Here is a 144,179-nt window from a genome sequence, read left to right on the forward strand (position 1 = left end):
AGGGGGCAAATTCCCTTTGATGATGCTTCTGTTTGCTTACAAAAGAATCGAATTTAAAAGATCAAATAATGAGCAACGATATTGGGATGAAGAAAGAAAAGCACCTCATTTTAACTGAGACATGTGGCCTTGAGAAAACTTTGGGCCATGCTCTGTGTGGTAAATGTTGTAACTAAACACAGAGGAGTACGGAGGTTGATTTCAGGCTTTCCTGACCCTGGTGTCAGATGCTGCTCACCAATTGTAAGTCTGGTATGGCGGTTTATGCAATTTGGTGCCCCTGTGATTTGATGTACTTTGGGAAAACTAGGGAAGACAAGTGAGAACGAGAATAACTGAACACAAGTTGGATCAGGAGCAAAATACATACATCACCATTAGTGGAACAACAACATTCACCAGATGACATGAAAAGGACTGTGTTGTATAAAGGAAACACTAAGTAACCAACAAGTTGAGTACTCCAACTCACCGAAACATACGTTCAGAGAACGTAATGTTATATGTTCAGAATAGGGCACCTGCATACCTGCCTCTTGTGTGATGACATGGATGTAATTCGTGGTAGGAGATGGCACTAGTTGCCCATATCCGCATGAGACATGTAACCATGCATGCCACGGTGACAAACGTGTTTTCTCATCCTAGGTGGGTCACGACATAGGAAGAGACCGCCAGCAGTACGTGACAGTGACTATATCCATATAAGTAGATACACTGTTGAGAAAGACTTGACCAAGATGTGATTGATTGAGCTGTATATAAACTGGGATGCATATATGTGCATTTTCTTCCCTAGGACATGCAATAGAGAACAGTAGCGCAGGGATCGGAAGACATGTGATGCCCTAATGCACAATGGGGACCTATGTCAAAGACGCATTGTGAATCTTAGTGAGTGAGGTACACAGACTTTATTCAGGCTGCAATTGTGGGAGATGTAGAGGGAAATCTAGTTAACCGACATGATGATTTTTGGTTTAAGTCGATTTAGGCAAGGAAAAAAGTCATGTGCATGTAAAGACAAAGAAATAAATGACACCATTGGGACAATAAATTCCACTTGAGTCAATCCATTACAATGACCATTAAGTAAGCTGCCCCCTATTTAGGAAGTCATTGAGTAGTTGTAGCACATGGTCTTTCACCCAATGGAGGGCAGATTGATGGGGGATAGGAACCAGGGATTGAGCATTAACAGTGGACAATAAAGACGGTGAAGGAAAATACATCTAGAGTAATGTTATGAAGAAGTCAAATTAAAACGTTAGGAAACAGGAAAATTGAGGGAACCATGTCTCTGTATTGATATTCAGCAATATTACGGATGATATATATTTTGAGACTCCTTAAGTTTTGTCAAAACAATAATTGCTATAGGAATGAAACCTGTTGGGCTAGGCTTGGAGATCAGATGATCAATGCTATGTATAGCCAATGACTGATCTCAACCTATAGAAACATGTAGTTAAGGTTGTTAAAACACAATCCAAGATAATTGTTGGATTTGATAAAAAGATGGCATACTTTGTTTTAACTAAGGGGATGTGAAAAGAATCAAATTGGGTGAAATATGATTTTTTTTTGTATTCTCTATGGGTAAATGTGTGTAATAAGTCTGCTACAAGTGTAAATGTTTTACATGTCTTCGATATAAAAATATTTGTTAGACTATTACTAGCAATAGAATTATGTATACGGTAAGATTGCCCCCGTCTTGATCACATGAAGATGGGCCTTTTAATTAGCACTAATGAGGCTGCAATATCATCACCTATTTGATTGTCATTGTTTACATCTTTGTCAGTACAGGATGCCATCTTGAATTTATATGTGCCGTCAACTGCTTGGTGAACTGTGTATAAGGGCTCATCAACAGTGCTCGTTCATTTGCTGGGAAACTACTTGCACAACAGATTTAGGTGGTGGCAAATGGTAAATTAATTTTGTTACCTAGGACATTCTTTTGGCAATTTACATAATGATTTTGGTTATATATTTAATTCATATTACTTTTTAGGCATTGATCAACGCTCATGATTTTCTTTCTTATTTTTAACATCAATATTTTTGTTCGGCTAATGCTTTTATTTTTATTGTTGTGAACACTAGAAGATTCTGAAATTCTGTTATATTCTATTGCATTTTTTTAGATTCTTAAGATTTGAATCCGGCATGATTGAATCACAGTTGAATCAGGCATGATTTGCAAGCATTCCTGTACCTGTGTGTAATTTGTTACATAATCAAACAGTATCCTATGGTATTTTTATTTTGTTAATTTTATTGCATCAATTATTTTCCAAAAAAACTTTAAATGCACAAAAAAAAAGAATAAGTCAAAAATAAAGAAAAAAACAAAACAAAAAATAACCCAACTCTAAAGGTGAGAAAAAAATATTTAAAAAAAGGAAAAAAGATCACCATTGTTCAGACAAAGCAGTATTAAAAAACGAAAGCGCTGGACCTCTATGTACAAAATTGAGTTCATAGGCCATAGAGGGTCTTAGTGTCCAAAGTTAAAAAACTTTCTCTCACAAAATTCAACAGTGCCAAAGTCAGAGATACTTTTCCTCCCCATCTTAAGATAGACCACCTCTCTTGGGGCGGTTTAAATTTAAAATTCTCAAAGTGTTTAGCCAACCATTTTTCTCTGAGAAGTGTTAATGAAATACAGCTAATTATCAGATGGTATAACGTTTCGGTGTCCTGACCACAGCAACGGCATAACAAAGTCTGATCATCCCTGTTTTTGGTCCTTCTTCCCGTAACTTCTCTTGTGGGGTAGAGGTTCAGGCAGAATCTCAGAAATTGGTGCCTTTCTTTGGGAGAAGGAAATCTGTCTAAGTAGGGAAGCACTGTGCCTCTACAATAGTAGTCAACCCGAACCAAGGACAGGGACTTGAACCAATTAAGCTTGTCCTGGGTCGAGATCTAGTCCCAGTCGAGGAGTTTTTTTCTTCATCTTGGACGGGTTAGCCTCTAACTGATGCACTGTTTGGGCAATATTGTCCAAGATGCACTTGCAAGTTTTCTGCCATGTATTTAGGAATGGAAACTGTTTAGTGGACAACGCTTCATTGATAGTTAAAAAGCCACTTCTTTCCAGAGGAGCAAGGCATTTGCTGTATAGAGTCAGAGATTTCCAAAACATAGCAGAGTAGAGAGAGGTTAACCCAAGTTCTTTCCTGATGCATTCAATGGGTAAAGATGTCGGAAGCCTCAAAACTCTTTTCCAAAATAACCCTTCAAGTAAACGCCAGACCTCGGGAGCCAAAAGAAAATTCACCTCAGCAGCGTAAGTCAGGATAGGTGATACTTTTAATTTATAGAAATCAAAGAGCAGGCGACATGAAAATGACAGTAGCGTTGATGGCTCAAGAGTGCTTGCAATGCCAAATTCTTGACTTTGCTTCTTAGCCTCTCCACGCCCGGACCATCATTAATACTGTTGTTTAGTGAAATCCCAAGGTAGATCATGGACGAAACCACAGGAACAGCTTCCCCAGACAAGGACCACCTGAATTTATTGACGTTGTTATTGGTTCCTAAAACCAGAATTTTTGACTTTTTGGGATTGATTCTTAGACCATTGGCCTGAGTATAGGTTTCCGGTGCTTTTAGCTATCGCTGGAGACCTATCGCAGTCTGGTCTACCAATAGAAGGTCATCAGCAAACCGCAACCTGCCCACCGATGTCCCCGCAATCTTCTCTTCGGTGGAAAACCTCTTATAGCATTGAAGACTTTGTGCATATCAGAAATAAATAGGCAGAATACTGCTGGAGCCAAGCGGCACCGCTGTTTCAGCCCATTTTGTGAGACACTGTTGTTCGAAAGAGTTCAGTTTCTATCCAATCTGATTTTGAGAGTTGTCCCACTATGCAGTGCCTCCAAGGGCTCTCTTAAGTCATTCGGATGTCATTCGTATGGTATTTTATGATTACATTCAGATATTTTCCATCGTGTGACAAGGCCAGTAACCAGGCTTTGTCAAGAGGGGATGGGAACCCTTCTCAGCCGGGGGTGGGAGGCCTGCCAAAGGGCCATCCAGAGCCAATCCTACCCTTGAGATGGACAGTGGCAGTGGCAGCAAAGAGGGAATCCATTCCTTCCTTCCTCCTTGTGCCAGAATGCTTGAATGCAGACCCTTCTCTCCAGCCATTCCTCTTGACCAAAATGATGGCCATTGTTTCTCTTGTTTCTGATCACCCGAAGCGGTTTCAAGACGAACCGCAGAACCAACCCAAGAGAGCGGACTAACAAAAGGAACAGAGATCACCCGCACAAGAAACGGAAACCCTCCAGCACTCCCAAGTGGACCCCAATACAGGAAGAGCCAATGCGAAGCCGCCTGTGAGCGGGAAAATGGGAGCCACTGGAGAAGACAAAAGCCTGCATGACAGTTTCAGGGAAGGCACAGTCCTTGCTGGAAGCACTGGCGGGAGGCTGTATATACATGACCTCCCCCTAGACCAGCAGAGATTAACAGACCACCAACATTGGTTTCACTGTGGACATTATACTTTGTGGAGACAGTGGGTGGGGCTTGGACTCCTTTTTAAGGCTTTTCCACACAAATACCGTGGGGTGGGGAGAGCAGTCCAGATTGGCTAGGGAAAGAAGACTAATCCCAAATGTGAGAGGGGTATTTTAATGAGGAACAGGAAATAGTGTGTGGGTTTACTGGGTGAGATCCGAGGGGAAGATGGAGGATGACCAAGTGACCTGCAGGGGGAAGGAAGCACAGCGGCTTTGGAAGGAGATTGTTGGAGCAGGTGGTATTATTTTAGGAGTCAAAGTGGTTCTACAGTTTGCGTGTTTGTCTGGCATGTGAGTAGTAGTGAGGGGATTTGAAGTGACTGATAGAAAGATGCTTTGAGTAGTGGGTGCAAGGAGTGCAGTAATGGGAAAAGTATAGTAGTGGCAGGAGGAGTAATGAAGCGTGGGAGGAGTGGTTTCAACAAAAGGCAGAGATGAGGAGTAGGAGGAGTGAAGCAATGGAGGAACAAAGAACTGGTGTATGGAGTAAGTCGGAATTAGTGGAAAGAGGTGAGTGGGTGTGACTGATCTAGCCTGAATACCACAACACAAGTGCAAGGCACTATCCGATCTCCCATTAGAACACTTACCTTTGTGTGAGTAGGAAGTCTCTGAGAGTTTAGATACCATGCATACAGGGGAAACCATCTATAGGAGAAGAGAAGATCTTGGGGGTTGCCAGCCTGTAGAACTAACCAGGGGTTAAGGACAACTGGGTTACGAAGGATGTCTATGGAGAGTAGAGAAAGAGGGACTCTAGGAGTGGAAGATATATTGGCTTGGTAAATTTCTACAACAATAAGGCCTCTTTAGACCGTGTAAACTCTTTGAAGGACATAATGGCCTATGACTTGCAATGGAGTCCTTGCACCTGCCCCATAATTATTGGGGGGACTTTAATACAAGACTATGAACAGGGAATGACCTCTTCTTTGAGAATGAGGAGGAAGACGCCCTTCATCTACTCAGACTCTGGCAGATCCATATACCTCATACACAGCACTTGTTTTATGAGACATCCTGTTAGAAACAGGCTATAGGGCAATCAATGGAAGGACTAAGTGGTGAATCATGGTTTTTCCTTTAATCACATAAATAATATATTGCTGAATCCCTGTGGCGGCTAAGGGAGAGGAGCAGCTTGATAAGCTGGCAACATGCAGCGAGACACGCTGCCAGCATGGATAGAGGAAAATCACTTCTCAGCGCAAGGAAAAGGCTTCAGGCTCCCTCGCCACTGAATAGTCATACACCAAAATAGCACAGTGGTAGAACTGGTACCTGCCGGGTTCAATTCCTCATTAAAGACTGTGAGTAAACTGAATCTAAATGAATGAAATAACATCTACAACACCCCAAAGGCATGGGGAAATAAAATAAAACATTCTTTTATAAAGCAAGAGGAACACCAACAGCCATACCTACCATCCACCCAGAAGGAGCAAACCAGATCAACTGGAGCAGAGATCTTATATAGGAATATTCATTGGAACTCCTTATTTACTTGAAAGTTATTTCAACTGTCCATTAGAGGATGACCTACCCTGGGAGGCTATGATGTAAGCACTACTTCCACCAATGGTGAAGCCGGGCAGTTCAGCCAATCAGTAGTCAGCTAGAGGGAGAAAGGACTGAATAAAAGGAGCGCCAGTTCAGTTGCAAGTTGTCTCAGCTGGGCACTGGGTTCCCTGTCTTGTTGGTTAAGGGAGAGCAGTCTCGAAGAAGCCAGAAGCAGAGGAACGAAGGCTGACTAGTGCCTGGTAGCTACCCTGCTATGCTGAAGAGGGAAACCTGAGAGCGCCCAGCTGAACCAAGAGGGGGAGAAGAGGCCCGCACCCCTCTGATCCAGGAGGCCAGAGGTGCTGTAAGAAAGGCAGCCAGTGGCAGCCTGTGGAAGGGACTAGGCAACCTAAAGTTCCCCAGTGAAGAAGGTACTGTGGGCAGCCGGGTTACTCCTGGAGGGCAAGAAGCGAGATGGGGTGAGGCTAGTTCAAAAGGAGTCACGAAAGAGACTCATCTTCTGAGAGTGACAATACCCCAAGAGAAGAGGCGAGAGTAAAGATTCCACATGAGTGAGGATACCCGACAGAGGAGAACGAGAGTCAAGCGAAGGAGTGAGTGCGAAGATGCCCCAAGAGAGTGGAACAAAGAGACCCCAAAAGAAGGGGAGAGAGCAAAGCCACCCAAGAACAGAAATGAAGGAGAGGAAAACCCAGAGTGGAGGTAAAGTGTGTAAAACCCTGGAAGCGAACAGAAGCACTCCAGAGGTGGGTAAACAAGTGAAAATGTCACCCTGAGGGGTCAGCAGAAAGAGAAATGAAAATACATCAAGTAGGATTTTATTCGGAACTACATTTGGAAAATTTAGCCATTACAGTGGCACCTGAAGAACTTTATATCCAGGAGAGAAAACCTGGAACAGAAGCAGCAGTCAAGAATCATTTTACCTGTTAAACCCTTTAGATTCATGTGTGTTCGTTTTTCTATAAATGTGGTAGACTAGTATACGGTTTGGGTTAGGGGCTTTGTTTTGATTCATCCTGACAAGAATACCCTTTCCTTGAATGTTTTGAGTTTTAGAATAGGGTACCTGGCACTTCAAGTACATTTTCGTTTTTTTAGTTTATTTTCTTTGAAGCTGGCCAAGAGGTCAGACTAATTGTAGGACACGATAATAAAAATTCATAAATATTATGTCCCAGAGTCAAAGTCCTACTTCTGGCCCACCACAACTAATTCTCCAATGTCAAGTCACTACATTCTAGTTCCTATTTTCTTGTGGGGCAGTATTTCTAGTTTTTAGGTTTTTGGGAGGCATGAGAGCAAGCATAATCCCCTGATATTGGAATGGTGATGGAATAAGACAAGACTGATCCAGGCTTGCCTTTTACCTTGCAGTTAAAACAAAAGGGCAGCAGTGTAATGGTGAGCACTGACTTGTACTTGGCGGAGTGGTTTGGTACGGGTTCAAGGAGCTCAAGAGATGCCACCTAATAGGGACAAACCACCCAATAGATGAACAGGTAGATCACGCACCCATAAGGGGATTCCCAAGGGCAACGCTAGTGGGGGATAAAACTGCAGATGACAGGATTCCTCAGATTACAGGAGGAGCAGCAGGTTCCCAGGAGAACCAGAGAAGTCGTGGGCAGAGGAGCAGACTTGGAGCAGTAGGAGTCCAGGAAGGCAAGAATAGATTGACTGAAGGTTCCCAGGACAGCTGGAGTAGTCGTGGGCAGTGGAATAGACTTGGAGCAGTAGGAGTCAAGGTAGGCAAGGAGAAACGGGCAAATGACAAGGAACAAGAAGGAAACGAGAGCAACAGGGAAGCGTCAAGTCTCAACGGAGCATAGCAATGCGAAGAACATGCCTTGCTCACTGCTTAAATCCTCTGTGGTTCCCGCGAACGCCGCTGCTCCCCGAACACATCTGTCTTGGCGGCCGCCATCTCGGTTGGGTCTGTGACCCATAGGAGGTCATGCTTAAGGGTCAAGAGTGGCGCCATCTTCGAGGAGGCAGATGCGGTCTGCAATACAGCGTCTACGCCAGCGGGACCAGGGCTGTGGCCATATTCTGGCATATAGAGTACTACGCTGGATGAGTACTAGAGAAGCTAGAGAAGCCATGGTTTAAACAAGAGATAGATGGCTCGTATCAACAGTTACAAACATTAAATCAATACTGTTGCTCTTTACACATATTCAGTTTATTCCAAAATTGCACATAAAATTCTATTTATCAAAACACATTAAAGGTTAAAACACTGTATAAAAATACGAATCAAAGGTGACAAAAACAGCATTCAAAGATAGGCGATTATCTAAGTAGATCAGGTTAATTATTACATCTGAGGGTTTAATTAGCGTGTCGGTGTAATAGATGTCCTTAAAATGGATTTTTTCAATCTGAATGGTTACTACATTGACCACTTTAATACACTCAACATGTTTCAGTTCTCTTCTGTTGTTATCGGAACTTTCAGGAGTATTGTCACTCGACTTTTATTACAATAAAACAAGATATACAGTTATTGTATTAAGTTGAAATTTGTTCCAACTTCTTGTAGTCAGTGGGAAAACTACTGCTTTTAAAAAATGTAACTGTTGATAAAAACAAAAGAGAGGGTAAACTGTTATTGCTTTAAGTCTCTAAGATTCAGTTTTAAATCTTTGAATCGACCTTGAAGCTTAATTACCTGGTCTAGTCCGTGGAGTGAACTTTGAAGAAAAAGCAAGCCTGAGTATAGCAGGGAATCTCTTCGCTGGTGCGAGTTACACAATAATTAGTTCTCGAACTGTAAATATATTTACATCAATTCAGTTCCCCGAAGTTGTGTGATCCAGAGCTATCATTTGTGGACTCACTTATCTAGAATGGATAACGATAATAAAAATTGTCTGTATGATTGGGAGGATGGATACTCCGGTAGACGTAGTGATGAGTATAACCACTTGGGGCTAGGTGTTCTGCTTAATGGTTTATGTTGGCTTCCTCAGTAGAGGCTCTAAACCGGGGCCAATGGAACAGTGACCAACGCCAGCTAAGGAGCGGGAATCACTCCTAGTGAATATATCCCAATATAAACCTACAGCTCTTGAGGCACAAGTCCTGAATAAAGGTCTAGGATACGTCATTTCTAAAAAAAACACAATCCCTTCCTTTTCTGAAATGATTTTCATAAATTGAAGCGCAAAAACCATTTAAAATACTTTTTTGTGGATCAATCCAATCAAGAACAACCAGTACAACTTGTTAACCATACAGGCTTGAGAAACCCCTCCCTGTTCTATCATCCTAGCTTTACTTTCTCACCAGAATCTAAGCTCTTTGAAAAAAGAGTGCTAGCAGAGATTGAAATATTAGAAAAAGAAGAACATCCCTTTTTTCAATAATCTCAGTCGAAACAAAGTAGAAGCACTAACCTCGCTATCTAAAAACGAGAAGATTATAATAAAAAGAGAAGATAAGGGAGGAGGTATAGTAATACAAGACAAAAACAACTATGTCAATGAATGCCTTCCCCCAACTCAACAACACTATTACAAAAAAGTAACAGAAAACCCAAGTACTAAATTCCTACAGATCATTGAATCGAAAGTCACAAAGGCGAAAGAAAGGGAATGGATAAGTAAACCAGAAAGTGAATTTCTGGTAAACAAGGATGCAACTACCCAGACTTTCTATTGTCTCCCCAAAATCCATAAAACCCTCCAAAATCCCCCAGGGCGACCAATAGTAGCAGGAATTAATTCTATCCTAGAACTGCTATCTAAATTTGTCGATCATTATCTTAAAGCCTACGTCTCACAGATGAGATCTTACTTGAAAGACACAACAGAAGTGATAAAAAGGTTTGAAAATCTACCTTACGATAACACCACCCAATTCCTCATAACGTTTGACATAGTCTCACTTTATATTAATATACCTCAAAGAGCAACTCTAGACACCATTGAAGAAATTCTTTTAACCTGCACAGGTAATGATCCAGTGCCAACGTCCTTTATACTATAGTGCCTAGAAATGGCACTTACTCAAAACTTTTTTGAATTCCAAGGCATCTACTATCAGCAAATTGAGGGCACTCCGATGGGAGCCACTATGGCCCCCGAGCATGGCAAACATCTATGTAGAATATTTCGAAAAACAATTCATCTACACTATGCATCCCTATGTAGCGAATCTTATATCATGGACCCGCTACATAGACAATATTATCGTGATATGGAAAGGCTCTATAAGAGAAGCAGAAGCGTTTCTTCAATGGCTGAATCAACGTAATCGCCATTTACAGTTTACTATGACCATCAACGAAGAGAGTATCCATTTTCTCAACTTAATTATCTTCCACCACAAGGGGCTTCTTTTAGTGAAACCCTATCATAAGATTACTGATAGAAACTCTGTACTACACTATCAGAGTCGTCATGGGAAACATTTAAAAGATAATTTACTGTATGGCCAATTTTTATGGCTGAAAAGGAATAGTAGCCAAAAAGAAGCATACGAAAAGGAAGCAAGAATACTATCGGAGAAACTAAAAGATAGATAATACCCCAAAAAACTGATACAAAAAGCCTCAAAAAGAGCATATAACAACCGTCAAAGCGCTCATTGAAGACAGTCATAAAACCTCGAGACAAACGGATTGTAAGTAATACTTTCACTAACCTTAGCCTAACCATCACCAACATCGTCCGAAAGCAGTGGAAAATCTTTGAGAAGTTGACTATCAAACTACCATGCCCCCTAGTTGCCTATAGAAAATCCACCACCATTGGCAATCATGTTAGGAGTAGTAAACTAAAAACTAGTCATAAACAAACTGAAAACCTAACTCAGAGTTGGGGTCTGAGCCTGTTAATAGGGCATTACCCATGTGTACACTGCACAGTTTGTAAATACACTACTAAATCCAAAGAAATTGAGATCGGCCTAAACACCAAATGGCAACAAACTAAATTCTCTAACTGCAATACCGAGTTTGTGATCTATATGATTACATGCCCATGTGGCAAAAGATAGATAGGAAAGACTAACAGGAAAATTAAAACCCGGATTATAGAAAACCAGAGCTGTCTTAACAACAAAGTACTAACAGCACCCATGGTAAAAAACTATATAGAAAACAACCACACTAGCGAAGACTTAAGATGGACAGTACTATTTACGATGACAGGTCAAGATATCAATAAAAAGAAAAAAGTCCTACTAGATAAAGAACATAGACTTATTTTCTTAAGAAGCGATAAGGAAGGTCTGAAGCTAGCAGGACATCAATAATATGCTAAAACACAGGGATGCTTTTCTATGACTATAATACATCGGGGATAATTTAACCATAGTTCCCTGTTAATATGCACCCATTTTGAGAAGCCACAAAGCACTATAGGACTATCAGGGCGTTGCTAATACCCAAACTAATCCTTTAACAATTCAAAGTAACCTAGTAGGTCAGATCCTGATGGCTGCCTACCTTGCAGTAATAATAAAGTAAGGATTTATCATCCCAATGTCTAAGATGACAGCGGTGATTCTAGCCTCAAGCCCCGACCAAGTACCGCTGATACCTGTATTTTACAGTAGTACAGCTAAATAAGGGGTAGAGATATCTAAAATAGTTGGAGGCGATCTCTCAGAAAAACGGGAGGTGGAGATCAACATAAAATAAAGAAAGGACTAAAAGATGTGACTTTTCAACACCAAAGATGGCGCCCGTACTTCCGGCGTCCCATCACTACACAGCAGTAGTACCTCTCGCTCACTCACCGAGTCTGAACACACAGAGAGATTAGAGAGATCTCCCGATTCCTAAGGTAAGTGCGAAACTGATTCCCAAAAGCGGCCCCTTACTCCTCGGAAGCTAACACAGACGACTGCTAAAGGCGCTCTGATTTAATGATAGATATTAGGAATGTTTCCAAAATGAGCCAACAAGTCATTGCAATATCTATACTTATACTCACAGATAAACTATGTTACATTCCAAAAGGAAGAACAGTCTTAAGACCTGACAACCTCTACCAAAGCCTGCATTACCTGGACGCATTCACATTCCAAGCGCCCAGATTACGAGCAATCGAGGAATACTAAGGTAAGCGCATTAATATAGCTAAGAGATCCCTCCACTCCGGAGAGACATAAATATTAACATATCAGTGACCGATTGGAGTACAAAACTCTCCCTTTTCGCGTCTCATCCCCTCTTTTCTTTAGAGCCTCTACAGAGGAAGCTTACCTAAACCATTAAGCAGAATACCTAGCCCCAAGTGGTTATACTCATCACTACGTCTACCGGAGTATCCATCCTCCCAATCATACAGATCATTTTAATTATCGTTTATCCATTCTAGATAAGCGAGTCCACAAATGATAGCTCTGGATCACAAAACCTCGGGAACTGAATTGATGTAAATATATTTACAGGTCAAGAACTACTAATTATTGTGTAACTCGCACCAGAGAAGAGATTCCCTGCTATAGTCGGGATCACTTTTTCTTCAAAGTTCACTCCACGGACTAGACCAGGTAATTAAGCTTCAAGGTAGAGTCAAAGATTAAAAACTGAATCTTAGAGACTTAACAAAGCAATAACAGCTTACCCTCTCTTTTGTTTTTATCAACAGTTACATCTTTTTAAAAGCAGTAGTTTTCCCACTGTCTACAAGAAGTTGGAACAAATTTCAACTCGATACAATAACTGTATATCTTTTTTTATTGTAATAAAAGTCGAGTGACAATACTCCTGAAAAAAGTTCTGAAAACAACAGAAGAGAACTGAAACATGTCGAGGTGGAGTATAATAAAGTGGTCAATGTAGTAACCATTTAGATTTTAAAAATCCAATTTATGGACATCTATTACAGCGAGATGCTAATTAAATCCTCAGATGTAATAATCTGATCTACTTAGATAATCACCTATCCCTGAAGGCTGGTTTTGTCACCTTTTGATTCGTATTTTTCTACAGTGTTTCAACCTTTTAATGTGTTTTGATAAATAGAATTTTATATGTAATTTTGGAATAAACTGAATATGTGTAAAGAACAACAGTATTGATTTAATATTTGTAACTGTTGATATGAGCTATCTATCTCTTGTTTAAACCATTTCTAATTTTCATTAGAAGGTAGAGTTTCCACATCGGTGGACCTTATGAGATTCCCCTTAAAAGTTTAGTGTACTAGAGAAGCCAGCCTTTTTAATAAGCTGCTGTGATGAATCCATTTGAGTCATCACGGATTGCCCAGCGGTAACCTCCTCCCATGTGGCCAGGGGGTGCTAGCCGCTACCTGATCCTGGGGTGGGTTTTATGAAGGAGGATCACATGGGAGGATACAACTACCAGGGAGATGGTTTGACTCCATTGACCAAGACACTGTATCACCCATTTCCCATGAGGAAGGCCCTCTGATACCCAATATCTTAAGTGAATATATCCTACTGGTGACAGCCATGATGGAAAAAGACTAGAGCGGGTGACACGTTCCGGGGAATAACATGGCATAATGCTAATGACGGCCTGTCCCTCTCCTCCACAAGCGCTGAAACAGAGATGCTGTGACATTATGCCCCCTTGGTTTTCCAGGATGAAGCCAGTGAAATTGCCGGATGAGTCGGGGTGTATTGACATATGTGCTTGGCTCCCAGGAGTTTTTGCACTGTGGGTACCCCTTCCAACTCACCAGATATCGCAGAGCTCCTTTGCGATAATGTGAATTGCAGATGTGGGAAACTTCGTATTCATCGATATCTGTTGGAGCCGTATTTTTCTTCTATCTAGAGTAGGGATCAGGAACCCAAGTACGTAAAAGAGAGTCATGAAACACTTGATGTAACCTGCTCAAGGACTTCGGTAATTGTAGTCGAAAGGCCAGCAGATTGATTTTGGTCACAATCTTGTATGGACCGATGTATTGTGGAGATAGCTTTGAAGGGTGAACCCATCTTGGTAAAAACGTTTTGGATAGCCACACCTTGGATCCAACCTCCCAATCTGGAGTACCGCTTCAATGCTTGTCTGCCTGCAGTTTGTTCCTCCTCTTGCTGTCTTCAAGACTTTGCTGGGCCAATCTGTGTGCTCTGGAGATGCCAGACAACATGTTATCCACCAACGGTATCTTTGTGGAAGGATACACACTGATGGGCAAAGAGAGGGTGAAAGCCATAGGTACAAGAAAAAGGGCTCAATTTGGTGGAAGAAAGAACAGCATTATTATAGGAGAATTTGGCTGTAGGAAGTACATCCACCCAGTCATCCTGTTGAGCATTGATGAAGCAACGAAGGTACTGCTCCATGGTTGGATTCAGTACCTTGGCTTGCCTGTTTGTTTGCAGGTGGTATCCTGAGGATAAGGCCCTTTCTATACCCAAGAGTTTGCAGAGGTTACCCCAGAAAACTGATGTATACTGCAGGCCACGATCTGAAAAGCTTCTTTCGGGTAGTCCGTGTAGTCTGAATATATCATGAAGAAAAATTCTGGCCATTTCAGCCACAGTGGGTATACCAAGGTACGGGCACAAAATGAGCCAGCTTAGAAAAAGAGTCTATGGTGACCATGATTATGGTATTTCGTTGAGAGGGGGACAAATACACTACAAAATCAGTGGATAGATGCCTCCAAGGCTGGGAAGGTACTGGTGCTAGCTCCAAAAACCCAATAGGCCTTCTTGTGCTATATTTACATTGGGCACATAATGGACAGGAAATAATAAAGGCTTTGACGTCACCTAGGTTAGGACATTAGGCCACCAAAAGTGCAAGATGCATGGTAGCCGTAAACTCTTTGTGTCCAGCTGACGTATTGTCATGACACCACTTAAGGACTTGCCTCTGCTAAAATGGTTCTGGGACCACCAGATGCCCCTGGTTGAACAGCATTCTTTCCTTCCTTTTGAAAGGTTGCCTCCGATGTCCGTACTGAATGAAAGACAAACAACAGCAGGCTTCCTTAACTTCTTGTACGAAAGATGAAATCCGAAAAACAAATCTGTTCTGGTGAAACATGGATTCCCTGGGGCTGGGAAGAGTCGAGTCTACATCTTGGTAGCGAGACAATGCGTCTGCGATGGAGATTTGGGTTCCAGGGATGTAGGTTATGGAGAAATCGAACTGTGTGAAATAATGAGCCCTTCTTGCCTGTCTGGGGTTCACACATTCCATCTGTTGTAAGATTCTGAGGTTCCGGTGATCAGTCCAGACTTCAAATGGGTTCCTGGTGCCTTTCAACAGATGGCGCTATCGTTTGCATGCTAGTTTGATTGCTAACAACTCTCTTTCGATAACCGAGTAATTGCACTCACTAGGAGACAGGGTCTTGGATAGGAAAGGTATGGGGTATTCTTGCCCCTCCACTTTTTATTTGAGTACAGCACCCACTGCCTGAGCTGATGCATCAGCTTACATGATGAAATGCAGATTCCGATTGGGTTGTAGCAAAATCGGAGCAGTACAGAATAACGTCTTGAGATGTTGAAAGGCTTCTTCTGCTGATGAACCCCAGCGAAAAGGATTTCTTTTTTTAAGATGGGAAGTAGCAGCTCTGAAAATCGTTGAATGAGCTTGTGAAAACAATTTGCAAGACCAAGCGACTGTTGTAGCTCCTTGACAGACATATGAGTCTGCCATTTAAAAACAGCTGAAACCTTCCTTTGCTCCATTTAGATAACCTGATCAGTAAGTATGAAGCCCAGATATGTTACCGACGACACACATTTTTCCGGTTAACCAAGAGATGATGATTATGAAGTCTGTGTAGGACCTCACAGAGATGTTTATGATGCTGCTGACGAGAAGAGGAAAAGACCAAAATATCATCAAGGTAGATGATCACGGAGTGAAACATGTCCGAGACTAGTGACTCTATCCATGAAATGTTGAAACACAGTGGGGGCATTTACCAGTCCAAAGGGCAATTATCTGATACTCAAAAGTGCCCAAAAGGCATCCGGAAAGCCGCCTTCCATTTGTCTCTGGACTTAATGCGTAGAAGATGGTAGGGCCCTCGTAAATCCAATTTGGAAAATATTACTGATCATTGTACAGCTTCCAGTATATCCTTTATTAAGGGCATTGGGTATCTATCCCTAACAGTAACCCTGTAGAATCCCTGATAGTCTATACAAGGTATCAGTTGATGTGTGTCTTTCTTAGGAATGAAGAAAAGAGATGCCCTGGCTGGTGAGCGAAAAGGGCCGAATAAGGCTGTTTCGCAAATTTAAGTCTAGATATTCCCAAATGGCTGTCTTTACCGTGACAGACAATGGGTACATACGGCCAAAGGGTACCAGTGCCTCCGGAACCAGGTCTATAGAACAATCTTCCGGCGATGCAGTGCAAGTTCTTTAGGCACTTATCTTGGACCATGGCGCCAAATGCACGGAGATCATGAGGTATGCAGTTCACTCCGATGCTAGAGGTGGGTTGAGCAGAATTTGCCAACACAGTGGTTTCCTCCAGGCATCAGTTAGAACAATAGTCAGACTTTAACAATAGAATGTTCTTGGTCCAGTTGATACAGGGATTATGTTCTCTCAACCAAGGTATGCCCAGAATCGCTGCAAAGTGAGCAGCACAGATGACATAAAAATGCAAGGTTTCATGATGGTTGAAAATCTTCATTACCAACAATTCCGTTGTATGTGTGATGGGACCTAAACTTAAGGGTGTTCCATCGACTCCTTCCACAGTCTGGTTTTCCTTTTGCTCCTGTAGCGGAATCCCTTCTTTCTTTGCCCATACTGTATCAACAAAATATCCTGCTGCACCACTGTCTATGAAGGCTAGGGTGTCTTTACCCCTTTGATCTATGGTCAACTGGATGTGTACAACCATAAGCTTGGTATCAGTCTGCGCGATACAGGTAGTAAGAGTAGTTGAGGTACTGGCATTCTGACCCCGATAACTGATCCCTCCTAGTACCGGGGCTTGTCCTTTCCCGAACGCTGGGGTGGTACCTCTGAGTAGCTGCAGAGTAAGTTATCTCCAGATCCACAATACATACACAATCCCTCTTCTCTTCCTTTCTGCAGGTGAAAGAGGCCCTCTAGCAGCCCCAACTTGCATGGGTTCTTCCTTAGATGTATCAGGTGAGGCTGGAATAGGAAGGGAAGCCCCCAAGGACGTCAACTGGGGTCCCCTGGTTCTTCTTCTCTCAGATCTCCTTTCCGTTAAGCGATACTCTTTTTGAAGAAATAGGGATATCATTGCTGCCAAGGTGAAGAGGAAGGCTACCGCTCCTCCCTTAAACTGAATGCAGTGGAGACAGGCCCCCTCCCCCTTAAACCCAGCGTAGAAAACTTGGTGGGGTGAGTAACGCCTTCAAATGTGCAGAAAACAAGAATTATAATGCTTTGTAAACCAAGTTATGGTTATAAAGTCAGAATGGTTTAAATAATGAAAGGCCTGTTAAGTAGTACATAATAAATATATGTAATAAAAAAAACTAGGCTTGAAATGGATCAGGGGTCAAGATGTGAACAGAAATAGGGCAATCCGCCATTTTTTGATAGGCCAGAATCTTTAAAGTCAACACTTTTAAGGCCAGCACCTTTAAGATGTATACTGAGAGATATATATAAGTGAATTCTGTAAAACAGTATTACAATGAAAAAATAATTACCTCTTGATAGTTCAAGGAGAGTTCAGTAGTCAGAGACGGGACTTTCCGGGCTCTTATCTCTAATCTTAACAGTGTACTGTGTGGGAGCGGTGTAGCAGTCAAGGGAGGAATGTGGATGACACATTTGGCTGGTTTAATTAGCCAGGAGAGCACAGCTGATGCCCATATTTGGGCCTCTGGGACAGGAAACCATGTAGCTGGTGTCAAAATGACCTTGGAGTGGATGTCAGCAGCATCTCCAGTTGAAGGTCAGGTACAGCACACCCAATCTTAATTAGTTGCAGGTGTGGGTTTGACGTCAATGAAGAGCCTTTTTTATTTATAAGGCGTTATGTAGAGGGCAAAATGTGGGAGCTAGGCTCACCTCCCTAGAAACTGTATATATAGGGGACTGAATTCAGTGTTAGAGGAGCAGAGTTCCAGCGATGTCCATGATGTATGAAGAGTACCAGCCTGTTGGAGAAATAAAGCCTGACGTCACCTTGAACCAAGCCTGGGTGTCCTGTTTCTCAAGTGTCTCTTCCCGACTTAGAAATGCCAAGGCCTACCAGACGGGGGTCTTTCTGAGACCTCCAACTCCAACAGGACGGTTGGTACAAGCTAATTCGTCCTTGAGTTCTGTAAGGAAGGCATGGTATTAACAGTAAGACACAAGTGACCAGAGTTCAAGGGTGTTTATTGAACTTCAACAAGGGTGTGATAAACACCTATCTAATCCTAAATCTACAGATGGGAGCAAGCTACGACCATCAAATAATAATAATGCATTCCTAGTGGAGACTTGTCAAAATAAAAGGCCCTATACTAACTATTGCCAATCCTTACCTCCTAAATGCAAAAAGTGTGCAGTAGTGTTTATGAAAAAGAAAAAAGTGTTCACAAAATTATATATTTTGATGTTGGCCTCCTTTCCCCACGTTTTCAGCACGGGACAAGGCGGTTCACTCGAGCATAGCACACTCTCTGGCTTCTTTGGCACAAGTATAGAGTTCAATTACCAGCACCAGGGCCTTCTGTGCCAAAGTCTCTTTACTCATCAAAGTCTCTTGATTCATAGGGCCTGATGTACCAAAACAAACAAACAAGTTCCTTTCCTTTTTACAAGTATTCAATTCAGGCGATTCACTCTTCACCCTGGATCACCCTCAGCTGGGCTCAGATCCCTTTTATACATTGATCGTTATTTTGGATCCCCCTCTTCCGGTCTCATATCCACTTTTCAATGTTTGGAGAATATACTTTCTCGGGTGACTCACGGTTCACCCTGGACACCCCTCAGCTGGGTTGAGATCCTTCCTCTTACACTATTAGTCTTCCTCCCAATTTCAGTTCGAATTAACTATTGAAGACTTTCAAATGTGCACGGGTTTAGCTTGACCCATTGCAGGACCACTTCGATTTGACAATTCCTTTTTACATTTGCCACCTCTCAGTTGGATACCTATCAGAGACCTTCGAATGAGCACCCACGTGGCACTGCACCACTCTCTGTACTGTATCTATCTTGGCTTCAAAGGTTCATTCACTCCTTTGCTGTTAAGTTATATTTGCGTTGCTCATCACATACGCTTCACATTTCTTCATACATTGTTGCCGCTTGCAACCTTGATTCGAACACAGACTGGTCTGGTACCAGTCTCCCTGACTCACCGGCTGTGCTGGCTTTGCTGGTGCTGCTTTGTTGTAGGATCCAAGGACAGTACCACAGTGGCAAACGATCCTCCCCGCCTTGGCTATCGACGCAGGAGAGCCCTGGGTACCTCTGACAAAAAATGCAGGTTTCTTCAGCTTTAATTCCAGGTCTTCTGTTTCTTATTTGTGAAGGCTCGTGAAAGTAACCTTTTTTTCTCCAAAATGGTCAAGGACACGTCGCTCCTTGCAACCCTCTCTTGTCTTGCTGTCTTTCTCCTCGAATTAAACTGCCATCATGCAACTGCTGCTTCCTCGTGTGTTTTGCCTTGCTCAGAGTGTGCTTTCGTGCTTCGACTTTTATCCGTGTGGGGAAGTGTGATTGAAGTCAGGTGTGTGTAATGGTCAGTAATTGCCTGACTCTGCCTGACCATTGTGTTGGGACATGTCGGGTATACGGCTCGGATGTTAGTCCATTTTCTCTCACAGTGAGCTGTCCGTGGGAAATTGTTCATGTCGGGAAGGAGGCTGGGGGGATTGAGTTGCCAAGTATCCTACCTAGTAGGATGGGGGAAAAGGTGTAACAGGGAAGAGGATACTGCGTCTCACCATCCGGTGTCCCACTCCCCGAATCCCCAGGTGGCCCTCCAGCACTGGTCCACCCCCAGGAACTGGATCTAAAAGCAATGGCTGTGTCCTGGCCACCTGGATGACAGATACCCGGGGACTAGCGGGTGAGACACCTTCAGGTTTCTCACATTTCCTTATTGAAGCCGCGCCTGTAGATGGTGTATTGAGCTTCTTCTGGCCAACCAGCTTCAGAAGCAATACGATGGAACAAGGTTACATAAGACATTACATCCGCTGACCCTTGTGGTATATCCAAGAGGGATTCAGAAGTGGAAAACACCACTTCTGGCCTTTCAAATTTACATCTCAGTAAGGCTAGAAAGGCCCCATAGTCTTATAGCACCGTATTGGCAGACTTAACCAACAGAGGGGCCCAAGCAAGGGCGTTACTGACCATGTTTGATATCATAAATCTTGTAAGTGACTTCAATTCAGCACTCCAGCTAAGTCAATGCCTAGTCTGGGATGCCCAATGGAAGCCCTTATTTATATATTTTTATGACAAGTTCATAAATCTGGATGAGGAACCCTGTCATGACCCGGCAAAATTGCCCCTTCTGGACCTCATGGTCATTGTCATGAAGGGCTTGTACTCCTTGTTCCTCCCAACATGGCCGTACCAAGCTCTGTGCTACGCACTAGCTTTCACGTCGTAGCGCGTACTATAAATTGGTTACGCCCCTGCGGGTCCGCGCGTCTCAACGCTATCTTCGATAGTGACCCGACGTGTGTTTGCGCTCTACATTTGCTTCCTTGATCCTCATACTTCCTTCCTTGCCTTTTTTCCTGTTCCTGGATTCCCCTCTACATTGCTTGTTTATCGCTAATCCTGGACACCCTGGAACCACGAACTTCCCGGAACTCTGAACGCGCTCTGCAACCTGACGAGGCTCGGGCGAGCCTATTCAAGACCCGAACCACCCACAGGAAGAGTCCTGCGGCCGAACAAGGGAGATCCCGATCACAGGTGAGACGGGGGGAGATTTATGACAGTTTGAGACGCCGAATGATCAATATGGATTCTAACATGGAGAATGCTATTCAGGACCTGATGCGCGGAATGCAAGAACTTTCCACAGAGATGCAGAATATAAAAGCCGAGAATGCGGCGCTAAGACAGCTCGTCTTGTCACGCGCTCCGCGAACAAGGACAGCGTATTATTGGGAGGAGTGGTTGATAAATACGACGGTTCAACAAAGACCTTACGTGGATTCCTGGATTCTTGTTTGGTACATTTTACCTTCAAGCCCTACTATTTCCCAACTCCTAGGGCTAGGGTGGGCTTCATAATATCGCATCTTTCCGGTAATACCCTTACATGGGCCACTCCATTACTCAATTCAGGGGATGCTCTCCTGGATGATTATGAAGGGTTCATTGCGGAACTCAAGACCATGTTCGAACGACCAGAGCTGGTTCACAGTGCTCAAGAAAAGCTACTTGACTTCCAACAAGGATCCCAAGACATGTTGACCTATGTTACCAGATTCAAACAGCTAGCCAAAGAGGCGGACTGGCCCCTGGAAGCCAGTTTTACTTTGTTTCGCAGAGGTCTAAATGAAGAGATTAAGGACGAGCTAGCCAGGGTGGCACGTCCTAGTTCATTCCAGGCCCTCCTGGACTTGTCTATGCAAATAGACTTTAGAATCCAAGAAAGAAAGGCCGAAAAGAAAATGAATAAAGTACCAATTCAAAGATACTCCCTAGAGAATACTACAAGGACAGAATCTGCCAAGAGTCCGAGCACCGATTCTGAACCCATGCAACTTGGAGCCTTTTGTGGACCAATTTCCCTGCATGAAAGGTCAAGAAGAATACACACAGGCTTATGCATGTATTGTGCCTCGGATAAACATCTAGTTAAACAATGTCCTCTGGCTCCTCCCCGACGCTCGGGAAACGCCAGCTCCCGATCCTAAATGGAGCAAGGTTTCGGGAGAGCGATGTTTGCTCCACATCAATTCCATCCTTGAACTCTCCTGGACAAAACAAATTGGTGATATTACAGGCCTTTTTATCGCCATCCAAGGACAAGGTCTACCCCATACTGGCCTTGGTGGATTGCGCAGCAATGGGAGTCTTCATTGATCAAGATTGGGTCAGAAGTCATAACATCCCGTATGAAGCAAGAAGTTTTTCACAGCCAGTGGAAGCGATTGACGGAAGACCTCTTTCCTCAGGACCCATAAGTCTGCAAACAAGGAGATCCATCTTTCCATAAATCATCATCAAGAAAGAATTGTGTTTGACATTATAAAATCAGCCCATTACCCCTTGGTTTTGGGCATGCCCTGGTTACAAAGGCACAATCCATATATCAACTGGACGGCCGGATCCTTATTCCTGGGCTCAGAGTTCTGTATGAACCATTGTTTAAACCTGGATACCTCAGTCACAGCCCCTAAAAGTCCACCAAGGTGTCCAGAGACACCACTCATGGTTTCCAATATTGTACAAGTTCCAGAGATCTATCAAGGGTATGCTGATGTATTCTCTACTGCCATCGTTCAAGCCTTAGCTCCACATAGACCCGAAGACTGTGCCATAGATACTGAACCCTCAGCAGTGATTCCCTTTGGCAGGATGTTTATCCTTTCAGAACCAGAAAAGAGAGCCCTCCGGGAATACCTAGACACTAATCTTGAGAATGGCACCATAAAAGCTTCAAAATCACCAGCTGGTGCTTCATTGTTCTTCGTTCCTAAAAAGGATACCAAAGAGCTCAGACCTTGCCTGGACTATCGGGGCCTAAATCAACACACTCTGAAAGACAGATACCCACTACCCCTGATCTCGGATATCCTTGAAGCTGTGAGAGGTGCAGTGATATTCACGAAACTGGATCTCCGAGGTGCTTACCATTTGATCCGTATCCGGGAAGGAGACGAATGGAAAACAGCCTTTAGAACACCCTTTGGTTTGGTCACTTTGAATACCTAGTCATGCCCTTTGGTCTGACTAATGCTCCCGCAGTCTTCCAGCGTTTTATGGAGAGGGTGTTCTCTGACATGTTACTTCTCAATGTTATCGTCTACCTGGATGACATATTGATCTTCTCAAAGGATTCCTTGAAACATGAAGAACATGTAAAGGCAGTACTTCAACGTCTCCGTGAAAATCAACTCTTAGCCAAACCAGAAAAATGTTTGTTTCATGCTACATCAGTTCACTATCTGGAGTTTGTCCTTAGTTCAGAAGGAATTAGTATGGATCCTTCAAAGGTGAAGGCCATACTGGCTTGGCCCGCCCCAACATCTGTAAAGCAAATACAGTCCTTCCTGGGGCTTGCCAACTTCTACCGGAAATTCATTCCCACCTTTTCCGAGATTGTTCAACCCATTGTTAATCTCCTGAAGAAAGACGTTCCATTCAACTGGTCTATACCCTTAAGACAAGGCATTCCAACGCTTGAAAAAGGAATTCACTCAGGCCCCCATACTGGGCCAACCTGACATAAATCGTCCTTTTCTAGTGGAAACAGATGCCTCCAATTACGCCATAGGAGCAGTTTTAAAACAAGAATCCGATGATAAGTTGGAACATCCCATTGCTTACCTTTCACAGACCCTGACTACCAGTGAGACTCACTACTCAGTTCTGGAGAAGGAGTTATTGGCCATTCGTTATGCCTTCACTGAATGGAGACATCTACTCCTGGGTGCTAAATATCCAGTTCAAGTCCGTACTGATCATCGAAATCTTCAGGTCCTACAATCCATGGAGTGCAGGAACAGTAGACAAGCTCGATGGGGCTACTTCTTTGCTCAATATCAATTTCAAATCTCACATGTTCCTGGACCGCAAAACATGATTGCAGAAGCCCTTTCTCGGCGTCCCGACTACGTTCCCTTGGAGGATAAGATCTATCCTAAAATGTTTCCACCTACAATCTTTGGAGCTCAAGCGATCAATCTCCTGGAAGAAATCAGAGTACAGACTCAATCATCTGAACTCTGGAAGGACATATCCGAGAACAATCCCTGGCGTTTGACAATCAAGGAAGGATATTTATTCAAGAACAATTCAGTGGTCATTCCGACAAAAGAACTTCAACAGAAGGTAATGAATCTATGCCATGATACTCTTCACTCCGGCCATCGAGGGGTAACCAACACCTTCCGTCTTATACAAAGACAGTTCTGGTGGCCAGGGATGACGTCCAGTGTAGTTCAATACATCAAGACCTGTGCAATTTGTAGTCAGAACAAATACGATAATCAGAGGCCGGCGGGTCTGCTTCTACAACCTACGTTGCCAACCAGACCCTGGGAAGTTATTGCCACTGACTTCATTGTTGAATTACCACCTTCCCGAGGATATACAACCATCATGGTAACCATTGACTTGTTCACTCATCTAGCTCATTTTACACCATTGTATAAACTACCATCTTCCTCAGAACGTGCTGGAATTTTCCTGGAACAAATTTTTCGTCTTCATGGCCTCCCTTCCAAGATTATTTCAGATCGGGGCCCTCAATATATTTCACAATTCTGGAAACATCTCTGTCGTGTTCTAGGAATCCAACGTGCCCTTTCTTCAGGCTATCATCCACAAACCAATGGGGCAACGGAACGAGTAAATCAAACCCTGGAACAATATCTTCGTTGTTTTGCCACCAAGGTTCAAGACGATTGGTCTCTCCTTATACCTTTAGCCGAATTCTCCTACAATAACTCAGATCATTCAGCTCTCCAGATCAGCCCTTTCTATTGCAGTCACGGTTATCATCCGTCTGTTTTACCATCAGTTCTTCCAGAATCTACTCCGGTACCTACCCTTGACTCTTGGATTCAGACACTGATCGACTTACAAAGAGAGGCCAAGGATCAGTTAGAACAGGCCCAGACTCGAACCAAAAGATATGCGGACTCTAAGAGAAGACCATCACCATCCTATTCAGTTGGCGATCAAGTCTGGCTAGCCTCGAAACTGTTACCTCGACATCTACGACCAAACAAATTGGCTCCTCGCTATTATGGTTCGTTTTCTATAAAGGAGATCATTAATCCTGTCTCCTTCCGACTTAAGCTCCCGGATTCCTGGAAGAAGATACATCCAGTCTTCCATACTTCCCTGTTGAAACCCTATGTTAGTTCTACTCGAAAACCCTTCAAACCCACACCTGTTGTTGTGGACGACCAGTTGGAATATGAGGTGTCTGGGATATGTGATTCCAGGTATAGAAGGGGTCGATTACAATATCTGGTCGAGTGGAAAGGCTACCCCCCTAGCGAGAGAACATGGGAACCAGTTTCTAATTTAAAGACCCCTCGTTTGCTCAGAAGATTCCATCTTATTCACCCAGGCAAGCCTGGAGGAACCAGTCTTCGGAGGGGGCATGCTGTCATGACCCGGCGAAATTGCCCCTTCTGGACCTCATGGTCATTGTCACGAAGGGCTTGTACTCCTTGTTCCTCCCAACATGGCCGTACCAAGCTCTGTGCTACGCATTAGCTTTCACGTCGTAGCACATACTATAAATTGGTCACGCCCCTGCAGGTCCGCGCGTCTCAACGCTATCTTCAATAGTGACCCGACGTGTGTTTGCTCTCTACATTTGCTTCCTTGATCCTCATACTTCCTTCCTTGCCTTTTTTCCTGTTCCTGGACTTCCCCCCTACATTGCTTGTTTATCGCTAATCCTGGACACCCCGGAACCACGAACTTCCTGGAACTCTGAACGCGCTCTGCAACCTGACGAGGCTCGGGCGAGCCTATTCAAGACCCAAACCACCCACAGGAAGAATCCTGCGGCCGAACAAGGGAGATCCCGATCACAGGTGAGACGGGGGAGATTTATGACAAACCCTTATATAACCCCCCTCTCTTTGAATCCCCCTGACCTCAATGAGCCAAGAAGTAGGTTTGTTTTGCAAATTAAAAGATTTATTTGAAAAATTAAACAATATATATATCACTTTTATGAATAAATTAATATTTGATAGCACTCTTTTGAATATGACAGTGATTAACAGTGGATAATATTACAGTAGCACAATTCTTTAATTACTTAGGAGTTGGTATAGAAAGGATAAGGTAGCAGAGAATACTTTGTATGGTTTCAAGGAAAAGCAATGATGGAAAGAATGCAGCACAGAATAAACTGGATATGGTTTCAACAAGAGATAATCTGATCACTTTTTCCTCACTCCCCCCCATGCAATTTGAAGAGATGGAAAGGAGGGCACACAGGTTTTCAGGAATACAATCAGAAGCAGTTCAGTTCCCGTTTCCCCCAGCAAGCTTAGAAAAACGGGGATGATTTTAAAACACAGGCCAAATACTTTTACATGTGATTTGCAATGAAGTGAAAAATACGCTAAAAAATATTTTAATTCCCTATAGGAGATTTAGGGTACGTGACAGCTACTTTGAATTAGTTCAGGTCAACACTAGCAATGATTCAGGAATAATTATCAGAGTGAAACGAAATTCAGCAGTTGCAAGCAAGAAGCAGCTATTTTTTTACAAGTGGTGAAATGGAGTCAAATTGCAATTCGCTGCACTTTTTCCGAGTGCGTCGATCGGGATTACGGAGAAACTATAAGGAGTTGAAATGTCTGGGTTTGTTGGAAAGCTTAGATTCTTAGCTTTAGGATGACAGTTAAATGTTGCTTCTAGGACATGCAGTTCAAAAGATGCGGATGTTTTTGTGGAGGTAGATTTTCAGAAATGAAGTAAAGATTCAGAATGACAAATGACATTTTCACAGCTTTGAAATCACAGAATGGACACACAATTTCTATGCAGTTCTAAATAGGTTGAAATGGATGGGATGAGATTATTTTAGACTAAGAGATGACTATGCACAGTTCTGGCTGGATACTCACTCCTAATTTTGGACCGGAATGGGCCTTGGACTGCACTCCCGCCACGGGACGGTCTCTGCCACTGGTTCTGCTCACAGCGTGGCCTCTGGTCTGGGTCTGGCACTGCACGGCAGTCTGGTCTGCTATTGGCACTGCACATCGGTCCGGTCTGGGTCTTACGGGTTCTGGATACAGCTCTGCTTTCTGGGTCTGGTTCTGGCACAGAGTTCTAGCCAGAAGCAGAAACAGCACAGCCCGGCTGTTTTATTCTGCTGTGCCCCTTGGAAGTCTGGGGTAAAATCAGTTTGCAAGATTGGAAGGCCAGCTGAGAAGGGTTCAGCTTGCAGTAGGCCCTCTGCTTCAAAGTTCTGGAAATCTGGAGTCTGGTTTTCTTGTGCAGAGCCTCCCGCCAATGTTCAGGTGATGAGTGAATCTGGAAGTTCCCCCACTAAGGCTTGCCATCCTTACCTATAGCAGAAATTACATCACCAAAATGGGTGTGTGCGTGGGCATAACTAAGCCTGCCCCTCACGACTTATCATTGGCCAAATTCTCCTCTCTCCCTTGATTGGGGGAAGGAAATGGAGTGTCATTGTGATGAGGTATGTTTATGCGTCAAAGAATCCTCCCCTGTCACTTTGCACACAAATCTATTTTTGATTCAAATGCATATTTATCTAGGTACAATTTTTCTAATATTATATGTCCAGTTAACATATTTTCTGTAGCTTCAAACCATCCGACCCCTGTCTTTGTAAGATGTTGTGTCCACTTCTGACAGAATTCTGCCCTTTTCATCCAGAACACAATATGTAAATTTTTCCAGAATTTACACAAATGTGCGCAAGGAATATGGGCATCAGATGATGAAGTGTCAGATTTCTAACATACAGACATTTGGAGTAATACCCTATTTTCCGCTACTACCCCCAGCACATACCACAGAGTCCTAACACCTCTTAAAATGTGCACAGAAAAATCACAGGAAAAATGATATTATTTATATAATTTTGACAATTTTGTACTATGAATTATCCATCTTTTTAAAATTATGCTCTGGCCCAGATGGGTGTGGTTAAGTCCCAAAGCACATGGGGGAATTTCTTGTTTTTCCCCGCCTCCAAGCTCAGCTGGCTCACAGGGGCAGTGCCCCTCCCAGTTCATTCCAAGAGGAAGCCATTTACAACCTCCTGATTTAGCAATTGCTTTGAGCCAAGGGAAGTTCATTGCCTGTTTCCTTGCAGTCCCAGGTACCCCTCCCCTGATTCAATCAGAGAGGTGTAATCTCCTTTTGGTGGGGGCAGCAGAAGGCAGGCCAGGCCTGTGAATGCAGTTGCTGGGCAAGTTTCAACTCCTATCGGGGGTAGTTGCCGGGCAGAATTCAATCCCTTTAAGCCAGGTTTCAGCCAAATGTCACTTTTGTTCCAATTTTCCTTCATTCAAATCAAACTTCCAATTTTTACACATGCAGCTAGAACGCTGATTCTAAGTTCAAAACTATGACATTTAAACAGTTGCAACCTATGTGACATTCAAAAATAGGTCACTCATTTATTTTAAACATTTCGATTTTAGTGGCTTTAAATCCAATTTCACTTAAACTGCTGACATCCACAGCTCAGCCAGTTTTGTTATGAACATTATTTTAGGCTCTTCATCTTTCCAGATTTTGTATGCACAGAAGACTTCATTCTACCAGACGTCTGCTGGTGTTCAGTAAGATTTTTGAATATCTTGCAATGTTTGAAATAGGCATTTTGAGCTTGCATTCAGAGAAACAAAGGTGATTTCAAAGTGCTTTTTGAGCTAACAGGCACTGCTGTTTTTCCTTTAGCACCACATTTCACTCATGGCGCTTCTGGCCCATGACGCTTGCACTGGTGGGTGGCAGGTCAGGCGACCATTTTGGTGTGCGCAAAAACTGCGCGGTTTTCCTGGATTCTGGTGCAAATGTGGGCTTTTCGGCCATCTTGGATTTTCTAAGCCCACAGCACCAAATGTTGCAGCATAATCAATCATAATCAGCGGAGTCAAGGCTGCAGAGTCAAGGCAGTCCGTGGCAGTCTCTCTGCAGTTGCTGTTCCTAGTGAAGGTGTGTCCATAAAACACCCATCTATCCGCGGAGCGGGCCGCGGAGTCAAGGCTGCAGAGTCAAGGCAGTCCGTGGCAGTCCGAGCCAGGACCGCCGGGACTGCCCTCACAGCACTGGCAACATGAACCGTGCACCCGAAGAAGAAGTGCACTGGCTAAGGAGCCAAAGAACCCGTAGTGAAGACAGCGGGCTGGAGCACCGAAGCCCCCACAAAAACCCTTCGAGAAGCAAAAAACTACAGGCCGCAAGACCACTCATACCCTCTCAACAAACGCACAAACTTCCGACAAACCCCCAAAGTCAAGGCAGTCCAGAACCATCGGCTCGACCAACAGAGGGTCCCAAGCTGGATGCAACCAACCTCCCTGCGACCCCGCTAGCCGTGCCGCTCCCCAAGGGAGGGCCAGGAAGGTCTGCCCGACAATCAGTGGTGGCGCCGCAGAAGGATGCCAAGCTTGAGAGATTGAGAGAGTTAACCCTCCCCCGACCCCTCTACACTCTCTGGCCGCTCTGGGAGCGTCGGCTCGAGCCCACAGAATGGAGGAACAAGACAGAGCCCAGGACGGCGCCATCTCTACATCTCTAGCCCCCTCCTACCCCCCGGCGGGCCTGGGAGCGTCGGCTCGACCGCCGGGGGACACCGAGTGGGGTGTGGAGTCTGCGGAGGCAGCCTCGTATCAGCAGGCTGACACAACTACAGCGGCTGGTCTGGGAGCGTCAGCTCGACCAGCTGCGGCAGCGACCTGCGAAAACGAACACAACAGGGATCGCCTGCCTCACAAGTCCCCACACTCACCGCTGGGTCTGGGAGCTCTGCCTCGACCGGCCTAGGGCTTTGCTGGGGCGGGCGCTCTGGGCTCTCCTACGAGACGCTCCTCGCGCGCGCCGGCGCCCGAGGCGAACGTGAACGGGGGAGAGGAGTCTCCTCGCGAGGGCGTTCTGCCCCCTCGCGGCCCTCCGGGACCGGGAGTCGCAAGAGAAGAGGAAGTGGGCGGGAGCTCACCAGCGCTGCTCTGCTCGGCTGGAGCGGGCCCCGGAGAACTTCTCCCTGGAGCGGAAGGAGAGGGCGCCGCGCCAGACCCAGCGCCCTCTAGAGACTCATTTGAGAATCCCATATGCTCCACCACCATACACACCTCCAACGAGGACAATGACCCCATAAAAACGAGCAACATTGACACCCCCAGATGTGGGGGAAACAAAATAAAAATTGACATTGAGATTCATCCGGTGCTGGCCAGGGAGGACTTAGCTAGTCCCCCACCCAGTACGGGAAACTTGAAAACTGTTTGGTCAGGCGACTGCTCATACTCAACAATAGAGGACTCAGAAAGTGAGAACTCCACAAACTATGTCACAACGCCCCCTTTATCCACCTCAAAGGCAACACTACTGAGGTTCTCTGAAAAGGAGCCTTCACTCAACACTAACAAAATGTCACCTAAAGATTCAACCCCAACGAAGGTCAAACACTCGCCTGTGAAGGGAAATAGATCAAAGCCAGGCAAAACAAACAAACCTAAACCTCTTACATGCAGACTACAAAAAAACAACTTGCATCCCGCCCCAACAAACCGGAACAAGAGGCCCAAATTCCATCAGTGGGCACCCTGGATAAATTCTTCAGCAAACAAGGGAAAGAAGTCTCTGTAGGGAAATGTGAGATCTCTGACGCAGAACTCCTGGAGGGGACCTTAGAAGAAAATGATCACACCGACTCCCCCGTCATTCCGACGAGACTAAACTTCAACGCAAACTCTCCCAACCCTATCGCTTCCAGCCCTCAATCACCCATCAACAAAAGATGGCACTTTGGGAAACCGCCAGCAAGGAACACAGAATTGAACACACCAGGAAACCCTTCACAGCGCTTTGCTCCATCACACAGCCACAATAAGCCAAACACGCCTAAAGAAAATCTGATACATAGTAGAGCGCCAGAGCCAACTGCCACATCGATTAAACCACAAAACCCTGGTCCAACATCCAAGAAACCGGATTCAACAAACTCAAAATCTGAGAGGCTTACAACACAACCCTTGCCCGCAAAATTAACGCAGGCTACCCCACATCAGGATCATTTGACAATGACTAAAACACCAATAATCAACCGACCGCAAGAAGCTCAAACTCTGAATCAGCTCACGCCAAGCACACCGCCAAAGAACAGGAGAACAAGTGAAATCACGGGAAACTCTGGTAAAGAAACGCCAACCAAAAAACCGGATCTACTAACGATAATGTCAGCTATCACTATAGCCCTAGCTCCGTTCACCAAACTGTATGAATCACTCAATGACTCTGTAAAGGATCAAGTAACGCTGGCAGCCTCTGCACAGGCAAAACTAATCTTCTTAGAAGGATTTATCACCTCAAAAATAGAAAACGGGAAGACCACTAAAGAAGCCAGCACACAAACAAGGGACCAACAACACCTGGTAACAAAATCTGTTCAGTCCCAGGTCGACTTTCCACCAGTGGCAACATTCCATTTCAAAGCAGGAACTGCCGACAAGAACAGCAACCCCTGCTCAGCTGTATCAGGCAAGAACCTCCTAAGGACCACGGCGCCGGACAACCAGAACCTTTCTAAGCCCCACATTGGATCTGACAAAGAAAACCCATATAGGCCAACCTCATGGAAATCAAACCACTCTCAATTTCTCAATACTATCAACGAGCAAGACAAAGGCACCAAACGGGTGCATAATCAATGAGAAAGAACAAGAGCTCAGAGTCTCTGCTGATGGCCCATCCATATCCTCAGCACCAACAACGAAACCAAAGACCGGGACAATTGCCCAACCCAAACTGGCAACGGAACACCCTAAGGTTACGGAAAAATCTTCACTTTCAATCAAACGAAAGTACATCAAAACTGCAACTAAACCACCGACTCCAAAGGCTACTCAAAATAACCACGTGAGATTGAATAGCAATAGATCTCCCTCACCTACAGAAAGCGATTTAATGGGAAACGCCCTGGAACTCTCTTCTCAATGGCTGACCAAAGACCCAAAATCCGATAATAACCATGAATCAAAAAGAAAAACTGTCTCCTTTGATCGGAACCATGACAATGGTACACCTCCAAAATAAATCAGACTTTTGGAGTCAAAAACCACACCGCGACACACGGCTGAAGACGCGAAACAACAGTCCTCGACTTGGCCAAAACAAAGACATCGTTCTAGCCCTAAAAAACAGGATGAATCCAACAATCAGAAAACAACTCATACCCCCAATAGATGGAAATCCAGAGTGCACATGCAACAAAAAAGAGAACCCAGAGACTACCACCTAAAAAGAGAGCGGAACGGTTTGACGCCACCAAAGCACTTGGATAGAGATTGGAAACGCACTCGTCTTACGAGATCCAAGAGAACAACTGATACTCGTTCTTTCTTCTTGCAACCCAGTTACAAGTCAAAGCCCAATCAGGTTCTAAATAGAGCCATAATAATGGACCTACTCCATCAAGTTCCGTCTTTAAGATCAGTAACATCAGATCACCTTGATGTCATTGAATTTTCGGGTCCACACTGCATAGACAGTGTATATATCCATATATCCTCATCAAGCACGAGACGTAAACTCAAGGACGAGTCCAGAGCCCTTAGAGACCTAGGTTACTACCTGGAAGAAATAAGTAGCGACAAGGAGAACTTTTGCCAAGCACCAGCCGGATCTAAAGCGAGAGACCGCACATTAAGCACAGAACATGCTCCTTCTGATAAGATAGACACCTCTTCAAGATATCGAGCTTCATTCTACGCTCCCCTTAAAAAACACGCAGGATTCAGAGCCCAAGAACTGAACGAAAGGAGATTACTCGAGGACAATTTGGACGCCCCTCTGCGTCACCGAGCTCCACACTATAGACCTCGTAAAACTCATTCCAAAACCAGAACACTGGATTCTGAGGAAAGGAGGCCAATCGGTAACTACTATGGAAAGGAACCTACCAAGGACGAGCGAAGAACCTCCAACCACAAGGACCGACGGGACTCCCCACACAAACCAACTAAAACTCAACAATGGCATAAAACCCCCACAAGTAACACCACGATTCGACATAAAGAAAAACTGAGTAACACGGAGCCAGAACGATTCCCGAAGGACCCCGTGCTGAAACAGAAGTCAACAATTGATCAGGACCCCCCCGGAAGGAGGACAAGTGAACTACATAATTACCTGCGACACAACCGTAGAGACAACGAAAAAACCAGATGGGCCTGGTCCCCGGAAAGACCCTCAACAGAAACAAGAAGATAGCCACGAACAACCGTGACTGGAGAAGACAAAGACCCCAGAAGTCCACCACAGACCCCTAGAAGACTAATAATGGGCTCGTGGAATACAAGAGGCTTCACCCATCTGACAACCAAATCAGACGTAAAATTGGGATCATTTGACCTTCTCTGCTTACAGGAGACGTGGCTCCTCAAGAAGCCAACAATTGACGGCTTCGAAATCGATTTCTCACCAGCAATGCAAGGAACAACAGGCAGGCCTAGCTCAGGGCTCCTGACAGCTGTCAGAATCTGTAGTGGCCTGCGAATAAAACAAACACTGTTAAGTAGCGCATTCATTCTGGCTTCCTTGGTTTCCGGACAGAAGACCGCAGCGGGCAAAAACGCGGACAAGCCAATATTATACTTAGTGATAAACATATACTGGAATCCAAAAGCGTTGAAAGAAGCAACTCTTCTGTCAAATATTGGTCAAATGATAGAATCCAGTCTGAACACGATGGACATCGACCACATCATAATATGCGGGGACTTAAACCTGACCCTAGCTAACATTGGCCAGAACACAAAAAAGGGCGACCCAAATCCCAGATCGGTAACTCAAGATCCTTCGACAATCCGAGAATCGGATCAGAGAGGCAAGTGTTGGGAAACATTCATGGACGAACTTGATCTTCATAATCTTCACTACTTGAACTCACCCACATCTAACCCCATCCCCACCTGGGAACAAGGAAACCTCAAAGCTTTTTTGGACCATATATACGTATCCAGAAATCTGCTCTCAAAGATAACTGCATTCGAAGTGACAAGAACCGAAAAAAGTGACCACAACCTTCTGACGGCCACATGGGCAGCCCCAGATCCTAAATCGGAGGAGAAAAGAAAGAAAATGACTCCGTTAATTGCCATCAATGGTGCAGGGACAAGACTAAGACTCACCAGCGAAGCAATAAGAGCAATCACAAAGAATTACGAAAGAACAATTGCCGTACCAGCGGGGTCATTAACATCCGATTATTACCCCCTACTGATCCCTTACCAACAACAAAGGAAACCACAAGCATTTGCAAAGAAACCGAATCACATGCGCAACAAGCAATTGGTGGAAAAAAGAAGAGAAATGAGAAGAACTCTACGTAAAGCAAAATCTCGCCCCTCAAAACTAAAGCTGAGGCAGCATTGCTCGCAAAAAAGTCTTACAGAAACTGGCTGAAATCCCATCGTGCCATACTATAACAAGAGGACGCGGAGAACATGCTAAGGACTCTAAGCGGGAAACAACCTAAAGCTTTCTGGGCCCTGATCGACCCGAAAGGAAATAATTCCAAGGACGCCTTAGCCAACTCAATTGGAGAGGCGCAATGGATCTCTTTCTTCTCGAACATGTTTGCTTCACCTAAGAGCATTACCTACGAAATTCCACGGGCCCAAAAAGACCGATGGGACATAGAATGCGAAGAAACGGAAATCTGTGGGAAAATCCGGAAACTGAACAACTCCCGGGCACCCGGACCGGATGGAATCTCCAATGCCGACCTCAAAAACAACACAGAATCATGGGGAGCCCTTATAGCCCGAATATTCCAACAATGCGCCGACACCCGCTCTATCCCGAAATCTTGGAAAACAGCAAACGTGGTTCCAATTTTCAAGAAAGGCGACAAAGGGAATCCATCAAACTATCGACCAATCGCCTTACTGGACACCATTGGAAAACTGTTTGGCGCCTTCCTTCTGGACAAATTCAAGACATGGGCAGTCACCTCTGAAGCTCACGACGACTTCCAAACAGGCTTTGTAAAAAACATTGGAACAATGGCCAACAAAATGCTATTAAGTATACTCAAAGCTAAAGTTCTGGAGGGACGTCCAAAGATCCATCTGGCTTTCATAGATCTCTCTCACGCTTTTGACACAGTCAACAGAGACCGACTCTGGAGGAAACTGAGGACCTGGAATTGTCCTCCATCAATCCTGAACCCAATCATCGAGCTGTATTCAGGAACCTCCATGAGGGTCAGACTGAACGGAATAGGCCAACTCTCAGAGGAGATTAACACCCACAGAGGCGTAAAGCAAGGATGCCCACTGGCCCCCGCACTGTATAATGCATTCACTGGTGATTACCAAAACTGGGACCCCACAGCCAGAACATTTCCACCGAACATAGACATTCTATTACTCGACCAAACTGCCATAGGTCTACAGCGCAAACTCAACTTACTTTCAGAATACCTCCAAGCCAATGACCTGATTCTGAACTCAACAAAAACAAAAATAATGACAATGGAAAAAACAACAACACGAAAAGAAAAATCGAAATGGTCTCTGGCAGGTGAGAAACTGAGACTGGAAAAAATAAAATCGTTTAGATACCTGGGAGTCACGATCAATTCAAACCATTTTGAAATCCCCATGCAGGAATCCATGATCCCAAAAACAAAAATCATGATGACACAAGCACGACTCATGGACAAAAAATTTGGAAAATTCTCCTTGAAACCAATCCTTAATTTCTACACAGCAAAAGCAGTGCCTGCTATTTCCCATGGGGCAGAGGCGATGCCTATGATACCCGAGAGAATCTGGATAAAACTGGAAGGCCTATTCTGGAGGAAACTTCTGATGCTCCCACAATCAACGCCAATGGCGTCGATTCGCAGAGAAATCAATGTCCTTTCTCTAAAGGGAAGAGTCATTTTAAACACTCTGATGCTACATCGGAAAATCAGATTATCCTCTGAGAAGATCTTTAAGCTATTAAACAAAGAGCTAAACAAAGGCTCAAACACCATCCTTTCCACTTTGGTGCAAAGAAACACGGAAACACTTGCCGAAATAGGAAGCTCATGGGAAGAATTGGAATGTAATCCAAACAAAACTGTCAAAAAATTCAAGGAAATGGACTGGATCAAAACACTAGAAGACGCCGCGAAATACAAATCGGCCTTGGACCTACCGGTCAACTATCAAAAACAAAACGAGCCTATGAGCTACTTGCTAAAAGGTCCCAGCAAGCAAATTAGAAAGACATACCTAAGGGCCAGGCTGAACCTTCTACACACCAAAGAAATTCTATTCATCAGAGGCTCTGCCTCCAACAACCTTTGCAGATTCTGTAATAAAACAGATACAGTGGAAACCCTGAGGCATCTTTTGCTGTCATGCCCTGAACTGGCCTCAAAAAGAATGACCCATATGGGACACTTATTTAAAAACAGATGGTGTATGGAAGAAGATTACTGGTGGAACATTCTGATGTCGGGTGAAAACACCAAAACAGTAACTGCGGTCGGACAGTTCTTTCAGAACATAAACTTGACGAGAGAGGAAACAACCTGACAACCTGAAAAACAAACCGCACCAACGGAAACAAATGATCAAATGAAGAAGCATTTGTTTAGGATAAAATGAAGAATCATTTTGTAAAAACTGTGATAAACAGTTCAATCAAAATAAAATTTTAAAAAAAAAATAATAACTTGAACATGGGTCAATACACCTGAGAAGCCGCCCCGCCCGACTGCGCTTTGATTTCGAGTCGAGGGGGAGTTGGGTGCAAAGGATGTTTTGATCCACGCGAAGAGGGTCATCTGCTTCTTGTACTCGGTGCTGGAACATCTGGTTTTCCCAACCGGTTCTGACTGGGAGTATTGGGCGGTACCCCGGGCCCCTCAGATCTTTGCTCCCGTTCCCTGGGTTGTCCTCCTTGGGCAGTCTCCATGGTTCATCTCTCTCTCTTCTCACCTAGGATGACAAAGCAAAAGTAGCAGAAACATATTTGTAGACATTTCCCCACCACTATTAATGTGCTGGGGTGAACATATACATTTTATCAATAAGGAGACATTTGCATTCTTATCATTGTATTTTAGAGACTATATGTGGGATATTTTAGGGTTGGAAATTTATTAATCTGGAGAGGGATTGCAGAGGACTCCTCCAGTTGCTGTAGAGTGTGCCTGGGATGGCAACCCTTTAGCTGATTTAATATGGACCCACTTGTCTTCCCCTTCCGCCAAACTGCCTTTGGGGATGCAGATCTTGTAGGCGACCGGTGAAATCTTGTCTACAATTTCAAAAGGTCCCTTCCATGTAGGCAGAAATTTCCGCTGTTTGGCCTGGTTCCTTTGGAAATTGTATAGATAGACCCGGTCTCCCACATACTATTCTTTCCTAGTAGTCTTCAAATCATAGTGAGTCTTCATGCTATCGGCTGATCTTTCTAGGTTTCGCTGAGCATAGGCAAAAGCATGTTGGAGGTGTTTCCTTAAATTTTCAACATACTCATGAGTTGTGGAGGCATTGATCAATGTCTGCTCTTGGGTCCTGTAGAGCAAATGCTGGGGAAGCACCATCCTGCGTCCCGTCATCTGCTCAAACGGTGACACTTTAGTTGCAGATGAAGGGGTAGATCTGATGGCCATTAGGACAAGAGGTAATCGAATATCCCAACTTGGCCCAGAATCCGCCACAAACTTTTTTAAGATGCTCACAATGGTTCGGTTGTAACGTTCTACTGCACCAGAAGAAGCCGGCTAGTAAGCAATGTGTAGCTTCCTTTTAACCCCCAGTATCTCCCACATCTTAGTCATTACTTCGCTGGTAAAATGGCTACCTCTGTCTGAATCCTTTGGGGTAGACCAAAACGCGAAAAGATGTGGTTGATCATCAGGGCAGCTGCTGTTTCTGCCTTGCAGTTTGGGGCCGGGAGACATTCCACCCATTTAGTAAATAAGCATGTCACTGTCAACATGTACTTATTTCCCCTCGAGGAGCGAATCACGGGCCCTATGTAGTCGACTTGCAAATCTGACCATGGCAGTGTCATGCCCCTCTTTTGGAGAGGCGCACGGTGTGGGAGGGATGTTGGCTGAAATTGTGCACACACAAGACATCCCTTCAAGTATTGGTCGAGGTCCTACCCCATGTGTGGCCAGTATGCAACCTCTCTTAAGATCTCAAGTGTTGTATGAAACCCCCTATGACCTGCGGTGGCCACATCATGGGCGTGACTTAACATCAGGCTTCGGAATGAGGTAGGGACCACCCACTGATCATGGCCAGCTTGGTATTTCCTTACCAACAAACCGTCTTGGATTCGGAACATTTTTTGGACATTTCATCAACACTCTGAGGTCCTCTTTCCCAATGTAATCGGTATCCGTCAGGGGAAAGTTCTCAGGGTCCTCAATGTGTTGGTAAAACTTACCAATTATTGGATCCCCCTTCTGAGCCGTAATCAAATCAGCATCTGGGGGCTCCTTACTCCATTGTGCAGTTGAAAGATCATTGTCAGCATTTGTCTGGGACCTAGTGATAGCAATGACCTGGATTTCCCCCAACAGGGACTCAATCTCTATTAGATTCCCTTGGATGGGCCCGGTTTTGGCCAGCTGATCAGCTAAGTCATTTCCAGTTTTGTCTGGTCCCTCTACTTTGGAATGACCCTTGATCTTTTTCCAGTAGATGGTCATCCCGTACGAGGTGACCAGATCATCAATGTTTTGGATTAACTTCCCATGTTTCAAGGGTTTGTTATTAGCACATAACATGCCTCTGGTTTTCAATTAACCAGGTGTTCCACGAACCCGTTCCGTACATAATCCGAATCTGTGATTATGACCAGTTCGTGGAGTTGATGTTGGACAGCAGTGAGGATGGCTTGATGCACAGCCATCCACTCTGCCACCTGACTACTTCGGGGACCAATCTTGTACCCAGCGGAGGGTTCTGGGGACTCATCCACCCATGCATTCCCTACGCCGGCCACAAGTTCTTTTTCCCCGTTGTTGTCAACATGGTAAGAGCATACGTCCACATAGACAGTGGGCATTCCCTCACACTTGTCTTCTTCAAAGGCTTTGTTTGGGGAATTAAGATATGCCTCCATGTTGTCCTTGATTTTTAGACTTTCGTCCTCGAGACAGTTTTCTATGGCACAATCATGCAAGTCAGCCAGACCTTGCGCGAGGGGATTCTTCTTGTTTTGGCCATATCTGACCTCCACAGGTGTCATGATGCCTACCTCCAAGGAGCCAGGTCCGACCCAGCAACCCCAGAGGCAGGCATCATTCCCCCCAGGGAAGTGCCAGCGGGCCCAAGCTGAGGCCCTTTGGACACAGTCCTGGCGCCTTAGGCGCCAGGCTCATGTTGGACCCCTGTCCTGGTGCCTTAGGTGCCAGGCTCATAAAGCTAGACATGTGTTCAAGTGTTTTAATGTGCACTTACCTGATGCAGACCATGCTGCTACATCCAGGCCCTCTTGAGGCCTGAATGGAACTACTTTACCTGTGGGACTACTTTCCACCTGGGTGTGGTCGGGGAAGGATACATACCTGATCGGTGGAAGGGTACATGCCTGGAACTTCTTCCAAAGCTATTTAAACCACGCCCGATCAGCAACTCACGCTTCGCGTTGTTCTGCTCCTCGCAGCTGGACGCTCACCGTGTCAGCTCCTGCATCTGGACTTCAGCCACGCCTGTCAGCATCCTGGGTCGCCTGCAAAAGGAGATAAGAGGGAATTGGAGAGAAAGAAGACCTTACCTGTTAAAACTGCATCACGGGGACATCACACCGACGATCCTGAAAGGGAAGACATCATTTTAAAAGCATTTCGTTTCGATCGCTGCAGCGCTGCATTTCACTCACCTTTCCTGGGCGCCTCCATCTTCAGCAGCGATCATCCAGATCCGCACCCACTTCCCAGAGCCTAGAGAGAAAAGACAAGAAGACAAGGTGAGAGAAGGAAGGGAAAAAGGAAAAGCTCAGTTTTCTTCTAAGACTTACCTGTTGGGTCATTCCCATTTCATTTCGGGTCCTGCCGCTTCCAGGCATTCCGGACCCTGGCCCCAATGGGGAAAAAAGACAAAGACATTGAATGAGCGAATGCAAAGACATTACCTGAACGCTCATCCAGAACTTACACTTCGGGTCGGCGCCATATCTCTGGCATTCCGAACCCCGGCCCCTTAGGGGAAAAAGACATAAGCATTAGCGCTTGCTGCAATAAGACAATGAACATCAGTATTAAGCTTGAACTTTTGAACTTGCAACAGAACTCTTACAGCGCCTCACCTGAATAGCCAAGCTCATATGGAACTCCCATCAAACCTCAATCCAGTGAAGTAACTGGGTTTCAACGCGCCCCTGCATCAGAAGCAGGATGGAGAACTCATCCTTCCAAACCCTAAGGTGAGACTTCACGGGGAATCGTGGAAGGGTATCGAGGAGGGTTGGAAGGGAGTGGGAGGCTTGAGCATTATTCCATCAGTAGGTAATACTCCCTTTTCACGCACAGGGGAATATTCCTGCGAGCCAGAAAAGCCAGAGTAGAGGGGCCCTTCCTGTCCATCATCAGAGTCCTGCGCATCACCATTGAAGAAGCATCAGCACTCGAAGCCAGACCTGCGCCTCCGTGGGAATCAGGTGAGCGTGACAGCACGCGAAGCCTACCCACAATCTCCCACCCGGGCGCTATGGAGACTTCCGAGACGGATCAGCTGGCCCAGCTTTTGGGGGAATTACGGGCAGAAGTGCACTCAGCCCGCCAGGAGACTAACGCTCTCAAAAGAGAACTGATCCTATCCAAGGAGAGAACTGATGACCTGGCCAAAAGGTTATTGCAGGCCCAGGCAGGGCACACTCCTTTATCTAATTCCGGAGGTACTTCCACAGCAATGGGTTTGAATAACCCGGTACAAATCAATCTACCTGGACACATGCCTTTGGCCCCGCCTGAACGTTTTGCGGGGGATCCCAAGAAATATGCCGTCTTTATGAACCAATGTCGTTTACACTTTCTATGCAGACTCGGGGCCTTCCCTAACGACCAGACCAAGGTAGCCTTTATACTATCTTACCTCAGTGGCAGTGCTGCCGATTGGTCTATTCCATTGGTAAATCAGGATGATCCAATTCTCCAGGATTTTCAGGGCTTCCAGGCCAGCATGGAAAGATTGTTTGCTCGACACTCTCAAGGACAGGCCCTTGATAACGAACTGCTATCCTTACGACAAAGTAATCAGGATCTCCTGTCCTACGTTGCCACCTTTAATAGACTGGTTGTGGAAACTGGATGGCCAGAAAACAAAAGGATCACATTGTTTCATCGAGGCCTGCGCGGAGAGCTTAAGGATGTTCTAGCTCAGATAGTAGATCCACCCCAGGTCTGCGCAGACTACATAGACTTGGTGGTTCAACTTGATCACAGACTTCAAAATAGAAAAGCAGATTGGTTCAAGTACGAAACCCGAGTACCGATCAAAACCCATGCTAACTCCAAGAGTACCGACGTATCCGAACCTATGCAAATCGGCGGTGTTAAAGGACCATTAACGCAGAAGGAACGAGAGAGAAGGCGGCAAATGCAACTTTGTCTGTATTGCGGGACTTCCGGTCACTTTCTTCGAAATTGTCCGGTTAAACCACCTAAGAAGGTGGTTGGAGCCACTGATAACGATTTATTGACACCTGATTCGGGAAACGACCTAGCCCGACAAGCGTAGGGGTCCGCTTGCCGAGCTTGAAAACAAACTCTTTGACCTCGCATTTTGTCATGCCAATGGTGCTTGTGGACCCAAAACAGCCTCAGCAGTTGCATGCTGTAAAAGCATACATCGACAGTGGAGCTATTGGAAACTACATAGACTGTGAATTGGCTTCCAGGATTAAGCTCGCTGCTCCGCCCGAAAGTAACCCAAGATGTCATTAATACAGTAGATGGAACCGAAATAGCCTCAGGACCTGTAACGCATTCCACTGTTGAAATGACACTGGTGGGTCAGGATGGACATCGGGAAGCAATCGTGTTTGATGTGATCAAGGCCCCACAATTTCAAGTAATTCTTGGAATTCCTTGGTTATAAACACATAGGCCCTCATTACGACCCTGGCGGAAAGGGGTTTACGCCGGCGTAAAGCATGGCGCACCTTTCCGCCTGAGTACGAGTTCCCGTAGCGCCATGGTGATTTTTACGCCTGCTTTTTGCAGGCGGAAAAATCCATGGCACTACGGGACTTGTCGTTAATTACGCCACCGTAATTTACGGTGGCGTAATTAACGCCTTCCCCACTCCCATTATACCCTATGGGGCAAAAATGGGAATGGGGAAGGGTAAATGGGGATTGGGGACTTACCGCCCCGCCAAGGTCGGAATGGGGCGGTAAGTCCGCCAACCACCATGGCGGAGTTGGCAGCTTAGCGCCATGGACCATGGCGCAAATTGCACCATGGTTCTCCGCCAGGGTCGTAATGAGGGCCATAATCCCAGAATCGACTGGCGAGCAAAGAAGATACGTTTTCCTGATTGTGAACCAACTTGTTATCCAAGAAATCCAGTTATGGGTCTAACCTCAGCAACTTCCACCCCTGTACAGCTACCGTCAGAATACCAAGAATTCCAAGACGTTTTTCAGAAGGAACAGGCTAACACGTTACCTCCCCATCGGTCTTATTATTGCCAAATCGATCTGGTACCCAATGCTCAACTACCTTGTAGTAGGATTTATGCTCTTACGGAACCTGAGAACCTGCATTTGCGTCAGTATTTAGATCAGTACCTAGCCAATGGTTTTATTCGCCTGTCCAAGTCTCCTGTCTCCTCAGCTCTGTTCTTCGTGCCGAAAAAAGAGGGCGACCTTAGAACATGTATAGACTATCGCGCCCTAAATCAAATAACGATTAAGAATCGTTATCCTCTGCCCCTGATCCCTGAGCTTATCGACCAGGTGAAAGACGCTTGTGTGTACACCAAGTTAGATCTCCGAGGAGCTTATCACCTGGTGCGTCTAAAAGAAGGCGACGAATGGAAGACTGCATTCCGCACCAAATTTGGGCTCTTCGAATATCAGGTGATGCCCTTCGGTTTGTGCAATGCACCTGCCGCCTTTCAGTACTTTATGAATGATGTTCTTCGGGAACTTATCGATGTCTGTGTCATTGTTTATATTGACGACATCCTGGTGTACTCTTCTTCAGAATCCGATCACAGAAAACATGTTAGGGCAGTTCTTGAGAAATTGCGCCAGCACAGACTATTTGTAAAGCTCGAAAAATGCGTCTTTCATACCACAGAAGTTGAGTTTCTCGGATTCATCCTGACACCTCAAGGAGTCCGAATGGACTCGCGAAAGGTGGACGCCATCCTCAAATGGCCATCTCCTAGCTCGGTGAAGGGAGTTCAGAGCATGCTCGGCTTTGCCAATTTCTATCGAAGATTCATTCCGGAATTTTCCCGAACAGTCCAACCCATCACAGCTCTCCTAAAGAAAAACAAACACTTTGAATGGACTCTTGATGCCGAACAAGCCTTTCAGGACCTGAAAACCAAATTCACCTCTGCACCTGTATTGAAGCACCCGCACCCAGATCTCCCTTACATTGTGGAAACCGACGCATCCAGTTCGGCCATGGGAGCTGTCTTGTCGCAAAGAGACCCAGAAACTAACCAACTAAACCCTGTGGCCTTTTGGTCCAGGAAATTTTCTCCTCCTGAAATCAACTACGCAATTACCGACAAGGAGTTACTGGCTATTAAATCTGCTTTCAAGGCTTGGCGTCACTACCTTCTCGGGGCAAGACACACCATCACTGTAATTACGGACCACAGAAATTTACAATTTTTAAAGACGGCCAAAGCTCAATCTTCACGACAACTCCGATGGGCTCTATTCTTTGAGGAATTTGATTTCGTAATTACCTATCGCCCTGGCTGCAAGAATGGTAAAGCGGACGCCTTATCCCGGATTGGCATGGAAGAACCCAATTCGAGTTTAGAACATGTGCCAATCATACCTGAACAAAGAATCTTAGGCCTAACTTCATTGCAAACTATTGAGGACATCCAAACGCAAGTAAAACAACTTCTAGACTCTTCAGCCTTACTGGAATGGAGTCAAAAGGGTCCTCATTACACCGTTAAGGATGATTTACCCTACTTCCAGGAGCGGTTGTTTCTGCCAAGTAAAGAATTGCAAGAACTTGTTATTGGCCATCATCATGAATCATTAATAGAAGGACACCCTGGTATCGCTAAAACGGAGGAAAAAATCAAACGCCACTTCTGGTGGCCTTCTTGGAGAAAAGACATAAAGTCTTGTATTGTCTTGCGGAATTTGCGCCCAAAACAAGGGTCAAAAGAAAAGGCCAGCCGGCCTACTTCAACCCTTGGATATTGTCATGATCTCTGCTTCCAAAAGATCAGGACTTGCCCGACTCCCTTGGAAGCAGACCCATAACCCCGGTTCCGAGTGCCAGCCAGTCCCAATTGGGACCTTTTGGACCTTGTCCTGGCGCCAGTGGCAGCAGGCTCATAAAAATGCCCAGTCCCAGCGCTGGAAGCGCCGGGCTCATAATGCTTGGGTGGACTTACCTGCAGCAGACCATGCTGCTTACTTACCTGCCAGTTGAGCCCCTGATCCTCTTCTGTTTGGGACTACTTTTCCTGTTGGGTGGGGCAGGAGCCACTCCCTAGGTTCAGAACACTGGAACTCTTCTGGAAAGCAGGAACTCTTTTCTCACCTAGGCGAGGCTGTGGAAGGAGACACCTAAGCACTACAGGAGGCTATTTAAACCACACCCGATGGATGAATCTTGCTTTGCGTTATTCTGCATTCTCTGCAGCAGAACGCTCATCGTGTCTTCTGCTTCTGATATTGGGCCTAAGGGAACAAAGGCTTACCATCCTGGAATCCAGTCTTCAGCAGCACCTGTAAAGACAAAGAAAGAACAGGTTAGCACTACGGTCTTCAGTGGCAGCGCATCTCTTACCTGGTCCATCGGCTGTCACCAACGCCTCGCGCTGCATTCCGGCATCTGAAAGACAAAGGCTTACCTACTCTTCGCATGCTCCGGAGGTCTTCGCACTGCATTCCGGCATCTGAAAGACAAAAGCTTACCAGCTCTTCGCACGCTCCGGAGGCCTTCGGCGCTGCATCCCGCATCTGAAAGACAAAAGAAGGTGCGTTTAAAGACATTGGGCAACTTTATTACTCACGTGCCATTACTCCTTCCCACGCCGAATCCAGTGGGTATTCCAGCACCCTTCAGCTTCTCTAAAGCTCCGAACTTGTACCTGCAAGATAAAAGGGACAGTTAGTGCGCATCGTGAAGCAGGCTACAAGCGCTTACTTACGTGCTTCCAGGCGCTTCTATTCCTCACGCGGGTTCGATCCTCAACTCTTATCAGCCCGCCATCCGCCATCGCCGGAACCCTGCAAAACAAGAGATATCATTACAAAAGACTTTTAAGACATTTGAAGTGCCCAGAATTTACCGTTCGTGCAGTTAACGACGGACAGCAGTCCTCTGAGGTCAAGAGGCCTGCACCCTTATCCAGTGAAGAAACTGGTTACGGCACCCTGCCCCGAGGCAGATGGAGAGCTCGGCGTTCACTTACCTAAGGTGAGGGCGTTAACCTTTGGGGTTCTACAGGAGAAGAGAAAGGGAGGAGGAGAGAGGCACCCAATAACCCCAGTTCATTAATCCCATATTTTCTATCTGCAGACATCTTACTCTTCGAGTCAGACATACAGTGCACAGAGGTCCAGCCCAAAGAGCCAACCGTGTGTTACACATCACCTTTGAAGATACGGCATTCACCCAGTCAAGACCGGCGCCTCTGCGGGAATCAGGTGAGCGTTACAGAACGCAAAGCCGACTGCAAAACTCCCACCCAGGCGCTATGGAAACCTCGGATACCGACCAGCTAGCCGAGTTACTTGGGGAACTAAGAGCAGAAGTGCATGCAGCCCGTCAGGAAACGAATGCTCTAAGAAGGGAACTGATTATTTCCAAGGAGCGAACAGACGATCTCGCTAGACAATTGCTACAGTCACAAGCCGGACAAACTCCGTTACCCGCATCAGGGGCAAATCTTCCTTCAACATCCTCTACGAACCCAGTGCAGATCAACCTACCTGGGAATGTACCTCTGGCTCCGCCCGAACGATTTTCTGGTGACCCAAAGAGGTTTGCAGTATTTATTAATCAGTGCCGGTTGCACTTCTTATGCCGGCCAGCAGCCTTTCCAACTGATCAAGCTAAGGTAGCTTTCGTGCTTTCGTACCTTAGTGGCAATGCGGCAGACTGGTCGATCCCTCTAGTTAATCAAGATGATCCGGTTCTCCATGATTTTCAAGCTTTTCAGCTCAGTATGGAAAATCTGTTTGCAAGACATTCAAAGGGGCAGGCCTTGGACAATGAGCTCCTTTCATTGCGACAGGGTAATCAAGACCTTTTGGCTGATATTGCGTCTTTCAACAGACTGATAGTGGAAACTCGATGGCCTGAGGACAAAAGGATTACGCTGTTTTATAGAGGTCTACGTGGAGAGCTCAAAGATGTGTTAGCCCAAGTAGTGAATCCCCCGCAAGACTGTTCGGACTATATTGACTTAGTCGTTCAAATTGACCACAGACTGCAGAACAGGAAGGCCGATCGTTCCAAGTTTTATGCTCGAGTATTTTCCAAACCACCAACTCCTACCAAAGGAGTAGACTCCGGGGAACCCATGCAAATAGGGGGCCTGAAAGGACCACTAACACAAAAGGAGCGGGAAAGGAGAAAACAGCTGCAATTATGCCTCTATTGCGGAAACTCAGGGCACTTTCTTCGAGACTGTCTGGTGAAACCAGCCAAGAAGGCAGTAGGAGCTGCAGTTACCAGGGTCACAAACTCTGAGCAGGGAAACGACCTCGCCCGACAAGAATAGAGGTCCTCTTGCCGAGCTTTAAAACCAGTTCCGTGACCTCGCATTTCGTGATACCTATGGTCCTCATTAGCCCTGAACATCCGGATCGATTACATGCGATTGAAGCTTACGTCGACAGCGGTGCCATCGGCAATTATGTGGATCATGAAATGGTTTTGAGGATGAATCTGACTCTTTGTCCAAAGGCTGTAAAGGACGTCATTACTACGGTGGATGGTACGGAGATAGCCTCCGGACCAGTAACGCATACCACCCAAGAAGTGACGCTAGTAAGTCAAGATGGACACCATGAGAAGATCGTGTTCGATGTGATCAAGGCCCCTCAGTTCCAGATTATTCTAGGAATTCCTTGGTTAGAGAAGCACAATACTCAGATCGATTGGCGGGCAAGAACGGTTCAGTTTCCAGAATGTGTCTCTACTTGTCACCCTCGACCTGGTGTTGCACTGGCAGCAATTTCCTCGGAGGCTCCCCAGTTACCTCCTGAATACCTAGAATTCCAAGATGTTTTCCGGAAGGATCAGGCTAACTCTCTACCTCCTCATAGGTCTTATGACTGCCAGATAGATCTGATACCTGGATCTACTCCTCCTTGTAGTAGAATTTATGCCCTCACCGAGCCTGAGAATCTTCACCTCCGACAATACCTGGATCAATACCTAGCGAATGGGTTTATTCGTCCTTCCAAGTCCCCTGCTTCCTCAGCTTTGTTCTTCGTTCCAAAAAAAGAAGGGGACCTTAGAACTTGTATAGATTATCGCGCCCTGAACCAGATCACCGTTAAGAATAGATATCCGTTACCTTTGATCCCTGAACTCCTGGACCAAGTCAGAAAAGCATGCATATATACAAAGCTGGATCTTAGAGGAGCCTACCACTTGGTACGAGTAAAAGAGGGCGATGAATGGAAGACGGCCTTCCGCACCAAGTATGGGCTATTTGAATATCAGGTCATGCCCTTCGGACTTTGCAATGCCCCGGCCGCCTTTCAATATTTTATGAACGATGTCCTCAGAGAGCTCATAGATGTGTGTGTTGTTGTTTACATTGACGACATCCTCGTTTATTCTTCATCGGAAACTGAACATCGGAAACATGTGAAAATGGTCCTCGAGAGATTGCGTCAACACAAACTTTTCGCTAAGTTGGAAAAATGTGTTTTCAACGTGACTGAAGTTGAATTCTTGGGATTCATATTATCACCTAGCGGAGTGCGTATGGATTCAAAGAAGGTCGATGCAATTCTCAAATGGCCATCGCCATCCTCCGTAAAAGGTGTTCAAAGCATGTTAGGCTTCGCTAACTTTTACCGCAGGTTTATCCCCGACTTCTCTCGAATAGTCCAGCCCATCACCGCCTTGTTAAAGAAAAACAAACGTTTTGAATGGTCTACCGAGGCCGAACAAGCTTTCCAGAATTTGAAGACTAGATTTATCTCTGCACCGATCTTAAAACATCCTCGCCCAGAACTCCCCTACATCGTTGAAACTGATGCTTCGAGCCTTGCCATGGGGGCAGTTCTATCACAAAAGGACCCAGTAACCAATCAGTTGCATCCCGTGGCATTTTGGTCCCGCAAATTCTCGCCTCCTGAAATCAATTACACTATTACTGTTAAGGAACTTCTAGCTATCAAGTCCGCCTTTACGGCTTGGCGGCATTATCTTCTGGGGGCCCGACACACCGTTACTGTGATTACAGATCACCGAAACCTGCAATATTTGAAAACCGCAAAAGCTCAATCCTCTAGGCAACTCCGTTGGGCACTATTCTTTGCCGAGTTTGACTTCATAATTACCTATCGACCTGGTACAAAAAACGGTAAAGCTGATGCCCTTTCTCGGATGGGAGTGGAAGAACATTTGATCAATCCTAAACCTGTACCTATCATTCCCGAACAAAGAATTCTAGGTGTAATCGCCACACAATCCATAGAGGAAGTTAAGGATAAAGCCAGGCTACTGGTAACTCCAGCAGACATACAGAATTGGCATCTGCAGGGAAAGGACTTTACGGTGAAGGACAACCTATTATATTTCCAAGAACGGTTATACCTGCCCAGCACAGATTTACAGAAAAAGGTAATCTCTTGTTATCACGATTCTTTAATGGAAGGACATCCCGGGATGACCAAGACCTCGGAAAAGATCAAGCGCTACTTCTGGTGGCCGTCTTGGAAAAAAGATATCAGAGACTTTATAATGTCCTGTGGAGTATGCGCCCAAAACAAGAGTCAAAAGGAAAAACCAGCCGGCCTCTTACGCCCTATTGACATCCCACCTCGCCCTTGGCATACGCTTTCTATGGACTTCATCACCGATCTACCTCCATGCTCCGGATACAATACCATCCTAGTAATCGTGGACCTATTCTCCAAGATGGCGCATTTCATTCCACTCAAAGGCTTACCAACAGCAGCAACTCTGGCCCGAGAATTTCTCGAAAACATCGTCCGACTGCACGGTTTTCCTTCAGTTCTCATTTCGGATCGAGGTAGTCAATTTATTTCTCATTTTTGGCGAAGTTGCTGTCGGTCGGCTCAAATTGATGTGAGACTTTCGACCAGCCACCACCCTCAAACCGACGGACAAACCGAGAGGACCAATCAAACTCTGGAACAGTATTTGCGCTGCATGCTACAACAAACTGAAAAAACTTGGAAAGATATCCTTTGGATAGCCGAATATGCCTACAATAACTCTGTCCACTCGGGAACTGGGAAGACCCCGTTTTTTCTTTTATACGGTAGTCACCCTCGAACCTCGGAGTTGGATCCACTCCAAGATCTTGGAACACCAGCAGTAGACCACCTGCATTCTACAATCACCCAAGCCTTTAAGGAAGCCGTTTCTCACCTTCAAAGGGCTAAAGAACAATACAAGAAAGGAGCAGACCAACATCGGAAGGAAGCCCCCCAATATCAAGTAGGAGATCAAGTCTGGTTATCCACCAAATATCTACCTCTAAAAGGACCACGCACATTCAACCCAAGATACCTTGGTCCCTATTCCATCACTACCATAGTAAATCCAGTAGCGGTCAAGTTGGACTTGCCCCCTCACATGAAGATACATCCGGTCTTCCACGTCTCTCTATTAAAACCCGTGCAACCTCAAACCCGACTAACTACATCTCCAAAACCTATTCTAGTTGATGGAGAACTCGAGTTTGAAGTCAAAAGCATCCTGGATTCCAAGATCTCCAAATCTAAACTATTTTACCTGATTGACTGGAAAGGCTACGGTCCCCAAGAAAGATCCTGGGAACCTGCAGAATATGTCCACGCCCCTCGTCTAATCAAAAGATTTCATCGAACATTTCCTAACAAGCCAAAACCCCCGGAGAAGCCCGGTTTGGGAGGGGCCTTGAGGGGGGGTGCTGTCATGATCTCTGCTTCCAAAAGATCAGGACTTGCCCGACTCCCTTGGAAGCAGGCCCATAACCCCGGTTCCGAGTGCCAGCCAGTCCCAATTGGGACCTTTTGGACCCTGTCCTGGCGCCAGTGGCACCAGGCTCATAAAAATGCCCAGTCCCAGCGCTGGAAGCGCCGGGCTCATAATGCTTGGGTGGACTTACCTGCAGCAGACCATGCTGCTTACTTACCTGCCAGTTCAGCCCCTGATCCTCTTCTGTTTGGGACTACTTTTCCTGTTGGGTGGGGCAGGAGCCACTCCCTAGGTTCAGAACACTGGAACTCTTCTGGAAAGCAGGAACTCTTTTCTCACCTAGGCGAGGCTGTGGAAGGAGACACCTAAGCACTACAGGAGGCTATTTAAACCACACCCGATGGATGAATCTTGCTTTGCGTTATTCTGCATTCTCTGCAGCAGAACGCTCATCGTGTCTTCTGCTTTTGATCCTGGGCCTAAGGGAACAAAGGCTTACCATCCTGGAATCCAGTCTTCAGCAGCACCTGTAAAGACAAAGAAAGAACAGGTTAGCACTACGGTCTTCAGTGGCAGCGCATCTCTTACCTGGTCCATCGGCTGTCACCAACGCCTCGCGCTGCATTCCGGCATCTGAAAGACAAAGGCTTACCTACTCTTCGCATGCTCCGGAGGTCTTCGCACTGCATTCCGGCATCTGAAAGACAAAAGCTTACCAGCTCTTTGCACGCTCCGGAGGCCTTCGGCGCTGCATCTCGCATCTGAAAGACAAAAGAAGGTGCGTTTAAAGACATTGGGCAACTTTATTACTCACGTGCCATTACTCCTTGCCATGCCGAATCCAGTGGGTATTTCAGCACCCTTCAGCTTCTCTAAAGCTCCGAACTTGTACCTGCAAGATAAAAGGGACAGTTAGTGCGCATCGTGAAGCAGGCTACAAGCGCTTACTTACGTGCTTCCAGGCGCTTCTATTCCTCACGCGGGTTCGATCCTCAACTCTCATCAGCCCGCCATCCGCCATCGCCGGAACCCTGCAAAACAAGAGATATCATTACAAAAGACTTTTAAGACATTTGAAGTGCCCAGAACTTACCGTTCGTGCAGTTAACGACGGACAGCAGTCCTCTGAGGTCAAGAGGCCTGCACCCTTATCCAGTGAAGAAACTGGTTACGGCACCCTGCCCCGAGGCAGATGGAGAGCTCGGCGTTCACTTACCTAAGGTGAGGGCGTTAACCTTTGGGGTTCTACAGGAGAAGAGAAAGGGAAGAGGGGAGAGGCACCCAATAACCCCAGTTCATTAATCCCATATTTTCTATCTGCAGACATCTTACTCTTCGAGTCAGACATACAGTGCACAGAGGTCCAGCCCAAAGAGCCAACCGTGTGTTACACATCACCTTTGAAGATACGGCATTCACCCAGTCAAGACCGGCGCCTCTGCGGGAATCAGGTGAGCGTTACAGATATTCCACCGGCACCATGGCACACCTTGTCAATGGACTTTATAACTGACCTGCCTCCTTGTGCTGGTTACAACACTATCCTTGTAATTGTGGATCTATTCTCCAAAATGGCCCACTTCATCCCTTTAAAAGGTTTGCCTTCAGCTTCCACCTTGGCCAAGGAATTTCTGGAGAATATAGTTCGCATACATGGTTTTCCTTCCATATTAGTCTTGGATCGTGGAAGTCAATTTATCTCCCATTTTTGGAAGAAATGTTGTCAACTAGCACAAATAGATGTGCGGTTATCCACCAGCCACCACCCCCAGACCGACGGACAAACCGAGAGAACCAATCAGACTCTCGAGCAATATCTTCGGTGCATGTTACACCAATCCGAGTTAAATTGGAAAGACATCCTTTGGATCGCAGAATATGCATACAACAATTCAGTGCATTCTGGAACCGGACAAACTCCTTTTTATACTTTGTATGGTCACCATCCTCGGACCTCTGACCTAGATCCACCTCTGACCTTGGAAATGCCCGCAGTAAATCATCTGCATTCCACAATAACCCGAGCCTTCAAAGAAGCTGCAACTCACTTACAGCAAGCCAAGAAAAAGTATAAAGAAAATGCTGATTTGCACCGAAGTAAATCTCCTCCTTACCAAGTAGGAGACCGGGTATGGCTAGCAACGAAACATTTACCCCTCAAGGGCCCGCGAACCTTCAATCCCAGATTCATAGGACCTTATCCCATCTAGGCTATAATCAATCTTGTGGCCTTTAAACTGGATTTACCGTCTAACATGCGTATTCATCCAGTTTTTCATGCATCACTTTTGAAGCCAGTACAACCAGGAACCCGACTATCCAAGCCTCCAGACCCAGTTCAAATTGAAGGGGAATTAGAATTCGAAGTTAAAGACATTTTAGACTCCAAGGTGTTAAAGTCAAAACTCTTCTATCTTGTTGACTGGAAGGGATATGGACCTCAGGAGAGATCGTGGGAGCCTAGTAACCATGTTCACGCACCTCGATTAATACAAAGGTTCCACCGGAGATTTCCGAACAAGCCAAAACCCCCGGAGGGAACAACCTTGGGAGGGGCCTTGAGGGGGGGTACTGTCATGATGCCTACCTCCAAGGAGCCAGGTCCGACCCAGCAACCCCAGAGGCAGGCACCATTCCCCCCAGGGAAGTGCCAGCGGGCCCAAGCTGGGGCCCTTTGGACACAGTCCTGGCGCCTTAGGCGCCAGGCTCATGTTGGACCCCTGTCCTGGCGCCTTAGGCGCCAGGCTCATAAAGCTAGACATGTGTTCAAGTGTTTTAATGTGCACTTACCTGATGCAGACCATGCTGCTACATCCAGGCCCTCTTGAGGCCTGAATGGAACTACTTTACCTGTGGGACTACTTTCCACCTGGGTGTGGTCGGGGAAGGATACATACCTGATCGATGGAAGGGTACATGCCTGGAACTTCTTCCAAAGCTATTTAAACCACGCCCGATCAGCAACTCACGCTTCGCGTTGTTCTGCTCCTCGCAGCTGGATGCTCACTGTGTCAGCTCCTGCATCTGGACTTCAGCCACGCCTGTCAGCATCCTGGGTCGCCTGCAAAAGGAGATAAGAGGGAATTGGAGCGAAAGAAGACCTTACCTGTTAAAACTGCATCACGGGGACATCCCACCGACGATCCTGAAAGGGAAGACATCATTTTAAAAGCATTTTGTTTCGATCGCTGCAGCGCTGCATTTCACTCACCTTTCCTGGGCGCCTCCATCTTCAGCAGCGATCATCCGGATCCGCACCCACTTCCCAGAGCCTAGAGAGGAAAGACAAGAAGACAAGGTGAGAGAAGGAAGGGGAAAAGGAAAAGCTCAGTTTCCTTCTAAGACTTACCTGTTGGGTCATTCCCATTTCATTTCGGGTCCTGCCGCTTCCAGGCATTCCGGACCCCGGCCCCAATGGGGAAAAAAGACAAAGACATTGAATGAGCGAATGCAAAGACATTACCTGAACGCTCATCCAGAACTTACACTTCGGGTCGGCGCCATATCTCTGGCATTCCGAACCCCGGCCCCTAAGGGGAAAAAGACATAAGCATTAGCGCTTGCTGCAATAAGACAATGAACATTATTATTAAGCTTGAACTTTTGAACTTGCAACAGACCTCTTACAGCGCCTCACCTGAATAGCCAAGCTTATATGGAACTCCCATCAAACCTCAATCCAGTGAAGTAACTGGGTTTCAACGCGCCCCTGCATCAGAAGCAGGATGGAGAACTCATCCTTCCAAACCCTAAGGTGAGACTTCACAGGGAATCGTGGAAGGGTATCGAGGAGGGTTGGAAGGGAGTGGGAGGCTTGAGCATTATTCCGTCAGTAGGTAATACTCCCTTTTCACGCACAGGGGAATATTCCTGCGAGCCAGAAAAGCCAGAGTAGAGGGGCCCTTCCTGTCCATCATCAGAGTCCTGCGCTTCACCATTGAAGAAGCATCAGCACTCGAAGCCAGACCTGCGCCTCCGTGGGATTCAGGTGAGCGTGACAGAACGCGAAGCCTACCCACAATCTCCCACCCGGGCGCTATGGAGACTTCCGAGACCGATCAGCTGGCCCAGCTTTTGGGGGAATTACGGGCAGAAGTGCACTCAGCCCGCCAGGAGACTAACGCTCTCAAAAGAGAACTGATCCTATCCAAGGAGAGAACTGATGACCTGGCCAAAAGGTTATTGCAGGCCCAGGCAGGGCACACTCCTTTATCTAATTCCGGAGGTACTTCCACATCAATGGGTTTGAATAACCCGGTACAAATCAATCTACCTGGACACATGCCTTTGGCCCCGCCTGAACGTTTTGCAGGGGATCCCAAGAAATATGCCGTCTTTATGAACCAATGTCGTTTACACTTTCTATGCAGACCCGGGGCCTTCCCTAACGACCAGACCAAGGTAGCCTTTATACTATCTTACCTCAGTGGCAGTGCTGCCGATTGGTCTATTCCATTGGTAAATCAGGATGATCCAATTCTCCAGGATTTTCAGGGCTTCCAGGCCAGCATGGAAAGATTGTTTGCTCGACACTCTCAAGGACAGGCCCTTGATAACAAACTGCTATCCTTACGACAAGGTAATCAGGATCTCCTGTCCTACGTTGCCACCTTTAATAGACTGGTTGTGGAAACTGGATGGCCAAAAAACAAAAGGATCACATTGTTTCATCGAGGCCTGCGCGGAGAGCTTAAGGATGTTCTAGCTCAGATAGTAGATCCACCCCAGGTCTGCGCAGACTACATAGACTTGGTGGTTCAACTTGATCACAGACTTCAAAATAGAAAAGCAGATTGGTTCAAGTACGAAACCCGAGTACCGATCAAAACCCATGCTAACTCCAAGAGTACCGACGTATCTGAACCTATGCAAATCGGCGGTGTTAAAGGACCATTAACGCAGAAGGAACGAGAGAGAAGGCGGCAAATGCAACTTTGTCTGTATTGCGGGACTTCCGGTCACTTTCTTCGAAATTGTCCGGTTAAACCACCTAAGAAGGTGGTTGGAGCCACTGGTAACGGTTTATTGACACCTGATTCGGGAAACGACCTAGCCCGACAAGCGTAGGGGTCCGCTTGCCGAGCTTGAAAACAAACTCTTTGACCTCGCATTTTGTCATGCCAATGGTGCTCGTGGACCCAAAACAGCCTCAGCAGTTGCATGCTGTAAAAGCATACATCGACAGTGGAGCTATTGGAAACTACATAGACCGTGAATTGGCTTCCAGGATTAAGCTCCCTCTCCGCCCGAAAGTAACCCAAGATGTCATTACTACAGTAGATGGAACCGAAATAGCCTCAGGACCTGTAACGCATTCCACTGTTGAAATGACACTGGTGGGTCAGGATGGACATCGGGAAGAAATCGTGTTTGATGTGATTAAGGCCCCACAATTTCAAGTAATTCTTGGAATTCCTTGGTTAGAAACACATAATCCCAGAATCGACTGGCGAGCAAAGAAGATAAGTTTTCCTGATTGTGAACCAACTTGTTATCCAAGAAATCCAGTTATGGGTCTAGCCTCAGCAACTTCCACTCCTGTACAGCTACTGTCAGAATACCAAGAATTCCAAGACGTTTTTCAGAAGGAACAGGCTAACACGTTACCTCCCCGTCGGTCTTATGATTGCCAAATCGATCTGGTACCCAATGCTTAACTACCTTGTAGCAGGATTTATGCTCTTACGGAACCTGAGAACCTGCATTTGCGTCAGTATTTAGATCAGTACCTAGCCAATGGTTTTATTCGCCCGTCCAAGTCTCCTGTCTCCTCAGCTCTGTTCTTCGTGCCAAAAAAAGAGGGCAACCTTAGAACATGTATAGACTATCGCGCCCTAAATCAAATAACGATTAAGAATCGTTATCCTCTGCCCCTGATCCCTGAGCTTATCGACCAGGTGAAAGACGCTTGTGTGTACACCAAGTTAGATCTCCGAGGAGCTTATCACCTGGTGCGTATAAAAGAAGGCGACGAATGGAAGACTGCATTCCGCACCAAATTTGGGCTCTTCGAATATCAGGTGATGCCCTTCGGTTTGTGCAATGCACCTGCCGCCTTTCAGTACTTTATGAATGATGTTCTTCGGGAACTTATCGATGTCTGTGTCATTGTTTATATTGACGACATCCTGGTGTACTCTTCTTCAGAATCCGATCACAGAAAACATGTTAGGGCAGTTCTTGAGAAATTGCGCCAGCACAGACTATTTGCAAAGCTCGAAAAATGCGTCTTTCATACCACAGAAGTTGAGTTTCTCGGATTCATCCTGACACCTCAAGGAGTCCGAATGGACTCGCGAAAGGTGGAAGCCATCCTCAAATGGCCATCTCCTAGCTCGGTGAAGGGAGTTCAGAGCATGCTCGGCTTCGCCAATTTCTATCGAAGATTCATTCCGGAATTTTCCCGAACAGTCCAACCCATCACAGCTCTCCTAAAGAAAAACAAACGCTTTGAATGGACTCTTGATGCCGAACAAGCCTTTCAGGACCTGAAAACCAAATTCACCTCTGCACCTGTATTGAAGCACCCACACCCAGATCTCCCTTACATTGTGGAAACCGACGCATCCAGTTCGGCCATGGGAGCTGTCTTGTCGCAAAGAGACCCATAAACTAACCAACTACACCCTGTGGCCTTTTGGTCCAGGAAATGTTCTCCTCCTGAAATCAACTACGCAATTACCGACAAGGAGTTACTGGCTATTAAATCTGCTTTCAAGGCTTGGCGTCACTACCTTCTCGGGGCAAGACACACCATCACTGTAATTACGGACCACAGAAATTTACAATATTTAAAGACGGCCAAAGCTCAATCTTCACGACAACTCCGATGGGCTCTATTCTTTGCGGAATTTGATTTCGTAATTACCTATCGCCCTGGCTGCAAGAATGGTAAAGCGGACGCCTTATCCCGGAATGGCATGGAAGAACCCAATTGGAGTTTAGAACCTGTGCCAATCATACCTGAACAAAGCAAAGAATCTTAGGCCTAACTTCATTGCAAACTATTGAGGACATCCAAACGCAAGTAAAACAACTTCTAGACTCTTCAGCCTTACTGGAATGGAGTCAAAAGGGTCCTCATTACACCGTTAAGGATGATTTACCCTACTTCCAGGAGCGGTTGTTTCTGCCAAGTAAAGAATTGCAAGAACTTGTTATTGCCCATCATCATGAATCATTAATGGAAGGACACCCTGGTATCGCTAAAACGGAGGAAAAAATCAAACGCCACTTCTGGTGGCCTTCTTGGAGAAAAGACATGGGCCCTCATTACGACCCTGGCGGAAATCGAAAAACGATGGCGGAAATGCAATACCGCCATCGAATAGCGCTCGGTGCGACTATGACCCGTCACCGCAAAGTACGAAGCCATTAGCGACACCGTAGTGAACGCCAACGCTAACTGCACCAAGCACGCGCGCGCGCGCCATGCCAAACCGCAAACACCACCATGGTGCAACGGTACGCCAATTCCGACCCTAGCGGACATGTACCTAACGCCATCAGGCATGGCGTAATGTACCATTCCGCCATGGCGAGAAGTACGGCATCGCGAATCAACCGTAAACGGCCCCACTGAGTGCCTGTACACCGCTCCCTGCCCACAAAGTACAACTCCCCGTAGGTGCAATGAAGCCACAATGCAACCATTGAAATGTACAAGTCACCCATGCATGCCAACGAACAAAAGAAACACAAGAGGGGCCAATGGGAGCTGCAGGGCACAGATGGCACGAATACAGAAGCCATCCCAATGGACATGACCACAGTCCCCCACCAAGAAACGCACGCAAACACAGGCACCTGTGACCAGCAATATTCCGAAAATCACATCATTCCACCAGTCCACCTGGCTGACCGGCATCTGTTACACAAAACCCAATCCCCCGCCCCTGAGCATGACAACATTCAAACTGTCATATTGGCAGCCCCCATCCCTGACCTCACTGGGCTTCGTAGGCAAACGCGCACAGCACAGTACCACGCAACTAAACCCCGAAGCTGGAACCCAATGCAGATCTCCTCACAATACATCGCCCCCCAAATAGGCATATGCCACATCACTTGCAAAGAAAAACGCTACACGGGCCAAATCAGAATAGAAATTTTATGCACATCAAAATCACCAAGCCCATACAGCCATCAGGCCATGAACTCCAAAACACTAATCACCATTGTGGGCTGCTTCCGCAAGAAATGACCAGCCACTACCTGTGTGTCGCCCTGTTTCCCCATGGTACACAGAGCCACATTCACGTACGAAAAGGCAACATGGAAGCGCACAGAACCGCAGGGCCGTCCCAATGGGGAGGCACTAGTCCAGCTGAAAGGCCGAAATGTTGCTCCGAGCCACCAGTACTGCGTAAGGGCATGTGGGCCATTGGCGATCGTCCCATAAGATCGTAATGCTGCTCCACTGATTAACACGAAGCAGCAGGTGTCGGGAGTAAAATCCATCTGCAGGAGTGGCATACAGATGGCAGTGGCAAAAGGGGAGGAGATACCTGTCAACCAAAAGAAAAGAAAAAGAACAGAATGGCCATCAGAACTACATTCCAACAACTCACTTCAATGATCACACGAAATCCACACCCATATGCATGCTAGCCCACTCAAAAGGATCATCACCACCCCAAAACCACTTGCGACTCATAACCATCTATATCGAGGTGCAAACACCATCACAAACGAGTGTACCTGTGCATGCGTCTGTCAAAACAGATTCCATCAGATGGGAATGTTAACGTGCATGGACACAAGTGTCTGAGGGCGCCTCGAGACAGGGAGGGCTCAACAAGGCCAGATGGACGATGGTCCCACTATGGCAGCCCTGCATCACATAGCGTAGGGGAGGCGGATAGATCCCAAGAAGCCCTGTACATGGCAAACTCTGTATCAAATCACCTGCCCATGCATCCATCCATCATTCCCTCATCCCGGGATCAAAATGCCTGAATAATTACTCACATAACATTAGAAACATCCATTGAGTCTGTGCGTTATGCAGCCTGCTAAATCCACAGTGCCCCAGCCCGTAATTCCAGTGTTGTGAAGTAACATGTATTTGGGAACGGACGGCCTCATCGCCCACGTAGCTATTGCGCATCCCAAACTATTCATATCAATCATTGCTCCCTCGCCATGGGCCCTGTCTCAAGGACATAGAACAATAGAACGTTACATTTGCAGTCAGACCTGTGGGCATCTCCTCGCCGCTAGCTGGAAACCGAAAGCGCCGCCCTTCGAATTCCTCATTTGCAACATCACGTCGAAAAGGCATCTGTGGCCGTTTGAAATCACTAATTATTCCATCGAGTGCGGCTGTGTGTGAAAATGGCAACTGCCTTCACCCACGAATGGGACGCCCCGCCCGTCGTTGCAACTCGGTACAGTGATGCATGAGGGCCCACCGTTACTCGAGTACTACGTTCCACTGACCCCTCACAAGTCTGTTCGCGACTGCACAGATAGTATGTGAAACAATGGGACCACAGCAGAATGAACATATCAACCAATCTTACACGGCCATCGGGTACAAATACATGATTGCAATAGCAAGATACAATTCCCCGAATTGCAGCGTTGTGCGCGGGACGTGCTCGGCCAAAGGGGAGAGCAGTTGGCACAGGTGGAATCAATCACCACAGGTGGAGGCCATACAGCCTGGAAACACATAAATTGCACAGCCAGTCTCCTCCCACAACCACACCGAAATGCTACCGGCAGGACTCGCGATGTTGGCCCTGGGGGACCTGATAGCACTGCAAGTGCTCCGACTCCAAGAAGAAGACGAACACCAACTGCAACCAGCCGCACGGAGGAGACGCAGGAGGAGGAGGAGGCCAAGGCAGGGCCAGCAAGGCCCACCAGCACAGCCACTACCACCACGCAGGCAGCCCGCAATCCCACGCCTCCGAGCACATCCGTTCAACCTCACTGATGAGCAGATCCACACCCTCTACCGTCTGGACCGGGACACCATAGCCGCCATTGTGGACATGACACAAGCTGACCTTGTCAGCATGATAGATAGCCCAACCGCCATCCCACCCCTACTGAAGGTGGTGTCTGTACTACACTTCCTGGCCACAGGCACCTACCAGCACACAGTCGGACAGTTGCATGGCATTTCTCGGCCACTGTTCTCACGGACACTATTGCAAGTGCTCGATGCCCTCCTGCAGCACGCAGACGACTACATCTCCCTACCACGCTCGGAGCAGGAAATAACCAACACAAAAGTGGGATTCCATGCACTTGCCGGCATACCGGGTTGCATTGGTGCCATCGACTGCACCCATGTTGAATTGGTCGTCCCACATGCCATGGAGGCCCAGTACCGCAACCGAAAACAATTTCATTCCCTGAATGTACAGATGGTGTGTGACTCCAACAGGATCATTACACATTGTTGTGCCCGATTCCCTGGATCAACCCATGATTCTATGGTCTTGAGGAACTCTACAATACCACGCTACATGGAGCGACACGCAGGGAACAGATCCTGGCTACTCGGTGAGTCTCATTACATGCATGATGATGTGGGGTATGTGAATTGGCAATGACCTGCCAGGAAGGGGGGGGGGTGTGCGTACGTATCAATGGCATTCCACATCATACGTTTCTCGTCCACATACAGGTGATGCTGGATATCCACTGAAGAGATGGCTCCTCACACCAGTCCGGAACCCACGGGACCAGCATGAGGAGGACTACAACCATGCCCACTCACGTACCCGTGTAGTCATTGAACAGGCATTCGGCCTACTGAAGACTCGTTTCCGCTGCCTCAGCAGGTCTGGCGGGGCACTCCTGTACCGCCATGAGAAGGTTGCAAAGATGGTGATGGCATGTGTCATGCTCCACAACATGTGCGTACGTAGAAATGTGCCCATGCCCCCTGACGCAGAACTGCAAGCACCTGATGATGGTCATGATGAGGGTGGGGATGTGGCAGCACCTCATGGAGTCTGCGAGGCACCGGAGGCCCGTGACATTCGTCAGCATCTCATTGATGTATGCTTCTAGCACTCACGCCTGGTGGCTGATACATGGACACGGGACTCGTGGCACTGCGTGTGTCTGGGACATGCACAATATGGACTGTACGCCTATGATGGCCTAGTACACAAAGATCAATGTCCACACTTCTCATTGGTTGATCGTGCACTTTTTATGGCATATGTGATATCATGTTGAACACCCTATCGACCCGCCACCCAAGTGAGCCCAACACACCCCCTCCACCCTCCTACCTCCCCCCCGAACACCAGTGTCCAAAGATGCTCATTGTCAGTGGGCTGTCGCTATTGCATGCCCCCTCTGCGGGTATCAGGGGCACCCCTGCCTGTGGAGCGCAGGTTCCTTCCAGATCTACGTTGGGGGCTGCCCTGGACGGAACTTGCAACGGATGATGTGTCTGCCTGCTCACGTCCATGCATGTCCCTAAGGGTTTGCGAGAGCTCAGTGAGCACACGGCGCACTGCGGCAAGTTCGGCACATACGTCTTTGGACGTCGCATGCAGTTCCCCCCTCAGGCTCTCGGTGCTTCTCTCAATTTGTGCCCTTAGCGTCTCTGTACCTCTCTCCATTTCTGCCCTAAGTGTCTCAGTTGATGTTTCTATGTCTGCCTTAGTGCCCCCACATTCATCGGCATGGTCCTTGAGGAGTGTGGCCAGTTGCTGCTGTTGTTCGATCAACTGGTCGAGGGACTGTTGCCTCTGCTGGGCCATGGCCATTTGCGGGGGTGTCACAGAGGGGCTGTTGTCCTCATGTTGCCTTGCCACAGGGCTTGTGGGGGATGGCCAGTCGTCGTCTTGTGGGTGCCCCTGCGTGGTATCCTCATGTTGTACGGGATGGGACAGACAGGGGGATTGGGACAGGTCATGGATGGATCTGACTTCGGCATCCCCGTTTTCTGTGTCCGAGCATGCTGCCATCAATGGGGTGTCACCTATGGTGCTGCTGCCACCAGAGGCAGTGCCTTCTGTGGCATCCATTGGGGGGACCTGTGGTGGTGGTGGTGTGGGCATGCTGGCTGCTGGGGTGCCTGTTGATGTTCCCTCCTCTGTGCTGCCACCTGATTTGTGCTGCTGCCGTGTCTTGATGCGTGCAGCTGAGGTGGAGGGTCTCTGGCCGTTGGTCTTGGCCCTCTTTGCAGGTGTGCTGGTAGGGGTGTCCTGTAGCTCGTCGTTTGGATCGGACCCTGTGGTGGAGTAAAGGAGGGCGAGGGTTATTGATGGGTCTGTGGGAATTGGAATGGCATTGTATCACATGCTTTGGGGTGGTACCTGAGGGTGATTTGGGTCGGGGCCTTGGAGGTGCTTTGGTTTGTGTGTGGAGTGAGGGTGCAGTTGTTTGGCAGCCTGCAGTTAGGGTGTGCCTGCTGCACGTGTAGTGCGTGTATGAGGGGTTTTTAATTATTTATTTATTTATTGTGGGTTTTAACGTGCGCTTTCAGGCCGATGTGTGTGGACGTTCTCCTGGACATGTGTTTCTGTTGCACTATGTGGACGCATGGTACTTCACATGGATGGACTGTGTGGATTTGGCATTGTTTTATCTGGCCCACCTACCTGAATCTTCGGATGTCTGCACTCCTTTCTCCATCCCTCCGACTCCCTCTATGCTCTCCATTCCGATGATGGAGGCACAGATTTCTTCCCAGGGGGTCAACTTGATGGGTGATTCAGGACCTCCCCCGGTGGCTGTGGCAATGTTGCGGTTGGCAGAGAGTATGCTGCGGACGCGTATCCACAGGTCGTCCCATCGCTTGCGGCATTGCTGTGGGGTGCGGGGTGCGGTCCCCACCGCACTTACCCGCTGTGCCACCAGAGCCCATATGGCCTTCTTGTTTGCAAGTGCCGTCCTGGTCATTTGCGTGGAGAAGACGACGGCAGCATTCTCCTGGAGGGTCTCTGTTAGCACGGTGAGTTCCTCACGGGAGAAGTGGACCTGCCGCTTGCGGTCGCACGCTTTCTTCGCTAGTTTTCCCATTTTTCTTGGTTTCGCTAGGGTGGTTGACGGGTTGGGGTGTGTTTCAGGGTAGTGATTTTAGTGGTTGTGTGGTTTTAGTGTTTTTATAGGTGTACGCCGGGATGTTTCCCGTTCCGGGCCCATGTTTTAACTTCCGTTTCCGTATATTTCCGGGCACCGTACTTTCCGGTAGGCGCACACTGCGGTGACCGCTAAGAGGGGTGGCGGTATTGCACCTAGGGTGCCGTACGGCGGCGGTGTGGGCCGTTTTGGGGTCATTTCCGCCATCGCGGACTTTGCACTTCCGCCGTGGCGTGGTGCTCGTGCCCGATGGGTCGGAATGGGCCGCACTTTGCTCCTTCGTGCAATGGCGGAAACGCTATTTACGCTGTGGCGCTCCGGTCAGTCGCTTTCCGCCAGGGTCGTAATGAGGGCCATAAAGTCTTTTGGATTGTCTTGCGGAATTTGCGCCCAAAACAAGGGTCAAAAGAAAAGGCCAGCCGGCCTACTTCAACCCTTGGATATTCCACCGGCACCATGGCACACCTTGTCAATGGACTTTATAACTGACCTGCCTCCTTGTGCTGGTTACAACACTATCCTTGTAATTGTGGATCTATTCTCCAAAATGGCCCACTTTATCCCTTTAAAAGGTTTGCCTTCAGCTTCCACCTTGGCCAAGGAATTTCTGGAGAATATAGTTCGCATACATGGTTTTCCTTCCATATTAGTCTCGGATCGTGGAAGTCAATTTATCTCCCATTTTTGGAAGAAATGTTGTCAACTAGCACAAATAGATGTGCGGTTATCCACCAGCCACCACCCCCAGACCGACGGACAAACCGAGACAACCAATCAGACTCTCGAGCAATATCTTCGGTGCATGTTACACCAATACGAGTTAAATTGGAAAGACATCCTTTGGATCGCAGAATATGCATACAACAATTCAGTGCATTCTGGAACCAGACAAACTCCTTTTTATACTTTGTATGGTCACCATCCTCGGACCTCTGACCTAGATCCACCTCTGACCCTGGAAATGCCCACAGTAAATCATCTGCATTCCACAATAACCCGAGCCTTCAAAGAAGCTGCAACTCATTTACAGCAAGCCAAGAAAAAGTATAAAGAAAATGCTGATTTGCACCGAAGTAAAACTCCTCCTTACCAAGTAGGAGACCGGGTATGGCTAGCAACAAAACATTTACCCCTCAAGGGCCCGCAAACCTTCAATCCCAGATTCATCGGACCTTATCCCATCAAGGCTATAATCAATCTCGTGGCCTTTAAACTGGATTTACCGTCTAACATGCGTATTCATCCAGTTTTTCATGCATCACTTTTGAAGCCAGTACAACCAGGGACCCGACTGTCCAAGCCTCCAGACCCAGTTCAAATTGAAGGGGAATTAGAATTCGAAGTTAAAGACATTTTAGACTCCAAGGTGTTAAAGTCAAAACTCTTCTATCTTGTTGACTGGAAGAGATATAGACCTCAGGAGAGATCGTGGGAGCCTAGTAACCATGTTCACGCACTTCGATTAATACAAAGGTTCCACCGGAGATTTCCGAACAAGCCAAAACCCCTGGAGGGAACAACCTTGGGAGGGGCCTTGAGGGGGGGGTACTGTCATGATGCCTACCTCCAAGGAGCCAGGTCCGACCCAGCAACCCCAGAGGCAGGCATCATTCCCCCCAGGGAAGTGCCAGCGGGCCCAAGCTGGGGCCCTTTGGACATGGTCCTGGCGCCTTAGGCGCCAGGCTCATGTTGGACCCCTGTCCTGGCGCCTTAGGCGCCAGGCTCATAAAGCTAGACATGTGTTCAAGTGTTTTAATGTGCACTTACCTGATGCAGACCATGCTGCTACATCCAGGCCCTCTTGAGGCCTGAATGGAACTACTTTACCTGTGGGACTACTTTCCACCTGGGTGTGGTCGGGGAAGGATACATACCTGATCGGTGGAAGGGTACATGCCTGGAACTTCTTCCAAAGCTATTTAAACCACGCCCGATCAGCAACTCACGCTTCGCGTTGTTCTGCTCCTCGCAGCTGGACGCTCACCGTGTCAGCTCCTGCATCTGGACTTCAGCCACGCCTGTCAGCATCCTGGGTCGCCTGCAAAAGGAGATAAGAGGGAATTGGAGAGGAAGAAGACCTTACCTGTTAAAACTGCATCACTGGGACATCACACCGACGATCCTGAAAGGGAAGACATAATTTCAAAAGCATTTTGTTTCGATCGCTGCAGCGCTGCATTTCACTCACCTTTCCTGGGCGCCTCCATCTTCAGCAGCGATCATCCGGATCCGCACCCACTTCTCAGAGCCTAGAGAGAAAAAGACAAGAAGACAAGGTGAGAGAAGGAAGGGAAAAAGGAAAAGCTCAGTTTCCTTCTAAGACTTACCTGTTGGGTCATTCCCATTTCATTTCGGGTCCTGCCGCTTCCAGGCATTCCGGACCCCGGCCCCAATGGGGAAAAAAGACAAAGACATTGAATGAGCGAATGCAAAGACATTACCTGAACGCTCATCCAGAACTTACACTTTGGGTCGGCGCCATATCTCCGGCATTCCGAACCCCGGCCCCTAAGGGGAAAAAGACATAAGCATTAGCGCTTGCTGCAATAAGACAATGAACATTATTATTAAGCTTGAACTTTTGAACTTGCAACAGACCTCTTACAGCGCCTCACCTGAATAGTCAAGCTTATATGGAACTCCCATCAAACCTCAATCCAGTGAAGTAACTGGGTTTCAACGCGCCCCTGCATCAGAAGCAGGATGGAGAACTCATCCTTCCAAACCCTAAGGTGAGACTTCACGGGGAATCATGGAAGGGTATCGAGGAGGGTTGGAAGGGAGTGGGAGGCTTGAGCATTATTCTGTCAGTAGGTAATACTCCCTTTTCACGCACAGGGGAATATTCCTGCGAGCCAGAAAAGCCAGAGTAGAGGGGCCCTTCCTGTCCATCATCAGAGTCCTGTGCTTCACCATTGAAGAAGCATCAGCACTCGAAGCCAGACCTGCGCCTCCGTGGGAATCAGGTGAGCGTGACAACAGGAAAGCCTTGCATTGACAGAATCCAGGAAGTAATTTGGGAATTACTCACATTTCCGGCCCGGATTATGTCACTTTGGAGATATTGCAGAGGCTGGTGTGGAGTCCCCACTATAATGTGTTCCCCCTGGATAAACGGGCGGTAATTCTTCAATGCCCACACCGTTGCCAGGAGTGCCTTCTCACAATCGTTGAATTTTTCCTCCACAGAGGATAAAGTTTTGCTCGCACAGGAGATTACTTTATTGACCTTGTCATGCTTTTGATATAATACTGCAGTCAAGCATGTATTAGAGAACCCTGTATCCAAGAAAAACTCCTTGTTTCTGACAGGGTAAGCTAGGCAAGGCGCTTGTGAGAGGCTTCTTTTGAGCTGTCTTACTGCCTCGGATTGTTCTGGACCTCATTCCCACTTGACCCCCCCCTTCAAGAGATGAATCAGGGGTCTGGTGATTTCTGCGTAGCCCTCAATGAACTTTCTGCTGTAATTACTCAGTCCAAGGAGGCTCCTTAGTTCCCGCAGAGTTGTGGGGTCTTTCAGTTTCTGGAGTGCTTCCGCTTTCTTTTCCTGGGGACAGAGACCCTGAGGAGTAATCTCATGCCCCAAGAAATTAACACGGGTTCTACACCACTGTGCTTTCTGAAAGGAAAGTTTTGCTCCGGCGGCACAAAACAGGGTCAGAACATAACAGATCTCCGCTATGTGTTCCTCCACAGATGAACTTTTGATGAGGACATCATCTACATAAGCCAGGTTACCCTTTGCACCCAGGTCGGGCATGGCCTTGTGTAGGAAAATGTTGAATTCATTGCCGGAGTTGAGGTATCCAAAGGGAGTCCGGGTCCATGTGTACTGCTGGCCCCCAAAGGTAAAAGCCAGTTTGTATTGGTCCTCCCTACTGACAGGCACAGTCCAGTATCCAATGGTCAGGTCTATTGCAGTGAATACTTGTGACCCCTGGATCTGGGCCAGCCCTTGGTCAATGTAGGGAAGAGGCCATCGAGAAGTATGGACCCGTTTGTTGAGCTCCCTAATGTCAGCGCAGAGTCTCCGCTGGCCGTTTGGCTTCAATATCCCCAGCACCAGAGTATTGAAGGTGCTGTGGACTGGACGGATTATCCCCCGTGACTCAAGGTTCAAAATTAGTTCAGTAAGGGACTCCATGGATGCGAGAGGCAAGCGATATTGCTTCACAAACACTGGAGTCATGCCAGGGTCCGTGGGAATTGTTGTTGTGTGGATGTCGGTGCGACCATAGTCATATGAGTCCACCGCAAAGAGATCTTGGAAATCCAAGAAAACCTGTTTCAACTTTTGCTTCTGTTCCAGAGTCACACAGGCATCAGCTAGGTTGACTCTCTCTTCTACTATCTGCCTGAAGCCTGGAAAGACTTCTGGTTTCGCTATCTCAGCGGCCTCCTCCAGTTGGGTGGAGAAGCCCCTGGTCAGGGTGCTGATTTGGACTGGAGGCTTCAGGTGGGAAAGGCAGCCCTCATGGACATGGAAAATCACCTCATCCCTCCTGAAGTCACAAGTCGCATCATCCTTACCATAAGGGCAGGAAGTGTACACCAGGAAGTTCCCCCCATGCCGGGTAAAGATCCTGTCTGGTGTTGTATTGTCATCACTGTCACTGTCAAAACAGTCCTTGGGGATTGGTCCTAACAGTTCATTTCCTAAATCAATGGAAAAATGTCGGTCATCAACCGCCATTCCAATAATGGTGCCTGCGGCTAGAGTAATACTCTTTAAGTCGCTGTTATCCACCTTTATTGGAATGGTGTTCTGTTCTATGTTGACTAATGGTGTTGGGTTTACCCCGAACCCTTGCTGTTGGAGAGAAGCATTTAGATGAATATAAGCATCAGGGTTTTTTCAATTTTTGTCCTCTTTTAACTTTCACTTCCAGGGAGAATTGTCGGGTCCTTTCTGAGATGGTGACTTACTCTTTAATCTGAATTTCAACTGCATAAGGTAGCAATTGAGCTGACCTAAATGCTTTTTCTGGATCATCAAAGACCATGGGATTATCCGCTAATCTGGACCAAGCTTTGAAGTTTATTAGGTCCAAACTAATGGCAAAGCGATTGAGAATGTCACTGCCTAAGTAAAAGGCAGCAGTGACGTCTCGCACGACCCAACAATTATGGACTATGCTCTTGTTGCCAATGTAGATTTTGAGCATACACCTGCTTGGCAGGAGATGTTTGGAATTGGGTGTTTCCAGATCCATTTCCCATTTGTATATCAGTTTGAATATGGGAATGGCTGGATTTTATGGGAGTTGGCGGAACATGGCTTCGCTGATGAAGCTCTTACCGTTGTTCACACACACCCGGGCGAGAACAGAGTCCTTCCCATCACTTAACTGAACAGGGATGAACAACTGCTATCCAATTTGCTGAATATCAGCCAGGCTCTGAGCTGATTTCACATCTTTCTGGACTATTGCAGTGGGAATGTCTGATTGTGGATTAGTAAAGAATTTCAGAGTGTTTCCTTCCAGTGTGGAATACCACCTTAAACTGGAAGGAAGGTTGATTTTCAGAAATAGAGAGGACCCCCCATCACCAGTCTGTTGTCCTACTGCTTTTACTGTCACGTCTGGAATTTGGTTGTTCTGGAAGTGAAATTCTACTTGGTCAGATTTTTGTTCAACCGTGTGGCATGTGCTGTTTAAACTAACATGGTTGACACTCTGTTTTAATTTTATTGGTCGGATAGTCTGGGTCCAGAGGACCTTGTTTACGCAATCTATTATGGGTGACAACCTTCTCAGGAGGTCATTCCCTAATAAACAAGGGATGCCATCTGGAGTCACTACTATGACCGGGTGTCTCACCTTGTGTCGCCCAATTTTAATGTCCAAATCCGCCGTCCCCTCGACGGGAATTTCCTTCCCATCAAAGTTCTGAAGTTGTCCAGGAAGAGAGGTGAGAGGAATATGGTCATTCTCCCCCCTTCCTGCATTTAGTTCGTCAAAGGCCCTTCTGGACAGAAGGGTAGCTTGGGATCCAGTGTCCACCAGTGCCAAAATTGTACACTGCCCCGGTACTTGTACGGGGGCATAGTATCTTCCCTCCTTCTCCTCAAGGGGGCACAGATATTGCACATTTTTGGACAACTGGTGGGCTAATTTTCTGGTTTTGGACAAGGAAAGAGAAGAGATGTGGGCAGAATTCTGTGAAGAGTCTTGGGAATCTGAAAGAAAAAGTTGGCAACTGGAGATAGGAGACATTTTGAGTTCCCCTGGTTCCGGTTCTGGGCCGCCCCCCCTTTTTGGAGGCAGTCACCAGGATGGGTTTGAACCAGGGGATTTTGATGCTGTTGGTTCTGGGATGAGATGATGGGCGGCGCTAGCTCAGTCCCCACATCTACCCAGTCTGTCTGTGAATCCCTTGGGACCCATTTTTCCTTGGGAAGAGTTCCCCCATCTCTGAAGGAGAAAATCCTTTTCCCAGGATCCTCTGAGGATCCCTCTCCCTCAAATTGGAAGATCTGTACCTCCTCCACAAACTGGGTCTGTTTGGGTCCTTTGTTTCTCCTACCTCCTCTCTGCTCCTTGGGTGGCAGACTTTCAGGGGTAGGAGATTTTTTTTCCGGTTCCTGGATTTCAAGGGGCTGTTTACAAATGGGGAAAGAAGCTTCCTCCAAAGCTTTCCGCCCCCCTTCCCCTTGTGCCTCCTCCCTGGGAACCGGTGGGTTATCGGGGTGCTGCCCCCGTCATTGTTCTGGAGCACCAGGCCCAGAGTTTGGGGAATTCTGCGCTGGTATGCTCATCTGGGGGTTCTGCTGAACCCTCAGCATGCGACCCAGCTCCTGTGCCATATTTTGGACCTGGCGCTCTAACTGTCAAACCCGCTCAGGCTGATACAGGGTTCTGTTTTCTCCCCTGGGCTGATCCTGGGAAGGGTAACTATCCCTTCTCTGGTAGTACCCCGGGTTGGGAAGATTTGGGTACCCCTCCACCCTTGGCCTACTCTCTCCCGGATTAGGTGGTCTGGGCTCAGGGAAGTGGGGAAAGAAGGATGGATGATTTTGGGGCTGGAAGTTGGGTGGATACCTGGGGAAAAAGTTCTGCCCAGGATTTGGGGAATTTCTGCCCTCCTTTGGGAAGTTAGGAGGGAAGTTCCCTGGGTTAGGTGCTTGGCTGGATCTCCGCCCTTGGTCTGGAGGAGTCTACACATAACCCAGGATGGGATGGTTTTCCTTGTAGCGGGGATTTACATAATCAGGGGAGTGAGGGATCCCATTTGTGAGACTACCTCCTTGACTCCATGTCTGTGACTGGCCCGAGGGCCTTCTTGGCTTGGAATTATTCTGTGCAGGCAGGTTTTTAGGCCTCCCCATCTCCAAATCTACAACGGGGGCAACCTTTACCTCGGCCACCTTGGCAGCAGCAGGGGTGCTGGTCGGTTTGGGGCTTTTCTGCGCATTACTTTTATTTTCTATGGGCTTCGGCACCTCATAGATTCGGGTGGCCTGTTCAATGACCCAGTCTAGCGACCTTTTCTCATGAAAATCTCTCACTAGCTGGGACATGATGTATTTGAGCAAGGCACGGAAAAAAGTGTTAACAAATTCTTTGCTGTCCGTGCGCACCCTTTTGGTAGTCAGCGCAAAGGCACGCTTCAACTCCTGCACAAATTCTTGTGGGGCCTGATCCTCCCCACATTGCAAATTGTAGGCTGCCTTGCGAGCCTCTTGGGGGTTCCGTTGAACAGAAAAATGTTTCAAGATGGCTGCCCTATATGTGGACCATCTTGAATGGTTTTGGTCCTCCAGCCCCGCAAAGAAACTGGAATATTCTGGGGAGAATGTTCATTTGACGTACTGCATGCAGCTACTGCTGTCTTTCAAATGGAAAGTCTCCATCATTTGCTCAAAGAGCTCCAGGTGTTCCCACACAGAATACTTGGCGTTCTTGTGATAAGGCGTGATGACACTCCTTATTGCTTTGATCTGCCTTATTGGCCTTCTTGGTTCGGGTAACCCTGGTCCATTCATCCTCTGGCTCAGAAGCACTGCTCCCAGAGGTGCCCGTCTGATCTTCCAGGTTTTCCCGGATTCTGCAAGCCTGGGAATGGCTGGCAGAATGTGGGGACCTGGTCTCCTGTGTCCTGTGATGCTCAGAGGAGTCTTCAGATCCCTCCTTGCTGCCAGGATTTGATGGGTACACCCCCCCACTGACCTAACTGGGCAGAGGTTTTTAGGATGCCCTTAGTGGGCCTACTCTCCTGGGGTTCCCCACTAAATTGCACTGTACTTGGGTGCCCATACCCGGATGCCCGCACATCCATTCCGGGGAGGTACTGGCCTATGAGCTCCATACTTTTGGCTGGATAGTAATCTGCCATCCCCTTGGCCCTGGGCTCGTGTGCGCCATAGGACACGGGGGTGGCAGAGTCCAAGGACTGGGAGAGATTAAGGCCTCTGGTACTAGGGCTCCTGAGGTTATGCTCAGGTGTTTCCCTTTCCCAGCGAACCTCATCTCTGTCAGCCCCTGCTCTCCGTTGCCCTGCCAGATCCTGCACTTTCAGTTCCTCAATCAAGGCCTTACTAGACTCTATCAGTCTCTCCTGCATGGCTACCTGTTGCTGGAGCCTGTCATTGTGCTGGCAGAGGGCTTCATTCTCTCTCTGTGCTTCCTGGTTAGTCTTGGAGTACTGGGCCAGTCTTTGCTGCAGGAGGGATACCTCCTGGGTACCGTTCCCACTGGCCTGCTCCTTTCTTGCCAGAGTATCTTCCACCCTCCTGATGTGCTCCAACAAATTCTGGTGCTCTTTTTGGAGTTCACCCAGTCCCTGGAGGGCCAGGTGATTTTCCTCCAACTTCCCTTTTAATTGGTAGACTTCCTGGCCTAAGGTATCCCTTTCCTGAGTCAGAGCCTGTCTCTGTGCCGCCAGGTCGTCCCTCTGCCTTTGGAGGGCACCCACTCGCTGGCGCTCCTCATCAAACTCTGCCTGGGTATCCAGGTCTTTCAAAATCAGTTTATTGCTCTCTGCCTTTTCCCTATCTAGGTGGCTTTGCAGGGTGACTACCGGCTCTTGCCTATTTGCCAGATCTTGGCCTTCAGCACATTTGTCCTGTATGGCTTCCATATATAAATATAAATATGCCGCTATCCTGGCAATCTTGTCGTGCTCATCTTTGGCTTTAGGGGCCATGTATAGTTCGCTCAGGGCCACATGTAAGGGACCCTGATTTCTCCATATAACTAACCCTGTTGCAGTGATCTGGGGTGTGATTGCCTGAAACCACACCGTCTGATCCTGTTCCGTCCATTTGCCTCTCACAAATAGCTTATGTAAGAGGTGCTCTCTGGCTATTTTGATATCTACTACTGTCGTCATTCTGGAAATTGATTTCCTTCCTGATTTACAGAAGTTAGTATTTTTTTTTGCAAAATAGACCGTTTCCTTAGAGCGTTCCTTTGAGGAGTGCTTTTACAGCGTAACACAGCGTGGTGATCCAACAGGATTTTTGTATCCTGTCAGCACACTGTATTAAGCTGCACAAGTGGTAGATCTAATCCAGAATCCCCGGCTTCGAGCCCCCACTTTGTAAGTGACTTCAATTCAGCACTCCAACTAAGTCAATGCCTAGTCTGGGATGCCCAATGGAAGCCCTTATTTATGTATTTTTATGACATGTTCATAAATCTGGATGAGAAACCCTTATATAACGCCCCTCTCTTTGAATCCCCCTGACCTCACTGAGCCAAGAAGTAGGTTTGTTTTGCAAATTAAAAGATTTATTTGAAAAATTAAACAATATATATATTACACTTTTATGAATAAATTAATATTTGATAGCACTCTTATGAATATGACAGTGATTAACAGTGGATAATATTACAGTAGCACAATTCTTTAATTACTTAGGAGTTGGTATAGAAAGGATAAGGTAGCAGAGAATACTTTGTATAGTTTCAAGGAAAAGCAATGATGGAAAGAATGCAGCACAGAACAAACTGGATATGGTTTCAACAAGAGATAATCTGATCACTTTTTCCTCACTCCCCCAATATGCAATATGAAGAGATGGAAATGAGGGCACACAGGTTTTCAGCAATACAATCAGAAGCAGTTCAGTTCCCGTTTCCCCCAGCAAGCTTAGAGAAATAGGGATGATTTTAAAACACAGGCCAAATACTTTTACATGTGATTTGCAATGAAGTGAAAAATACACTAAAAATGATTTTAATTCCCTATAGGAGATTTAGGGTAGTTGACAACTACTTTGAATTAGTTCAGGTCAACACTAGCAATGATTCAGGAATGATTATTAGAGTGAAACGAAATTCAGCAGTTGCAAGCAAGAAGCAGCTATTTTTTTACAAGTGGTGAAAAGGAGTGAAATTGCAATTTGCGGCACTTTTTCTGAGTGCGTCGATCGTGATTCCGAAAAAACTATAAGGAGTTGAAATGTCGTTCTGGGTTTGTTGCAAAGCTTAGATTCTTAACTTTAAAATGACAGTTAAATGTTGCTTCTAGGACGTGCGGTTCAAAAGATGCAGACGTTTTTGTGGAGGTAGATTTTCAGAAATTAAGTAAAGATTCAGAATGACAAATGACACTTTCACAGCTTTGAAATCACAGAATGGACACACGATTTCTATGCAGTGCTAAATAGGTTGAAATGGATGGGATGAGATTATCTTAGACTAAGAGATGACTATGCACAGTTCTGGCTGTATACTCACTCCTAATTTTTGACCAGAATGGGCCTTAGACTGCACTCTCGCCACGGGACGGTCTCTGCCACTGGTTCTGCTCACAGCGTGGCCTCTGGTCTGGGTCTGGCACTGCACAGCAGTCTGGTCTGGTCTGCTATCGGCACTGCACAGTGGTCTGGCCTGGTCTGCTATCGGCACTGCAGAGCGATCTGGTCTGGGTCTTACGGGTTCTGGATACAGCTCTGCTTTCTGGGTCTGGTTCTGGCACAGAGTTCTAGCCAGAAGCAGAAACAGCACAGCCCGACTGTTTTATTCTGATGTGCCCCTTGGAAGTCTGGGGTAAAATCAGTTTGGTTTTCTTGTGCAGAGCGTCCCGCCAATGTTCAGGTGATGAGTGAATCTAGAAGTTCCCCCACTAAGGCTTGCCATCCTTACTTATAGCAGAAATTACATCACCAAAATGGGTGTGTGCGTGAGCATAACTAAGCCTGCCCCTCACGACTTATCATTGGCCAAATTCTCCTCTCTCCCTTGATTGGGGGAAGGAAATGGAGTGTCATCGTGATTAGGTATGTTTATGGGTCAGAGAATCCTCCCCTATCACTTTGCAGACAAATCTATTTTTGATTCAAATGCATATTTATCTATGTACAATTTTTCTAATATTATATGTCCAGTTAACATATTTTCTGTAGCGCCAAACCATCCGATCCCTGTCTTTGTAAGATGTTGTGTCCACTTCTGACAGAATTCTGCCCTTTTCATCCAGAACACAATATCTACATTTTTCCAGAATTTACACAAATGTGCGCAAGGAATTTGGGAATCAGATGATGAAGTGTCAGATTTCTAACATACAGACATTTGGAGTAATACCCTATTTTCCGCTACTACCCCCAGAACATACCACAGAGTCCTAACACCTCTTAAAATGTGCATAGAAAAATCACAGGAATAATGATATTATTTATATAATTTTGACAATTTTGTACTATGAATTATCCATCTTTTTAAAATTATGCTCTGGCCCACATGGGTGTGGTTAAGTCCCAAAGCACATGGGGGAATTTCTTGTTTTTCCCCGCCTCCAAGCTCAGCTGGCTCACAGGGGCAGTGCCCCTTCCAATTCCTTCCTAGAGGAAGCCATTTACGACCTCCTGATTTAGCAATTGCTTTGAGCCAAGGGAAGTTCATTGTTCTGTTTCCCTGCAGTCCCAGGTACCCCTGCCCTGATTCAATCAGAGAGGTGTAATCTCCTTTTGGTGGGGGCAGCAGAAGGCAGGCCAGGCTTGTGAATGCAGTTGCTGGGCAAGTTTCAACTCCTGTCGGGGGTAGTTGCCGGGCAGAATTCAATCCCTTTAAGCCAGGTTTCAGCCAAATGTCACTTTTGTTCCAATTTTTCTTCATTCAAATCAAACTTCCAATTTTTACACATGCAGCTAGAATGCTGATTCTAAGTTCAACACTATGACATTTAAACAGTTGCAACCTATGTGACACTCAAAAGTAGGTCACTCATTTATTTTAAACATTTCGATTTTACTGGCTTTAAATCCAATTTCACTTAAGCTGCTGACATCCACAGCTCAGCCAGTTTTGTTATGAACATTATTTTAGGCTCTTCATCTTTCCAGATTTTGTATGCACAGAAGACTTCATTCTACCAGACGTCTGCTGGTGTTCAGTAAGATTTTTGAATATCTTGCAATGTTTGAAATAGGCATTTTGAGCTTGCATTCAGAGAAACAAAGGTGATTTCAAAGCGCTTTTTTGAGCTAACAGGCACTGCTGTTTTTCCTTTGGCACCACGTTTCACTCATGGCGCTTCTGGCCCATCACGCTCGCACGGGTGGGTGGCAGGTCAGGCGACCATTTTGGTGTGCGCAAAAACTGCGCGGTTTTCCTGGATTCTGGCGCAAATGTGGGCTTTTCGGCCATCTTGGATTTTCTAAGCCCGCAGCACCAAATGTTGCAGCATAATAACTCGAACATGGGTCAATACACCTGACAATCTGATCCTGGAGTGGTCAGAAGCATATGTGCCAGTGCGGAATGTAAAGTGCACTACGCAAGCCTCTAAAAATTCCTTGAATCTTTTTGGGGATCTTTCAAACTTTCCTCAAGCCAGACCCATAGTGGGAAGATCCTTAGGGTGGTGGTTTTTTGCAGTCACTAATTGCCTCAGAACAGTGTTCTCAGTCTTAAGACTCTGTACTTCTAGACTTAAGCCTTGTACTGCAGTTGGGGTTTTTGCCTTGCCGTTCTTTTTTCTGGAGGTCTTCCTTTCTTGGTAGAGGTATGGCCTGCCATGAGAAGTAGCCACTATGCCTCTCTGAAAACAGTCTAGGCAAGGGACTCACTCCTGGGGACACCCAGTTAGGGTGAAAAAGCCACAAGGCCACAAAAAAAACTGTTGGAAGTCTAGCAGAAAACAGGTACAGTAGAGAAGGATTTCACTTTGGTGGTCCGATTGTCCACATCCAGAACCTTCACGAGGGAGAGGAGAACAGCAGGGAAACCAGCACAGAGGTAGCAACAGGGCAATAGCAGCAAGCAGGACTAGCAGCAATCATGCAGACAGTCAGTAGAATGATGTGGAGGAGGAGTGTAGAGTAGCTACAAAAAGAAATAAGCAAGAAGGACAAAAAGAGAGAACTAGCGTGTTACCCAAGAGGAGAGATGAAACTGGTTGCAACGCACCATCGCGGCGGACCGAATCTGAACATATTCTACACGCGGCAGCCATGATGGAAAAAGACTAGAGGGGGTGACACGTTCCAGTGAATAACGTGGCGGAATGCTAATAGCGGCCTGTCCCTCTCCTCCACAAGCGCGTTGCGGTGGACAGAATGTGAACATATCCTACTGGTGGCAGCCATGATGGAAAAAGACTAGAGGGGGTGACATGTTCCAGGGAATAACGTGGCGGAATGCTAATAGCGGCCTGTCCCTCTCCTCCCTAAGCGCGTCGTGGTGGACAGAATGTGAACATATCCTACTGGTGGCAGCCATGATGGAAAAAGACTAGAGCGGGCGACACGTTCCAGGGAATAACGTGGCGGAATGCTAATAGCGGCCTGTCCCTCTCCTTCACAAGTGCCAGAAAGGAGATGCCGTGACAAGATGTGGCTGAACAAAAGTGAATACATATTCGAACATGAAGAAGACTATGAACCGTGAGGAAATTGAGTAATAAATGGCTCAATTAATATATATATATATATATATATATATATGCAGCAATGGAAGGTAGACAAGAAATAGACACCTGCTGAAATAAAAGATTCAACATGGGAGAAACGGGCATGATGAGAATAATGGATGGATGCATCGTATAAAAATAAGTGAGAAACCCAGAGGAGAGGAGAGAAGAGAACTGATGTGCTGACAGGCTCTGAAATAAAAGTTTGTACAGAATGAAGGATATCTGTTTGGCTCGAATCTGAGAATGCTGCAGCAATGACGACTACATGTCTTGAACAGAAGCTAAAGAGGATAAGCTATGGACGTAGGTCGTATTCATCTTAGATTAGGCAACAAAGTAAACAACTGCAAGGGCCAAGTGTTTCACAATTAAGAAACCTAGAAGTGCAGACACGATGGAGCAACCAAGTCTCCAGAGGCCAAGAAGAGTAATGACAACCTCTGTAAATAAATCAAATAGCACTAAATGAAGAGACAGAATGGACAAAATTGTGGTCTCTTCACATGTGATCCAGAAATGAGACAAGGTCTATTCATAAGGCACTAGACAAAGATAGCACTGTACCTTCACTCCTTCTGTGCTCTGAAGAAGGGAACCTTCATTGAGGCGAACTACAAAGGAAAAGCTCTGGCTCAGGGCCTAACGGATGAGATGGTAGGCTTATTTGCTGGGGAAGACAGTTGTCAGACGTTGCCTTCCTCCACCTGTGGTTTCGGTGCTTACGTGCTACTAACGAGCCAAATGGTTGGTGGGATATGTGCCAACCAATTACATTGGCCTAAGTAATGGTGCATTGTACAATGTTGCATGAGCCTACCTACTGCTGCTATAACTCTGTTATCTGTATTTTCCATAGTTTAGGGGTGGTTGTACGTGTGACCATCTGACAAGTGTATCCAATGAAGTACTAACATCCTATGTAAAGCATATATTTATAGAGACTTCCCGCAACCAACCCTGTTACCCCATAGGTTTTTCGACTGAAAACTTAGTATATCAGAGCTGACGTACATTGAGGTATAAATTGTCTGTGTGATGTAAAGAGAACAGACAACCATTGATAACTGTTGATGATTGAGAGAAGTGAGCTGCTTTTGTACGGCTTACTTGTGTCCCTACATTATTGGCTTTGATAGCAAAGTAGTGTTTTTGCTATCCTCTTTGAGTTTGTCCGATTATTTGGGCTTCAAGTTTATTAACCCTCCCATCCAGCACTTGGGAACGCTCCAGGTGCTCCTGCACATTTTGGTAATGGTGTGGATGGTTATGATCAAAAGCCTCAGGTTCAGATTTTTTAGGTCTTTCACCATCGGACGGAAGACCGCAGTTTCATGTAGAGAACAGAGCAGACACGCGTGCATCAAGCAGGTCAGCAGGAGCCACTTTGAAGAAATTCTGGTCCGGTCTCCACAGACGCCCCACGATGGAAGGCGAGTGGTCGGTTGAGGGAGAGTCGATAACCAAGGCCTCGAGCTGATCCACGGATGTAAGTGGACGATTGAAAGTACCAAAAAAAATTGGGAGGGATTGTATTGTACTTGTGGGGAATAATAACGGCTAAAGTAAAGGGAAGTATATATAGTAACATGAAGTGTTACAGGGATTTTAATTTTATGATAGATAAAGGAAGGATACTTCAATACTTGTGTCAAGGATAAACAAGTGGACGCTGTCAGACATCGGGGTCTGAATGCCCCTCTTGCCTCCTCCTCACGCCAGGACAGACAGACTCAAAGTGCCTGCCAGAGTCGTGGCGCTCCGCCGCAGTGTGCAGCGTTTTTTATCTCACTTTTTCTCTCAGTGGCAATTACCATGGAGATTGGGGACAGCAACACCGAAAAAACCAACAAGCCAGCCTCTGCATACAACTCCCAGGAAGCCTGACTATTGCGTGCAGTTTCCAATGCGGATATGTGAGCCTTGCCTTGCTTATGGCGCTCCTCCTCCTTAGTGATTTAACCTCCTGCAGTTGGAGGAACGCTGCTTCTGTTTAATGTTGCAGCCAGCATACGAAGTTTCGTCTTCCGTGCCTATCTTTGCTTTTTCTATATTGTGTACCAGACCTTGTTTCTTTCTTAACAGACTGCTTTTGGATTCCTCAATTCGTCTGCCTGCCCGTGCACCGGACTTTTGCATTCTCTAGGGTTTGCCTTTGGATTTTGATCATTGCACTGTGTATGCCCGCCCGTCTGCTTGTCTATCCTGATTTCTGCACTGCCTACCGCCTGCCTGTGTACCAGACCTTGCTGCCTGTCCCTGGATTGACTTTGTTTGCTGGTTTAGAACGGGGTTTTCCACATGTCTCTGTGCCGAACTACCGAACATTTGCCTACACACTGGTCTGCCTCATCCTCCCTGCTGACTCCAACCTTTGAGTTTCTACTCCTTACAAATAGTGGGTGAGTTCTTCCTGTTGTTATTTCCTGGACATTTGGGGCTACCAAGACATTACCACACATCATTTGTGTAGTCTGCTGCTATACACTGGCGTAACAGGGGCCCCTGCAGCGCGGGGGGCCCCGCCAGAACATGTCCTGTGAGGGGGCCCCACTTGTAGAAAAAAAAAGGAAAATATTTATTTTTTCCCCCAAAAATGTTTTTTCTTTTTGAATTCACTCTGCATTTATAGAGAAATTATTTCTGTAACAGAAATTATTTCTTTATGAAGGCAGAGTGACTACAAACAGAAACTTTCTTTTTGAAATCTGAGGGCTGTGCCCTCCACATGGCATGGAAGACCCTAGGATAGAGGCCTCCATGTCATGGAGCCGAGGGAGCCCTATGACTTCAAAGAGAAGTCACTCTTCTTTCACAAAGAAATTATTTCCGTTATGGTTCGGTCCTTAACGGAAATAATTTCTTTATGAAGTCAGAGTGACTTCAAAAATAAATGATGGGCCTCATTATGGGTTTGGCGGTAACCGTGCCGATGCTACCAGCAGGTTGCCGCCAGACCCATAATGATTTACCGGCACCCGAATTCCCGGTAACACCAGGGGATTACAACCCTGGCGGTCTGGGAAGTCAGGCGCTGGCAAATGATAAGTCTCCATTTCCAAAAAGTCCTATCGGACTCTATAGCAAAGGGGACCACAAAAGCACCGGCACTGTTAATAACGGTGGCAGTGCTTCCGTGAAGACTATGCTGGCGGGTGCCGTTCTGCCCGGCAGGTTTTACCTGCGGGCAGGACGGCAACCGCCCGCAGAGCTGTAATATGCCGGCCCGGAAACAACGGTGCCAGTAAGCTTACCGGCACCGTTGTTTCCAGACCGGCATAGTTGTAATTCTTTTTTAAGTGTTAGGGCTCCCCTCAACCCCATGACGTGTGCGTGTGTACCTGTATGGTGAAAGGGTGCACACTTAAATGTATAGGTGGCTGCCTGTGAGTGTATGGTGAAAGGGTGCACACTTAAATGTATGGGTGGGTGCCTGGTTGTGTGTGCCTGTATGGTGAAAAGGTGCACACGTAAATGTATGGGTGGCTGCCTGGGTGTGCCTGTATGGTGAAAGGATGCACACTTAAATGTATGGATGGCTGACTGGGTGTGCCAGTATGGTGAAAGGATACACACTTAAATATATGGATGGCTGTGTGTGCGTGTGTGTATATAGTGAATGGTGTGTGTGCTTGCGTTCAGGGGTGCAACAAAACCCAGACTAACCCTTCAAATGTTGGGAGAGGCGCTAACTTCATGGGCGGTGGGGGAGGGACAAACTTATTTGTTTGTGGCATCTGATTTCTTTACACATTTTAATGAGACTATTCTAGTGCAGCTTCAGTGTTACAAGCAGTTAACTCTCTCCTTGAAGGTTAAAAGCATCCAATTATGGACTGCTGTGAGAATGAGTGGTCTCCTGTTCCCTCTCTACCCTTCCAATCACTTCCCCGGCATGCAAGTATTAAACCCACATCACGATTTCAATTGCCTAAAAAATGTTGCATTTGAATGCAGGTACAAACAGTGAAATGCTTTATGTTAGTAATTGCCGGGTTGTTGTTAACAGCCAAACCCAGGTGCCGTTTAACATCTGTGTCCTGCTCTGTCTGGCAACTGCTCTGAAGGTTAGCCAGGTCGAGTCTACATAGCCCACAATTTCAGAGGTGGGAGGGTGGGGGGCGTGCTGAATTCCGGCCATCTCAATGGTGTTGCACCAATACTTGTGTTTAATGCCTGGATTACTTATTGGTAATCTTCATTACTACTAGCCCTATTCTTCCTCGTCCCAGTGTGTATGAGACAGTACTTGTGTTTAAGGCACTCTGCCTCATACACAAGTACTGGGATGAGGTGGAGGTACATGGAGGCAATGCCTGACTTAGCTACCTGTAATCTTCATTACTCCTAGTCCCACTGTTCCTCATCCCAGTACTTACCTATGAGGCAAGGACCCTCAACCGTAAACTCTGGGGCAAGGAAGAGGGACGTGGAGGTCATTCTGGGCCAAGGAGATGATTTTGGAGTTTGGGGTGGTAGGGAGAGGGGTTGTGTGGGGGGCAGGATTGTACGACAAATAATAATGGCTGTTCATGTCCAGGCTAAGCAGGCATGATATGTGGTATTAGTGGCTACAGAGGCATTTTGGTGCAGCCAGTCTAGTCATTCCTCAGTTTGGTAAGATTTTTTTTTTAACTGGGCATTTCTGATAAAGCAGTCCTGCTAAGTGAATTACCTGGCTAGACTGCCATTTGGGTGCTGCCAGTCTAGCCGTTTCTTTCTGCAGCAATGTATATTTTTCTGGGCATCTGTGATCAAAATATATGATATAAGTCATTTATAACACGCCTGCGCACAAGTGTTTCTAGCTGTGACAAGACAAGGGAGGGAAGATAGAGGGAGGACAAGACAAACGATCTTACTAGGTCTTGTGTCATTCAGATCGTGTAAGTGCAAGAATGAGAAGTGCAAGGGGAAAGGGAGGGGGGAAGTGCAAGGGAGACGGGAGGGAGAAACAGGGCAGCAATGCTCTGAGTAAGTCTAGCCAGCGCAGAGTGGCTCTGGGTAGTGCAAGGAGAACATGGGACTGTAGGGTTACAGTTACAGCCCCTAAGTGCATGGTAGGCCCAGAGACAGTGCAAGGGTGACTGATCAAGAAAGTGTCTGGACTCAGTGAGACTCTGAGGGTAGCCTAGCAAACAGTCAGTACAGCAGACAGGTAGGTCAGGTAGGCCAGCAGGGGAGGGAGAGAGAGAAAGCAGAAGAGAAGAGGAAAGTTTTGAGCTGCTTCCGGAACTTCAGGTGGTCCGGCTCAAGTTTGAGTGGGGCAGGGAGGCTATTCCAGAGGGAGGCACCTGCAGAGGAGAGAGATCTACCCCCACTCTCTGCCTGGAGAAGCGTCTAACCCTTAGAGAGTTGTGGGTAGCTGAGCAAAGGGCTCGAGAAGGAAAAACATTTGGAAGAGAGTGTTGGATGTAGTGCGGACCCCGGGCCCAGAAAGCCTTGTGGACAATGCAAAGGGTCTTGAACTTGATACTTGCAGCAACTGGGAGCCAGTGGAGAGATTCCAGGGCTGGAGAGATACGATCCCTGGGCTTGAGGCCAAGGATCAGTCGTACAGTCCTGTTCTGGATTAGTTGCAGAGGCTGGAGAGTAGAGGAAGGCAGATTGGGAAAGAGGCTGTTGCAGTGGTCCAGCCTAGAGAGAACCAGGGCTCTTGAGACAGTGAGCTTCTGTGGGAAAGTGAGAAAGGGAAGAGTCCCTTTGAGGAGGAGCAGCTGGTAGTAGGACTTTTTGACGACGTCCGAGATGTGAGGAGAGAAAGAGAGAGTGGAGTCAAAGATGACACCAGGGTTGTTTGCCTCACAGGAAGGCAAAAGAAGAGGGCCCAAGGCGGGCAACCAGAGTGAGAGAGGGATATCAGGGGCAGGAGTCCAAATGAGAAGGATCTCCATCTTACTGACATTAAGGCAGAGATAATTGGAGGCACACCAATCCTGAATCGCGGATAGACAGTCTGGAATGAGCGAGAGAGGAGAGGAGTCTGAGGGGAGCCTGAAGGAAAGCAGAGTGTCATCTGCATAACACTGAAAGTTAGAGGAGAATGTAAATATGTGGTGGGCCAAAGGGGCCACGTAGAGGTTGAAAAACCAGAGTGAGAGGATGGAGCGGAGAGAAGGGGACCAAGTTGGACCTGGGAGGGGCAATCCAAGAGGAAGGAGGCCAGCCACTCAAGGGCCTGATCTGTGATGCCCAGGTTCTCATGGAGTCAATTGATCAGGATTGATCAGGATGGCATGGTTGACTGTGTTGAAAGCAGAGGAAAGATCAAGGAGGATAAAAGCAGAAAGAATGCTGGAATCAAGTTTAGAGAGCAGATCTTCACAGGTGTTCAGGACAGCAGTTTCCGTGCCTCTGGCAGCTCTGACGCCAGACTGATGGTCATGGAGACAACCAACAGATTCCATGTGGAGAGTAAGCTGGGAGATGGCCAGCTTTTCCAACAGTTTGCCCAGGAAAGGGGTGATGGCAATTGGGCGATAGTTTGCTGGGCAGGTATGATCGGTAGACGTCTTATTGAGGAGTGGTTGCATTAGGGGGTGATTAACTGGAGAGGGGAACGTTCAAGTGGCGATAGAATGATTACAGAAATTGGTCAAGGCTGGAGCAAGGGTGTTAATATGGTTCTTGATGGTTCTTGTGTAGCAGGAGAGCACCTGTTTGGATGAAACTTTCATAGATCGGACTTGTCTAAGAAACCTCGTCAGGTGTTGTCAGAGAGAAAGAGGAGAAAGGAGGAAAAGAAGTAGAGGTGGCCAAATGGGGGCCAAGAGAGGAAGAGGGAGAGGAAGAGGAGAAGGAGCACAGGATGTCCTGGTTTTAGCTGAGAAATGAGATGACAGAGCCATACAGGGGGCCTGGGAGGGAACAGGAGAAGTAGAGACCGCAACAGGATAGACCAGTTCCTTTCAGATTTTAAAGAGTTTGACTGTGTTGTTAGAGGCCACAGAGACACAGGCTTGAATGTGTGTTCTCTTCTTGATGAGTGTTATTGCTTCGACTGGCATTTTGGTGCAACCAGTCTAGATAGGTCTAAATGTGGCCTGGCAAGCTTTACTATATTGTTATTACGGGTCTACACTTGTCTACATTGTGCAGACAGTTGGACATGTTTTCATTGTGGCATGGCATGTTTTATAGCAAAGCATTAATGTTCCTGTGCACTGTTGGTGACTTGCATCTATTGGATTGGTGTTACCCTACAAAACAATTGCAAACACTCTGGATTTTTAGGCAATTTTGCTCAGAAAGTGCGCTGTATATTATATTAAAACATATTTATATCTTTCTCATAGTGCAGTGTGCAGCATATCCCTTCAGCAGCACGTTTGTGCGTATTGCGCATGTGTGATAATCTAGGACGGCCCAGAGTGTGGCGAAACCCTTGATTTGTTGCTGAGTTGAGGGGGGCCCCCTCAGCATGGCTCGCAGGGGGGCCCCCATATATTGTGTTACGCCACTGCTGCTATACCTCCATCATATGCATCGTTGATAACTGTAACCTACCAATTTCAAAGTGCCTTTGTTTTGGATCTTGAATCTCTTCCATTGTTTTGGAACTATACATTCCTCACGTGTACGCAGGGGCGCTTTGCTGAAAGTGCAAGCAGGGACGCTTTGCTGAAGTGCACCTACTCGTATCTAGTGCGCTCCTCGTGCCGCTCGGGTACAGCATCCTTACTAACTTCCCTGTTAATTGTTGTTGTGTCACAGTTTGGATTATTACAGCACTTTCCTTTCCTACTCTGGTGAGACATATTTATCCCTTTATTAATACACCTTATCTTAACCCATCGGAATAGTACCTAACTTCCTTTCTGCACCTACAGAGAGATTCCTGTACGTGTTCCTTTCAAGTACAAGGGGAGAGGGTGGCTCAGGTACTTCCTGTTTGTGTTGAGGTTTTGTGGTGGTCATTACTGTCACCAAGTACTTACCATTTGTCTTTTCTTTCAGCTGGGTCTGTGGCGGTGCGTTCTCCCCGCTCTTTTGGGTGATCGGTCTCTTTGTCTGATACCGAGTACAGCAGAGAGTCCTATCATCAAAAAGAGTTTATTACCCTCACAGAGAGAAGGCTCAGGTGGAGGCCCCACCTCAAGCTCTTCAAGCAACCACCCAGTATAGGCGTCCTGGTTGCTTGTCTTGATTAATCGTCGGCCGGTGAGTAACAGGCGCACTAAACTCCAAGAAGGGTCTAAGTAAGGGGATTTAGCCAGCATGTCTAACAAAGAGTGCGTTCAGAACTCTGAAATGTAGTTAAAACATGAGATGAGATACACTATTGAGGAAAGCTAGGCAAGACGATCGTAGACATTTTTGTGTGTGCACTTTTATTTTGTGTTTGTGAACAAATTTAAGAACTTGAGTTTTTTTAAGACGTGGTCTTATTAGTTGAAGTGATTTTAGGTTATATATTTCAAAATATAGGTTGATAGTAAACAGTGGATTCTATTCTATGTTTACACATTTTTGTTGGCCCCAACTGAAGGATAGCCACAATGAATTGAATTGACAACTGAAGGATAGTGGAATCTGAAGCAAGAAAGAACTATATTTTTTTTTGTTTTTTTTAAATTGTTCATAATACCGTACCGCAGTTTGGTTTCTAAGCACGGATCCGGGATTCAAACCGCTGTTGCTCAGCGTGGTCTTACTCCAAGACCAGCATGTTACCCCTGTGCTATCCTCTGTTCAACTGAGAAGAGATATAATGAAACGATATCTTTAGATTAACGAAGAAAGTGAAGAGAATATATTTCTGTAGCCTTGAAAGAATTAGCAGATCTTTTGGAAATGACCGCCGATTGATCGTTCTTGCTCAAAGTGATTATTGTAAAACACAAAGTATTGTGCGTTGGCACATGAAGAGTGTTAAAAGCAATAGAAGAGCAAGACGTCCGGTAGGTATCGACTGTTACTTGAGACTTGTCATCATGGAGGACACTCCCCCTATGCACTTATGCAACAACCTGCCGAGATATGTACCCACAATTAAAAAGTATAATGCGCAGTGGGTTAAGGGCACAGCAGACACAATGTTCATGCACTGTCCTGGTGAGAAATCATTCTCAAGAATAATATTACAGCATATGACAACATATTTGCATGCTGCTTATACAGGGCAGACGTTGCAAAAAAGGCTAGCTATTTTAGAACTATGGAAGATGCATCAGGGCGAGAAAGAGGAGTAGATGCTTAATCAGCAAGAAGGGGAGGGCACAGCGCCCTCAGCTCCTCTTACTCCTCCTGAAGATAGTAGCTTGGCCAGTAAAGAACGGGGATTCTGTCCCTCAAAGGAGTTAAAAGCAGCATTGGGGTATGCTAATCTGATATATGCACCCCCACTCCCTCCGCTTACAGCAGTAAAGACATTATACGGGGGAATAAAATCAAATAAAGTGAACATATGTCTGTACGAGACGAAGATGTGGGACATAATGAAAGAAAGGATAAATGAATAGAGATAGAAGCGGAGACTTCGGGCCAAAAAAGATAAGACCAGCTTCGACAAGGTGACAATTTGTCAGGAATCTGAGGAAAGGCACAGGTCGGCGCTTCTTGCTTTGCAAGAGGCGATAAACTACATTTCCCATGAGGCGTTGGAAAGTGTGTAGTTCTCCTATCGGGCGCTACAACAGCTGCTCATTAGCAGCAACTGTTAAGACTCACCGCCGCCCGTGCCTCGGTGCAGGTAATTAATGATTCTCAGCACGGGTGGCGGCAGCTTAGGAGCAGGCATGCGGAAATTCTCAGACGCCGAAGGACTGATGGAGCTTCCCCGGGCCGCGACGGTGATGAACAGATGAATAAACACGGGCCGCGGCGGTGAAGCGGGCTCCCAAAAGCTTCGGGCATCGCTCTTCAGGGTCCGGATGTCCTTGTGAGGCATCCGGACCATCAGTTTAGTGTTTTTGACCCCAGTGTTCATATCCTGGAGTTGCTATATGCTTACTTTGTTTATTAATTGATTACTTCAACGCGGCAGTGAGTGTGTGATGTAACACGCCCTAAGATACATGCCATGCATTAGACACGCCATGTGGAGAAAACATGCTATAAAGCTCTGAATGGATAAAACAGAGCACTGGGAAAGATATAGAGACTATTCAAAGCACACGTATGGGTCCACACAGTACAAGGGCATGTTCTTGTGTGTCTTTTTCCCTAAATCATTGTTTGTGGCTTCATTGTGCCCGACGGGCCATGTGTCTCCTGTCTTCATGAAAAGGGACAACCCTTTGTTTGTGCCATTTAGCTTGTAAGCCAATCTATGTGTGTTCAAGAAATGACTGTCCAGGTCCTACGTTATGTTCAAGCCCTATGTTATGTTCAAAGTCCATGTTCTAGGTTATCCGCTTATGTTCTGTGAGGTGCAAAGTGGAGTTTAGAGAGCTCCTATGGTTCGTATGTAGCAAGGTCATTACAGGTATAGGAGGTCAGGCTAGGTGTTCAGGAAATAGAGGTACAGGTTCAGGAATATCGCTGTATTGTATGTATTTGCTTGTGTATGTTCCCCTCCTTTCCTTTGTCACTCCATCCCCTTTTCCCTAAGTCCATCTTCCCCCCATTGACTGCCATGTGGCTTCCTGTGATATCAGTTTTCAGGCGCCCGTGCCAACCATGGTGGGAGGGGTCAATTTATTTGGCTTCTGTGGTTCGGAAGAGAGGATTGAGACCCCTATTGCCTTATAAGTTTGACAGAATTACCTGCCCCCGATTTCGGGGTAATTGAACCACCCAGGCCAAATGGATATGAATCCTCCCCCTTTAGCAGATGTGCTAAAAGCACTACAAGACATACAAGTAGAGTTGGTACAAGCTAGACAAGAGTCTAGTATATTGAAAGCCCAGGTACAGGGATTGGTCGCACAAGGCACCCCGCTGGATGGGGCTGGCACCTCTATGGGAGGGCAAACTGGTAGAGCCCCGCCTACTGTAATTGTGCAGCCCCCTAGTAGTGTGCCATTAGCCGCACCAGAAAGATTCACAGGAGACCCTAAGAAATACATGACCTTTTTAACACTGTGCAGACTTAATTTTTTGTGTAAACCTAAGGCGTTTGAGACAGTACAAGCTAGAACAGCATTTATCATTTCCTATTTAACTGGAGATGCGGCAGCATGGGCTAGGCCTCTGGTGCAAAAGGATGATCCTTTATTATATAATTGGGATGGTTTTCTAGTGGAGTTTGGTAGGTTATTTGATCGCCGAGAGGTGTCTTTGGCCTTAGACAAAGAATTGTTAGCTTTAAGACAAGGAACACGCGACTTGGTTTCGTATGTTACCCAATTTAACAGGTTGGTGATTGAAACTGATTGGCCTGAGAATAAACAGACTGTGTTGTTTTATCAAGGGCTCAAAGAGGAATTGAAGGATGCTATTGCTCAAGTAGAACCTCAGCCTAGTACATGTACCGCCATGATTGACTTAGCCCTAAGATTGGATCATCGTATTGGAGAGCGCAAGGGAGAGAAGAAAAGACCAGAAGTTTTGCCTTTTGCTAGGTTGGATCGGGGTAAGGAAAACCGGAATACAGAAGGAGAACCTATGCAAATTGGTGGAATAAGGGGGCCCCTGTCTGTTGCATAACAAGAGCAACGGAAGGCTAATAACTTGTGTCTTTATTGTGGACAACCAGGACACTTTATTAGAACTTGCCCGAATACTCCCAAGAAAGGAGCAGGGGTGGATAGAAGCAAGGTTGAGATGGGAAAAGGACTGGGCCGGCCTTAGGGGGAACGCAGGCGACAGGCCCAGAAATTAATAGGTTCCCCAATTGGAGTGCAAATACGACAGGGAAAAGAAATTCACATTTGTACATTTTGGTGACTTTACTTTTTGCCTGTACTAAGCAGCTAGTGTCTGCACCATAGTGTCTGAGTCCACCATTGTCTGCAATGGTGGACTCAGGCGCCACCGGTAATTTCATTGACATTGGATTGGCGAAAAGATTGGGTTTACCTTTAAGGGAAAAAGCTAAGGTTGAGAGGGTGCAATCAGTGGATGGATCACCATTGGTTTCAGGGCCCATATGTCAACAAACTAAACCCATTCTAATGAGGTGTGAGTCTGGACATATAGAGGAAATTGTATTTGATTTAATAGCGGCACATTAATTCGGGCTCATTCTGGGCATGCCTTGGTTACTTAAACACAATCCCAGGATTGATTGGATTAAGCGGGAGGTGGTATTTGCAGGAGTGGAATGTGAGGGTCACATGGAGGAGGAGGTGAGACCCACATTATATTTGGCAGATCAGGTGGCAGAACCACAAATGGTGGGAGCAATGGCTGTGAGTATCCCAAATCAGTACCAAGATTTAGCTAAAGTATTTGACAAAGGGGGAGAAGACAGGTTACCACCCCATAGATCCTATGATTGCGTGATTGAATTGGAACCAGGGGCTAAATTACCTTGTAGCACAATCTACGCTTTGACTGAAACAGAAAATCAGCATTTACGTGAATACCTGCATGACATTTTAAGTAAGGGATTTATTAGACATTCCACCTCACCTGTGTCGTCACCTTTGTTCTTTGTCCCAAAGAAAGAGGGAACACTTAGGACATGTATTGATTATAGAGCATTGAATAAGGTGACAGTGAAGAACAGGTACCCCTTGCCTTTGATTTCAGTATTATTGGATCAAGTAAAACCAGCAGTGGTTTATACCAAATTAGATTTGAGAGGGGCTTACCATTTGATCCGTGTGAAAGAGGGGGATGAGTGGAAGACAGCCTTCAGGACTAAGTTTGGTTTGTTTGAATACCTTGTGATGCCTTTTGGTTTGTGTAATGCTCCGGCAGCATTTCAATACTTTATGCAGGAGGTGTTGAGTGAGTTTCTAGAACAATTTGTTATAGTTTATATTGATGACATTTTAATTTATTCCTCTTCTGAAAAGCAACACATAGATCATGTGAGAGCAGTGTTAACAAAATTACAAGACCATCAGTTGTATGTAAAACTGGAAAAATGTGCCTTTCATACCACTCAAGTGGAATTTCTTGGTTTTATTTTGACTCCCTCTGGTATTGTGATGGACAAGAAAAAAGTACAAGCAGTTACGGAATGGCCAGCGCCTCAGTGCATCAAGGATATCCAGTCCTTTTTGGGTTTTGCAAACCTTTATAGGCGCTTTATATCAAATTTTTCACAAATCGTTACCCCCATTACCAAATTATTGAGGAAAGCCACTAAGTTTAATTGGAACACTGAGGCAGAAGTAGCTTTTCAAGAGTTAAAGAAAGCATTTACATCAGCTCCTGTATTGAGACACCCTAACCCAGAAAAACCTTTCCAAGTAAAAACGGATGCTTCTAACGTGGCTGTGGGAGCAGTATTGCCTCAAAAGGATGAAGAAGGAGTATGGCATCCAGTAACTTTCTACTCTCGCAAGCTTACTAGCTGCGAACAAAATTATTCAATCACTGATAAAGAGTTATTGGTGATTAGAGCAGCATTTTTGGAGTGGCGACATTATTTGTTGAGGGCCAAATATCAGGTTACAGTGGTCACTGATCATGGAAACTTACAATACTTCAAGACAGCTCATACATTAAGTCCAAGGCAGTTAAGATGGTCACAGTACTTTAATGAGTTTAATTTTGTAGTCACTTTTAGAACAGGGAGAAAAAATGGTAAGGTGGACGCTTTATCTAGGCAGCAAAATGTGGAAAGCAGTGTAACTGAAGTAAAGACTATCATTCCTGCGGAAAAGGTAGTAGGAGCAGTAATGACCCAATTACTGAGACAAGTAAAACAAGAAATGAAAGGAAAGGTCCAATTGAAATGGGGAAAAAATCCCGCAGAAACATTCCACAATGGGCTTCCCTATTATGCAGGGAAATAGTTTTTACCGACGCTCGCCTTGCAGAGGAAGGCGATGCATTGGTGTCATAATTCACCTTTAGCAGGACATTCAGGAAGCAAAAAGACCCAAGGGTTGTTGGAGAAATATTTCTGGTGACTAGGGTTAAGACAAGATTCTATGAAGTACATTCAAGAGTGTGAAACATGTGTACGCAGTAAGTCAGACCATAAAAAAAAGCAGGTTTACTCCAGCCACTACCCACCCCGGAGAAGATGTGGACACATATCCATGGATTTCATTACTGATTTGCCTCCAGATGATCGGTATGACACAATCTGGGTGGTGGTGGATTATCTATCTAAACAAGCACATTTGATACCTTGTAAAGGTATCCCGGGAGCAGGGAGATTGGCAGAATTGTTTTTACAACATGTGGTCAGATTACATGGTCTACCTCATAGTATTGTATCTGATAGAGGCCCTCAATTTACTTCCAAATTTTGGCGTGCTTTTTGTAAAATGTTAGGCTTGGAGTGTGCGTTGTCCACCAGTTATCACCCACAGACGGATGGACAAACAGAGGGAGTCAATCAGACGCTGGAACAATATTTACGTTGTTATTTAAGTGGGGGTCGTGAATCCTGGGTACAGTCTTTATGGTTGGCTGAGTTTACTTATAATAACACTGAACACGCTTCCTTGGGTATGTCTCCAAATGTATGTTTGTATGGTCAAACACAAAATATGTTACCAGAACATCTACCTGATATGGAGACTATTCCTATGCTTCAGGATAGAAAAAAGGTACTACTACACCTCAGACAGAAAGCACGAGCCAATTTAGACCAGGCTAAGGAACAATATAAAAAATATGCAGACCGAAATAGGAGAGTTGCTCCTCAGTATGAAGTGGGGGATAAGGTCTGGCTTTCAACACACAATTTGCCTTTAAAGGGACCCCGTAAATTTGCCCCCAGGTTTATTGGACCCTATGAAATTGTGAAATGTATATCTACGGGGGCATGCAAATTAAAGTTGCCTCACACGTTAAAGATACATCCAGTGTTCCATGTGTCTTTGCTTAAACCCGCAGCTCTGGGAACGCGAGTACAGAGACCCCCAGCAATTATCAAGGATGGACAGGCAGAATATGAAGTAAAGAAGATACTGGACTCAAGATGGAGACAGAATCGTTTATGGTATCTCATCCAGTGGGTAGGATATGGACCTGAGGATTGTTCATGGGAACCGGCTGGTGTGGTTCATGCAACCAGATTGGTGCGACAATTTCATCTGCAGCATCCAGAGAAGGCAAAACTTGGAAGGGGCCCTGAGAGAGGAGGAATCTGAGGAAAGGCACAGGTCGGCGCTTCTTGCTTTGCAAGAGGCGATAAACTACATTTCCCATGAGGCGTTGGGAAGTGTGTAGTTCTCCTATCGCGCGCTACAATAGCTGCTCATTAGCAGCAACTGTTAAGACTCGCCGCCGCCCGTGCCTCGGTGCAGGTAGTTAATGATTCTCAGCACGGGTGGCGGCAGCTTAGGAGCAGGCCTGCGGAAATTCTCAGACGCCGAAGGACTGATGGAGCTTCCCCGGGCCGCGACGGTGATGAACAGCTGAATAAACATGGGCCACGGCGGTGAAGCGGGCTCCCAAAAGCTTCGGGCATCACTCTTCAGGTTCCAGATGTCCTTGTGAGGCATCCGGACCATCAGTTTAGTGTTTTTGACCCCAGTGTTCATATTCTGGAGTTGCTATATGCTTACTTTGTTTATTAATTGATTACTTCAACGCGGCAGTGAGTGTGTGATGTAACACGCCCTAAGATACATGCCATGCATTAGACACGCCATGTGGAGAAAACATGCTATAAAGCTCTGAACGGATAAAACAGGGCACTGGGAAAGATATAGAGACTATTCAAAGCACAAGTATGGGTCCACACAGTACAAGGACATGTTCTTGTGTGTCTTTTTTCCTAAATCATTGTTTGTGGCTTCATTGTGCCCGACGGGCCATGTGTCTTGTGTCTTCATGAAAAGGGACACCCCTTTGTTTGTGCCATTTAGCTTGTTAACCAATCTATGTGTGTTCAAGAAATGACTGTCCAAGTCCTACGTTATGTTTAAGCCCTATGTTATGTTCAAAGTCCATGTTCTAGGTTACCCACTTATGTTCTGTGAGGTGTTAAGTGGAGTTTAGAGCGCTCCTACGGTTCGTATGTAGCAAGGTCATTACAGGTATAGGAGGTCAGGCTAGGTGTTCAGGAAATAAAGGTACAGGTTCAGGAATATTGCTGTATTGTATGTATTTGCTTGTGTATGTTCCCCTCTTTTCCTTTGTCACTCCATCCCCTTTTCCCTAACTCCATCTTCCCCCCATTGGCTGCCACGTGGCTTCCTGTGATATCAGTTTTCAGGTGCCCGTGCCAACCACGGTGGGAGGGGTCAATCTATTTGGCTTCTGTGGTTCGGAAGAGGGGATTGAGACCCCTATTCTCTTATAAGTTTGACACAATTGCACTAAATAAGTGGATGAGAGGACAAATATTGCTCAACTAGACAAATAAAGCATAAAATATGTCAAAGAAGGAGAAAGGCAAACTAAAGAGAAAGAAAAAAGAGAATGGGAAAGAATATTCCAACAAGAGAAGAAAAAAGAGAGGAAGCGAAGAGAGGAACTATGAAAATATGAAGAGCAAGGAAAGGAGATAGAAAGAAAGCATGGAGATAGTGGAAAATAAAATTGCAACAGAGACGAGAAAAGGAAAGAGAGGGGGAAATGAGGAATAGAGAAAACAGTGATAGAGGAATAGATAAAATGATTGATAGTTGTGTGATACCAACTGCAGAAAGAGAAAGCTGGGATGAAGTGAGAAGAACCCAACAGCCGCGTAAGGAGGTGCACAAGATACCTAGAGTGCCGACATGGGCAGATCAGCATGAAGCAGAAGACGTAGGGAAAACAATTTGGAATTATATAGGAGCTTGAGGGATGTAGATACTCCTGAAGCAAGAGGGTGACTGGGAATAATTCAGCACTAAAACAGGGCGTATAGGGGAATACGAACATGGAGCAGGATTTACACAGTTACCACTATTACAGAAATAGGGTGGATGGGTGGATGGGTGGAAATAGGGTGGAAATAGGGTGGATGTCCACAGTATATACCATGGCCACAAATGGATAAAGATAACTTAAAATGTAACCTACCCAGTTTGACTTTGGGAGCGGGTAAATGGATTTATGAATTAGAGAGGATGAATGTGGGAATGACTTTAGCTGTGGGTGACGTAAAAGGCCTACTAACAGCTATCCTAGTTGAGACAGCTGATGACATATGGAGACTAGCAGGGTATGGAGGTTTGACTGCACAAAACATAACACATGATGGAGTGAGTGCCACTTAATAATTGTAGAGCAGATGTATGGAGGACAGAGTACTGTATCCCGATACAGTTGACATGAGTGTGATTATGACACATAAAATGTGGGAAGATGAACACCCAGTTGCATTTATTCAGGAACGTTGGTGTCTTGAGACGATGGAGCCATGGGATAAAACTGTAGCTCAGTTCATGTTTTATTTCGGGGACAGCCTGAGCAAGTGCAAAGACAGACGAAGAAATGGGTAAAGCTTGAAGCAAAGCCTTGCCCAGAGATTCAGTTGACTATAGTACATCATTGTCGACTCTTACAAGAGAAGAATACGAATAAAAATGAGGAAAGGAAGCAAAGTTAGTACAGAAGAAGACATCGAAATATGCCATAGAAGGAGCAGTGTTGACAAGTGGAGAAGGAGTGGTTATGCAAGAGCTGCAGCAAGCTCAGCCAATTACTGCATGGTACCCTGTAGATCAGGTTGGGTACAATTTATGGCCACAAGGTGGAAGGAGTGGATTTAGAGGGAGCAGATTTCAAAACCCTCAAGGAGGAGGAGGATTTCATGGAGGACAGCCACAGCAATTTTGGAATTGTGGAAGAATAGATCATATCGCCCGAACATGCAGAAGTAGAGGGGACATGCAGCAAAACTGCCTGGACCCAAGAGGGGGGATGGGCTAACCTCCACGATATAGTGCAAGCCACCAGAGTATTATTTCCAAGTTCACACCCAGTATCAGACACATGTGCAGCAAATACAGCAAGTGCAGCAGGACACCCAGGACAGGGAATGTGACAGTAGTAGGAGGGAATCCTTTTACGGGTACAGGGATGAATTTATATCCCCAATAGGACAGCCCACAGGGCAAACTGATTTGTTCAATACTTTTGGTAACACCAGACCCTAAAGAGGAACCTAGGGTCGGGGTAACGATACGAGTCAAGACATTTTCACTTCTTGCAGACACAGGAGCAACTTGTTCTGTGTTCGTGAGGAAAGGTACTCAATGTCGGGCACTGCTATGAATGCAGAGGGATTCTCTGGGGCCATGAGTTTGGTTCCTTTCACTGATGAATTGCCAATTACAATAGGAGAACATGACATGTCTATGCTGCTATTGTATTCTCAGCAGATGCCAGTTAATATACTGGGATGTGATTTGATGACAAAACCTAATATGACAATATCTTTCACTGACAAATGGACAATATATTCCACCCCAGGGATACAATGTGTAAATGTAAAGATGTAAAAAAGTTTATATTAGCATTTACAGGACTAAAATCCCAGCGAGGAGTTACATTAGACCCGGAAGTATGTTTCTTTGGGGTCAACATTTTGTTAACATGGCTTCCTGAATTGATGGGTAAATTGTTTTGAATACCTGACAAGTTTTGATTTAGACCAGAAGTGCCTATGGATGACGAGGAAGGACAGGTAATTGCCATAGAGTTGTACGAAGTAGTCATTTCTGTATCTCATGGTGATCTCTCTTTGAGCTAGCAGCCACCTAGCCCTGCTGCAAAGCCTTGTTGACCCCACGTCATGCCTATATCTAGGGTAGCCTTTGACTCTATCCCTCTCTTGCATTGTACGTCCTAACCCTCTAGAGTCAGGCCCCCTTATAAAAAAAAGAGGGTTCCGCCCATATCTCTCACAACCGTCCAGCTACAGCCAAGTATTTTACGGTGGTAGATTTGAAAAATTCCTTTTTTCAATGCCCCTTCAAGAAGAGGCCCAAGACTTGACTTGTGTATAGAAACTAGCACTGGAAACACACAACATTACCTCAGGGGTACTATGAATCCCTGTCAATCTTTAATAGGGTTCTTCAGATGGACCTAGGGAACATACACATGCACAGCGCGATAATTCAGTATGTAGATTACATATTGGTGTGTAGTGAGACAGAAGAGAAGTATAGAGAAGATTTAGTCCAGTTAATGACAGTATTGTCAGAGAAAGGATACAAGGTAGACAGAAAGAAACTACAGTATTGCCAAGAAGAGGTTATGTATATAGGACAGTTGATATCTCAAGAAGGGAGAAAGGTAACACCTGAGAGAAGAGAGACTATTATGAAAACTCCAAGACCAGACACAGTGAGAGAAATGCAGCAATTTTTGGGTCTATGTAATTATTGCACAGCATGGGTTTTTGGCTACAGCACATATATTAGGCTGTTGTTAAAAAGACTCAAAGAAGCACAGACAGGTAACAGTAGTAAAATATTATGGACAAACGAAATGAAGGATTTGAAAACGGCAATCTGCACAGCCCCTATGCTAGGGATTCCTGATTATAGCGAGGAGTTCATTTGAATGTGAAAATAAAAAGGAGTAATAATGGCACTGGTTTTTACACAAAAGACAACATTGGCACATAAACCATTAGCATAATATAGGGGTGTTCTAGATCCAGTAATGAGAGGAAACTATCCTTGTGAACAAGCACTAGCTGCTGCTGCTTTCGCAAATTGGGAAGGCTGTACTGATCCCGATGGGCTGCTCAATAACTCTATATGTCGAGCATGCCTTGTTTGCCATTTTAGAGAAACCTAAAAGCTTGTTGAGTGCACAAAGAGCATCAGATTATGAGGTTATTATTTAAGACTCAGCAATTAAAATTGTTAGATGTAAAGTCGTAAATCCGGCAACATTTATAGCAGAATCTGTAGAGAATGAGGATTACGTACATGATTGCACAAAGTATACTGAATTTTATGATGATATTCCCAGTGTTAAAGACAATGCTCTAGGAGGTTGGAGGCATGCTGTTCATTGATGGATCTTCGAAAATGTATCAGATGACAGGGAAAAGGCATACAGGCTCAGCAGTAGATTTAGACAGAATGGGGAGTTTGAGGTAGTGGCAAGTGCAAGATTGCCTTCACATTTCTAGCACAGGCTGCAGAATTAGTAGCGCTTATCACTGCACTCGAAACATCAGGATCAGGAAGTAACAGTGTACTCTGACTCTGCCTATGTGATGTCAACCGTACACTCAGGATTGTCACGTTTGAAAAGGAGGGGCTTCCTCTGCGCAGACGGCACACCAGTGCTACAGGCACCAATATTGGACAGACTTGTTAATGAACTACAGCTCCCAATAGCTATCTAATGGACAGGCATGATTTTTCGCTATACCAACTCAACTGATATTGAAGCAAAAACAGTAGCATATTCTCCAGATATATCTAGTTTTGAGACAGAAACCATTAAACAAATATTAGAACGGAGCATGATGGAGAAGACAGGCTTTAATATGTTATCCATTGTACAATTGATAGGAGTGCAGGGTTGACCTCCACTAGATGAACAGGAGCTATGGAAATGAAGGGGGTGTTCTTTATCCCCTACCGAAGCAATATGGAGACAGGATAGTACTGGAAAGCCAGTCATGCCTTTGGCATTATTGAGGACAGCAGTAGAGCAGCTTCACTATCCCACGCATGTATAGCAAGGGAGAGCCTGATTGTAGAAGATTGCTTTTCACCAAACCTATTAGAACATGTTGCAGAGTTTATTGTGAATTGCATCATGCCAGAAATTCACAGCAGGGCAAACATTGCGAACAGTGAGAGGAGCAATACCCTGTCTTAATGGTCCTGTTCAGCATCTGCATATAGATTATCTTGAACTAGTACAATGGGAAGCCAACTACCGGCTGGTTACACTAGATGTCTCCGCACTCTATACAAGTATTCTCCATGAAAAAGGATTGGAAACCAGCAACTATTTTCTCAAAACCAGATCAGTATCATTCCAACAGCAAAATTTGATGAGTGTAGAAATGTTAATTTTCGCCTTGCTTAACAACATCTGTACTTTCAACCAACAATTATACAAACAAGTACAAGGTACGGCTATGGGTGCCAAATTTGCACATGCTTATGCAAATCTATACATGGGGCACTATGAAATTGAGCATGCACGGCAACAACCGGCATTCAACACAGAAAACAATGGTGTATTGGGGAAGATATATAGATGATATTATAATCATTTGGAATGGAACTTGAAAACTACCATAAGTATCTTAATCAAAGCTCTTACAACCTACAATTAACCTTACAGCAAAGTACCACAGAAATTGACTTTTTTAGATCTGCATCTATACATTCAAAACTTGATCCACACAACACTGTTTATAAAACCAACAACAGTAAACAGCACATTACATGCCTCCAGTAACCATCCAAATTATGTTATTTGTACCATACCCTATGCAGAGCTACTTAGAGTCAAAGGAAACTGCACAATAGAAGTAGAATTGGAAAAACATGCAAGCATTAGCATTACCCAATTCAAACAAAGAGGATATCGACACAAATATCCAATAAATACCTATCAAAAAACAAAATTATGAACAAGAGGAGATCTTCTCCAAAACAAACCAAAATTGGAGACAACAAAGGAATTAGAAAAAGTGAGATTCATTACCACATATTGTACCAACAACTCAACAATCAAAAAAGCACTCTCAAATAATTGGAATATCCTTAAAATGGATGAAGATCTCAACTCTATTTTGGATAACCAACCCAGCATCACATTCATGAAATCCAAAAATCTAAAACCCATCTCATTTCATACAAAAGAAAAATCGAATTATTGATCCTCCCAAGATGTGGCTCAAGCCGCCTATAACAGGCAATTACAAATGTGGAAACTGACAAATCTGCCAATACTCTGACAATGGAAAGACCATAATACAAACTCCTAATGGACACAGCAGACCAATCAAGCAACTTATAAATTGCAACAGCAAAAACTTTATATATGGAATACAATGCATTTGCAAAAAACAATATATAGGAAGCACTATAGGATTATTGAAGATCAGAATTGGAGAGGACATTAGAGCAATCAAAAATAAAGACTTGAGATCACCATTGGCATTTCATTTACTAGAGAAACATGAGCCTGAACAGATACAACACATGCAATTTTTTCGGATAGAAAAAGTTGAACTGCCTCCTAAAGGAGGGCATCTTGAAAAATTGCTTAGACAAAGGGAATCTTATTGGACACTTCCCATTCGGCTCTTAACATGGACATGGAAATGCATCATTCCCTTTGATTCATCAGAATGCAAAAGATCTTTAAACTTATCCATGCCACTTAATGTCAAACTGTTTGCATGTTTTTGTGGCAATTCTTTGGGAATATACATGAAAAATATTGATTACATTGTGTTCACAATACAACTAGAAATTCAGTCTTGTGACCTCAAACAGCTAGGTATTAATAGTAAGTAGTCGTCCAAATCGTATGGCTATTTTGGGCACAGTATAATTGATCCACTATTTAGGTATAGCCTCTTAGATTCAAGGCCCCCCCATACTAATCAATACATGTAGAAGAAGAATATTGGATATATCTAAATTTAGATTAAGGACAAGAGACAAACACAATGCTAATTCACAACTAGAGACAAATCGAATATTAACCAGTGTCAACTAATGATGCATACAAGAATATGGCAATTTCTATTAATATCAAGTTTTTGCATTGTAAATTAGATGGAGTTTGACTCATGTAGTACAAATTGAAAATGGAACAATAATAATTATTTACAGATACAGAAAACTGCATTTGCTTGGACCATATATGCTCCCCAAAGCAAAATGGTGATGACACATTGACGCGATCACGTTTAACGTAATTATAAAATGTCGCCATTTTAGATCTCCCACAGCAATCGTACAACGAGGAGATCAGCAAATACAGCGAAAAGAAAACCATACCGTAACAGGTAAAAAATGGCATTTGAAGATAACTAAACTGCTTAATTTGTAACTACAAATAGCCACAACATTTTGGAGTGTCCAAATTATTAAAACATGTATATTATCTATATTGTAGGAGAATATATAGATGTCGCCACAAATTTTACCAGGAAAAATCCTATCAGAGTAATACAACAAAATTAAACATACCATCGGCTAATACTAGTGAGTATGTCTAAATACATTGTTGATTATAGAGAGTCATACAAACAAACACTCAAAATTTCATATTTGGTTTGTCTTACGTTTTCTAAAAATCTAATCAAGGCACAAACCTCCTGATGAACTGTCTGACCCAAAGATGGGAAAACATGTGTCGAGGAGAGGCAAACATTAAGAGAGAAAAACTTATATGTAAACAAACAAAAAGGAGGAAACCAGTAAGAGAGGAAATCTACATGTAAAGAAATAAAAAGTATTTTGAATCTGCCATTAAACACATAGGCAAGTGTATATTTTGTAATTGAATTAACACAATTCAATTAAAATACTTACAGATAATACCTAAGAGGGGCGCAATAAATAAGCAACAATGTTCATCTTGAATGAAGGGAATTCAACATAGTTCTTCCGAAGTGTGAACAAAATGAAAACAAAGACTTATGATTTATATTATTTCAGAAAATTGAGCACTATCCAATGAACCATAGGAGTCAAAACCTTTCATCCAAACAAGAAAGTCATAACATATGAGTTTTTGAGAAAAAGCATAACAATGCTCAATCTTGTATGAATAAAATCCTAATTTTGGCACAACAAAACAGGATCCTATTGTGTATTTTTTATATTTATCACAAGCAAAATATCTGTGCATGAAGAAAAATGTCTTATCCACTTGGCAGCAAGCAAGACAAAAGGACAATTTCAAGGGAAATGGGTGACCCTCCGACGGATGTCGAAAAATACTTTACCTTATGGAGATAGTTACATAAAGACACAAACGATGATAAAATATCTAAGATCAAAGGACAAAACAATCGGGTATCCATTCAATGGTCCAAATAGAGGAGAAGTAAAGATGGTCGTGGTGATGAAACTGGACTGTCCAGACACCTGGGAAACATCTGGATTGCCAGGATGTTGGGAAAGACCTGGAATATTGGTATATGGACAGTTAGCAACAGCTTCAGAATGGGAAGAAGGAATGATGGGATGCAGTGCACAACTATTGATGACAACACCAGTAACAGTCTTACAAGCTGTGAATGATGAATGCCTTAAGGAGTGGGCCAAGAAGGCAAAGCTACTAACATGGTTAGAAGATGAAGCAGGACCTGTATCCATTCTGCCTGTGAAGAATGCAACACTGTGCTTCAGAAACAGTGGTCAGAGAAAAGTAGAAGACAACAAGGGATGCAAACGTACCCTTGACGTGCCAGGAATGAAAGGAGGACCTGCCATGTTGATGGATAACTATTGAGCGTGTGGATCCAGAGCATATATGAAGCTGCTTCAAGATTGGGGAGGCGTATGTTCTATGCTGTTTGTACATGTTGCTGCCCTGGTAGACTATGAACAGTGAGAAAACTGTGTAATAACTGGCTGAATTAATGTATATACGCAGTAACGCACGGGAGACAAGAAATAATAGACTTGCTGATATAGATGATACAACATGGGAGAAGCAACCATGTTGAGAATGATGGATGTCGGCATTGTATAAAAGTAAGCGAGAAGCCCAGGAGAGAAGAGAGCTGATGTGCTGACAAGCTCCGAAATACAAGTTTGTGCAAAATCTGTTTGGCTCGAATCTGAGAATGCTGCAGCATGGAAGCTACATGTCTTGAACAGACACTAAAGAGGATAAGCTATGGTCGTATTCCTCTTAGATTAGGCAACAAAGTAAACAACTGCAAGGGCCAAGTGTTTCACAATTAAGAAACCTAGAAGTGCATACATGATGGAGCAACCAGGTCTCCAGAGGCCAAAAAAAGTAATGACATCCTCTGTAAATAAATCAAAAAGCACTAAATGAAGAGACCGGATGGTCACAATCATGGTCTCTTCACACGTGATCCAGAAATGAGAGACAAGGTCTATTCAACACCCTCTGTGCTCTGAAAAAGAGAACATTTGTCAAGGCTATCTACAAAAGAGAAACTCTGGCTCAGGGCCTAACGTATAAGAGATAGTTGGCTTATAAGCTGGGAAAGGGAGTTGTCTGCCTAAAATTTGGGGCAGTTGCTTGTTGCTTGTTGCTTAAAAAGGCTAAAGATATTAGTTCCAATTGAGTTAGGGACAGGTAGCCATGTATGGTCTAGTCAGCATATTAAGCCCTACAGACAGGCTTAGTCTGCTCTAACACAGATGTCACATTGAGTGTGATTGGTTAAATTCAGCTTCTTCTCTTTTTTTTCACATTGTATTTGTTTACTTTCTTAAGAAATGTTTGATGTTGATTTGGAACATACCAACAGTCATCTAATGGTTTCATATTTATCTGGAATATACTAATTCCGGTCATCTATTTTGTGTGTTTCATACATTTGTTATACTTGTTAGACTCAACTTTTTGTTTTGTATGTATTCGTCATTTCTTTGTGAAATTTACCACCTCTTGAGAATTATTGATATAATAAAATATTGTTTGAATATGTTTTAGATCATGTTACCTTTTTCTTTTTGGATTTGTGCCAACAACAAAAAAAATATATATTGCACAAGCATAGTATGATAGGTACCATATCTTGATTAAATTATGTGTTTGATTCATGACAGTAACCAGTTTAGTAAATGATGGCATCCTTCAAATCAGTTGATTAATAGTACTTACACAGGAACACCTCATTGTTTGGTTTGAGATTAATTCTAAACATTCCAGCCATAACCTTCTGTTTTGCCATAGTCACCCCGAGTATGACAGGTATGCCCAGATGTGGGTCCCAAGCCTACTGGGCCTAGAGACCGAAGTTACTCCTCAATGATGATGCCCAATGAGGTTCAAACATGTCTGGAGATGCTTGTGGTCTCATGCAGAAGGGATGTGATCTAGCAGTTCGGGCTGGACTGCCCCTTTAAGGGTGCGACCAAGCCTGATTTGCATATAGTAGTTCCCCTTTCTGCAATGACTTAACAGGCTAAAGAACGATGGTTTGGAGAGTTGCCCAGAGTTGTGCTAGAGGTTGAGATTAAGTCTAAACCTTCCAGCCATCACCTTATGTTTTGCAGGAGTCAAGGGGCCTCATTATAAGTTTGCCGGTCGGTAGTAACGGCGCTGGTAAGCAACCCGCACCGTTACTACTAGACCGGCAAACTACGAGTTGTGCTCATGGGTGCCTTTCTGACCTGGCAGGCAGAGTGGCACCTGCAAGCACAACTTGTCGGCTTCACCAGCACCATTCGTGAATGGTGCCGGTGCATCCGACCTCCCCATTAGGGCTCAATGGGAATGGGGAAGAGTATTTTCCGGCGCCCTCAAATGGGCAAATACCGGGTCTGGCAAGGCCGTAATGACCCGGTAATTGCCCATTCGCGGGCACCAGAAAGAAAATGATACCGGCGGCAGCTGTGCCGGTTCTACCGGCATGGCTACCGCCAGTGTCATAATGAGGCCCAAAGTCAGGTCATTACCTATAGCCAAAGGATGCAAGTGGGCCTTTATGGATAATTGGATTATGGACAATTGGGTTGAGTAGTGTCTTGGGCATGACCGAAGCAGTCTCAGGACCAACATCCTATTAAAGGTGAGATTCCGGGTGCCTCTGACCTATTTGGATCTCATCTGTCCATAGGGGTAGAGAGATGAACCTCTCTTTCGTATAGCCATTGGAAAATAATTAGGTCAAGCATATGACCATGCTGGTGCCTTGGGACATGAATAAATTGAAAGACTTCTGTAGACCCCAAGGTTTTTAAAGGTTTAGTCCCCTTCGTTTTGGAGGGACCATCTACCCATCTGTTGAAGTATCTCAATGTAACCAAGCGTGGGATATCCTATAGCATGAGAGCAATCTTCCCCAAATGCTATAGAATAAAATCACCCCTCCTCGTGTATGGGCAGCATGTTTACTAATGTGAACCAGCGAGCTTGATTCTCCTTCGTGTCACAGGGCATAGATCAATACTCAAATGATTAACTCTTGAGCTCAGGATAGATGTAGTAGATTGTCTGATTGAAATATCACAGTGTGACGCGGTGACCAACAGAACGATCATAGCACAGAGTAAATATAGTTCAGCACGTTTATTGACAAACAGAAGTTGGGAATGGAGTAACACCTTTTTGTACAGGGATGTACTTCAAAACAAAACCGGATGATTTATCTGGCTCAAGTTGATCAAATGGTAGATAGGAAGGGATTAAACTATAAATGTTTTTCTTTCCAAGTCTAACAGAGGTGCATAGAATTATGTGGGTTTAACCATCGTTTGGGATCCCTGGTTTACCCTTTTGGGTCTAATCTCCCACCAGGTTTGGGAGGAGATGAACACCTAACGGGTTGCGTTCGTGGCTTTGAACGCTGAACAGGCTCTAGCGTCTCTTTTCTGATCAATGTCTCACTCTCAAGGTCTGTTTTTTTCACATTACCTGGCTCCTTCTGGCTTCTCTGGTCTTCCCTCCGTTTTCTCTCCCTCGCACCCTCCCTCTTCCCCTCCATCTCCCTCTCCATCTCCCCCTCCCTTTCCCTCTCCCCCTCCCCTCTTCCCCCTCTCTTTCTATATGTATCTCTGTGTCTGTGTCTCTCTATGTCTCTCCCTCTCCCTCTCTCCCTCCCTTCCTCCCTCCTTCCCTATGTCTCTCCCTCCCTCTCTCTCTGTTTCTGGCCCCTTCCCTGGGCCTTGATCTTTACCAGAGACTGGTTCACGGAGTCTGTGCCTCTTTTAGCTTTTCTTCTGGAAGTAATGGTGACCTTCTTGTTGTGTAGTAACCCTCCCATGTGTGTTGCCCCTTTAAGGGGATGTGTCCCTCCCATGTGCCTTGTCCTTTTAAGATGAGCCATGACTGTGTCATGGCCCAAGCTAATAAAAGGGAGCCCTGCAGGCAAGTGCGACAGAGTAGCTGCAGACTCCGAACTGAAATGACCTGAGCCTGTCTCTCATTGAGGCCTGCAGGCCCACCCTATGGAAGCAGGGCCTGCAGGCCAGGTTGCCATGGGGCCCACTGCAAGCAAGGCAGTCAGGGTTTGCATGTGCAGGCAAGGCTAGCCCTGCCACCGCTAGAGGCATGGGGCCTCACAGGTGCTGGTGCCCCATAGCACCTCAGGGGACTGGTGCGATGTCCATGACCAGCCCCCACCCATCAAGCCCTCGAGGCACTGGGCCTCTGTGGTGCTGGTGTCCCATAGTATCACAGGGGGCTGGTGGGAGGTCCATGATCAGCCCGCCCCAACACCTCTCACTGTATGAGGGATGTGGTGCACTTGTATGTGACTTCTCTCCAAGCCCCTCTTACTCAGCTCAGCTCTCCTGGTATTTCACCTGGATCTAGGTTCACAGCTCTGTCTAGTATGCATGCTCCAGCTTCAGTTTACCTAGGCCGAGGAAACAGGGACTCCCTTATACTGCCTGGATGAAGTGTGTAAAACCCGATCGGCTGGGGTGTTCAGGGGGTTCCCTGCAGTGAACTGATTGGTACAGAGAATTGTTTTGTAGCTCAGATTCTGGTGGAGTGCTTCAAAAAGGCTAGTTGATCTTATGATCTCCTGAAATTGGTTTTTTCGTATTTATTTGGTGAGCATCCTCTTTTCCTCTCTCCCTTGTTTGCTGCCTTTTTTGCATGGATAGGGCTTCAAGGCTCGCAATTTGCTTCCCTTTTCCTGGGAAATTCGAGTGCTATTTTCCTGGGTGGTTTTGAGGCCAAACATCTTTTTGTATGCATAAACCCAGCTGCTGAACGTGGAGGCAGGGGTTTTCACCTGTGTTTTCCATCCCCTCTGGGCCTCATTACGAGTTTGGAGGCAGCCATGCCCTTAATAAGGGCATGGCTGCCTCCAAACTCGGGTCCGGGGTCCCTGAATGGGGAAAACCAGACATCCAGAGCGGGTCCCGCAAGGGAACCTCGTTATAGGGCGGAATGGGATTAACGGCGCCGGCACCATTACTGGCACCATTAAACCCATTCCGCCCGCCTCGTAATGAGGCCCTTAGTAGTGTACCGTGGGTTTTATGACCAGGGAGTGGTACCAGTTGTTCCATTTAAAGTAATTGTGGGAACATAAGTTCTTTGGTGTAGGAAAGTGAAACAAAAAACCCACAGACACAAGAAAAAACACTTCAACCCCAGGGCATTCACATATTTTCTGCACTTTAATTAGGTATTCAAGATAGGAGCAATTTAGCATATAAAAATATAAGCCACTTCATTCTTTAATGCGAATAAGCTAGCAAGGGTGTAGCAATACAGGTGGACAGATACACATAAATGGGGCCTTGCGCCCCTTGCTGCACTTAATCTGTCCAGTCTCCAGCTCCGTTTTTGCTGTGGTAATCCCTTCGGATTGGTTCTGCTCGACTCTTATCCCTTTGGCACCATGGTCCCTGTCGTGCATGATGCAGCTGCTTGAATCAGGGATGACCGGCGCCTGGCAGGATTTGCACAATGTTCTCCTGGTTGCTGTCTCTAGCTAATTATAGACTGCTCCCCTTATATATAGTGGTCGTTGTCTGCTTCTAGAAACAACTGTGTGTACCATTGAACACGTATGCAATGTTACTTGTCAGCAGCAGTTAGACATTCCAGGTCATGCTGGCAAGAAAATAACATGTATTGCAAAAGAGAAATCTGGCACGAATGGTACAACTCAGTCGGCTTGCGAAATGCTGCAGCAGCTAAGAAACACATACTCTTCCATCATTACAGCAGCAGCCAAGCACACACACCTCATTACGAGTTCGCCGGTCCGGAATGTGGTCATTCCGTGATGACGGTGACACAGTTTTCCGCGTCCACAAGGTTGAGGAAAGAGCAGCCGATTACGGCCTTTCGATCGCGCGCACCACACCAACGCGGAAACGGTGTCACCGTCGCCACGTAAACACCCACGGAAACGGACATTACGCCACAAAAAGCACATAAAACCCATGACCGCCCCCGCCGTCATGGACACAGAATCACCGGAAGCGGAAATCCCATGACTGCGAAAACCGGAAACAGAGAGGCGGCCATTATTTAAACCACAATCCACTGCCATCCTCAGACACCACAGGCCAGATCACCTCCCTGAGCAGCAAAAAGCATCAACCACCATGGCATCCAGGATCCCAGCACAAAGACAGAAAAGCAGCGCTTCCGTGAGGCAGAGCTGACAGTGCTTGTGGACCATATAGTGCAGCATGCAGAAATGCTGTTCAGCTCAGACCAGCAGCGTGCCACCCAGCAACACCGTAAGGAGGTGTGGGCTGAAGCAGCACGCAAGTGCACAGCAGTCGGGGTGACAACATGCAGCTTGAAGGACTGCCACAAGAGGTGGGATGACCTCAGGCTCAGAGTGTGCAACCTCATTGCTGCACATCGCCAGCACAGCACTGGCACTGGTGGAGCCCCTGCATCCCCACTAAAACTGCAGTCGTGGGAGGAGTGCTGCAGCAGTGTCCTCCACCTTGAGGGCATACACGGCATTGGCGACACAGAGGCAAGAGTGAGCCCCCCTGCAGATGCCGGTAAGTGCACAGATTACAAAGCCATGAGTGTGAATGGACCCCAGGAGTGACCCAATGGACCCACTGATACCCCCCCCCCCAGTCAGGGCAGGAGTGACCCAATGGACCCACTGACAACCCCTCCACCCCCAGTCAGGGCAGGAGTGACCCAATGGACCCCCCACTGATAACACCCCACACCCTCCAGTCAGGGCAGGAGTGACCCAATGGACCCACTGATACCCCCCCCCACCAGTCAGGGCAGAAGTGACCCAATGGACCCACTGATAACACCCCCCCCCCCAGTCAGGGCAGGAGTGACCCAATGGACCCACTGATAATCCCCCCCCAGTCAGGGCAGGAGTGACCCAATGAACCCCCCACTGATAACACCCCAGTCAGGGCAGGAGTGACCCAATGGACCCACTGATAACCCCCCCCGTCAGGGCACGAGTGACCCAATGGACCCACTGATAACCCAGAAACGAAGCAAAACACCCCCAATACATGGCCCCTGGACATGCACACAGTGCGTGACTGAGTATAAGCAGAGACACATACCCCTGAGTGTATCAACAGTCATATGTGTGTACATGCAAGTGCTCACTGATCGTCCAGTTGATGCATGTGATGGACCCATCAAGTACCAGCACACCATTAACAGCATGCCCTCTGTATCCCCACAGCCATGTCAAGTGACAGCGACAATGCCCAACAGGTCAGGCAACGTCCACCTGCACGTAACCAACGCAGCACCCCTGCACAGGAGGACGAGGCAAGCTGTTCTGGAACACAGGCACCAGTTGCATCTGGCACAGATGCACTAGCCGATGCCACCATCCCCATGCTGCCTGCCGCCACACAAGTGGCGCACCCACCATGCCCACAGATACCAGCCTAGAGATTATTTGCACTGCGGAGGAGCCTGCATGCAGTGACCACAGCGCCCCAGCCATGCAGGCTGAACTAGGAGGACAGGGGGACAACATGGATGACCTGTCATCACCCCACAACCTACAGTTCAGCCCCCCCTCAATGCATAGTCCCATGAGGTCACCAACCCCCTCCATGGCAGAGCTGAGTGCCCGCATGCAGCGGATGGAGGATCAGCAGGCCACCCTAACCCAGCTTGTGGAAAGGCAGCTGGAGGAGGCCAGGCTGCAGTCGGAGGAGGCGAGGCTGCAGGGGGAGGAGGCCAGGCTGCAGTGGGAGAGCAATGCCACATCAGTGCATCAGCTCTCCAGGGCCATTGGACGTTTTGCCACCACCATCGTCACCTTGGCACGCCATGTCCAGGAAGGCAACAGTGTCTCATCCACCATTGCAAAGTCCATGTTGGTTGCCCAGCAGGCGTTTCTTGGACGTGTGCCAACAGTAACACCACCAGTGCCATCCACCAGCACCACCCCATCAAGCTCCACCACTGCCGGCCCACGGAGGCGCTCTAGTCGGCTGAGTGGACCCTCCCGGAAGGACGCTCATGCACACAAGCACCTCCGTAAATAGTACCATGTGGGAATGGCCGTCCAGAGGTCCATTATGGGGTCAGTGTTTTGGGGCCTGGTTGGGGGTGGGTACGTTTGGGTGGTGGGTGGGCACAGGTGTGCAGCTTTCCTATCAATACACCTTCTTTCCTGCTTTGTTTAAAAATAAATCACCTTTGAAAACTCTTTCACGAGTGGACATCCGTAATTTAATTTGCATTCAATCCATCTATTTACCTGCATCTTCATATACATGCAATGCTGTTCATGTGCAGTCTCTCAAATGTAAATGCGAATGAGTGTATCCCGTGCATGTTGTCCATCTTGTGCCCTCCCCCCGTGAGGTAGTGCAACCATCCCCTCCCCAACCCCATCTTCATCATCAACTCCCTCATCATCCTCTGTGTCTGGGGCAGCGGAATGTTCCTGCGCATGCACAGATTGTGCAGCATGGCACACACAAGCACTATTTTACCCGTCTTCACTGGGTTGTACAGCAGTGATCCACCAGATCTGCTCAAGCAGCGGAACCTGGCCTTCAGTAGGCCAAATGTCCTCTCGATCATTCCACGTGTGCGGACGTGTGCCCTGTTGTATGCCTCCACATGCCTGTTCATTGGCCTCCGTACGGGAGTCATCAGCCATGGCGATAGTGCATATCCTGCATCACCTACATGGCATGTTAATGGAGGGGACATCTCAGTGTTTGTGGTATACATGTCTTCATCAGATGTTGTGCAATAATGTGTCATTAGTCAATCATCCATAAGGGCCAGGCAGTGGTCTGGCCAGTGGATGATTACCATTCTTGGTTCATTGTTGTCGACATTGGCTTTTGGACTTTCCCAACACCTTTCTGTGCATATGGAGTGGGTGGCGAGTACGGCATTGTGCAGTGATGTACTCACATGGAGGAGTCACTCAATAGACTGTGATGAAGTGGTAGATGCAGTATGTCTCATGTGCACACATCATGTGCATTGGGAGGGCAGTGGTGCATATTGTGGGTGGCTTTATCAGGTGGCTCAAGTTGTATGAGCTTGTACTAGTCTTGGTTCTGCATCTCCTTTGTCAGGGTGTGTATTAGAACACTGTGGCCACCTGTCATGTCTAGCTTTGTGGGTTGTGGTGACTGTCAATTACATGGGACAGGGGGTGAGGCATTTGTAGTTGTAGCAGGCCACTCACACACGTCATTGCCCTGGGCATCCCCACCCCCTTTCCTAGGGCCCGTGCATTGGCAATTGTACTCACCCAATAGCCATGTGCTTTGTCCAGCATAGCGTTCCATGTACCGTGGCAATGTTGAATTCCGCAGCATCATTGAGTCATGTGTTGACCCCGGGAAACGTGCAGAGCGTCACATACCATCTGTACATTCAGTGAGTGGTACAGTTTCCTATTGCGGTACACCATCTCCATTACACGTGGTACTCTGAGCTCTATGTGGGTGCAGTCTACTGCACCAGTGCAATTTGGCATGCCCACAATGGCATGGAAGGCCAACTTGGTGGCAATGACCTTGGCAAGGGTACGGGGTAAGGTGATGTGTTCCGACACATGGCGCAGCAGGGCATCCAGTACCTGGCCCAGGATTCTTGAAAAACAGGGTTGTGAGAGCCTGTGCAGCTCACCAACAGTGTGCTGATACGTCCCAGTGCCAAGAAAATGCAGTACCAAAACCACCTTCAGCAGGGGGGGATTGCGGTCGAAATGCCAGTGTGGCTGCTGATGTCCTCAATCATGGTAGTGATGTACATGATTGTTGGACGGTCCAGCCGGTATAATGTGTGGATCTGTCCTGGAGTCACGTTCCAGGGTGAGGCCCTGATGCAGGGTATTGCAGGCTGCCTGTGGGGTTGTGCCACCTGCACAATTGGGTTTGGCATGGGTGCAGGGTTTGCCAACTGCCGCCTGCACCTCCTCCGCCTCCGCCTCGTCCTCCTCTGCACCATTATTGCCACCATGTGCAGTGCTGCCTGTAGGTTCAATAGCCCCAGTCCCAATGTTGCTACTGAAGCTGCCTGCGTAGTTGTGTTTGGAGTTTGGTTGGGTGTGGGTGTGGCCCTTTTGTAGGCTCCCATTGGCCTGAAGGGTCCAGCTGGGCTCATTTGGTGCACCTGTGAACTGATTCAGCTCACCAGGCACTGTTTAACATCATGTCCGCGGTGGCGCCGATACCGCAACCGTGTCCACGGAATTTCTGCCATTTTTATGGAAGAGTTTCCATGTCCGTGCTACTTGTAATGTGCATGGTGTTACGTATTGCCAGTAATGGAGGGTTTCTGTGCCGACTCAGTTTTCGGCTGGGTTGACGCCGCGGTGGCGGTTTTCAGGTGGTGTATTTCCGGGTTCGATGGTTAGAATTCGCCGATCCGTTAAACGGTGCTGGTATGGTTATACCGGCAACGTTAAGTCCGGACCGGCGGACTCGTAATGAGGCCCAATTTGTTTCACTTGTCTTTTAGTTGTTTTTATTATTTATCTCTTTTCCCATGTGTTGACTTTTTCAGGCCGTCCACTACATTGCACCCCTAGATGAGGGAAAGAGGCCTGGGTGCCTGCCTACTAGCAAATTCGTTACAGTGACCATTCGGTCATACAAATGCCTCATCCTGATAAACAAGCATACACCAAATGCGGAAAATATAATAAAACACAAAACAGTCATCAATGTCCCCACACCTACAGCATCGGCTATCTCTGAACTCAAATCTCTCGCAACCCACAATTCGGGGATAGGGCCCATCGTCTTTCTTCCATACAGCACAAGCTGGTTGATGTACCGAGACATCTCCTTTAGACAAATCAACACACAACATTGCTTCACGCACAATGGAAGCTTGCAGTGCACCTTTGCAATTCACTTCATGCCTGACTGTGGTCTTTCCTACAATATCGAAAACATTTCTTTGAGGATTTATAAAAGAACAGTGCTACGCCCTCCTTTCACAATAGCATGCTTATGTAAGATCATCGTGTGCGCATCAGAGACATTTTGGGTTATTGCACAAGTACATGCATTTTGCTTTATCATAAGAATGATACTGACTGTTGCTACTATTTTCACAGTTCTCTGTACAATACAAACAAGTGAGGTTAAACCCCTGGTCTGTACCATTCATTGAAACATTGTTTCCCAAAACCTCATATACACCAGTGACCTGAGTTCATGTCAATACACGACGTGTTAAATGCCACCATAGCCCTTGTGGGACGAGGTTGATCTTAGATAATAGACTTTTTAATACAGGGGACAGTGTTGTTTCTTGCATTGCACAAATAAGTTGTTGTGTCATTGGCGCATGTCGTCCAGGTGACATTAAATGGAATTCCCCCCTGAGTTATGAACGCCCATGCTAGGCACATTTTGAAGAGGGAACATCCCACAGTTCATCATGATCGAGGAGTAAGCCTGGTGGCAGGAACATAAAAGGTCAGTGCCATGCAACAACACAAGTATTTCCTACCCCTTGACTAAAATGTTCTCCATGCTCTGGTTTTCTCCCCTGGGTATGTGCCAACACTTTCTTTCCTTCCTGTGCTTCCAAAACCCTTTGCCCCCCTGCTTGGTTCTGTCACCTGAGGCACCAGTGCTTTTTCACCGATCCATTGTGCAAAGTGATCATACATTTCAATAGGCAGATTAGTTTAAGGATTGGCAATGGGTTTATTAGTATAGGCCATTTTATTTTGACAAGACACCACTAGGACTGAGTTATTATTATTTGACGGTCGTAGCTTGTTCCCATCTTTAGAGTTAGGATTAGGTAGGTGGATTTCAAAATTGAAGTTTAATAAACGCCCTTGAACTGTGGTCACTTGTGTCTGTCTTATTGTTTGATACCATGCCTTACTTACCAATCCCAGAAAAGAAGAGATAACTTCTGCTGTGCCATTGCATATAAGCATTCAAACATCATGCCATTAGTAGAGGCGCAAAAGTAGAAGAATGCCATCATGCACCACTGAGGAGTAGTCCGTCCTTGAGAACCAAGCCGCAGCTCCTGGGTGTCAACTGACAACTACTGACTGTTTTGCAGTGGCCTAAGCTCTCTGACACTCACTACCTTGAGATCCACAAACGTCTGGTGAGGAGGATGCAAACAGAAAAGGAAGGAAAGAACTGTACCAGCACCTCTGCATCAAGGAGACCGGGAAAATGCCAAAGACAATAATGCACATGAGGGTTGCAGCTCAGTACGAGTGCTTGTGCACCCTCGACTTGTCCTGTGCCAACAAACCCTGCCTGAAAGGGGGAAGAGAAAGTGCTGAATGCAAGATCCAGGGTAAGGGTGAAAGAAAGAACAGTACTCCTGCCTGGGGGAGCTGAATAAGGAGTATGGCTCAGACAGCATCCCACCAATGTCTCACCACCGTTGCCCTGCCAACATCCAATGGCATTTCTGCTTGGGGGAGCCTGAACTTGGCGCAGCCTAGATGCCCTGCTACCCGCGTCTCGCTGCCTGCCTCAACATCAAGGCACTGATTGAGTCTCAGTATGGTGCAGCCTAGACTCACTGCTACCTGTGTCACTCTGCCTTCCCCAACATTAAGGGACTAAGCCAATGTGGCCACTGGTGCTCTTTGATCTGTGCCATCAACGGACCTTGACCCGTTGTAATGACTATCCTGAACGGACACTGATGCAAAGTGGTCTCCTGCAGTCCTACATGTGCTCAAAGAAGACTCAGTAGACTTGTGTTTAGATGCTGTGACCCTGTATGTAAATGATATATTTAAAGTGGTCCCAGTTAAATGGATGCGAAGATGTGCTCCCATAGTTTGTAGGCATGCTCTAAATGGTGCCAGCAGCTAACAATGGCTTTATTCAGTGGTTGAAGTTCCACTTACACCAGGTTAATAAAGGGTCTTGTAAAATGTGGTAGGATTGCCAAAACACCACCAGCCGTTCACCAACCCAAACTGTCACCTGCTGAAAATGTGTAGAGTGTTAGATATGTGTCATATGTCTGCAGCTACTTGAGCACCCTATGTGTATGTCCTACGATTCGTCTACCCTACAATTCCCAAGTAGCATAAGTATTGTCGTTATGTAACTGGGGGGAATCATTTATGTTTCAGTGACATTTTGTTTATGAAAAAGAATGAGTTATGTGTGTCCCTCCCAAGTGTATTTCCCTTTTAATATGGGCCATGCCGATGTCATGGCCCAACCTAATAAAAGGAGCCCCTGCATGCATGTGCTTCAGAACTGCTGCAGACTCCAACAATGGACCTGCTGACTCCGTCTCTCATTTCGGGCCCTGGCCTGCAGGACCACACTGTGTGATCACGGTCCTGCAGGTCCCTGCTGGTCTTGGTTCCCCAGATCAGCTTGGTGCCCCGGGTCCAGCCCAGGAACCCTCCATCTAGGATGCTCACGGCATCCAGGCCATGTTCCCATGGCAGGACAGGGTCCCGTCTGTAAAGACTGGAGGAGGGGTCTGTACTTATGCTCTCTATGTGGCAGAGGAGAGGCACAGAGAACCCCAGCCAAGATTCTCTATTTGGTAAACGTGGGTGAGCAATCAAGGCCTAGCTTCTCAGGAGGTGAGGCGGGCTGGTTCTTAAGTACAGTGTAGTCCCCAAGCACCCACAAAGGAATGTCCGCGCACTGTATTAGTTAAAACACAGTCTTTATACAATTAATATTCAAGGTTATGTACAATATCACGATAACTCACTTTGTCCTCAGTTGTCTATAATGGCAAATCTATACAGTTCTACGTGGTACCACAATTACTATTTGATCTCTTTAAATTGCATCAACTGTACGGTTAAATGTCACACAAATCAGTTTGTAAAGGAAACCAACAATAGATATAAGAGGAAAGCAGTTGGTTAGAACAATTGGCAGAATACTGGCCCCTACCAATAGACACAGCTCTGTGTGGAGATCCCCCCCACCTGGGCAACCTGTAGAATAAAGATATATCACAAGCCCAGTCCATATATTGTTCACAAGAGTCTTTCCAATAGTTAAGCAACCCCAAAGTACCTGACGTTGTAACGTTCCTCATCAGGGAATCAACAGCCCTTCTTGAGTGCCCTCCCTTTAAGGCAGGAGTCACGGGTCGTCAAACATCCGGCAAAGAACAGGGTGAGTAAACATCCTGCAAGGAAGAGGCGTGCGGGGCACCTCGATGTCGATAGTTCTGGACTGCAAAGAGTTTGAAGAACTGTGGCCCAGCAAGGGCGTCGAGTTGTCGGCGTCTCTGTGGTCTTTGGGTGGCGGGAAACCCACCGGCGGATGCTCCTTGGCGCGTCGACGGTCTGGCCTTCTCCGACGGGATAAGGAGGGCGGCGGTGCGGTGAGCGTGTCCGTGAATCGAAAGTTCGTAGGCAACGGGAGCACAACGGCTGCGGTCGGTGACAGCGGTCATCAACGGTGGCGGACAATAGTCCGGCCGATTCTCTTTGGAATTCTACAGCAGTCCCTGTCTCCGGTCGGCAGCCTTTCATAGGTCTGTCTACCAGGGAGCTTTGGCAAAGATCAGCTGTTGCACGATGGCCCCTCGTAGCTCGGGAAGAGGGCGCCTTACCAGGTCCTCTCTGGGTCATTCCTTGGAGACACAGCAGCTTTCAGATTCATGAAGAAGAGCAACAACAATTCTTCTCTTCCAGCAGGGCTTCAAGGTTAAGCTTCAGTTTCACTCCAGTTACTCTTCGTAGTTTGGATTTCAGCTTCTGAACGATTTCTAGCAGTGAGAGGTCCCCAGATATACTGTTGATCTCCCATTCATTCTGCTGGGTCGCACTCAGGCAGCCAATCACTTCAAAGGGCATTCAGCAGTCAGTCAGCCAAACAGGCACACTGTGCGTTCAGGCCATTCTTCTCCATCCAGACACTCACAACACAGAATGTAGATTCGGACAAGTACCACGCCATTCAGCACTACACACTTCATTCATACCAGTTTCGGCAGGGCTGTCTCAGTCATTGTGTGAAACATCAGATACCAGACATCCACAACAAGAAGTGTAGATTTGTCACACACTCCATTCACCCAGGTCCCACCCACAGGTTTACCCACAACATACGGTCGTTGGGAAGGCTCCAGCCAGTCTGGTCGGCACTTCCCCACACTACCATATGTGGAACTTCCACCCAACAGCCAGTCAGGGGGAAGGGACAGAGTCAGGGCTTCCCGGGACTTCGGGAAGATCAAGGTAACAGGCGATGGAAGGCAAGAGGCCACGGGGGCCATCTCGTCCCCGTCAGGAATCTACCGATTCCAATGACAGGGCCTAGGCATCCCAAAATGGAGGACGCTCAGGGTACCAGTCAATTCAGCACATAGCTGCCACCAGCCCGTACCCTGCTCTGTGGGCCACACACAGGTGCTCAAAAACATACACTAGGGGCACAGGGTTGTACGCCCACCCATGGGTGCCATAAGGGTATCCCATGGGTCTGTACACCAAACCAAAAGAGAGAGCTGCACCACCAGGAGTCCCACATGAACTCCTGCGTGGAAAACACGACAGAACATGCGATAAAAAGCAGTAAAGGACAAGGATACGGAGGCCCTGTCCCTCCGATGCATTTCCAGCATCACACCGTCCTGCAACCACTGTAAGTCCCGGTGACCCCGGCAATCCCAACAGGCTGCTGGGCCACCCAGAACCTGTGAGGCCGGCCGTGTGCCCACAGCCGGCCCCACAAAAACTTGAAGCGGCAGTGAACTACCCCTCGTGGACTACTGACCTGCTGGTAGTTCAAGCCTCTACAAGTAGATTATTCACTGAACCTTTGTTAATGGTGCCGGTGAATCAGTGGTTCCCATCCCATGGAGTCTTCATGTTTTATATATTAAATGTTGAATTTTCACCAGATACTTTTTTTTTTATTCTCCATGGGAATGGGAACTTACCGTTCCTGCGCCGTCCGTAATATCGGGATATGATTTTCTTGTGGCTTGCTATTGCTGATTCAACAAAACATTACCCACCCAAATCATTTTGGTGCCATCAGCCGGGGGGACGCAGCAGCCATGATGCAAGCGATTCCCTAAAAGGGGCTGTGTTCACCTAGCGGCCAGAAAGGAAATGCGCATGACAAAAGCGTTAGAATAACTGGTGACCAGACGAATTTACCCTTTTGACAACACACTCTGCATACCGCTTCTCAGCTGTGACGCCATTGCCCAAACATCAAGCGATGACCCCTTGGCTTACCCAGTGTATCCGGAGCTGTCAAACAACATATTATTGAAGATGACAACGCCACACACTCTCTAGATGACCCAAGACAGTCTGACTTAATGGCCACAGGCAGCTTTCTTGTTGAAATGATGAGAGCATTGGCCCTCTCGATTCTCGCCACCTTTCTCTTCCTCTTGAAATGCCGTGTTTGGATAGCTGTCTTGTCGTGCGGTCTGCCTTGATCGTCATCTGCTCTCGTGCTCCACCTTTTATCCCTGTGAGTTAGCTGGTAACCACCCTTTCAGAGTCTACCTCACCTAGGCAGGTGCACATAACAAAATATTAGAAAATCAAATGACAAGATGACAAAACATGCCTGGCATGCTGTCTTGGGCTGTGGCACCCTTAGACCACAACACCTTGGGACGCACTATGCAGGTGTTGCAAAATACAGTAGTGGTAAAATTCAAAGAAGAGGTCCCTTACCTTGAAGTAGCAGTAGATGGATAGCTAGGTGTCTTGCAAACAGGGATGGTTGGCACCCTGAGGATGCGCCCTTAGCCTGTGTCCTTTGCGGGCTGCCCTGGGAGCTGTGCTTAAGAAACGGAGAGTGTGGGGGGGGGGGACAGAAACAAACTAGGCACTAGCCCAAAAAGACAGTGCCCTCTAGAAGCAATCCAGCACAAAAAACGGATTGGAAATTGCACTAAAACTACAGATAAATCCCTCCAAAAGGACACCAAATAGGCTATAAACTCCTGACCAAGTGTTTCTGTACAGGCTGTCTATCGATTACTATCAGGGAGGGAGGGCAAATCAGTAAGAAAGCACTCTAAAAACAGAGAACAGGGACACCTGACTGCCTCAGCCAATTGCTATGAAGATGGGAGGAGACAGGAAAAAAGGACAGAAACAACAAAGGACTAGAGCACAAAGGCAGTGCCCTCTAGAAGCAATCCAACACAAAAAATGGATTGGAAATCATACTAAAACACTGATAACCCCCTCCAAAAGGACACCAAACAGGCTGTAAACTCCTTAGTAGTAGTAGTTATTGTCATTTGTATAGCAGCTTTCACCATTGGTATAGTCCCAACGCACTGCAGGTTGAATGCCCTCGGGGGACCAAAGTCCAGGTATGGAAATTCATCAGAGGAGTTTAGAATGCATGTGTGCAATTTAGCCAGCGTGAAGTTGGGCAGGGGTGGCCATGTCCCTACAAGCTACCCATATTTAGCTGGCAAGTGGATCTGTGCTTTGAAGTTGACAAGAGAGAGTGCGAGAGTAGTAGATACATTGTGTCCAGCTAGACCGACTTTTTGTCATGGGGAATAGCTGCATTCTAATGGCAGAGTTGTTGTGCAGTGTGTTGTTGGGAATGGAGTATGATTGCAGGTGTATGCGGGCAAGCTGCCTTGCCTTCGGCTATCTTCCATAAGCATGGAGTGTGGTACGTACCCGTCTGCTGTTGCTTGCTTCTTGGTTTTGTAGAAGCGGCATGGACTCTCTCCTGTGTTCTGCTGTGGATTATTAGAATTATTCTTAATGTCATTTGGGCAGGGTTTGTCAGGGTGCAAGAGGGAATAGCCATGTTTTTAGGGCCTTCCGGAAGACTAAGTGGTTGACCATCTTCCAATGATCCATGTCAGCGAGACAGGATGCGAGATCAGGGTGAGGGGTGGAGATGGACTTAGGGACCTTAAAGATGATTTGTGTGTTGTCTGTGTAGTTGAAGCAGGTGAGTTTGTGTGAGCGGATAAGTGCGGGGAAAGGGCTCATGTAGAGGTGGAAGAGAAGAGGTGATAGGCAAACGCCTTAGCAGGTGCTTGCTGTACAGGATGGCTATGAATACATCAGATCCTTTTTCTAAGAAGATGGTTTGCAACCTTTGGGTGCAAGGCGCCACTCACCTTAGGGATTGGACTTATAAAGCTAATGTATATTTCTTGTGATTTGGTTCCATTCTACTGCATCACAACTTCCTTTTTGTTGAAGTTACGATTGTATATATGTTTATAATTGAGCGTTTATAAACCTGCTGGTTTAATTTCCTAGTGTGTGTTTTGGGCCTAGAATAAATATAGTATTTTTGTACTACCCTGACTACATTGAATTATTGCGTGATTCACTGCAGGATTCATTGTGGACACCTGACACCAGACACACTCCTGAGAATAACCTTGGCCGCTCTCCATGGTTACTTTTATTGGGTTTTGACTAACCTCTCAGAATTACCCTGTTCACTATGACTAAAGTGGCCTCCTAAAATCTGTCCACCAGGCCTGGTTCTAGAAATCCATCTTAACAGCGACCAGGTCCAGCCTGATCACCCTCAGCTCTAGCAAATTGATGCACTCCCGAGACTCTGAGGGAGACCACAGTGTGCTGTTAGTTTCAACAGGTGAGCCCCTTAACTTGTCAGAAGTGCCTGTGACCACCATCACCTGGGGCCTGTGATGACGAAACAACGCTCCTTTCAGGAAGTGGTCTTTCACAGCCCACCAAGCAATATCCTGAGACACCTGGTCGGATACCTCCTACAAAAGGTCTGACATGTGGCCCTAAAAAAAACAACCATTGGCAACAAAGGAGCCACTGGAGGAATCTCATGGGTAGCCCCGCCTCCGGCACCACTTGGATTCAGAAGGTCAGGAGTCCCAGAATGTGCAGGAAGGTAGAGGGTTGGAGGACATCAAGCATAGCAGTTCAGTGAAATCTCTGGGAGCCTAAGAAAGGGCAAATGGCAAGACTTTGAACTGGTAGTGATTTGAGCACACCATGAACCTTGGGTACTTCCTGTACTTCTGTTGGATAGGCACGTGGAAGTAGGCATTCTCAAGGTCTAGTGATAGCAAATAGTCCTGCAAATCGAGGGCTTGCAGGATGTAGGCAAAAGTCACCTGCACACAAAGAAAAGCACAAGAAGCACTGCATGAGATCCCCGCTCCCCAAGTGTATCCTCGCAATGTCATTCTTCTTTTCAGAAGAGGACAAGGAACCACAGCTCTAGGAACTCCCCATAGAAGGCAGCTTAGGTACCCTTTCCAATCTGCCACCTTGGAGGAATACAAACAGTTTTGCCTGAAAATGCTAGGCATCTTCGCCAAACACTGTTGGCTTTGGTGCCATTGGTTCAGGGGATGGCACTGACGGCCACAGTATTGGCACAGACAAGTCCCACTGCATCCTCTGGGTCTGGCAGGGTACCCACTGGAGATCGATCACACAGGCCCGTGGGCTCGTGCCTAGACCTTAATAGGGACAAAGTTCTCTAGCACCATCAGACTTTGCCTTCGAGCAAGGAGGTATTGGCGCCAGTTCCGACTTCGTCATGGGGCAGTGTCAGTCATAGCATGTGCAAACCTACTGAAGGGTGGAATGATTTAGAGGTGGTCAATTGCGTGTCCATCTCTCCACTAAGCAGGTTGCCCACCATGCCCACCTACGTTTAAGCTTGGTTCGGAAACGCAGCCAGTGACCCGTATTTAGAATATTATTCAGGCTGTTGGTCACATTTTGAGTATTCAGCAATGGCTGCTGCATTAGTTATAGCTGAGTGGGAATTCATCAGAGCAGCTTTCCAAGAAGTTTTAAGTTGCCTATTGGAAATAATTCAGAAGTATTGCTTTGAAGCAACAGCAAATGGTTATGGTCGCCATTTATTCTGTTCACTTTGATTTTGTCAATGTATGGTGTAATAAGGTCCACTTGCTGGGATTCAGGGGTACCTAACGGGGGCAATCCCAAAACACTTCTAGTCAGCTCCACATCACCCCTCATAGGAAAGGACAGTCAAATGGCTCACCAGATAGTAACCGCTCCATGATACATACCCATCCTCGGTTAGCCACTAGGGAAAAGATGGGAAAAGACCATTACAACTCACCAAATTCCCCACTAGGTATGGGTAAACACCTGGATTGGATCCAGAAGGAGTGACTGGATATTTAGGAAGGAGACCACCATAGGGAACAGCAAGCCAAGAACCCAAAGCTCAGACCAGCAGGGAGTACATCCCCAACCCAGACCAACCATGGTTTTCCTCTAGAGACCCGGAAGGAGACGACCAGCTCCCAACATTTATCTGGTTTCCTGAAGTAGGACCCAGACCAGAAAAACCTATTCTTCGTTGCATGGAGAGATCAGGTGGTGGGGCAAGTGGGGTGAGGGGGTGTTGACAGGGGGAGGATTGGACCAACCTACGAGGTAGCCCCAGGGAAGACAATACAAGGAAACCCACTATCAGTGTGAATAAGAGGGAAGAAAGTGACCCTTCTTTACCCCCTGGCCTTCCTTTAATAACTTATGGCAAAAAACAAAATGACAGCGTCTTTCTCCCACCAAAGGATCTTAATCCTTGTTATATGAGAACTGTCCTGAGTAAAGCAGGGCAAAGCCAAAGTAAGCTTCAGGCGGAGAGGGCCTTCCAGAAGCAGATGGAGAGTGAGATCTAAAGGGTATCCCTACATATTATCCCCACCAAAAATATCGCTGTACATATGGTCGTCTGTCTCGCCATAAGCGATATTTTTGGGGGGGATAATTTGTTGGAGCAGGGTTGCAGGGGTGTCCCCCGCAGGGTCCATGGCACAATATTGCCACAAAAATATGGCGCTATTTTTGTATCGCAATATTTTTGCGGGATATTAACACATGGAACCATCTAAAGGCAGCAGGAAGATAGGAAGAGGCAGGGCAGAGTAGTAAGAATTAAGCTGGCTGCCCCACCTCTTATAGCCTCTGTCCCACTGAACCAGCCTCCAGGGGACCTGCAGGAAGAAAAGTGTTGTAGCCAAATCAGACCTGAGTGCTTCCCTGGAGTCACAGCTGCATGCAATTACTCTTGAAGCCAGCCAGGAGAGAGATTAAGACAGAAAAAGTGCAGCTCTGAACACAATCAATTAGTGTTTGGAGTAGCAAGACAACTGTTGGAGGAGAAGTCGGGGAGAAGCCCAGAGCAAGAGACTAAAGGAGAAGTAAAATAAGTGGAGATGATAAGGCAGAAAGGAGGTGCGGGGGAGGGAGGGAAAGCAGTTAGGGTACTGCAGCCCTGGAGGCGGAGAGTTGAGGGTGGGGGGTCAGTGGATGTGGTAGCTTGAAGTGCAGGAATTGGAGGAGTTTGGAAGTTTAAAACAAAGGTGGAACGTTGGATGAGTTAGGAGGGCGTAAAGAGGAGCTACAGGAGTTGCTAGAAGTGAGTAACATCAAGGAAGTTTAGGGGAGTAAAAAAAGGTGAGAAAGATGGTGAAATTAAAGAGGTAGAAAAACAAAAGAGGGAAGAACAGGAAATTAATAAGTTGGAAGATGAATCTAGGGATGTGTTGAAATCAAGCGGGTGCTTGGACAGATGAAGGAGCTGGAAAGGTCATTGGAGGTGGTTTCTACAGCATGAAGAGAAGGTAGAGAATTCTAAGGTGGAAAAGGTATTTGGAAAGGAGGAAGAACACATCAGTGTGGTGTGAGACACCTGAAGGTGTCTCACTTGCTAGTCCCTGGGGATCTGTCATCCAGGTGGCCAGGACACAGCCATTGCTATTGGATCCAGTTCCTGGTGGTGGACCAGTGCGGGAGTATCACCTGGATGGGGGGTTCTCAGGGAGTGGAAAGGGGACACCGGGTGAGACGCGGTATCCCCCTTCTTATAACACCTTTTCCCCATCCTAACATGCACAATACTCAGAAAATCTGCTCCCCCGTTACCAACACAAACACTTTCTCACACCACGAAAGACAATGGACTAACACCAGAGCCATTTACCTGACATGTCCCAACACAAGGGTCTGGTAAAGTCAGGCAATTGACCAGAACCACACACACCTGATGCCCTTTTCCCTTGCCCACAGGGTTAAAGGTTGGAGCATGAGAGGACACTAGGAGCAAGGCAGACCACACAACGAGACAGCTTTCCCAGTACAGCAATTCAAGAGGAGGAGAAGGTGGCGAGAACCAATGGGGCGACAAGGAGAGAAGCGACCTTGCTCTTTCCAACCTAGACCCACGAAGCCTCTGTGAAAGGAATCGTAAGACTGCGAACAATAGCCAGCATGTGTTGAGCAGATGTCAACGGTACACAAAGCCTTCCTACACTGATTATCAGGACAGGGAGAGACGCTTACTACTGTGGTACCGTCCTTCAGTAAGGAAACAAGAAAACCAAGTGGTTCATCACAGTCGATGCGAAAACCGATAAGAAACTGAACTGTGTTGAATGAAGGTTGAAAATGGCAAATTGAGGGAAAATCAAAGAGCTGTTAACTCCTAAGGGGAAAATCTGCTGCAGAGGGGTCCAGAACCACATGGGTTCTAATTCAAGAGACTCTGGTTAATGGGCCTATTATTGAAACTACGGATACCAGAAGGCCTCAGGAGAGCTGCAAGGAAAAGGTCAAAGTGGTCATACAGCGATCTAGCGAAACCCCCCCTGTACAGTCGAAAGTATTTGACCAACACGTAATTGGAAAGCTAAGGGAAATGAATCCTGAATAGTGAGAAAATGGAAGGAACTGTGTGGTTGACAAACATAAACCTGGCTGAGGGAGGCCTGCGGAACGGGGTTGTAGTGGAGCAGCCACATGCCTCTGCAGGAAGTCCCGCCCCCCCAACTACGTATATGCTGGGAGCCTGAAATCGTGCATGCTTGACACCAGCAGTTGTGACCATTCCGCTGCAAATATTTGAGAAAAGGTACCCATTGAGAAAGCTGTATTAAATGTGTTCCCGAAGAGAAGACAATCTAATGGAGGAGCTCCCTGAGGGGATATGAAAAGGAAAGAAAATGGAGCTGGTGACGTCACAAGAGGTAAGCATGGCACACTGAGAAGATAGGCTGAAGAAGATGTATGGACCTCATAGAATCTGATGACGAAATAAAGAATTGAGTGAAAGTTCATATGCGAAAAGAAGATTGTACGTGTGAAGAGCACTGCAGAAAATGCAAGCAGTTCAATAAGTGTACAGATGCAGTAACGTAAGTAGACTAAAATGCAAGCAGTTCAATAAGTGTACAGATGCAGTAACGTAAGTAGACTAAGTGATCATAGAAGCTGGATATACATAGTGAATGGACTGCAGGAGGAGCCGTCATTGTATAGAAGCTGGACATTGGTGTCACAACTTTAGTAAATTCAAACCCATGGCGAGAAGGATCAAAAACTTACTGTGTACTTAATAATTATGAAGAATGACTTGCACTAGAGGTGGGCATAAGTGGTCCACCTGACCGTAGATGTCCAATCACATCCTAACCCCTTATAGAAAGTATACTTAGATGTTCCCCTTGGGCCTATCACAACTCCTCGTAGGTTTTTCCCATTTGCCACGTAGTGGGATATCACGTATAACAAGTTTTTGCTATAAAAGTGTAATTTTTTATGAAATGTTTTTAGAACGCTTGTGCGACATCCATTGATGCCTGTTGTAACTCCCTGTTTTAGACAATTTATAATAAAACAGAAATCATTTTGCCATCTTCCTGAGTTGGTTTGATTATTTGGTATCAGAGTTATTCTGCAACCCATCCATTGTATGTGTGCTACCAAAAGGGCTCTCACGCTCACATGGTAGCACTGTGGATGGTTCTAAAAGATCGAAACTAGTTTGTCCACAGTCTTTTGGACGATCGGGCATCCTCCGATATCTAGCTGGAAGATCGCGGGGCTTCCGGTGGAGAGCGGCCAAATTGAAAACTTGCAAGTAGAATCGAAAGGGTGGGCAGGCCCCTCTTGAAGAAATCCCTGCCCGTTTTTCACAGGCGCTCTGCGGACAGAAGGCAAAGTGGTCATTTGGAGGAGGAGACGATACCGAAGGTCTTGTGTCGATTAACAAACGAATGGTGAGTATACTAAGGGGAATGGCAAACTAAGGGGACAGGGTTGTTATAATTTTAAGTAACAGGAAATATTGTGTGAAGAGACAGTAGCACCTAGAAGCCTGACTCAAGGGAGTTTCAGAAGAAGGCAGCAGTTACCTTAGTGAAGTGGTTGGTACCAACCCAAAGGTAGACAGAGGTGATTAAGAAAGGTTGAGGTTTGAGCAGCGATTGCTGGAGCGTGCTCATATTTGCTGTTTTAAGAGTATTCAAAAATTGGTGAAAGAGGTTTATAAAAAACTGGTAAGTATTGACATTCAATTGAGACTTGTCATCATGGGAGACACTCCACGTATGTACTCATGCAAGACACTGCCAAAGGACATGCCCAAGCTCAAACAGTATAGTACGGAATGGGTGAAAGGCACAGCAGATAAGATGTTCATGCCGTGGCCACAAGGGGGATCACTGTCAAAAGCAGTATTGCAACATATGACCACATACTTGCACGCTGCGTACATGGGGATGAAATTGGAGAAAAGGTTAGCTATATTAGAGCTCTGGAAAATGTACCAGGAAGAGAGAGAAGACCTGCCACCCGAGGAGTGGATGCTTAGTCAGTGTAAGGAAGACGGTGTTGAGCCCTCAGCTCCCCTTACCTCACCCGAAGTAAAAGGTGATAGTATAGAAGAAGTAGGGTTGTATCCTTTAAAGGAACTGAAAGCAGCGACGGGGTATAGTAATCCAATATACAAACCACCTGCTTATAGCAGTGACAATAGTCCAGAGGAGAATAAGAGAAAAGACAAAATCTTTAAGATCATATAAGACAAAGAAGAGAAGAGTGAGCAATCGAGCGTATCAACAGAAATAGAGAGAGAGATTAAGAGATGAAAAGGAGAAAGCTGACATGGTAGCACTTGTGCAGAAAGAATGGATGGGTGGACAGATATTACTCAAATTGGATGGGAAAAGTATTGAGGAAATCAGGCAAAGGAAGATAAGAATGAGCAAAATAGAAGGGACAAGGAACTGGAGAAGAGATTGAAAGAAGATGAGCATAAAAGAAAGAGCTGGGAGCGACGAGAGTAGATCTATCGGGAGGAGCAACAACAGAAAGAAGAAAGAGCAGAGGAGCAAAGAAAATATGAAAATAGACATAGAGCAATGGAGGACAGGGATTGAAGAGAAATGAAAAGAGAGGAGGAGGAAGCACAAACATTAAGGGATAAAAGAATAGAGAGACAAAGAGAGGAGGAAGAAAGGAGGACAGGCGTAAGAAGTGAAGAACAAAGACAAGAGGAAGATAGAATTAGATAGGAGGCGAGAAATCGAAGAGAATTTGATGAAGAAATAGAACGAAGAAGGAGACAGCGGGGTCCCAATGCCAGTGTTATTTGTAAAGAACAAATGGGGCCAAGCCGATGGGACAGAATAGAAGAATTCCCTCCGATAAAGGAAGCAACATGAGGGGCATCTAGAGTAGTAATGGAAGAAGAAAGATTTGATGCAGAGAGCATAAGGGAAAGGATTGATAAAGTTTATCAACAGTTAAGGTGAAGTAGCGAGTGTGAAACCCGAGGGAGAGATGATCGATCCCTAATGCTTCGAGTGCAGAGGGAGGAGTGAAGCCTGCTCAGTCATGAACATAGACCATTGTCCTTAAGTAAACTAAACCTGGACAAGGGTGAAGGGGTTGACAGCCACACTTCTTGGGGACAAGAAATGTCAGATGAGGAAAGAGAATCCTTTTTTGGGGGCGAAGCAGGGAGTGTGTGCACCACTGAAGGAATCCTGCAATTGGATAAAGAAGTAAGATGTCAAATCTGGAACGACCTAAGGATAGAACACCAGATCCTATACCATATCCGGAGCGCCCTCGAGGATGATCGTAGAAGGGAGAATCACTGCCATTTATGAGCAGGTTAAGATCGCTAGCAGCAAGGAGATGGTCAGGGACGATTGTCCCGGCTACGGATAGACTAACAATGGGAGCCAAATGCGGGTTGGAGTTTACGCAGTTTCCCTTATTGGAAAAAGGGGGAGCGAGACCACAGTATATCCCATGGCCAGAGATGGACAAGGAGGTAACAAAAGGGACTGCCCTCTGTGTGGGAGGATGAAGGGCTGGGAAGTTATACAACAAAAAGGTATCCTACCACAGGACAAATTTGTGACAATACATTGTTCAGGGTATGTCAGTTGTAATTTTTTAGAAGTCTAATAGCTTTCAAAAATGTGCTAAATGCGCCCAAGTTAGACATTATTTCGGATGGACAAGATCAATCTGCACAAGTATCATTAAACAAATGTTTGCTTGTAAACCAGCTTTATTAAATTAGCTGTCAACTTGTCTAGTGATTAGACCACTTTCATTTAATATTAACAATACTTAATTATTGAGAGAACAATACAAAACATGGTACATAGAAACAAAAGATGTTTAAATACAAAAGGACAAGCAAAGTTACAGAGTAAAGCAAACAACAAATGCTGCAGACCAACGAAACAGATTCAGAAAAGGTCAAAAGAAGCGTACAACATACTTGGCATTTGCACATACATAAAAGTATGAACTCCATTTTTTTAAATTTACACTGAGATAGCATGGAGCACTGTCAACAAGTCAGTGCCTGAATCCTAGTAACAAAGTAGAAATAAAAAAGGGACCAGTCTAAGGGTCAAGCCTAGCAGCAAATGGGAGTGACAGATGACCAAACCTAAAGTCTTTGCCTGGGGTGGGACACCCCCGATGGATTGTGGGCTTCACGGCAGTTGAGTTATTGAGTTCAATGGTGTTTCGGCTCCTAGTGGGTAAGCCTTCCTCCGGGTCTCAGGAGTAGTCTCTCTGAGTTTAGTAGGGCGGTGGACTCTGAGCTGGACTGGTCTTTAAGTGGAAATGATTTTCACTTGACAGTTGGGCTGGATTGTTAATGAGGTAATGTTCAAAGTGCAGCTAACAAGGTAACAGCTGGTTGCTGCCTCTGTGTGCATCTTTCCGTGGTGGAGCCGTGGTTCATTCAACCAGCAAGTCCCGAGTTCCTGGAACTCAGGATTTGCTGATTGAATGAACCACGGCTCTGAGATGTTATCTGCCGCAGCGCTACTACTTCACTAAGTGGACGGCGCCACGGAAAGGCGCACACAGAGGCAGCAACCAGCAATTGAGAAGTCTACAAGTATTGTGATGGGCTGTTCTATGACCCTTTTCCTGGAGCATGCTTTGTTTGCCATTTAGAGAAGCCCAAAGGTACATTGACATCCCAAAGAGCTTCTGCTTAAGAAGTAATGATTTTGAACGCAGCAATTAAAATTGTCAGATGTAAAATAGTGAATCCTGCCACGTTTATAGCTGAGCCTATAGCAGAGGGTGATCAAGTGCATGAATCTGCTAATTATGTTGAATTTTATGATGATATACACTATGTGAAGGAAAATGCTTTCGCAGGAGGGGAAATCCTCTTCATTGATAGTTCTTCGAAAATTGATCAAACTAGTGGAGAAAGAAATTCTGGCGCAGCAGTGATAAGGCACAGGTTAAATGGAGAATTAAAAGTTGTAGCAAGTGCAAGACTACCGTCTCACTTTTCAGCGCAAGCAGCAGAATTAGTCGCGCTTATTGTTGCACTCGAGAAACAGGGAGGGCAGGAAGTGACGGTGTAATGTGACTGTGCCTACGTGATGTCAACCGTACACACAGGGCTAGCACGGTAGAAAAGGAGGGGCTACCTCTGTGTGGACGGCACTCCAGTACATCACGCATCCTTATTGGACAGGCTTATTAAAGCACTACAACTCCCAGTGGCCATAGCGGTCGTTAAATGTGCAGCACACACTAAGCAAATAGATTTTATCTCTTGCAGAAACTAAGCTGCAGAAGTAGAAGCCAAAAGGGTTGCGTATTACCCAGATATGGTAAGTTTTGATACTCCAAATGTCAAAGAGAAAGTAGTCACAACAATGGAAATGCAAGAAGGATTTAATAAGTTACCAATGACCCAATTAATGGAAATTCAAGGAAGTGCACTGCAGGAAGAGCAGGAATTATGCAAACAAAGGGGGTGTTCTTTATCCCCCACAGAAGCATTATAGCAACAGGATAGCACTGGAAAGCCGGTGATGCCAGTAGCATTATTAAAAGTCGCACTTGAACAGCTGCATTACTGTGAAACTCTGACAAATCCTCCCATCCTTCCTCCTCACCTGTGCCTTCTGTTTGGCTCTCTTGTGGATCCGTCTTCTTTCTTCTTCTTGTTTTTTTCTTGTCTGTGCCCTTCTTCTTAGGTCTCCTTTCATGTAAATAAGGACGAGCACCGTCTGAGGCCACACTGCCTGAAAGAAGAAACACCCGACAGCAGGGCTCTCTGGGAGCCACCCCCCAGAGATAGGGAAAAAGCCTCCTGGCTGAAAAAACCCTAATCCATCTGGGTTCCGGAATGAATGGGTACGTTTTTCCTTCGTGATGAATGAACCGATGACCTAAAGGACTTGTCAAGATGCTGCTTGATGAAAAGTTCTTGATATCGGTAGTGGCAGGGTTGTGGCAGTCGTTCTTTGTAATGAAATGGAGCTCCTGACTCCTACTGAAATAGCAAGGCACAGTCCTGGACAGGATGGAAGCACAGAAGCACCTCAGATCCCAGCAAGGGTGCAGGAATACAGCAGGTGATGTGTGTGGCTCAGAACGGGATAAAGGTGAGCCGTGCACAGAAAGAGTGAGACAAAGAGAAAGAAAATGAAACAGTCCGGAGCGAACCGCAAGGGTGCAGAGCTCCTGGGGAATAGTAGATGGAGAAAAACAGAACCTGACCATAGACCGATGCAAACACCATAAGGCAAGGAAAGAGGAGAGAAAGGGTTCCGAAAGAGAACCACCGGCAGGCTAATTTGGAGGAGAAGGAATGCTCACAGAGAATGAGCGTAGTAACGGGGCACGGAAGGATACGGGCAGAGACCCGGACAGAGAGGAGGCCACGAGGGTGGCAAGCGGAGCAAAGGCTCAAAGGGAAAAATAACACAAGTGTGACATGCACTAAAAATGCAAAGGTACAATGCACCGGACCACCGCAGGCCACAGTGGTTTAGAGGGAGCCACCATCTTGGTTAGAACAACTAGACTGTGCGTAGCAGCTTGCGACCAGCTGATGTAATGGAACTTCCACTGAGTTTCCACGATTGCCATAGTCACCATGGGCGGCGCATGACAATTACCCTGCACATGTAACTAGGAAGAGTCTTGCTGCAGTGATTGCGGAAGACTGGTTTATTCCAAATGTGTTAGAACATGTTGCATTCTTAATTGTGAACTGCATCATGTGTCAAAGGTTTACTGCTGGGCATACACTAAGAACGATTAGAGGGGTAATACCTTGACCAAATGGTCCTTTTCAGCATTTACATATTGATTATGTTGACATGCTGCAAGTATGTAAGGGATACAGGTATCTGATTGTGGTGGTGTGCCCCCTTCTCTAGGTGGATCGAGACAGGTCCGTGCACACACCATGATGCCACTTGCACAGTGAAGTTTCTCATATGCAAAGACTTTCCAAGATGGGGTGTGTGTGAACTGCTAAGATCCAACAATGAGACGCACTTTGTTAATGAGGTTTTTGAACAGATAGGGCTTCTACTGAATATTAAACATACGTTTTCTTCTGCTTATCACCCGCAAGCGAACGGAATATGTGAGATACTCAACGGCCTCCTTAATGAGAGGATTGCCAAAATAAAATTGACGTTGAACAAGGGATGGCTATATTGCCTGCTCTTAGCTTTATATGCCCTTTGGAATCAGCCTGGTTCTCACCATCACCTCATCCCACACAAACTAGTAACAGGGCGGCAAATGAGAATTACACCTCCATCGAGGAGCAGAAGTGATGCCCGCAGTACAGCTAAATTGTTAGGTGATGAGTTAAATAACTATTTGACACGTTTGACCTCTAGAATCTCTCTCATTTTGGATCAACACAAGCATCAAGGGGGGTCAGTCTCAGAGCACAGATGAAGACAATCCAGCAACCGGATCACGTGCACTTTTATCAGCACCAAAACTGTATATTGTTGACACCGTCCAAATAAAGCACTTCACCCAAAAGTGTCACAAACCCTGTTTCCATGGCCCCTTTTGCGTTGAAAACATAACCCCCTCAGCAGTGAAAGTCCAAGGCAGTCGAGCTTGGCTTCATTTGAATGACGTAAAGGTCTACAAAGGCAAGACCACCCCGCTCACTGTTGCTAATCCAGAAGCAAGGCAAGAAGAGGAATTTCAGCATGTGCAGACGCAATCAATGATGAAGAAGAAGGATGAGAAAGCAACCAGTTGTTGATGCAGATTTTGCATTTGGACTAAGGCTCAATCGAACACTCCTTATAGATATTATAGCGTGAGTGCAAACCCTTGCTGAGAGCCTTAGGAATCTTTTGAAACCTGAACTTTAGAAATTGATTGATGTATCAAAGTTATGCCTAAACGCCAGTTTCTGATGAAGAACTGGAAACGTGCTCAGTATCCAGATTCATTTCTTGGTGCAAACTTGTTTTAAACAGTAATCCCATGGTGTTAACTGACAGGAATGTGCATAGGCTTGTGTTTGCTGTTTTTGTATTTATCCTTCAAGCTTATCCTGCTCTTGTCAGAAGAAACATTGATATTCACACTTTTTTTACATGATCCTAAAAATGGCCCTGTGATTAGGAGGCTGCTCATTGCGATCATTGAAGAAGTACTGCTATTAACAGAATAAAGTGATTTAATAAATTGTATTAAAAAGATGAGAAATTTGTAAGCTTGCACAGTTTTAGAGGAGGAACCACAAAGACCGAAATGCCACAAAGGGTGGTTACTTATGTTTTGGTGTATAATGTATGCCTGCACAATCACACACGCATACTAAGATAGAAGCCCTCATGGTTCCTCCCACCACATGAACTGCTCTTGATTTAGTTACTTCCAGTAGCATAGAAGTTCCCAAGTTTTTCCCTAGGGGAAGAACTACCCTTGATGTGTTTCGTGAGTATTACACATCTTATGCATATGGGAGATGTAAGAAAAGTGCAGAGGAAGATAATGAAGGGATAAATATTTTTCTAGACAATGCAGCACACGTGAGTAATACGTCTGCGCTCTCATACCCTATGCCATGAATGCAGCACAAACTTTCATCTCCAGAGAAGTTCCAGAACACAATGTCAGATGTCTCGTTCATCTTGCAGCATGTATGACTCGAGGACAATTTCAGCAAAGTTGGGCTACTCTGCGATGGAGATCGAAGTGGTCATTTCCATTCCAGGATGATTATGTCAAGACTTCACAGATGGAGAAGCAACCAGGATGGGAGAGTAAGATGCTTGTGTGTCCTGAAAATGGACAGGAAGAAGTGGTTGTGAGAGACATGATGAGAATGTAGTGCCCTGACAAAACAGTGATAGCTGGATCACCTGGATGTTGGGAATGAACCCAAGTCTTAGTCTATAAACAAGTAAAATTTAAGAAGGTATGGGAAGCAGGAATGATGTCTTGTGCAGCTCATCTATTGAAGATAGAATATGTGCAAGAAGTACAAGGAGTGAACGATGGGTGTATGAAGTCATGGGCGAAATATGCCTAACTGCTGACATGGGTAGAACATGAATCTGGTCCAATGATGGTGATTCCATTGGTGAATGCAACATTTTTCGAAGAGAAGGAAGAATTTGTGTGGGAGATAACAGAGACTGTAAAACTACAGTTGATGTCTCCAGAATGGGAGCTGGGGCAGCTGTTTTGATGGATCAATATTGGGCTTTTGGGTCCACAGCCTACATGAAGTTGCCCAAGGATTGGGGAGGAATGTGCTCCTTGGTGCTAATCCATGTTTGTTTGTTTGTTTTGTTTGTTTTATTATTTATATAGCGCACCAGACCCAGGGGTATTCGGGTGCGAAGGCATGAAGAGGGTTGTTCAACTTGAGTTACAGAATCAACATAATATGTACAGTACATCCATGGTTACAATGCTGTATACAGGCACAAACGTGGAAAAAGCAAAAAAAAACAAGGTATATACAATTAGTAGGAGGAATGCCTAAAAAGGCAGAGCATATATACAGTGGATCCCTGAGAGGCTGGTATGGTGTGGTTAGACGTCATGTTCCTTCAACCAAAGAATGAGGTTGGATCTGAATTGTAAGTAGGGGAGATCTTCCCTCAAGGCAGGGGGAAGGGAGTTCCAGTGTTGGGCCGCTTTGACGGGGAAGCTATTCCCACCAGATTTAGTGAGCCTAAATCTGGGTACCAGCAAGAGGTTGGAGTTAGCTTTTCTTAGGGGGCGTGCAGCTGTTTGTCTGGTAAATCTGCCTACTAGGTATTGGGGTGCTGCTGCGTTAGTGATTCCTCAGAGTGACCTGAATATTGGAGAATTTCCAAAAGTGGATGCCTATTTGAGGAAGAGAAGAGCGCTTGAATTTCTCAATTGAACCAGAAGAGAGAACTACTTATCAGCAAAATCAATAGAAGCCTTTGAAGCCATTCCCTATGAGCACAGGTTGTTTAGCCAGACTGCGTCAATATTTACAACTATCTTCATACCTGGGATCCAGACGATGGCCAATGCCAAATGGTTACAAATGACCAGACAGGAGCTTCTGCAGACGATTAACACCACCATAAAGGGATTCAAGGCTATTAAGGAAGAGTTGAGGGCCATTCGACTGATGACCCTGCAGAACAGATATGTCCTTGTCATGATCACTGCAATGGAACCAGAAGTTTGTGCCTAAATCGGGCCATCATGTTGCACATTCATATCTTCTCATGATGACGAGAATGGGACCCTGACAGAGGCCATAACATTACTAACGAACCTGTATACCGAGATTGAAGACGAGACAAAGGACATTATAGATGACAGCTGGTTTGTGTCTATATTCTCATGGATTCCGCAGTGGATGGCAAACATCTTCAAGTTCCTTGGAGCACTATTGCTCATGGTGATGTTTGGATTCTGTATAATCAAGATAATAATCGCCCAGTGTAAGAAGACAGCAAAGAAAGCAGTAGGACTGAAGATCATGATTAATATCGAATCAGGGTTTGGACACAAAGAGTTGACTGATGAATATGTCAGGAAATACATAGAGGCCAGCATTGTAGCACCTGAAGGAACTAAGTTCCTGTATCCGAAGAACCAAAAGAAGGATGTGGGACGATGGGTCTGTTGTAACCCGAATGGGCAGTACAGCTACATGACTTGGAGTGTGGATGAACATGTCAAATCAGCAGGTTGCCTGAAGGGAGTGATGAAGATTTGGACCCCCAAGAAACACTTGTATAAAAGGAGATATGAAGATGTGGAAACCGGTGAAGGTCTGGTCGCTGGCTCGACCAGAGTGGGAAGTGTAGAGGAGCAGCCACATTCCTCTGCATGAAGTTCCGCCCCCCTACTACCTATATGCTGGGAGCCTGAAATCATGCCATGCTTGACACCAGCAGTTGTGACCATTCTGCAGTGAATATTCTAGAAAAGGTACCCATTGAGAAAGCTGTATCAAATGTATTCCCGAAGAGAAGACAATCTAATGGAGGACCTCCCCGAGGGGATATGAAAAGGAAAGAAAGAGTAGCTGGTGATGTCACAAGAGATGAGCATGGCACACTGAGAAGTTAGGCTGAAGAAGATGTATGGACCTTATAGAATCTGATGACGAGATAAAGAATTGTGTGAACGTTCATATGTGAAAAGAAGATTGCACGCGTGAAGAACACTGCAGAAAATGCAAGCAGTTCAATAAGTGTACAGATTCAGTAACACAAGTAGACTAAGTGATCCTAGAAGCTGGCTATATGTAGCGACCAGACTGCAGGTGGAGCCGCCATTGTATAGAAGCTGGACATCAGTGTCATAACTTTAATACGTTCAAACCCATGGAGAAAAGGATCAAAAGCTGTGTCGCAGCAAAGAGTTATCCAGATCATGGAATTGCTGTCTGGCCTGGTGTCTAGGCTGAAGCAGCCAAGACTGGTTATCTATTCTTGAAGGCAGTAACCATGAGATGCTGAATCATCCCTTGCTTAAGGTGCAAAGAAAGAACACCATGAGTGGCAAGTTTTATTCATTCAAGACAATTAAATGCTTCACAATGGGCCGAATTGTTGTCCCCGTCACGTGAGTCAAGGATGAAAAAAAGGAGTTGGGCATGCAGGAACTCTGGAACTATTATAGCGTGTGCTCAGACTCCCTTCTATTCCCAGAGACGAGAATACACTGCAAGGTCAAGTTCAAAGATAATCTTCATGGCAGAAGGCATGGGTGATGAGAGACGTTAGGCTAATTGGGCGGGAGGTAAAGTCAAGTTCACCTCCTGGAACCTGGGGTATGAGCATACTTGCTGCTAGCGAACCAAATGTTGCAGAATGGCACGAGCGTGCCAACCAATTGTAGAAGACTGTATAATGAAGGGCTTTATAGTTTGAGAGCCAATCACATACCGTGTACTTAATAATGATGAAGAATGACTTGCACTAGAGGTGCACATAAGTGGTCGACTTGACAGTAGATGTTCAATCGCAACCCAACCCCTTATAGAAAGTATACTTAGATGTTCCCCTTGAGCCTATCACAACTCCTCGTAGGTTTTTCTCATTTGCCACAGAGTTTGAGGTTGCGTATGACGAGTTTTTTCTTTAAATGTGTAATTCTTTATGAAATGCTTTGAAAACGCGTGTGCGATGTCCGTTGATGTCCGTTGTAACTCCCTGTTTTAGACAATGGATACTAAAACAGAAAAGCACTTTGCCATCTTCCTGAGTTGGTTCGATTATTTGGTATCAGAGTTATTCTGCAACCCATTCATTGCATGCGTGCTACCAAAAGGGCTCTAACGCTCAGGGCAAAGCATGATGCCCCAATGAACGTTGTGTTGACAAGAGAGAACCCGACAGAGGGATGTCCACAGTGGATTGTTTAAAAAGACATGAAGAATTGCAAGTGCTAATGAAGAAATCTTTTGGAATAAAAGCCGCAGTGAACCCAATAGAAGGAGGCTAACATTCGGGAAGGTTCTGAGCCTAGAAGAGGGGGATCCAATGGTGAAAAGCCTTCACCCAACAACTCGTAAATACAGCAGGTGAAATCTTGTGAAGAAAAGCCGTAGTGAACCCGACTGAGGGAGGTTGACATTCGAGAGGGGTCTGAGCCCGGAAGAGGGAGATCCAGGGGTGAGAACGCATCACCCAAAGTACATACAGAAAGAAACTTTTTGTTTTGTTATTTTCAAAGCATCAGGTCCTCATTGGCAAGAGACTTTTCTGTTGAAAAGAAATGTTACCACAGAAGATCCTCATACCTGAGAATGGAACTGTAGTCTTGTACTGGGAAAGCTCGAGAGTGTGCTGTGCTCTAGAGTCTCGCCATGTCCCTTACTCAAAATGTGGGGAAGGGAGACCCCTGGCTATAACATCCTGATTTATCATTTGTGAACATTTATTTATTTCTTGTGAACATTATCCCACACTCTTTTGTATTTTGTTGTAAGGATTGGCAATCGATTTTTTAGTATAGGCCCTTTTTATTTGACAAGACACCACTAGGACTGCTTTATTATTATTTGATGGTCGTAGCTTGCTCCCATCTTAGATTTAGGTTTAGATTGGGCGTTCTTCTCACCCATTATACAGTTTAATAAACACAGTTGAACTGTGATCACTTGTGTCTGTCTTTACTGTTGCCACCATGAGTTCCTTACAGGCTGAAACATGTCTGGGGATGCTTGTGGTCTTGTGCAGAAGCAATGCGACCTAGCAGTTCGGGCTGGACTGCCCTTTTTTTGGGTAGGATCAATCATGATTTGCATATGGTCTTTCCCCTTCTGTAGTGGCTTGGCAGGCTGAAAACGATGGTCTAGAAGGTTGCCCAGAGCTGTGCCAATGGTTATGAATGATTTGAAACCTTCCAACCATCAACTTTCTGTTTTGCTTATTTGATAAGTAAACCAGAGTTTTCTTTTAGATGGGAGATAGAGGGGAAGGATGTGTTGTAGGTCTCAGTAATTGCAGGTTTTTAAATTTTAAAATGGTAAACAGCAGCAGCAGCATCTTCGTGACATCACCCTTAATAAAAAGGGCCATTCTATTATTTTCTTTGCTCCTTTATATCTTGCTTAATGCCAGCCTCCTCAAACTTACCTATACCCCGATTTCTCCTTGCCTATCCAACAAGAACGTACATCTTTCCTGGCCATGAAACATATGCTTCAGGAAAGAGCGATCCCATATGCCATGTTGTACCCAGCGCTACTATGAATCCCATACCAGGGAAAGGCAGTATTATTTGGTTTATGGTCATAAGACCGAAAAAATAAATTTCGAAAAAAAAAATCTCGAAAAAAAAGGCCGAAAAAAAAAAAGTCGATTTTTTTTAATGATGTTTTTTCTTCGAAATGGGGGGGTTCCCCCCCAACCCCCTTTTTTATTTTTTTATTTTTTTTACTATTTTTTTTTAATCTTGGACCCCAAAATAAATATATAATTAAAAAAAGAGAAATTCGACTTTTTTCTTCTGTCTTTTTTTTTCGACCTTATTGTTAGTCGAGATTTTTTTTTCGAGATTTTGACCGACCACCGTATTATTTACCCTCCCGGAGGAAGCAGTGAACTACATAGAGGCTAACATACCAATCGTCTCCAGACCAGTGGAAGGAGACACGGGTCTGACGTCTTTGCCACAGTCCTGAGCAGTCTAGAGGTACACTGACGATTTCATGAAAGTGGTGGGTGTGAACTCTTTAATTATTTTTACTCAATTACTTCATACAAGTTGTAAGTTACTTGACCTAGCAAGGTGATCACATTATAATTCTAACGGGTTAACATTGAATAGGGCAACTGCCATTGTAATAGATGTGAGGAACTCATGGTGGCAACAAGTAAGCCAGACAGTTCAAGGGTGTTTATTGAACAATGAATGATGTATGCAGGTTGGAAAAATGCCTAATCTAAACCTAAATCTAAGATGGGAGCAAGCGTCGACCATCAAATGAAAAATAAGGCAGTCCTAGTGCCGTTGTGTCAAATAAAAGGGCCTATACTAGGAAACCTATTACCAAACCTTACAACTAATACAAAAAAAAGGGTGCAGAATATTTCTTAAAAGAAAAGAAAGAAGTGTTCTCAAATAATATGCCAGGATGCGGCAGCCTAGGTCTCCCTTCCCCATGTTTTGAGCACAGGGTAAGGTGGGATCTTGGAGCACAGTACAATCTCTGGCTTCTTCGGCACAAGACGATAGTTCTAATGGCAGCTCTCAGGACCGTCGATGGCCAAGTCTCATTTCCCTGAAATCTCTTTTCTACGAGGACCCGAGGTCTTCAACTAAAAATAACAAAAGTTCCTTTAACAAATGAAAGTTTGTTTCCAATGTTCACTGGGTGATGGTTTCCCCCTCTTCTGGGCGCTGACACTTCTCAATTCTTTAATACAGTTTCACATAGGGTGATGGCTTCACCCCTAGTGCCACTCTTCTGGGCGCTGACCCTTCTTAAATATCTCATTTCCCAAACGATATCACAGTTCTTTTCTCAATTAACTTTTGGGTGACAGCTTCACCCCTGGATCTCCCTCGGTCGGCCTCTGACCCCTCTTGACTCTCAATACTTGGGTGAGGCTTCACCCCTGGATCTCCCTCGGTCGGGATCGGACCCTACTTTTCTCTTTAGCGGGTTTCCCTTTCCTTGGTTTCTCAATGTCTTTTCAAACAGTTCATAGTGTACATCCCTCGGCTGGGTTCACCTCTGTCAACACACTGTTTTTCAGGACTTTAGACTTTGCCCCTCTCGTCAGCATCCCTTGGTCAGGCTCACTCTTGCCAACTTCTTATTTGCTTGCATTTGCGTGATTCAATTCCCTTGCTTTCTCATTTGGCTGGATTCATTTCCCTTGCTTTCACACTGGTGTAGATCAAAGTCTTTCGATTGTACAGGGATTTTACTAGACCTCCTTCCTGTATGACTACTTTGACCTCTTTTGGCAACTCTCCTATGGCCTTCTGGTACCGTAGTTTTGGGCTTATGGGGATTAACCAGAGTCTCTTGAGTTGGTACCCACGTGGTGCCAGTTTTCCCTCTGCAGCTGGTCTCCCCTTAACACTCTTTACAGTTCTTTACACAGTTTATTAAACTTGGTTCAAACTTGCTACTTTGCGCTTGTCATGAAAAGCCTCTAGGCACTTGCAGTAACCTGCACTTGCATTAACCCACTGGGCTATCTTGCGTGTATTTAGAGCTTATTCAAAGCATTGAGGAAAATGCTGAACAAGCCAGGCCTCTCAAACTGGGTGAGCCCGCATGCTTGTAAGGGGTTAACTGCGAAGGCCTTTCTTGAAGACATAAACATCTAATTTTGCAGCCTTTAGGAGCCAGGCACAGCCTTGCACATCCTTGCTCTTCTTCGCTCTGCGAGTCAGGTGCACTGATAACACAGGAACGTAAGGCCTTCCCAAAACAACGTACACGGAGCCTGGGAGCCAAGACTGGCTGTTTCTAGTTGTAACTTTCCAGGCGTAAACATGCTTTGCCGCATAAAGGTTGGGCCCAGAAGATTCTCGAAAAGCTAGTACGTCATAATGATGGACATGCAGCCCCTAATAAGAGAACTTTACCTGGGCCAACTGGGGAGGGACTCTTCCTGGGCTGTTCGTGAGACGCGCGCACGGAGAGAAACAGCGCCTGGATTACCAGCTGTGCACTAGAGGGCCGAGACTCCTAGCATCACATCCCCGTTCTGGTGCAGGCCTTTGAGGGCTAGGCCAGTCCCCCCCTTCCCGAGAGTTGCCGGGCACATTGAGTGGCGTGGGTCCTGGGTGTGATTCAATCGTATCTCCAGCCACGATTCCTAGGAGCGTAAGATCAATAATTGCATATTCATCTGTGTCTGATAATTGGTATTATTCAGCTTGCACTTTTCATTCCCATATTATTGTAAAAAGCTGCTTAATTCTCATTAGACACTGTAGTAATAAATGCAAGCATCAACGTTTCTGTGTGATTGGCTTTCTTCCAGACTGAGTTCACTGTGCTTCGCATAGATTCTTACTCGTATCGGAGGGTGATTAGGAGTGATTTTATTGCACTAAGGGCTGGCCACAGGGAAGTGCAGGTTCCCCTTTTCACTACATTTGGCATAGTCGATTGCAGGATTTGCGAGCACAATGCCATTCTGGAAGAAACAGGCGAAGGGTGAATGCAATGAGGGGGATAGTGCACTCTGTCACATTCCGTGAGGCCCGGCAACCAATGCCTGGTCGGGTGTGGGAGACATTTTGCATTGGTATTCGGCACCGAGGGCATGGGACATGCTTGAAAATGATGTTTCCCCTGGCGGTAATTAGTGAGTGTTTGGAGAGTTTGCCGCTTGGGAAATGCAGATGGGAGCAAAAAGCAGCAGGAAACGTAGGCTGGTTATTCCTGCAGGCGCTCAGGAAGTTGCTTGAGAATGAACTGCTTAAAGACGCACAGATTTGCAAACTGAACAATGAGATTTCCCTGCTCCGGGAGCAACAAATCATTATGAGAGAGACCCTTGAATCGTCCGTTAAGCGGGCCGATCAGATGGAGGACAGGTGTGCCTCTTTAGCTGTGCGTGTAGCCACGCAGAAGTGCAGACAATGGCCTGGCAATCCGTCAGAGATAAGGATTCACGCATTAATTAGGAAAGATAATTGGGACTCAAATTTATGGTCTGGTGAGGTTAGTGATAGCGAAACCGAACAGACATTTGACTGGGATGAATCCGTTAAAGTCAGACTTGGGAGTTAGACTGTTCTGAGGGAAAGGAGCTGGAATGTGCTTCAAGGAAATGTGTTTATCCAGCGCGGCCGTTAATCACTAACAAGTCAAAAGGCCAAGCTGGCGGTGGAAACATTCAGAATACTAGGATTGTCCGTGATTACACACAGACAGAGCTTTTAGACATTGCCAAATTGTTTAGACAGAGGGCAGGTGAACCGATTTTGAAGTGGCTTTTAAGAGGGTGGGATACAGGTGCGGATGGCATCTTCTTAACCCCAGTAGAACTATTAAAAATGGGTTCAATCACTATTAATGTAATGCTGAGACAGATGTTGCGCGGCGCGCTCGGGCAGTAAGGCTCGCATTCCTTGTTTAATTGGCTTCAGACTGCCCTAATAAATCTGTATGCAAGTCCAATGGACATGGAAGAAGCTTGGGGCTACTGGGGGTCCCTACCTGAAGCGACAGATCAGCTTAGAGAGATGGGGTTACAGTGCGCAATGAACAGTGCAAATTTTGCAGGGCCTGACATGGAGATGTTTACAGCTGGAATGCGCGCGCGCTTGTTGAGGAATGCCCCAGGCCATATGAAGGGAGCATTGCTTTCATTGCTGGGTCCAGCGCAAGGTAAAGCTATTGGTGAGGTTGCACTACTGCTAGGGCAATTAGAAGGGTTGGATGTGCGCAAAGCGGCGCGCCTAGTGGCGGCGAGTAATGATTCAAAGAAAAAGCTTGGCAAGAATGCAAAGTCTAAAGCGAAAACTGACACACTTGAAAACACGCGCAGGCAAATGTGGGTGGACCTGCTAAAAGCGTGGATTCCAAAGGAAGAGATAGACGGTAAACCTACACATGTGCTGCTTGAGAAATGGAAACAACTGAAGAAACAGGGGTCAGGCAAAACTAGGCCTTCTGCACCCTCTGAAGAAGAGGTTTTGAAGCCCAAAGTGCGAGCAAAAGGTTACCCTGATTTGGCAAAGGACAAGTGGGAAGTCCTAGACCCAATTTTTGATTGAAGGGCTGGCTCTGTCTTTGAGGTACGGTTAATAAAGAGAACCAGTCCCAGAGACAGACGCCCTTTTGTGCCACTGACACATGTATTTGGATGAGAAAGTAAAACACGTATTGGCTCTATTAGACACGGGAGCTGAGGTAACCATTTTGAATGGCAATCCCAGTAAATTATCTGGTCCCAGAGTTTTGGTCAATGGGTATGGGGAGCAGAAACTGTTGCAAAAGCCTTTAATGTAAAGATGTCAATTGGCGAGGGATTGCCTTTCACAGCAAATGTCTTGATTGCAGACATACTGGAGTACATATTGGGCATGGATGTGTTTTTGGGCAAAAGTGTGACTACAGATTGAGGTGAATTTGTTTTTGGCAATCGGAAAATCCATGTGAGAGCTGTTAACCCCATGGTGGTTGGGCATGCCAAATGGTCCCCCTTGCATTTACCTCCTATTGCTGAGCCAGTGTGCGTGAAACAGTACAGGCTGCCAGGAGGGCATAAAGAGATCGGTGAAACTATTGAATCCTTGGTGAAAGCTGGCATAATGAGGCCGGCAGTCAGTCCATTCAACTCGCCGATCTGGCCTGTCTGCTGCCCCGATGGGGCATGGCATCTGACCATTGATTTTCGTGCCTTGAGCAAGAAGGTGCCACCCTTAGCTGTGGCAGTGCCAGACATCATTAATCTGATTGAAAACCTTACGAAAGAAGTGGGTAAATGGCATGTGGTCCTTGACTTGGCCAATGCATTTTTCTCCATTGATATTGTCACTGAATCACAAGGCCAATTTGCTATCACTTGGGGAGACAGACAATTTACCTTTACTAAATTGCCCCAGGGGTATTTGCATAGTCCCACTCTGTGTCATGGATTGATTGCCAGAGACTTGAAGATGGTACAATTGGATGTGTATGTTGCTCACTATATTGATGATATCATGCTGACCAGTGCTGAGAAAGAACATGTAGAAAAAGCTGCTGAAAAGTTGATTACACACATGCGAAACCGGGGGTGGGCCATAAATCCCAAAAAGGTACAGGGGCCCACACAAGAGGTGAAATATTTAGGTGCAATCTGGTCTGGGTCAGTTAAGAAAATTCCTGACCCTGTAATTGACATGGTTCAGCAGATGACTCCACCAGCAAATAAAAAAGAGGCACAAAGGTTCCTTGGGTTAATGGGTTTTTGGAGAAATCACATACCTCATTTAAGCCTGATACTGAAACCCATCTACAAAGTCACCAGAAAGAAACATGATTTTACATGGGGCCTAGAGCAACAGTCTGTCTTTCAGCAGGCTAAGGACGCTTTGCAGAATTACATCACACTGGGCCCCATGACGAAAACTGATCCTTTTGAACTGGAAATTCTTGTCTACAATGATGTTGCTGTGTGGAGCTTGTGGCAAAAGCAAGGACAGAAAAGAGTGCTGCAAGGTTTCTGGTCAAGAAAACTCACAGATCCTATGACAAGATACACTCCATTTGAGAAACAAGTTGCTGCAGTGTACTGGGCTCTAGTTGAGACTGAAAGAATTACCGGCGAGCAACCAGTAACAATTTGCACAGAAAATCCGATCATGGACTGGGTGCGCGACACTGCTGCAAGCGGAAAAAGTGGCAAAGCGCCACTCATGTCAAATGGAAATGGTATTTAGAGCAATGTGCGAAAGCTGGCCGCACAGGGGTTTCCAGACTGCAAGAACAAATGCTAGAGTCAGTGGACCTGGAAGTGATGCCTGAACCGAGCACTCCCGTGGCGTTGCCAGAATCTCCCTTCAAAGTCGCACTCGCCTATGATACATTGACAGAGGAAGAACAAAAGTTTGCATGGTTCACAGACGGCACAGCAAAGTATGATAAAGGGTAAAGACACTGGCAAGCTGTTGCATTCCAGCCCTACTGAGAAACACTGCTGATGAGAGAAGGTGTGGGAGGATCCAGTCAATATGCTGAACTGCAGGCGGTGGCCTCCGTGATTGAACAGGTGAAAGAGACAGAGACTGCATACATATACACGGACAGTTGGGCCACATATCAAGGCCTGACGCATTGGGCACCGGCATGGAGAAGAGACGGCTGGCAGATCAAGAACACTCCGATCTGGGGAGGGCCAGGCATCTGGGAAGAGATGTGGTGCAAAGGTGAGAGGTGCAAAATCTGCATTGGGCATGTCGATGCACACATTCCCCCTGACACCTCACTGGCTGCCCTGTTAAACAACGAAGTGGATCAAATGGCAAAGATTCGCCCAGTGACAACACCCGAAGAAGCTGAGGTATTGCAAGGCATGGCGGA

The sequence above is a fragment of the Ambystoma mexicanum genome, chromosome 2q (assembly GCF_040938575.1).
Source record: "Ambystoma mexicanum isolate Mex_15411 chromosome 2q, UKY_AmexF1_1, whole genome shotgun sequence".
NCBI lineage: Eukaryota > Metazoa > Chordata > Amphibia > Caudata > Ambystomatidae > Ambystoma > Ambystoma mexicanum.